The sequence below is a fragment of the Gossypium hirsutum genome, chromosome A03 (genome assembly GCF_007990345.1).
Source record: "Gossypium hirsutum isolate 1008001.06 chromosome A03, Gossypium_hirsutum_v2.1, whole genome shotgun sequence".
NCBI lineage: Eukaryota > Viridiplantae > Streptophyta > Magnoliopsida > Malvales > Malvaceae > Gossypium > Gossypium hirsutum.
This window is the reverse complement of record NC_053426.1, coordinates 2,328,842-2,473,020: the sequence shown is the minus strand read 5'-3', so window position 1 is coordinate 2,473,020 and position 144,179 is coordinate 2,328,842. Positions and strand designations below refer to the sequence as shown.

The 144,179-nt window shown below is 33.5% G+C and overlaps 10 protein-coding genes and 2 long non-coding RNA genes across 21 annotated transcripts; 8 read left to right on the top strand and 4 right to left on the bottom strand.

The window, feature by feature from the left end:
* Positions 1–19,472: 19,472 nt before the first annotated feature.
* Positions 19,473–20,183, bottom strand: LOC121223088 (myosin heavy chain, cardiac muscle isoform-like). Its single transcript, XM_041104081.1, has one exon. The coding sequence runs from the start codon at positions 20,181–20,183 to the stop codon at positions 19,473–19,475; it is 711 nt and encodes a 236-aa protein (XP_040960015.1).
* Positions 20,184–20,336: 153 nt separating this feature from the next.
* On the bottom strand, positions 20,337–21,499 carry LOC121223086 (uncharacterized). The gene is made up of 2 exons (XM_041104075.1): positions 21,132–21,499; positions 20,337–21,045 (listed from the first exon to the last, which is right to left on the bottom strand). Exons 1-2 carry the CDS (start codon positions 21,497–21,499, stop codon positions 20,337–20,339), a joined length of 1,077 nt encoding a protein of 358 aa, XP_040960009.1.
* Positions 21,500–38,960: 17,461 nt separating this feature from the next.
* Positions 38,961–42,050, top strand: LOC107887484 (putative disease resistance protein RGA3). Of its 3 annotated transcripts, none has more exons than XM_041105512.1 (2): positions 38,961–39,095; positions 39,375–42,050. In XM_041105512.1, exon 2 carries the CDS (start codon positions 39,388–39,390, stop codon positions 41,593–41,595), a length of 2,208 nt encoding a protein of 735 aa, XP_040961446.1. In that variant the 5' UTR covers positions 38,961–39,095; positions 39,375–39,387; the 3' UTR covers positions 41,596–42,050. The 3 variants fall into 3 exon arrangements, with proteins under 3 accessions (XP_040961446.1, XP_040961439.1, XP_040961442.1); XM_041105505.1 differs by having other exon boundaries at positions 39,071–39,296; XM_041105508.1 differs by lacking the exon at positions 38,961–39,095 and adding an exon at positions 39,108–39,271.
* LOC107963652 (disease resistance protein RGA2-like) lies at positions 41,595–43,300 on the top strand. The gene is made up of 2 exons (XM_016900082.2): positions 41,595–43,165; positions 43,273–43,300. Exons 1-2 carry the CDS (start codon positions 41,595–41,597, stop codon positions 43,298–43,300), a joined length of 1,599 nt encoding a protein of 532 aa, XP_016755571.1.
* A 14,721-nt stretch (positions 43,301–58,021) lies between these two features.
* LOC107963654 (uncharacterized) lies at positions 58,022–62,532 on the bottom strand. Of its 2 annotated transcripts, none has more exons than XR_005920926.1 (3): positions 61,513–62,532; positions 60,844–61,430; positions 58,022–58,321 (listed from the first exon to the last, which is right to left on the bottom strand). It is a non-coding gene; the product is annotated as an uncharacterized lncRNA (long non-coding RNA). The 2 variants fall into 2 exon arrangements; XR_001701994.2 differs by having other exon boundaries at positions 60,854–61,430.
* A 9,177-nt stretch (positions 62,533–71,709) lies between these two features.
* On the top strand, positions 71,710–74,337 carry LOC107963653 (uncharacterized). Of its 2 annotated transcripts, XM_016900083.2 has the most exons (5): positions 71,710–72,583; positions 72,904–72,999; positions 73,109–73,159; positions 73,402–73,663; positions 73,756–74,337. In XM_016900083.2, the coding sequence occupies exons 1-4, from the start codon at positions 72,431–72,433 to the stop codon at positions 73,561–73,563; spliced, it is 462 nt and encodes a 153-aa protein (XP_016755572.2). In that variant the 5' UTR covers positions 71,710–72,430; the 3' UTR covers positions 73,564–73,663; positions 73,756–74,337. The 2 variants fall into 2 exon arrangements, with proteins under 2 accessions (XP_016755572.2, XP_016755573.1); XM_016900084.2 differs by lacking the exon at positions 73,109–73,159 and having other exon boundaries at positions 71,723–72,583.
* A 282-nt stretch (positions 74,338–74,619) lies between these two features.
* On the top strand, positions 74,620–77,133 carry LOC107963650 (putative disease resistance protein RGA3). The gene is made up of 2 exons (XM_016900081.2): positions 74,620–74,690; positions 74,770–77,133. The coding sequence occupies exon 2, from the start codon at positions 74,785–74,787 to the stop codon at positions 76,864–76,866; it is 2,082 nt and encodes a 693-aa protein (XP_016755570.1). The 5' UTR covers positions 74,620–74,690; positions 74,770–74,784; the 3' UTR covers positions 76,867–77,133.
* A 4,330-nt stretch (positions 77,134–81,463) lies between these two features.
* LOC107887483 (protein SUPPRESSOR OF npr1-1, CONSTITUTIVE 1) lies at positions 81,464–87,229 on the top strand. The gene is made up of 3 exons (XM_016811742.2): positions 81,464–84,291; positions 84,690–84,766; positions 86,799–87,229. The coding sequence occupies exons 1-2, from the start codon at positions 81,638–81,640 to the stop codon at positions 84,694–84,696; spliced, it is 2,661 nt and encodes an 886-aa protein (XP_016667231.2). The 5' UTR covers positions 81,464–81,637; the 3' UTR covers positions 84,697–84,766; positions 86,799–87,229.
* Positions 87,230–95,175: 7,946 nt separating this feature from the next.
* LOC121203470 (putative disease resistance protein RGA1) lies at positions 95,176–100,534 on the top strand. 2 transcript variants are annotated; one of them, XM_041105456.1, is made up of 3 exons: positions 95,176–95,348; positions 95,452–99,567; positions 100,145–100,534. In XM_041105456.1, exons 1-2 carry the CDS (start codon positions 95,262–95,264, stop codon positions 99,556–99,558), a joined length of 4,194 nt encoding a protein of 1,397 aa, XP_040961390.1. In that variant the 5' UTR covers positions 95,176–95,261; the 3' UTR covers positions 99,559–99,567; positions 100,145–100,534. The 2 variants fall into 2 exon arrangements, with proteins under 2 accessions (XP_040961390.1, XP_040961388.1); XM_041105454.1 differs by having other exon boundaries at positions 95,177–95,373; positions 95,459–99,567.
* A 2,072-nt stretch (positions 100,535–102,606) lies between these two features.
* On the bottom strand, positions 102,607–105,668 carry LOC107963649 (uncharacterized). Of its 2 annotated transcripts, XR_001701991.2 has the most exons (4): positions 105,394–105,668; positions 105,188–105,311; positions 104,578–104,746; positions 102,607–102,914 (listed from the first exon to the last, which is right to left on the bottom strand). It is a non-coding gene; the product is annotated as an uncharacterized lncRNA (long non-coding RNA). The 2 variants fall into 2 exon arrangements; XR_001701992.2 differs by lacking the exon at positions 104,578–104,746.
* A 593-nt stretch (positions 105,669–106,261) lies between these two features.
* On the top strand, positions 106,262–112,151 carry LOC107963647 (putative disease resistance protein RGA3). Of its 2 annotated transcripts, XM_016900074.2 has the most exons (4): positions 106,262–106,375; positions 106,459–110,627; positions 110,735–110,811; positions 111,700–112,151. In XM_016900074.2, the coding sequence occupies exons 2-3, from the start codon at positions 106,474–106,476 to the stop codon at positions 110,760–110,762; spliced, it is 4,182 nt and encodes a 1,393-aa protein (XP_016755563.2). In that variant the 5' UTR covers positions 106,262–106,375; positions 106,459–106,473; the 3' UTR covers positions 110,763–110,811; positions 111,700–112,151. The 2 variants fall into 2 exon arrangements, with proteins under 2 accessions (XP_016755563.2, XP_016755562.2); XM_016900073.2 differs by having other exon boundaries at positions 106,270–110,627.
* Positions 112,152–115,125: 2,974 nt separating this feature from the next.
* Positions 115,126–120,662, top strand: LOC107963648 (putative disease resistance protein RGA3). 3 transcript variants are annotated; one of them, XM_041105472.1, is made up of 4 exons: positions 115,126–115,202; positions 115,626–119,333; positions 119,504–119,565; positions 120,200–120,662. In XM_041105472.1, exon 2 carries the CDS (start codon positions 115,641–115,643, stop codon positions 118,869–118,871), a length of 3,231 nt encoding a protein of 1,076 aa, XP_040961406.1. In that variant the 5' UTR covers positions 115,126–115,202; positions 115,626–115,640; the 3' UTR covers positions 118,872–119,333; positions 119,504–119,565; positions 120,200–120,662. The 3 variants fall into 3 exon arrangements, with proteins under 3 accessions (XP_040961406.1, XP_016755569.1, XP_040961409.1); XM_016900080.2 differs by lacking the exon at positions 115,126–115,202 and having other exon boundaries at positions 115,443–119,333; XM_041105475.1 differs by lacking the exon at positions 115,126–115,202 and having other exon boundaries at positions 115,443–119,388.
* The last annotated feature ends 23,517 nt before the right edge of the window (positions 120,663–144,179 follow it).

Below are 144,179 nucleotides of genomic sequence, written 5' to 3'. Positions count from 1 at the left end.
AAAAAAGCAACAAACTGTTGCCCAATCCACAGCTGAAGCAGAGTATATTGCAGCAGCAGCAGCGGTGAATCAAGCAATTTGGCTCAGGAAGTTATTGTCTGATTTAAATGAAGAACAAAGTGAAGCTACTGAAATCATGGTTGACAACCAATCGGCAGTAGCCATAGCTAAAAATCCAGTCTTCCATGGCAAGACCAAACATTTTAAAATTAAATTCCATTTTGTTAGAGAGGCTGAGCAGACAGGAGAAATCAGCCTTATTCATTGCAACTCACAAGACCAATTGGCTGACATTCTAACAAAGCCACTTGGTACATTCAGATTTGAAGCCTTAAGGGAGATGATTGGTGTTTGTTGCATACAGTCCAAGGAGGAGTGTTGAGCATTGGTCTGCAATGCAACATGTGACCAGCAGCTCACCAAGCAGACTTGCAATGTAGCAGAACCGAGAGCAGCAGCAACATGGTCCCCTTTTGTTTATTTTGTTCAAATGTAACTTGCTTAGTTAATTTGTAACTTGTAATCAAAGTTAGTAAGATTTTTGATGTAATGGATGTAATGGCTGATCATATCAGCTTACTTGTTTATGTGGTTCACATTTTGAAATTGTTAAGTATTAGTGGGAGTAGTTAAGTCATTAGGTAATTGTCCATTGACTTTGTAATTTATATAAGCTACTGTTTTCTTAATGAAAAATGATGATTTTCAGTTATTCTTGAACTCAAGCTCTCCTTGTTTTGTTTGTTTTTTCAATCTTTTAATCTCTTAAGCTTGTGTGAGAATCTTGTTGCTGTCAAATGTTCCAACAATTATGATGATAATGATTTATCTGTAATAGAACTTGAGAAATCAAATTTCAAGAGGACAAATCATGTAATGAACTTTTAAATGGGCCGTTCTTGCTATGGGAATTTGGATCAATTAAGTGGGTTCGGCTCAATTTTGGGCCACTTAACAAATAATTTTGCTGCAAATCAGATTCATTTCATGAATATACATAATATTCAGTTCAACAAACACAATCAGAAATACTTACATTAATGTGTTATTGTATTGTACACAATAATCATAATCAAGAATGCAAATTATACCCGACAAAATTCACATTACGGTTTACAAAAACTTATTATACACAGTCGATAAATCATTAACCACATTATTTAATAATTCATACACATCAATCAACGAATTGCTTAACACTTGTAGTTGATGATGGCAATGCACTTACCTCACGGTTTTGTCATTGCACATGTAGAAAGTTCAAATTTCGTTACTTAATAATATGAGATTTCAAGAGCATCAATTGATAATCAAAGTTTACTCTTAGATTATTCCTTATTTTAAATCATATATTTATTAGTCACCAATCCCATGTCTTTTAAATTTCATAGCAAATATACTCTTTTTTCTATTAAAATGAATTCCCATAATTCTATTTCAGATATTGCCTAGCTTTTAAACACATATGTTTCATTCTTTAGGCTTACATCAATGCTTCTTAACATTATAGCACCTAATGATACTATCTACTCTTCAATGGTCACCTTAGCTAGGCTATTCAAATTTCTAAATTCTCAACAAGGTTTTCAATCAACCATTTTGATCTTGCCTTTGCTTGGAATGTCACCACTTTGCTTGAAAATTAAACCAACAACAAAATCCAAGCTAATAATTACTATGACGAGGGAAGAGAATATCATTGAATAGGACTATAGAAGATTTCACTTGGATCGAAGGTGGAGTGGTGATGAGGGAAGAGAATATCTCTGTAAATGTTGGAAGTTGTGGTTTGGATGTTCTAGTGAGTGTACCGACATGTGTTGGAAATGTGTCAGCTGATAAAGATTGTGAATTGGGTCTGGTAGATGATTTAATTGCTGTAGATTTATCAATAGAGGATGTGGCTGGCCTGTCCAAGAAGGGCAGGGTGGTTGAATCGAGCCAAAATGAAGATGGAAATATGGGACAAATTGATGGTTCAATAGTGTACAAGGACAGGTTGGATAAGAATGATCTAGGAAGGATGGTTAGTGCAGAGGCAGAGCGTAATTCCATTGATGAAGGGAAGGGGCAGGATTTGCAGAACCAAAAAATTGAATATCCTGAATGCAATCGTAAGGTGAGGTCAATAAATGCTATAGAAGATCTTTTTCTTTCATCTTTTGAGAAGAAACAAAAAGATGCTAAAAAGAAATGGAAAAATGTTGAACATTGGCCAACCATGCTGCTGTTATATTTTTGGTTAAGTGCATGCAGCTTGTAAACATGCTGCAGCACGTATGCTTGCTACAACAGTAAGGTTGTTTAGTTACTTTGTTGAAAATGAACTAAGTTGGTACCTTTTTGATGTTTTTAGGTGTTGATTGACATAATCAGCTTCTATGCAAGTTAAGTTTTACTTGTTTCAAAGTATGATTAGTGATAGTAGGTAGTATTTGGTGATGTATTTGGCTGTAAATGTATTATTTTTTCTAGTTGAATGAATGAGCAAAAATGAGCTATCAGCCATGAGCTCCCTTGCTGCACATTTGTAAGCAAGTGAAAATATTTCTTGCATCTTGCTTCATTGTTCTGTGTTTTCTGTTTTCTTCCTTTGCTGCTGTCAAAATCCCAACAAATGGTATCATGAGATCAAGTCTTTGAGAGCTTGTTTTTGCTTCTGCTGCTTGTTAAGAAAGACAAGAAGCTGTTAAAGCCCGTCATCTTTAGGGGATGCTTGTAAAAAAGACAGCAATAGCTCACCCCTGTGAGACTCCCATACAAGCTTGGGATAAGTTGAAGGAAGAGTTGATGGAGTATGTGCATGAAGACACTCCACAGCTGGAGAGAGTATGTGCAAGAAGAAACAGGACTGTAATGAACAAAGAAACAATGCAAGATGTGTTTGAAGAGAAGTTGCCAACCAAGGCTGTGAAGGAGAAGACTCCATTTGATGAACAAATCTTTGGCACAAAAGACTGGAATAGTCAAGTGTGTAAGTCAGATTTAGTTGAGAATGAAGCCAAGGTTGAAAATGAATTGCTTGAGAAGAGTCAGCTTGAAACAGAGCATCTAAGGACTGCCAAGTTCAAAAAACTTAATGAATGATTGGTACTTGCAGCATGAAGGTCAAGGAGGAATGTTGAAAATTGGCCAACCATGCTGTTGTTATATTTTTGGTTAAGTGCATGCAGCTTGTAAATATGCTGCAGCACATATGCTTGCTGTAACAGCAAGGTGTAACAGCAAGGTTGTTTAGTTACTTTGCTAAGTTACTTAGTTGAAAATGAACTAAGTTGGTATTGTTTTGATGTTTTTAGGTGCTGGTTGACATAATCAGCTTGTGTGCAAGTTAAGGTTTACTTGTTCCAAAGTATGATTAGTGATAGCAGGTAGTATTTGGTGATGTATTTGGCTATAAATGTATTGTTTTTTCTAGTTGAATGGATGAGCAAAATGAGCTATCAGCCATAAGCTCCCTTGTTGCACATTTATGAGCAAGTAAAAATATTTCTTGCATCTTGCTTCATTGTTCTGTGTTCTTTGTTTTCTTCTTTTGCTGTTGTCAACCTCCCCCCCCCCAAAAAAAAAAAAAAGGAAAGCTGGAGTGGTTGATATCCCCGAATCTATTAGAGTTGTTAATGCATCTCTTTCAGATTCGAATTTCTTGAACGGAGAACTGATAACTTTGAAAGAAGCGAAAATGGGAGATTGGTAAAATGGTGGGTCTTCGAGTTAGGGGCGATGAGGGTGAGGTGATCAAAGAGTTAGCAGCAACGGAAATGAGAAATCATAGGAGTAGGATGGTGGTGGCTACTTGGAGGCTGGTATAAACTAGTGCGTTGCTCTCCAGGTTTAAGGATGACAAAAACGGTTGTGGGGACTGGTTGGATGGGTTTGACTCAACGTTGTTGGCAAGTGGACAGCGTTGGTTGTGGATATGCTTTGAAATGTTGATTTTGCAAGTTGGGTGTTTTCTCTTGACTTCTGCGGATCTGTGTTTGCAATCCAGACTCCATTGAAGTGGCTGTTCAAACATTTTTTTTGTGTCATGTTGATGGTGGGGTGTTTTGTCATTTTCAAGGGCGTATGCATGGGCAGTGTTGGATGGAGTGGTCAGAAATGTTTAAGTTGCAATTTTGACCACCACCTAATTGTGGAAATTAAAATTGCATCTATAGTGTTTGTTTTAACATGTTGGTTTTAATAGGATGTGTTGATTATCTTCGTTATGTAGATTTGATGAATCTCGAGAGCTTAATAAACCAACTATATCCGAACTCTATCCAACACCCTTTAATAAGAATTTTTCATTAACAATTAAAACCATCATAATCCATTTATGGTTTTCATCATAATATCCCTATATCTCAATTCGTAACATCAAAGATAATATTCAAACATACTTACTTGATAGCTTATTATTTAGATTCATAATATTAATCAACAAAGCACAACATCATGATGTCAACATTCAATACTCATATTCCTACAAAATAAAAGCAAATTATGCTAGCACAAATTGATATTGTTACTCGTATACTCGTATTTTTGGTCCCTCGTATACTCATATTTTTTCAGGTATTTTTAAAAAAATATATATCAATGTCGCCTGATCTAATGACAGCACAAAAAAGTATTTTTTTTTCTTTATAAAAATCATATAAGCCTGATAATTAAGGGAAAAGTGAGGTGATACTATCGGTGTATCAAATCGTATAGACAAACACGATTCAAAACAACTTATTTTTGTAAATAATTATTTCTCTAACCTATTTTTATAAATAATTAATTTTTTATATTATTTGTGTAAAATAGCGGCTTACTAACCTTGTAGATGGTACGCTACACATGCAATTCTCCTCTCTTTTCTTTCCAGTTTTGGCGTTGGAGAAGAAGATGAATAATGCTAACTTCATTCATCTTTTGTCTACTTTAGCTAATATTTTTCTAATAAAATAAAATTTATTAACAAATCTAATGGTTGAGATCTTACGATGAAAATATTAGTGGAATTTGTTGGATGAGATCATGCCCATCCACTAACCATGTTTTCATTATGGCTAAATTGTACTTAAGGCCATGGCTTAATTTCATCTTAAAGACTTTGATTGAAAATTCATCTAATTTGTCTAGTTTCATCACCTAACAATTTAATTCTCCTACTATACTAACTTATCTAATTAATCACTTAATAATTCAATTCTATAATTTTATGTTCGTCTCTTAAACGCTCCATTAAAATTTCTAAATTAACTTGATTCAAAAAATTCAACTTCAAAACTAAATCTTTCAATTCCGATAAAAATCGAGTTGCTATAACATAAGTCTAACATGACTAAAGCTCAATTAAAAAAAATCCAAGCATTTACTGTCCAAGTTAGGCTTTTTTTTCAAAACTAACCAAAATAATAAATAATTACGAAAATGACCTAAGATCAAAATCTTGTACAAGAATGATTCATTTTCAATAGTTCTCACCAGTGTTGCCATTCCCATTGGTGACAACCTAAAAAATAATAACTTTTTTTATGTTGTCACTGTTTCTGGCGATACCAATATGTATTTTTTTTGGAGCCGCTAGGTTGTGTGGTGACATCGGTGTCAAGCTCAAATGGTTATCGATACCAGGCAGAAGGTATCGATACTTAGGTCAATGTATTGATACCTTATAAAAGGTGTTGATACTTTTGATACATTTTTCAGCTTTATCATGGATTTCAGTAATGGTGATGGCACTTCTTCTTCTTTGCCCTCATACTTCTTCACTCGACGACGAAGCTCCTGACTTGCTTTCCACCATTTGATTTCCATGATCATCTTCCCCGATGCTGCCTCATTCGCATCAACTTCGCTATTGTCTAGTATCAATATCAATTTTTTTTTGTCATCCATTATCTAAAATGAATACCTGGATCCAATGCAACAACAAAATTGATGCGGATGAGGAAGCATTGGGGAAAATGATCATGGAAATCAAACAGTGAAAAGCAAGATGATTAGGGAAAAAATGGCATCACTATTACTAAAATCCATAATAAAGCTAAAAAATGGGCTTTTTAAGAAAGTTACCCTATAATTTTAAAAAACTATGAAAATGACCCAACTTCAAGATTAATTATGAGAATAACTTGAAATCTACAGTGTATGTGGGTGTCGCCACTTCCCAAGGCGGCACCACCCTATACTTTCATCCAATCATTAGTCATTCATTCAGTTAATGATTACATTAAAAAAAAATTGATGCCTCCACTTTTTCAAGTGACACTCGTATGTGTTTTTTTTAAATACTTGTATTTTCACTAGTATCCCTGAAGTAGAAGGGAAAAATATAAAAAAATATTCTGGTGGCAGTAGTGGCGAAGCCAATAAATTTTTTTTGGGGTAGAATTAAATTGTATATTTTTACGATAGATTAAAATAGAATTTTCTATTTAGGCCCTTTATAATTTATAAATTTTTAAATTAGTAATGGTAAAATTGTACTTTGTCCCCCAAAAAATATAAAAATTTGATCTAATCCTTTAAAAATTATAAAGATATAGACTATAAAAATAGTAAAATTGTATTTTTACTATCATAAAAAATATATAATATATTCTGCCCCCCAAATTTTCAGGCTCCTTCAATATTGTCACCAGAATATTTTTTTTTGTTTTCCTTGTACTCCGAGAATACTTGTGAAAATATAGACATTTTGAAAAATACAAGCGAGTGCCGCTTGGGAAAGTGGCGGCACTAATATATATATTAAATGTAATCATTAACTGAATGATTGATTGATGATTGGATGAAAGTTTAGGGTGGGATCGCCTTGGAAAGTGGCGTCACCCATGTACAAGGTAGATTTTAGATCATTCTCATAATTAATTTTGAAGTTGGGTTATTTTTATGATTTTTTAAAGTTATAGGATCACTTTTCTAGAAAAGCCTAAAAAATGTATCAAAGATATCGATACATTCTACTTGGTATTGATACAAATATTGATATTGATGCTGCTACACAACCTGGCAGCACTAATATATATATATATATTAGTGCTGCGAGAAATAATGGTGACACAAAAAAAAATTTAGTGTGTCGTCAACGAGAATGACGATACCAACAAGCACTATAGAAAATAGATTATTTTCGTACAATATTTAAGTCCATAATTATTTTCGTAATTAATTATTTTTTATTAATTAAAAAAAGCCCATATTATGGTTTAAATAATAATATTTTAAATATATATGTTTTTATATTAAATAAAACTTAAAAAATCATTTTATTTAGTTCAGATCAGATGAAGCTTGGGTGAATTTTTTAATCAAATTAAATCAAACTAATCGAATGGGGTGTCTCACATTCAAATTCATCGATAGGTCTAATCCTTCGTCATGACCCTCAAAACGCGTTGTTTTGAGAAAAGGGAAAAAGGTGGACTGTTCTAGACCAGACATTTTACCAGCCATACTTTAAAGTTGCATTATTAAAAAAAACATTAAATTGCAATTATATGACACATCTATTTATTTTATAATTATATTGTATTTGCAATTATAACATACATAAAATACTATATAAAGTAAACTAATAATTTTAAAAATCAGAATTATGTTTGTTGACACCATTTTTTGGATGAAAACGGGGTCGACTTGGATTTTGAAAAAAAAGAATGAAAACGGGAGTCGCCACCAATCCTTTTTTGACGAGGTGTGATTGGGTCACCTCAAAAGGTGGTTGTTTTTAATAAATTATTTAATTTTATTAAAACAACGATTTTGGTCTACGAAATTCAGAAAAATGAGTTCGGGAGTCGGTTACGCACGAGGAAGGATTAGCACCCTCGATACGCCCAAAATTGGTACCTAGTTGATTAATTAGTGTCTTAGTGTCGAAAATTTGAAAACTTGAAAGAATTTAAAATACGATCCCTCTTTGTAAAGAAAATGCTCAAATGTTAAGGACCTTCTCGTCTCACAATATAAAATGTCACATCCAGTAAGTTAGGACACGACATCTTGAATTTTCGAGAACGAGCTTGCCTTTTATATAAAAATTCGTGTATTTCAAAAGGTTATTTAGTTAGTTAAGGTGAACGAGGAAAATCGAAACCCAGTAAGTTAGGGCACGTTTCCTCGAATTCCCAAACACCGAATATTGCCTTTACTTGCAAAAATCTTATTTCGAGGTAACGAAATGCCATACCCAGTAAGTTAGGGAACAACACCTCGTATCTCCGAGAATAAGCATTTTTCAAAACTCATGTCACGATTTAAAAGAGTATTCCGTTATTTAGGTTAAAGGAGAAAAATCGAAACCCAATAAGTTAGGGCACGATTGTCTCGAATTACCAAATACGGAATATTACTTTTATGAAAGAATTATTATTGGGTTGGATATAATGATAATAAGAATAATATTAAAGTAAAGTAAACAATAATACTATATATAAATGTATATATATATGTATATAATAGAAATACACACTACTATATAATAATAATAAATATAGAAATACAAAAAGCAAATATAATAAAAATATTAAATTAAAGTAATAAAAAATAATACTATATATAAAATATATATATACATAAAAATATACACTAATATATAATAGTAATAGTGATAGCAAAAATAATAAAAATATAAATAATATTAATAATATATTAGAATACAAAAGTAAAGTAATAACAATAGGGGTGATAATAATAATAATACAAACAATAATACATATATATAATAATAGTAGTTAGAAATAAAAAATAATAAAAGTAACAATAATGATAGTAATAATATAAATAAATATGGAGAGGGCATATATAATATAATAATAATATAAAAAATAATATATACATGAGAAATAATAATAATATAAATAATAGTAAAAATAATAAAATAATAAAACAAAGCTCTCAACTCTCTTTCTCCCTCTTTTCTAAATCCGGCCGTTGGTCTGGCTTTGCTTCGGTCATGGACCCCTACGGGCCGCCATCGGCGCCACCGTACACGGCGGCCGGACCTCAAAAAAAACCTTTTTCGATAATGAAAATATGGGTAAGCTTCTTACTTTTATTTTTACTTTCGTATAAAAAAAACAAAATAAAATTGAAAGGAAAACAATAAACAAACAAAGAACTAAAGATAAGAATAGACAAAAGAAACCTCTTTTGCTTTGATCTTTGATTAATCTCCAAAAACTAGCCTTTCCAAGAAACAAAAATAACCTTTTTTACAAAAAAACACCTCCAAAAAACAAAAAAACCTCCTCCAAAACAAAGAACAATCCTTCTCCAAAAAACCAAAAACCCACCCTAAAAACAAAGTCTTGAATGGCTTTTATAGCCAAATTTTACAAGTGGAGTGGTTGGGGTGGTTTAGGTGGCCAAGGGTGGTGGAGTTGGTGGCTAAGGTGGGTGGAGTTGGTGGCTAAAGTGGGTGGCCAACAAAGGTGGTGGAGTAGGTGGCCAAGGTTTTTATTTATTTATTTATTTATTTTTTTGTGTTTGGGTTGGGATTAGGTTGGTTTAAGTTGGGCCAAAATTGGGCCTTTACAGCTGCCCCTCTTTGCTCATTTTCGTGTAACGAGAATAGAGCAAAGACATCAAAAGGGCCAATTCTGCCCGGTCTTGCCGAGTCTTGATTTTTTTGTGCTCATCTTCTTCCAGTAGCCTTATTCCAGTCTGCTACGTCTTGTTGCTTCGATCCACTCTACTGCAACTTCAGATACGCCTTGTAGCTTCAATCTACTCTGCTACGACTCCATGGGGATGAGATTTGTGTTTTTAGTCTGCTCCACTACTACTTAGGGAGATAAGACTTGATGCGATCTGCTTCACTATTGCTTAGGGAAATAAGATCTATGGTTTTATCTGCTCCACTACTGCTTAGGGAGATAAGACTTAATGCGATCTACTCCACTACTGCTTAGGGAGATAAGATTGTAATCTTCGATCTATTCCACTGTTGCCCAATGAGATAGAACTACTGGCTTTAATGTACTCCACTGTAATCGGAGAGGTAAAATCCGCCATCTTCGACCTGCAATCTATTCCACTGCTAAATACAGGGAAATAGAGTCTGTTTTCAATCCACTTCCTACCAATATAGGAAGGCAGGATCTGCAATCTTCAATCTATTCCACTGCCAGATACAGGGAGATAGAGTTATCGGCTTCAATGTACTCCACTGTAGTCACAGGGAGGTAAAATCTGCCATCTTCAATCTGCTTCACTGCCTAATACAGGAAAGCAAGATCTGCAATCTTCAATCTATTCCACTGCCAGATACAGTGAGATAGAGTTATCGGCTTCAATGTACTCCACTGTGGTCAGGGAGGTAAAATCTGCCATCTTTGATCTGCTTCGCTGCCAAATACAGGAAGGCAAGATCTGCAATCTTCAATCTACTTCACCACCAGTATGGGAAGACAAGATCTGCATCTTGGATCCACTTCCTATCAATATAGGAAGATAGGACCTGCTATCTTCGATCTACTTCACGCCAATACATGAAGACAATATCTGCTTTCTGCGATCTACTTCGCCACCAATATGGGAAGACAAGATCTGCATATTGGATCCACTTCCTATCAATATAGGAAGATAGGACCTGCTATCTTCGATCTACTTCACACCAATACATGAAGACAAGATCTGCTTTCTGCGATCTACTTCGCCACCAATATGGGAAGACAAGATCTGCATCTTCGATCCACTTCCTACCAATATAGAAAGATAGGATCTGCTACCTTCGATCTACTTCACGCCAATACATGAAGACAAGATCTGCTTTCTGCGATCTACTTCGCCACCAATATGGGAAGACAAGCTCTGCATCCTGGATCCACTTCCTATCAATATAGGAAGATAGGACCTGCTATCTTCGATCTGCTTCACGCCAATACATGAAGACAAGATCTACTTTAATGACTTCAATCCCTCCCATTGCAACTTCAAGGGTATAGGATCTGTTTCTTTGATCTGTTCTCTGGGGAATATGACCTGTAAAATCCATTTTATGGACCTATTTATGCCTAGTGTTTAGGATGGCATGATCAGAATGAATCAAATGCTTCTAACTAGATGTGTATGAATGAATGCAGAATGTCATGAGAATGATCCATTTTTAATGTTTGAGTTGTCATTGCTCATGTTTTATCACTGACGTGTTACAACGCCTTCTTGCTCGGCTGGCATATCCAAAGAAACACTTAGTCAGATTGCCCCCACTGCGAACGTCAAAGTTTAATCCACTGGGACATAAAATTTGTACCATCAATCTCCCACCGTAAACTAAGGGTAGAAGGATATGGCTTTTTCTCGATCCTCTGCTATCACAATTCAAGGATACAGAATGTGAAACTCTTTGATCTCCTACACCATTCCCAAGGTGTCATACCAAATGTTTATGTACAAATGCAAAATTTCCTTCTCCGAGAAAACCTTTTCTTATTACTTGGTGAACATCGCTTGTTTGTTCATTGAAGCTTTGCCACCAACACGACATCTTGTCATTTTGTTCAATGTTTGGACAACAAAATTTGAAAGGATAGTCCCGACTTGGACTCTTCCTTTTTGGACACTTTGAATTTGGTGTGCTCTAAACAGCAGTCCTGTTTCAGGCTCCTTCATTATTTAGAAATTTCTAGAGTAATATGCAAAACTCCAATTGCTTGAACATTCAGTTTATTAATAGTTATTCTAAATGTTTTTCGAGAAGGTTACCACAACGAACAAACAAATGTTATTGAGAACAAATCTCGAGATGAATGAGTTAATCGAGATAGCAAATTTTGCTAAGATAAAAAATGAAATAAGACAATGGACAAGAATGAAATTTTATTGGGGAGCAAAGCTTGAACTGAATACAATAATCAAGACAACAAAATTTTGCCAAGATTCAAAGTATAAGATGACAACAGGTGCCCCAGATATCGCAGCACGAGCTTCCCTGCACAAGTTTTCTAAAGACCATTTAATATGTGTTTGGAATCTACAGTATTTTGTCGATACCCCAAGATGTCACCTACTCTTTCTTGCGATTCAGGTGTAGTAAGACCACCACATGCCTCAGATCCTGCTCAAAAATTCGAGCCGTTCCGTTCACCTCACGCTTCAAAATTCGAGCTGCCTTTTTCAGGTTTTCAACTCAAATCCCCTTTGGTCTCAAGGTGCCTTTTGCGGGTTTTCACCTCGGCCTCTCCCTTTTTTTTTTTTTTGAATGCCCCCTTTTTAAGTGAAATACTTCTTGACTGAGTCTGAATTTACAGGATTTGACAGGCTTTTACCATCCATTTCGCTCAGGATTAAAGCTCCTCCTGAAAAGGCCTTTTTTACCACATAAGGACCTTCCCAATTTGGCATCCACTTTCCTCTAAAATCCTTTTGTAGAGGAAGAATCTTTTTCAGCACCAGGTCCCCCTCGTAAAATTCTCTGGGACGAACTTTTTTGTTGTAAGCTCGCATCATTCGTTTCTGATACATCTGACCATGACGAATAGCTTTTAACCTCTTTTCTTCTACCAAGTTTAACTGGTCATATCTGGATTGAATCCATTCAGCCTCATCCAACTTTAGTTCAGTTAATACTCGGAGAGAAGGAATTTCAACTTCTATGGGTAAAACTGCTTCCATCCCATAGACTAAAGAAAATGGTGTTGCCCCGGTAGAGGTTCTAACAGAAGTACGATATGCCAGGAGAGCAAAAGGTAATTTCTCGTGCCAATCTTTGTAGGTTTCAGTCATTTTTCCTATAATTTTCTTGATGTTTTTGTTAGCTACTTCCACTGCACCATTCATTTTTGGACGGTACGGTGACGAATTGTGGTGTCTGATCTTGAACTGACTACAAACTTCCGCTATTGAGTTGTTGTTTAAGTTCAGCGCATTATCGGATATGATCCTTTCAGGCATCCCGTATCGACATATGATCTCTTTTTTCAGAAACTTGCTAACTGCCGACTTCGTGACATTTGCATATGAAGCCGCCTCCACCCATTTAGTGAAGCAATCAATAACCACAAAGATAAAACGATGCCCATTGGAAGCTTTTGGAGATATTGGCCCGATAACGTCCATTCCCCACATGGAGAAAGGCCATGGAGAAACCATAACATGAAGGGGTGAAGGTGGTGCGTGCATTTTGTCACCATAAATTTGACATTTATGGCACCTCTTGGCATAATTAATGCAATCCCCTTCCATGGTGGACCAATAGTACCCAAATCTCATAATTTGTCTGGCCATCGTGAAGCCATTGGCATGCGTTCCGTAGATACCTTCATGCACTTCTTCCAAAATTTCCTTTGCCTCAACAGCATCCACACACCTTAACAGTACTTGATCTTTTCCTTTTTTATACAAAATTTCCCCATCGAGGACATAGTCAATGGCTAATCTCCTTAATGTCTTCTTATCATTTTCTGTCGCATGGTCAGGGTATTCGCGACTCTTCACATATCGCAATATGTCATGGTACCAAGGGTGATCATCCTTTCCCTCTTCATTGTCAATGTTGCAACAATGGGCTGGAACCTCATAGATGCTGATCTGGATAGGCTTCATATCTTCTAATTTGTTCACTTTAAACATGGAGGCTAAAGTGGCCAAAGCATCTGCCATCTGGTTTTCATCTCGTGGGAGGTAACTAAAGGTGACACTATCAAATTCCTCGATCAATTCCATAACCAATTTTCGATAGCGAACCAACTTCGGGTCTCTTGTTTCCCATTCCCCCTTGAGCTGGTAAATTACTAATGTAGAGTCCCCGTATACCTCTAGCACCTTAATTTTCTGCTTTATGGCTGCCCGAATGCCCATAATGCAAGCTTCATACTCAACCATATTATTTGTGCAGTCAAAGTCCAATTTGCTAGTGAAAGGATAATAATCTCCACTAGGGGACACGAGTACTGCCCCAATTCCGTTGCCTATAGCATTTGAAGCTCCGTCAAAACTCAACTTCCAAGGACCACCTTCTTGGAAATCTTCCTTTACGGTTGCGGCATACATCAAATCCTCATTTGGGAAATCGAAGTTCAATGGCTCATAATCATGGAGAGCCCTACTTGCTAGGAATTCCGCTATTGCACTCCCTTTGACCGCCTTCTGGTTCACATAGACTACGTCAAATTCAGATAAAAGAATTTGCCATCGAGCCATTCTTCCATTCAGAGCGGCTGACTCCATCAAGTATTTCAGAGGGTCTAATTTGGAGATTAACCAGGTCGTATGGTACAACATGTACTGTCTCAGTCTCCGAGTTGTCCAAATTAAAGCACAACATAATTTCTCGATTGGCGAATATCTTGTTTCGCATTCGGTGAACTTCTTACTGAGATAGTAGATCGCTCTTTCCTTTCGTCCTGATTCGTCATGTTGACCAAGCACGCATCCCATGGAATTTTCAAATACTGCCAAATACAGTATGAGCGGTTTGTCTGGGCAGGGTGGCATCAGTACTGGGGCGTTGGATAAGTAATGTTTGACTTTTTCAAAAGTTTTTTTGACATTCCTCATCCCATACACCTGGATTATGTTTCTTGAGGAGGCGAAATATGGGGTCGCATTTCTCAGTTAGCTGTGAGATGAACCGAGCAATATAGTTCAGCCTTCCTAGAAAACCTCGAACCTCCTTTTGAGTACGCGGCGGGGGTAATTCTTGTATTGCTCTTACTTTGTCAGGATCAATCTCAATTCCTCTTTCACTGACCACGAATCCAAGCAATTTTCCTGATCTGACCCCGAATGTGCATTTTGCTGGATTTAGCTTTAGCTGAAATTTCCTCAATCTCGTAAATAATTTCTTAAGGACCTGCACATGTTCCTTTTCTGTTTTAGATTTTGCAATCATGTCATCAACATAGATTTCTAACTCCTTATGCATCATGTCATGGAACAGTGTTACCATGGCCCTCTGATACGTTGCCCCTGCATTTTTCAACCCAAATGGCATCACCTTATAACAAAAAGTTCCCCATAGGGTTATGAACGTAGTTTTCCTCATATCCTCGGGATGCATATTAATTTGGTTATATCCCGAGAAGCCATCCATGAAAGAAAACAGTGAATGTCCTGCTGTATTGTCTACCAAGGCGTCGATATGCGGCAAGGGAAAGTTATCTTTTGGGCTAGCCTTATTTAGATCTCTATAATCCACACACATTCGTACCTTCCCATCTTTCTTAGGGACAGGAACAATGTTAGCTACCCACTCGGAGTATTTGACCACCTTCAAGAACCCATCGTCGAATTACTTTTGCACCTCTTCTTTTATTTTTAACACGATATCAGGCCTCATTCTTCGGAGTTTTTGCTGAACTGGTTTGCAATCCTCCTTTATAGGAAGTCGGTGAACCACGATGTCAGTACTTAACCCCGGCATATCTTGGTATGACCATGCGAAGACATCTTTGAACTCTCGCAGCAATTCAATGAGGTCTTGTTTTACTTCTTCAGCTATGCGGGTACCAATCTTTAACACCTTTCCCTTTTCCAAGATCACTGTCTCTATCGTCTCTTCGTAGGGTAGAATCTGTTTCTCTTCCTGCTCTACCATTCTCAACAAGTCCGGAGATAGGTTGCAATCTGTGTTATCTTCAAAATCTTGAGATTCCTCTGGACACATATCTCGTTCAAAAAGATTTTCTAAGTCCATAGTAGAGTCACTCATATCATTGATATCTTGGGACCTGTTATAGGTATCAAAGAATGTACAGGGAATGTATGAATTTAAGGATTCTTATTTAGTATGACCATGAATGTATGAAAAAAAGAATTTGAAAAGAATATATACTCAAAATGCGAAGATATATTTCATTGAAATCACAATGTCCACATATAAGCCTATTTCAGTTCACAAAAGTTTTCATTTTCTCTAGGCTTAGAACAATTAATGTTTTGAATATTACTCTGGAAAAGCTCTAAAAACTTCAGGCATTTCTTCCGCAGTCCAATTGTTTAAAACACTCCCAGGTTCAACGGGATAGATGCCTGACGTACTTCCTCCTTCAAATTCTTCTTCACATATGGCATTGATGCTTAAGTTTCTTAACATTTCCTCTGCGGTCTTCTTTCTTGGAGCCCTCAGTTCAGAATACATAGTTCCTCCCGACATGAATGTCCTGGATATGTGGGGGAAAGCCATAGGTTCCCAGTCGACTTCTTTTCCGTTCAAACGCGCATTCCTTCTATCTTGTCTCTTTTCTAACTCTTTCCTTCTCTGTTTGGTATTTGGTTTAAATCCTAAACCAAAACGATCTTGTTTGTATTTCACTACTGGTGCCCCCATCCTTCCCTGAAGGCATCTTCCAAGTCCTCTTCCAGGCACAGCTCCTTTCCCAACTGTCGCTTGTAATCCCATCCTTGTGGCTTTAGACATGCTGGGCGTCGGAATCTTCTTTCCCCCTATGACAAAGCTTGCATTTACGAACTCCAAAGATCGAAAAGAACATTCAACTGCCTCGTCGTCTATTCCCAAATATGGTGTATCATTGGTTACCAATGCAATGATATCTTCCTCGGCGTCAATTGTAATTAACCGGCCTTCTATTACCAATTTTAACTTCTGGTGCAATGATGAAGGCACCGCCCCTGCCGAATGAATCCAGGGTCTTCCTAATAAGCAATTATATGACGGCTTGATATCCATCACTAGGAAGTCCACATCGTATGTATTTGGGCCAATTAAAAGAGGTACTTCTATTCTTCCTATCACCTTTCTTTCGGTACCATCAAATGCTCTCACTATATTTTGGCATGATCTCATGTGAGAGTTATCCACCGGTAACCTACTTAAGGTAGATAGGGGTAAAACATTCAAGGCTGATCCATTGTCAATTAGCACTCCAGCTAACATATACTCCCCGCAACGAGCAGTGATGTGTAATGCTTTGGTAGATCCTCTTCCCCCTGGCGGTATTTCATCATCATTAAAAAGATGAAATTATCAGCATTGATATTATTAACCAAGCGGTCCAACTTATTCACCGAGATATCTTTAGTGACATAAGTTTCATTTAGCACCTTAATCAACGCATTACGATGTATCTCTGAACTTATAAGCAACTCAAGTACGGAGATACGAGCCGGTTGCTTATGTAATTGTTCTACCACGCTGTACTCGCTATGTTTCAAGAATTTTAGAAATTCTTTGGCTTGATTTTCAGTTACCGGCTGATTGACACTCGATTCAATTTCGTCTGTTTTTGTTTTTCCTAGCTCAACTGCTAAAGCTTTTTCTTTTCCAGATTCCACTATCGCGTCTGCCGGATCATAGCGCTTTCCACTTCGTGTATAGAATCCTTCCTTCTTTTCTGAAGCATTTACCGAGCTCTCTTTTCCTGGAATCGTCACATTGCAATCGTAACTCCAAGGAACCTTTTTGTTATTCTTGTAAGGAAAGGATACAGGTTTTTGGATTATAACTTTTGGCCCTATTTGTATTCCAGATTCTTTGTTCATTGGCTTTGAAATGATAACCACTGGATGACGAAGCTCTTAGGTTCTCCTTGCAGATCCTTCTCCTGTAGCACAAACTTCTTCCTCTTTTAACCCTTTGATTTCTTCATAAAACTCCATTTCTTTGCTATCCATAAAGTTTTGCACCACGATTCTGAACTCGGTGCATTCCTGGATGTCATGATCTTCTTCTGCGTGGAACTCACAAAATCTCTTTGCTTGTTCAGGCCTTTCTATCGAATCTTGCTTGATAAGACCTCTTTTTACCATTTGTTTCCAAACCCATCCAAGAGGGGTTTTTTATCTCTGCCACGTTGGCTTTGACTCTTCTTCCTTCATTCTCACTTATCGCGTTTACCCTATTATCGTCATGATTGGGCAACGGATTTTCTGCTACATTTGGCCCCGATGAGTCGCCAATCTTTACGATCCCCATATTGATAAGTTTCTCCACTAACTTCTTGAATGCAGTGCAGTTCTCAATCGAGTGCCCCTTAATCCCCGCGTGGTACTCGCATTGGGAGTTTGTGTCATACCATTTGGGGTACGGAGGTTGCATGAGTTTTAGGTAAAATGGAGATACCACATGTGCATCAAATAAATTCTGATACAATTCTTTATACGTCACCGGGATGGGTGTGAATTGAGGTCTTTCTATATTTGGCCTTGAATTGGACTCCCGTCTCGAAGAACCTTGCTGATTAGTAGTTGTTGCTCTGGCTTGTCCCACCGTGATTGATCTAGAATGGTCCTTGTTAAACATGCTTGTGTTGTTTATCTCATGCTCCTTCTTTCTCGGTGCTGACCTTTTAGCACTTTCTCCTGCTTCTATCTTGCCACTCCTTATGGCATTTTCTATCATTTCTCCAGACATCACTATGTCTGAAAAGCTTTTGGTGGCACTACCTAGCATGTGATTGAGAAATGAAGCTTTCAAAGTATTGATAAAAAGTATGGTTATCTCTTTTTCTAAAAGTGGTGGTTGAACTTGTGCTGCTACCTCCCTCCATCCTCGAGCATACTGGCGAAAGCTCTCATTAGTTTTCTTTTCCATATTTTGCAATACAATTCGATCGGGTGCTATGTCCATCACATGTCTGTACTGTTTTATAAAGGCCTGCGCCAAATCTTTCCAAGAGTGGATTTCAGCTCGACTCAATTGATTGTACCATCTAGCCACTGACCCGATCAAACTATCCTGAAAACAGTGAACCAACAGCTGCTCGTTGTTGATGTACCCGGTCATTCTTCGACAAAACATAGTGATATGAGCATCGGGACAACTTGTCCCGTCATATTTTTCAAACTCTGGCATTTTAAACTTAGGAGGGAGGATTAAATCAGGCACCAAGCTCAGATCTTTAGCGTCCATTCCTCGGTGGTAATCAGCACTTTCCATGGCCTTAAACTTTTCCTCCAGCCATTTACATCGGTCTTCCAATTGCTTTGACAGATCCACTTTCGTCTTTTCCACTTCTGCCACGTCATCGAGGTCAGGGACTATGAGATTGGTGGGATTCTCTTCGGAATTGTTACTTATTCCGATTGGAGGACTCGTTTGGAATTGTTGGGGTCTAATTGTAACAGAGGGTCTTTGTGGATACATTTCAGCTTGAGTATGCGCGTGCAGAGGGGTAAAGCCTGGAGGGTAAAGGGGTTCATCACTATTTCCATCTTCAACATTAACAATAGGGTCCTTTCCATTGTCTTTTCCTCCTTTCAACAGTTGCGTTAACTTTGCCATCATGTCGTCTTGGGATTCTCGCATCTCTTGCTGAATCTTTTCCAACCGCTCTTCTATCTGTTCTTGCATATCTCTTTGGAGCTGCTCAAGTTTTTCTAGTCTTTGATCCATGTTTCTTGACTTCGCTCGAGTTCCGTAAGAGTGACGGTTTTCCAGGTTAACTGAAATAATTTTATTTAGTTAGGGTCTTTTAATGGTCATTAATGCATATAATGCAATGCATGAAATGAATGCAAAAGGCGTTAATTCTAGTTCAATTTCATTATGAAAACTTTACTAGAAAATAAACTTTTTTACATAAGGTGGATTACATATACGACTTAGCCCTAAAACTCAAAATTCTAATCCTCCTAAGCAACGAGGCTAGCTCCTGTCCTCGACTCGACTCTAATTCGTACTTCACGCTTAACACATCAGCTTGTACTGCTAACGTCTGCAAGTGATCAGCCACCTCTCGGATTTGAAGCACGGCTTCTCCCATGATTTGATCTCTATCTCTTACTTGGTTCTGAAAGTAGTGCAACTGCTCGGTTTGACGATCTTCATTAGATCTCATGTGCTCAATCCGCATCTCGCAACTTCGCAATGCTGCTTCTAACTCTTCAATTCTTCGTTTCATCTCTTCAATTCTACTTAGGCTTGCTTTTAATTCCATCACAGAATTTCGATTTCGATGCCGATGGAGAGATTCTTCTAACTCAGACACTCTATTTTCTAGTTCCCCTTTTTCTTTCTGATTCTCTGACAGACTCTCCTTTAAAGTCTCGTTCTGGGTTTGAACTTCTTGAAACCTCGTTTCCCATCTATCAGCTTTGTTCTTTTCTTCTTGAACTTCCTTGCGCCATTGTTCAGAAGTCTTTCCCAACCCGGCGGTTCTTATTGATGATCGCAACTTCTTGTAATCTGTTTTCAGACTGTCCAAATCTTCTTCAGCCCTAGCTTTTCCTTTTCTTAATCGCTCCATCTCGAGCTTCTGGACATCTACATCCAACCTTAAGTTTGTTTTTTCTTCCTCCATTTGCTCTATCTGTTTTTCCAACTCTGCATTTCTTCTTTCAAAATCTTGCTTCAAAATTTCTAGTTCAGAAGGGATGACCCGTAAGTGCTCCTCTCTCGAATGACTGCCTTCGGGGCTTGATTTGGGGACATTGTCATTGATTCTTCTGACCCTCTATTCTTCATATTCGGGGGTTGTCATTGGTCCTACAGCTAATCGCTTCATTTGGCGAGTCTGATTCCACGCATTGGATATCTCTCGAATCCTCTTTTTGTAGCCATCACCCCCATACGAGAATTCACACTCGGCCTGCCCCTGGGTTGCGGGTATAAACTGTCTTGATCTGTACTGTCTGAGCACTAATAACGGGGCATAGCCAATAGCTCCCCAGATTCCAAGCAAAGGGACCCAATCAAAACTACCGCATCGGTACAAAATTTCGTCTGGAAGTAACCACGGAGCTCTCCATTCAATGTCTTCTTCATGCAAGTTTTGAAGAATTGCCATCCATTTTTCCATTGAAATGTCGTCCCTTCTCGGTGTAGCTATCGTCTCCTTTAGCGGCGAATAGTTTTCAGAGAAGACCCGATATGACACCTTATCCACTTTCCAAAAATGACTGTGGAACCACGCAAGTAACAACTGTGCACATCCAATGAACCTGCCTTCGCCCGCTCGCCGACAGGTACTCAATGATCTGAATGTCTCCGCTAAAATTGCTGGAACCGGGGTAACTCCTTTATCAAGGCGGTCGAACAAATCAGTAACCGCCTCATCAATATGCCCCAAAGCTCTAGGAAAGATAACTAAGCCATATATGCTTAGGGCGAAGATATCTACCCTCTTTTTTATATCCGGGTGCACCAAAGCCACATCTTTCAAACTCCTCCAAGAAATGCACTTGTTATCCCCTTTTTGTTTAATTTGGCCGTAACCCACTGCTCACTCATGCCTGTTATGTTCATTAACCTTCTCAAAAAGGGTACATTTGCGGCTCTTGAGTAGATTCTGTCGACTTGACTCTTTGAACACCGAAGTAAAGCCATATATTCTTCTATCGTAGGCACCAAGTCAACTTTCCCGAACGAAAAACAACTATAGGCGGGATTCCAAAATTGTGCGAGAGCCCGGAATAGGTGCTTATCTACCTTCATATCTAGCAGGTACGGCAAGTCCCCGTAATGGGAATAAAACAACTGTCTGGCCTCCTCGTCCCAATGGTCCCAAATTCCTTTCAACTCTTGTAAATCGTTCTGGGTTATGCTGATGCGGGTAAAGTCCCATAGCTCTGATATATATCCTTCAGCCAAACTATCCCCTTTCTCTTGCTGTGTCATTTCCGATCAAATTCGGACTGCCGCATTATCTTCCACCTTATCAAGAAACCTTCTTTCCATGATAAGCTTTCTTTCTAGAAACCGAATATGAACCAACGCCTTGAAATAATGAAATGCCATGCAGTTGAAATGTCATGCATCCAAAGTAAAACAACAAATATCAGTACCAGATATAAACATATAATCCAAGACAATTCAAAAAGAATAAAAGCACATCAGGGTATCTACTAGGGTTTGGTGTAGTTCTACTTAAGGTGAGTTCCTAAGGTTTACTACATGGGGTTTGGTTCTAAAGCAAAGGTACCCGAACCAGCAGATTCCTCGATCTTCACCCATTATAGGCTCATATAGACCGAGTTCGGTTCAGGGGAATACATTTCCCTATGGCTGCACGGAGATGAAAATCTCACGAAGACATAGGTACGGATGTATCCCGAAAGCGATCCACTATCCTGCACGGAGCTGAAAACCTCACGAAGGAGTAGCTTCTCACTCCCACTTATAAGGTGTGACCAACGGTCATGCAATGCAATGCAAAGATATAAAAGTTTAAAATACGAAACATGATGAAAACTATAGCTCAAAACAAATGAAATGCAATGAGAAGATCGTATATTTAAATCAAATTTTCAACTTTCGACAAAAAGACAAAAAATAATCAACTCATGGCTTGACTCACTTATTTTGAAAAAGTCCCCAGTGGAGTCGCCAAGCTGTTGACACCATTTTTTGGATGAAAACGGGGTCGACTTGGATTTTGAAAAAAAAGAATGAAAACGGGAGTCGCCACCAATCCTTTTTTGACGAGGTGTGATTGGGTCACCTCAAAAGGTGGTTGTTTTTAATAAATGATTTAATTTTATTAAAACAACGATTTTGGTCTACGAAATTCAGAAAAATGAGTTCGGGAGTCGGTTACGCACGAGGAAGGATTAGCACCCTCGATACGCCCAAAATTGGTACCTAGTTGATTAATTAGTGTCTTAGTGTCGAAAATTTGAAAACTTGAAAGAATTTAAAATACGATCCCTCTTTGTAAAGAAAATGCTCAAATGTTAAGGACCTTCTCGTCTCACAATATAAAATGTCACATCCAGTAAGTTAGGACACGACATCTTGAATTTTCGAGAACGAGCTTGCCTTTTATATAAAAATTCGTGTATTTCAAAAGGTTATTCAGTTAGTTAAGGTGAACGAGGAAAATCAAAACCCAGTAAGTTAGGGCACGTTTCCTCGAATTCCCAAACACCGAATATTGCCTTTACTTGCAAAAATCTTATTTCGAGGTAACGAAATGCCATACCCAGTAAGTTAGGGAACAACACCTCGTATCTCCGAGAATAAGCATTTTTCAAAACTCATGTCACGATTTAAAAGAGTATTCCGTTATTTAGGTTAAAGGAGAAAAATCGAAACCCAATAAGTTAGGGCACGATTGTCTCGAATTACCAAATACGGAATATTACTTTTATGAAAGAATTATTATTGGGTTGGATATAATGATAATAAGAATAATATTAAAGTAAAGTAAACAATAATACTATATATAAATGTATATATATGTATATAATAGAAATACACACTACTATATAATAATAATAAATATAGAAATACAAAAAGCAAATATAATAAAAATATTAAATTAAAGTAATAAAAAATAATACTATATATAAAATATATATATACATAAAAATATACACTAATATATAATAGTAATAGTGATAGCAAAAATAATAAAAATATAAGTAATATTAATAATATATTAGAATACAAAAGTAAAGTAATAACAATAGGGGTGATAATAATAATAATACAAACAATAATACATATATATAATAATAGTAGTTAGAAATAAAAAATAATAAAAGTAACAATAATGATAGTAATAATATAAATAAATATGGAGAGGGCATATATAATATAATAATATAAAAAATAATATATACATGAGAAATAATAATAATAATATAAATAATAGTAAAAATAATAAAATAATAAAACAAAGCTCTCAACTCTCTTTCTCCCTCTTTTCTAAATCCGGCCGTTGGTCCGGCTTTGCTTCGGTCATGGACCCCCACGGGCCGCCATCGGCGCCACCGTACACGGCGGCCGGACCTCAAAAAAAACCTTTTTCGATAATGAAAATATGGGTAAGCTTCTTACTTTTATTTTTACTTTCGTATAAAAAAAACAAAATAAAATTGAAAGGAAAACAATAAACAAACAAAGAACTAAAGATAAGAATAGACAAAAGAAACCTCTTTTGCTTTGATATTTGATTAATCTCCAAAAACTAGCCTTTCCAAGAAACAAAAATAACCTTTTTTACAAAAAAACACCTCCAAAAAACAAAAAACCTCCTCCAAAACAAAGAACAATCATTCTCCAAAAAACCAAAAACCCACCCTAAAAACAAAGTATTGAATGGCTTTTATAGCCAAATTTTACAAGTGGAGTGGTTGGGGTGGTTTAGGTGGCCAAGGGTGGTGGAGTTGGTGGCTAAGGTGGGTGGAGTTGGTGGCTAAGGTGGGTGGCCAACAAAGGTGGTGGAGTAGGTGGCCAAGGTTTTTATTTATTTATTTATTTATTTTTTTGTGTTTGGGTTGGGATTAGGTTGGTTTAAGTTGGGCCAAAATTGGGCCTTTACATTTACAACAAAGGTCTCATTTTGCCTGCATCTAATTTATTTTCTTTTTTATTTATCCCACTAATTGATATTTAAATTATGTTCTTTTATCACATTTTTCGTTACTCATCTCACAACAAAATATTATATTTATTAAAAAAATTTCTATTAATAATAGATTGTCATGTCATATAAATTTTTAAAAAATATTTTTTAATTCTTTTATTTTTCTTTATATTATTTCTCTCTCTTTATTTTTTTTTCTATTTTTCTTCATTACTCCTTTATGATGTCTAGCAATGTCAATAATGTTCAAAATTTACCCACATAAGGCTGAAACGCTAATGACTAATTTTGTTTTCGAACTTCATCGCTTACTTGTTCAACTTGATAGGATCAAAAAAAGTTATTTCATCGATCAGAACCAGTGTTTTAAAAAATAAACCAAATCAATCGGTTGGAGTGACAATTGGTTTAGAGATAGCGGTTGAACTGGTTGACTTGCAAACCAATACAAATCAATTAGACCGAGCTAAAAAAACTTGTTGAACCAATTAATTGTCTCTATTTTCTACAATTTTTTTTGAATTTTTAGTAATTTTTAAATATATATAAAGAAATAATATTTTTTTATATGACAATATTTAATTACTTTTTTAAATATATTTGCCGGTTTGACTAATGACAAAGGTATCAATTTGAGGAAAATTAATTTAAGTGCCACTTATGATAAAAGAAAATGTTTAGATACCAAAATGAGAAAAATGACATAGTTTATATATCAATTTTTGAGTTAAGCCGCCCCGTTTTTTTTAACTAATTGTTACCAACTTGAGGAAAAAATAGTTTAAATATCAGTTGTCAAGGACGAATACAAGGGGAACAAGCAAGGGCCATACCCTCCCTCCACTCGAATGAGAAATTGTAGTTATATTCCCTTAAAGATAATCAAATTATAAGTTAATATAGAGTAAAATTATGTTTAATCCTTTCAAAAATAACAAAATTATGAATAACACATGATAAAATCTATATTTTAATATCTCAAAAATTATAATTCAATTTTAATTTCTTTAAAAGATTTTCGATTGACCCTAATAAAAAAAAGTTTAAACATTAAAATGAAAAAAGGAAATATATTTTAAGTACCAATAATTAAGTTTTCTTTAAAGAAATCTTTTGGGATTAATGTGAAATGCACTAGTGGCCCCAAATTGAGTGGACTTTATAGTCTTTGGCACTAACTTCCTCATCTATATCTTGCTCAAAAACCGTAAGTCCATCACCATCACCTACAAATGAAAGTGTGATAAAAGGAATCTTTTGGGATTAATGTGAAATCAATGAAGCTTGAAACCTACCATTGTTGACCATTCTTTATTTAAGATAGCACTAGTTGCCCCAAATTGAGTGGACTTTGTAGTCTTTGGCACTAACTTCCTCATCTGTATTTTGCTCAAAAAATATAAGTCCATCACCGTAACCTACAAATGAAAGTGTGATAAAAGGAATCTTTTGGGATTAATGTGAAATCAATGAAGCGTAAAACCCGCCATTGTTGACCATGCTTTATTTAAGATAGCACTAGTGGCCCCAAATTGAGTAGACTTTATAGTCTTTGGCACTAACTTCTTATAGTCTTTGGCACTAACTTCCTCACCTGTATCTTGCTAAAAAACCATGAGTCCATCACCATCACCTACAATTGAAAGTGTGATAAAAGGTTTTGTAGTAGGAGTAAGTTTGCAATTTGTTCTTTATATTTAAAAATAAAAGATATTAAATTAAAGAGTAAATTAGTTATTTTTATTAAAATTTTTATTTATATCTAATTACTGTACATCAATATAAGGTACGTGTGGCATGTTATATGTTATTATTTGATTATTTTATCAACTACATTAGTTTTTAACAGTACAAATAGATAAAATTTTTAACAAAAAAATAAATCTACTATTTAATCTAATATATAAAAATTAATTTACTCATTTAAAAAATTAAAATACAATCTACTCTCATTACATAAATCTATAATACTTTTACCTCACCTTATTATTTTGGTTGGCTCCATTCGCAATAATAGCAAGAGGGAGAGAGAAAATGGCTCCTCAATCAGACTTTTCAAAGCCATGCAACGTAGCTAGTGAGTTCGCAATAGCCCGAATTCTCCTTAAAATAATTTTTTTATTTAAATCTTTTAAAATTTTTAAAATTTTAAATTAGTAAACGTAAAATTGTATTCTTACGTTCTAAAAATAATAAAAATTTAATTTAATCTTTTAAAAATTATAAATATATAAGCTATTAAAATAATGAAATTATATTTTTACTATCGTAAAAATTACAATTTAATTTCGACTCATTCTAAAAGAAATTTCTAACTTTACCCTTGATGTCAGACCAAACATAAAAATTGTCCCTATATTATAATTAACCTCATTTTTTCTCTCTCTTTTGAAAAAAAAATTCAAAACACAAATCAAATTTGAAAAACATGATTTTATGAAGATCAAGAATTAAGATTGAAATTCTATAAAATATTACATGTTGATAGGTTACTTAAATATGATTCAAATAAAGTTTTCACTATTCAGTAAATTGTTATCGAATAAATACAGATTTTGATATGTTTATTTTAAGTGAAGTTAAAAATATCGGTAGTAATGAGATTAATTATTGTAGAAATGAGATTGAATATTTTAGCAGTGAAATTAAAATCAACATAATATGTGTGTTTAGATCCAAATGTAGATGAAGTAAAAATGAAAATTGACCATATAATAAATAATTTTTTAATATCATTATATATTAACGCCATTTTTTAGTTACATTGACACACCAACAAATTTAACCCAAAAAATTAATAATATTAATAGTTGAACCTAAATTTTAAAATTTAAAAAGTAGAGATTAAATTTCTAAAAATAAAAATAAAAATAAAAATATAATGATTAAAATTTAAATTTGTGAAAACTTCACAGGCTTATAACTTATTTTAACCAATATAATATTATTTGAAACCCAAATAATATTTTGCCTACGTACCTCTAGTTTCAAAGGCCGATCAGCCAAATAAAAGTTGTTATTATTAGGTTAAAATATGACGTATGGTTTATGCCTCTTCACAAATTTAGAATTTTATCTATTTATTTTATTTTTAAAAATTTAGTGTTTTTACCTTTTATATTTTAAAATTTATGTAAAATTGTTAGCATTACTTTTTTTTTCTATTAAATTTGTTGGTGTGATATTTTACAATAAATAAAATTACTCACTTGGTAGTAATGGAACTAAAAAAATTATATTGTTATAACACTCCTAACCCGTATTCGTCACCGAAATAGGGTTTCGGAGCATTATCGAGTAACCATAATCTAATTCATTCATTTCAAAATATTTCAAAAATCATAATATAATTCATCATTAACATGCATAACGTCCCTCAGTCAAGCCTTCAAGGCCTAAAAATCAATTTAAAAATGTTTTGAGACTAAATTGAGAACATTTAAAAATTTTAGGAAAAGTTAGAAAAATTCAACTGCAGGGGTCACACGCCTGTGTGTCTGGCCATGTGGGCATTTGAAGTAGGGACACACAACCATGTTCTAGCCCGTGTCCGTGCCCATGTAACTTACTGACTTAGGTCACACGGCCAAGCTACACGCTTGTGTGCCAAGCCGTATAACTCTCGAAATGGCCTTGCACGCCCGTGTGCTAGCCATGTGTCTCACATGGCCAAGTCACATGCTCGTGTGTCTGGCCGTGTGTACCTAAAATGTGCCTTAAACCACAAGTTTACCATTTCATATTTACTTAGACACTAAGCAACTCAATTACCAATCGTTTAACCTATTCAAAACACGATTAAACATGCCCAAAATACACCAAATTCATCACCTAATATGTCTAACCAATGTACCATCGTTGGTACCACATTTATATCATCAAAATATATCATCAATGCATCATTCAAATCAAAATATTAAACATGCCAAAATCCATCAATTTGACCTATCTCATATCTACCTAAAACATCAACTTATTTTCACATACACATAAAAAGCATTGGTTCAAAACAACATGCCGAATTATAGCTTCAAACACAAACATACATTTATATACTCCAACCAACATTACACGTATAACTTCATTTACAATCGATCCACAAAATAATTATCAATTAGACATCCTAAGTACATGCCAACACAAAAAGATCAACATCACCACATTTGAGATCGGGATCGTTGCTGGATGCTAAATTAGTGATCAAAAGAGAAGTAACTAACCTACGTACGGGAAAAACAAAACCGTACGCTGAATAAAACTTAGTGATATTTCTATAATCCTAACATTTAAAGATAAGAGAATACAAAATTCAAATTGAATTATAAACACATATTAATGTCTAAGATCACAACTACCATATGCCAACCTTTTGAATTCATACATAATAGTATATCATTTCATACTATATTCAATTTATACATGCTGTCATATTTCATTTGTTTAACAAATGTCTCAATTCACAAACTTGCTATATAAATAGTTTTTCGCATATTAAACCACATTTGTTTATACAATACATTATCTATTCAATATTCAATTTATGAGTACATAACTCATGTATCTCATTTAATCACAACAAATCTTTTTTTTTTATTATATATATTTCAAATCACTATCTCATTTTCAATTCACATACAATATCAGTCAATATCGATTACAGAACTTTATTATTTGATTACCCCTATTAATAAAATTTGGACTCGGACGGATACACAAATCCAACCAATACACCAGTTCGGCACCTAGTGCCTCATCGGATAAATTCGAAGTAATAATTGCGCCCAGCGCTATATAAATTGATACCCAGTGTCTCATCAGTTAAATCGAAGCAAATTGGTACCCAGTGCCTCATCAACTCGAGGTCGAAGTAATCCCTGAACTCTTCCTATCCTATGACATACCATCTATATCCGACTAAGCCCGATACAATTAATAGGGTTCTAATTCACTTTTCATATACAACAAATATCCAATTATCATATTTGCACATTATCACGTTTACACATATATTCATTTCAATTCAAATAATCAATACATTCATAATATATATACCAATTCAATCCATTTCAATCAACTACAATTTCAATTTAATACCAAAGTGTCAAAATACTCACCTCAACCACTTACCATATGCATTAAATCAAAATACAACAATTAATAACTAGGATCAGATTATAGAAATACAAACCGTGGATTTTGAGCTATTAGACGTTGATTTTATCCTTCCCCTTTTTAGTTGAGTATTCCGATACGACGTTAGCTACAGAATTAAAACAATTAGAATGCATCAATATTACACATTTCAATTTCACATTAAAATTCAATTTTCACACTATAAAACAAAAATAAATATATCAGCATCCAAATCCCAACTCAATTTGACTCAACTATGGCACCTCTAGACCCAATTCTTAACGTCCCTCATTCAAGCCTTCGAGGCTAAAAATCACTTTAAAAATGTTTCGGTACTAAATTGGGAACATTTGACAATTTTAGGAAAAAGTTGGAAAAATTCAACTGCTGTGTAACGCCCCTAACCCAAATCCGTCACCAGAATAGAGTTACAGAGCATTACCGGAGTTACCGATTCATTTATCAGATATTTCATTAATCCGATATCTTTTCTTTTTCACGTTCAAGTCTCGTATTCGAGTCATCCGGATCTTTAAAAAGAAATTTGATCGTCGTTTTCATTTATTTCATGTTATAATACATTCAACTAATGCTATAAATAAAATTATCATTTTACTCCTAAACTTTTAATTAATGACGATTTCATCCTTAGGTTAAAATAAAATAAAATTCTAGCAATTTAATCCTTATTTCCAGCCGTTATTCTCAAACAATTTGATAACAACCCATGAATTCTATAAAATATAAGAACTTTCCATAATTTCAACACTTTTCAATTTAATCCTTAAAACATGTTTTTCCCTGATCTTGAGCTAAATTAATAATTTCATTCAATTTTGTAATTTTTAATAATAAAATAATCCATTTCATGCAAATTGGTCATTTCTAACTTTTTTTTCAAAATTGCCCATAAAATTTTACTTTTAGCACATATTCATAGAAACTTTCAATTTCTTTCATAGAATCAAGAACTAATGAATTCAACAAGTGGACCTAGTTGTAAAAGTCACAAAAACACAAAAATTTCAAGAAATAATCAAGAATTGAACTTACTTGCAGTAAAAATATGAAAAACCAGCTTAAGAGAACTCTTTCATGGTGTTTTGGCTGATGAGAATGCAGAATATAAAGAGAAATTTAGATAATTTCACTTTAGTCCTAGCTTTATTAAGTAAATTTTGCAATTTTCCAATTTTGCCCTTAATTCCCCTTATTTTCTTGCTGATTTCATGCTCTTGCCGTCCAGCCCAAATAGACCTTGGGTCTATTTGCCTTTTAAACCCTCTTTCTTTTATCATTTAAGCTATTTAATCATTTCCCACAATTTTGCATTTGATACAATTTAGTCCTTTTTGTTCAATTAGCTATCAGTACTTTAAAATTTCTTGACGAAGCTTTAATACTAACTTATTAACACTCCATAAATATTTATAAAAATATTTATGGCTCGATTTAAAATTCTCGAGGTCTCGATACCTCATTTTTGATTCTAATTATTTTAATATATATATTTTAGTACACTATTCACTATTTCAAAATTTTTCCTAACTTCACATTTAACTTATACTCACTAAATTAATAATATTTCCTACTCATTTGTCGGATTTAGTGATCTCGAATCACTGTTCCGACATTACTGAAAATTAGGCTGTTACATGCTGGGGTCACACATCCATCTGTTTGGCCGTGTGGGCATTCGAAGTAAGGACACACGGTTGTGTCTCAGCCCGTGTCTGTGCCAGTGTAACTCACTAACTTAGGTTACACGGCCAAGCCACACGCCTGTGTGCCAGGCCGTGTAACCCTCGAAATGGCCTTGCACGCCCGTGTGCTAGCGTCACACGCCTGTATGTCTGGCTGTGTAGACCTAAAATGTGCCTTAAACCACAAGTTTACCATTTCATATTTACTTGGACACTAAGCAACTCAATTACCAATCGTTTAACCTATTCAAAACACGATTAAACATGCCCAAAATACACCAAATTCATCACCTAATATGCCTAACCAATGTACCCTTGTTGGTACCACATTTATATCATCAAAACATATCATCAATGCATCATTTAAACCAAAATTTTAAGCATGCCAAAATCTATCAATTTGACTTATCTCATATCTACCTAAAACATCAACTTATTTTCACATACACATAACAAGCGTTGGTTCAAAACAACATGCCAAATTATAGCTTCAAACACAAACATACATTTATACATTCCAACCAACATTACACTTATAACTTCATTTACAATCGATCCACAAAATAACTATCAACTAGACATCCTAGTTACATGCCAACACAAAAAGATTAATATCACCACATTTGAGATCAAGATCGTTGTTGGATGCTGAATCAGCGATCAAAAGAGAAGTACCTAACCTACGTACGGGAAAAACAAAATCGTACGCTGAGTAAAATACAGTAATATTTCTATAATCTGAACATTTAAAGATAAGAGAATACAAAATGCAAAATTGAATTATAAACACATATTAATGTCTAAGATCACAACTACCATATGCCAACCTTTTGAATTCATACATAATAGTATATCATTTCATACCATATTCAATTTATACATGCTGTCATATTTCATTTGTTTAACAAATGTCCCAATTCACACACTTGCTATATAAATAGCTTTTCACATATCAAACCACATTTGTTTATACAATGCATTATCCATTCAATATTCAATTCATGAGTACATAACTCATGTATCTCATTTAATCATAACATATCTCTTTTTTTTAATGTTTCAAACCACTATCTCATTTTCAATTCACATACAATATCATTCAATATCGATTACAGAACTTTATTATTTGATTAACCCTATTAATAAAACTCGGACTCGGACGGATACATGGATCCAACCAACAAACCAGTTTGGCACCCAGTGCCTCATCGGATAAATCTGAAGTAATAACTGTGTCCAGCGCTATATAAATTGACACCCAATGTTTCATCGATTAAATAGAAGCAAATTAGCATCCAGTGCCTCATCGACTCGAGGTCGAAGTAATCCCTAAACTCTTCCTATCCTATGGCATGCCATCTATATCTGATTCAGCCCGATACAGTTAATAGGGTTCCAATTCACTTTCTAAATACAACCAATATCCAATTATCATATTTGCACATTATTGCATATTCATTTCAATTTAAATAATCAATACAATCATAATATATATACCAATTCAATCCATTTAAATCAACTATAATTTCAATTCAATATCAAAGTGTCAAAATACTCACCTCAACCACTTACCATATGCATTAAATCAAAATACAACAATTAATAACTAGGTTTATATTATAGAAATACAAACCGTGGATTCTAAGCTATTCGACGTAGATTTTATCCTTCCCCTTTTTAGTCAAGGATTCTAGTATGACGTTAGCTACGGAATTAAAACAATTAGAATACATCAATATTACATATTTCAATTTCACATAAAATTTAATTTTCACACTATAAAATAAAAAACAAATATATTAACATCCAAATCCTGACTCAATTTGACTCAACTATGGCGTGTACCTCTAGACCCAATTTTGAGCTCGATTTAGTCCTAGAATCGGCTAAACTTATAGCTCTGATACCACTAAATGTAAACTCCTAACCCCCCTCCGTCATCGAATTAGGGTCATGAGTATTACTAATACTTCATACAATTAGTCAATCATAATTACACATATATATACTAGCCATTAACAATATAATATACAAGGCCAGGTCATAGACTAATACTCTAATGCTAATATTAGAATAGTCTTGTATGTATCAAAATTCTGATATTCTAGAAGGGATAAATAGTGATAAGAGTGTAGACAGTGGAAGACCAAGTTTAGCAATGTATAAACAGTGATAAGAGTGTAGACAGTGAAAGACCAAGTTTAGCATTGCATAGCATGAATCATTATTCGATTGTATAATATTTTATTATGATATGGTTTGATTGTTTGTGACTTGACCCTATATTGTTAATGGCTAGTATATATGTGTAATTATGATTGATTAATTGTATGAAGTGTGAGTAATACCCGTGACCCTAATCCGACGACGGAGGGAGGTTAGGGGTGTTGCAATTGTAATAAATCTAAATTTAGCAAAATAATGTTAATAGTGTTAACAATTAGACTTGAATTTTAAAATCTAAAAATTAGAGGAACTAAATTCCTAAAAATAAAAATATAAAGACTAAATTTTAAATTTACGAATAATACATTGAATTACAACATATTTTAACATCATCATTACTACTACTGCTACTACTATTATTTGAAGATGATGCCATATATTGGATTGTTTGACCCTTTATGTTTTATTTCTAGTATGATACAAACTTCAAGAGTAATAGTACATTTTGATATTCTCTTGAACTTTTGGAGGCTTATGCCATTGGAGATGGTATTAAGGGTGCTCGAATTTTCGTTAGCCAATTTATCCTCCTCGATGGTCCATGTAGTTTTTGGATTAACCATATTGACACCATTAACATCAACAATTGGAGGCTCTCATCCATTAAGTACTTGTTGGATTTGGTATTTTAAGTGTAGTATATTCGTTTTATATAATTACATTTTTCAAACAAATTGGTCTAATAAAAATATCCATAAATTACATTAATACCCCTGTATATTATCCTCAATGATTTTGCATGAAAAGCAAAATGAAAGCTAATATTGGCTCACTGGTTATCTAACGTTTAACTAATAATAAACGATATTACGTAATCAGATCATAATACGGAAAAACTCATATTAGTAGATGAATTTAAACATGTCCTTAGTCTAATCGGATAGGGCTTTGAGTCAGAGTGAATTTATCTCCTTTTCAACATTGAAGAGCTATAATTTAAAAGACAACTTTGGTTCACCAATGCAATGTTGATCAACTCTTCGATTGGGGGTTCATTCGATATCTGTATGAGCTAATTTTTGGACAATTGTTAGTATGCTTGATTGTGTACAGTTAGATTTTCCATACAGATTTTAGCTTCAGGTTTTCTTGTTTCTCTTTAGTTTACTTGAAATTTTTTGCTGATTGTTTTATTAGAGTTGCATATTCTTTGTTGTGGTTTTGTATTGTGATCTTGTAACAAAATTTAGTAGTGAAGCTTTTACGTGGACTTTCAAGTCCCGTGGTTTTTACCCTTTGTTTTAAAAAGGTTTTCCACATAAAATATTGCGTCTCGTGTAAATGATTCCTTAGTATCATTGTGTTTTATTTTGAGTTGATTGGTGATATAATGTATTATTAAGTTTATCATAATTTTTAATTGATATTTATATGAGTGAAAAAACACCGATTATATTTCTATAGGATTTTCAATGTATTAGATTACATCCCACATTCAAGATATCCATCTTCCTTGGCTGCATTTTTAGTCAGTTATATACTAATTAAAATCTCTTAAAATTTAACTCATGAGATCCCTATTAGAGGTGGTCATGTGAAAGACGGTCTCAATCTATAATATTAATATAATTTATATTCGTCTAGGTTGAATTTAATCTAAAATATAAATTAAATTTTTTTTTTCTAACTCATCCATATTTCTTAATCGCTCATTCGTTTTAGACTCACCTTTATGTTTAAACCCCATTCACAATGTAAATGATAATGATGATTATCATAATGATTTATCTCTTATTAATTCATCTGACCTTACCAAATAGTAATACTTAAGCACTTGCTATGAAAATTTGGATAGACTAATTGAGTTTAGCTCAATTTTGGCTCACTTAACCAATTATTTATTTCATGGGTCAGGCCACGAATTTTGCTCCAAAAATTTCTTCATCCAAAATTTTGATACCACAAAAAGAAAATTAATTGATTAATTTAATTTCAAACATAAATAATTAATTCAAGTTCGAAACTCACCCCAAGCAATTAAAATATGTGGATTTTCAAGTTTCAATTATGTTATGTGTGAGCTTCAGATATGTTTGCTAGTTTATAGTCTGGATTTGTACAAGCTCATAGTTTATGCTATAATAATTTTATTTTTTTATTTCAATTCTTAATTTATTTGTGGTATAATAATTTAGTTACACATCAAGTGATTATTAGTACATGTATTTATATTTATACTTCAATTATATTATACTTGTAAACTTTAAAAATAATTATTATATGATCTTACATTATCCACATATATATTATTAAATATATCATTTTCTTTGTAGGTTGGTTTATAGTTAAAATATTATTACTATATCTTTTAGGGGGTCATAATTTATATTTTCAAAAAGGTTAAAAATGTAACACTATTTATCCAACTTGATCGTCGGGCCTGAGCTATAGGATGCTACAATTGTTGTTGGAATTTCCTCGCTCGACACACGCGCAACATCATGATGAGGAAGCATGGGATGTCGTGACGACACAATGTATTCTTTAAGTAAGTAGCCACGTTTTAGACTCCTAGCAGGGTTCCGTCTCCCAGCTTTGATTACTTCAAGGATATTTTAATATAATTAAACCTCTAATCTTAACCTATGCAAAGGTGTCATTGTATCCCTATTTTGATGGGCCAATTAAGAGACAATAAGATGTAGTCGTAGGATGAGTTTTAGAGAAAGTTTCGTGATAGTCGTGGAGAGAACTTTGTATCCAAGTTAGGGCTTTTGTATTCAGGGTTTGAGTTTTGTACATTTAGTACATTTAGGTTTATTTTTTTTATATTGTACTTTTTTTGGTAATTGAAAGCATATTTTTTAGTTAAAAAAATTAGATGTATATTTTCCATATTTCCACGAAATTTCTTAATTGAAAAAGATAAGATATATTATTTATGGAAAATTAATTTACATTTTTAATAAGTATTAAAATATAATTTCCATAAATATTATTAGATAATTAATGAATGTGAAGATTTTGTAAAAATTAATTAATAATTACATATGCTAATTGTATACAATGAAAAATGTAAAAAAAACTAATTAATTAATTAATTAATAATTTTATCTTATGAGAGTAAAACATTTTTGACAAGATCATTGAACGAATACTTATTAAGTAGCTTTCGTGATGGTATGCAATAAGTGAGAGCTTAATCACAATACTTTACTGGAATGAATTTGTGACTAAATAAATTTATAATTGATAGGTGAAAAGCTAAAACTTAATTATAAATTATTTTAGTCCCCATTAAATATATCTAATTGGTCTTTCTTTTAACTTGTTAAAACGATAAATTAATTGCATGTAGAACCAAATGAATAGAAATGAAAAGAAATGATGAAGTAAGAGAAATGAAACCCATTTACAGTGAACATGTTTTTTCGCTAAGTACAGAAAATGATTTGAGAATTAATTTTAGGTTTTTTGGATTATTATTTAATTATAATTGAAGCTTGAAAATTAAATTAAATTAATTGTAAATTACACCAACAGTCACTCAATTTTGATGCATCTGAGAAAATAGTCACTCTAGTTTCAATTCAGTCGCTCAATTTTTGAAAAATGACAAATCGGTCACTAACGTTATCGAAAAGTGACAAACCAGTCATCCACTAACATTTTCTATTACAGACCTAATGGGACAGCTGACGTGGCCAGTTAACTAGCCACGTTGGATATGTCCATGGTGGAAACCTACCCAATTTAAAAAGAAATTAAAAAAACCCTAATAACAGAATAAGAAGAAGAAGAAAAGAGACTGTAAAATCCCTCTCAAAATCTCCAATGGTCCTAATGCAACTGACCCTATAAACAAACCAGCAGCATTGACGACAAGTGCTCCAGCCACCACCACTTGCACCGCCATTAAGCTGGGTTAGGTTTTTTTTTCCCAATATTATTAATCTTTTTCCCTTAGTTGCTGCTGTTGTGGATAAATTTCAACCTCCCTCAACATTTCATCCCCTCGACATACAACAGATTATAGGGAAAGGCCTTTTCGAACCCCCCAAAATTACCTTTAATAGGCTCATTTTACAGTAGAAATTGGAAGGTGAGAAGTGAATGACACCATTGTCCAAGAACTCCGGAGCCATCATTGCTTAGGCCTGGGGGCCATTCATAAATTGATAAATAGAGGTTGAGAGTATTCTGCTCGAGGGGCTCCAAGGTTTCTGGTTGAAGAAGATTTCTATTAGCCCTCCGTCCATGCACAACATCGCGTAAGATTGTTTTGTTGATTCCCGATTTCGTATTTCAAATTTTCCCCTAAAAAATGGCTTTCTTATGGTTTGCTTTTTTCAGTGATCTAGAGACACGAAATGATTAGCAGAGGGAAAGGGATGGTGGGGAAGAGGGAGAGCGTTGGATTCTTGTAAGGTAAGAGATTGGGGATGGTGTAAAGGCTATCGTTGATGAATCAAAGGCGACCTGAGTGGGGAATTTTTTTCTTTATTCTTTTTCTTCTTCTACTGCAAGTTAAAAATGAATGTTGTAGAGACTGTTGTTTCCACGTGGGATGGCAACATGGCAAGTTAATTGGCCACCTCAACTTTTTGTTACGTCTGTAACAGTAGTGACCGATTTGTCATTTTTCGAAAGTTGAGTGATTGAATTGAAACATTGACTATTTTGCCAGCTACATCAAAATTAAGTGATTGTTGGTATAATTTACTCTTAAATTAATTAGTCATTATGGATTTGTTGAATCAAATATATTTCCTTATTGATTCTATTACAGTAAAGTTTTTATGATTTTAGCAGTAGTAATTGAGTTTAGAAACTAATTTAATAATTAATTAATATTTATTTTAGAAAATAAAAAATAATTATTAGATTAGACTAAATTATAAAGTATTGAGCCAAAAGTTAAATAAACACATATAATTAGACCCAATATACAATAAGCCTATTTTAACCATTGTGTGAACACAAAAGGTTGCAACCCTGATAATATGAACAAGGGTTTGCCGCTCCTCCTCACTCTGATTAGAGTGGGAGTATATTTTTATTTAAATAACATTATTTATTAAGGGCTTGTTCAACTAGGGTTCTTGTACGTCTCATGTAAATAAAGAGCATTGGTTGGCTTAAAAACACAATTCATTAATTATTTAGTTATCATTATTTTACTAGAAAGTAGATGAAATTTATTTACATAGAATAAATTTTATTTTTGGGAATAAATTTTATTTTTGGAGAATTTCAATCTATAGCGATTTTTATAGAGAGAACTAGCTTTCCAACTGGAAGTAAGTAAAATTTTATTTTTTATTATTTGGTTCGTGTTACTCGAGCTCATACTCGATATAATTTGTGGAACGAGTATAGCAGAGAATGTTATTCAATTAAAAGCCGGGATCGACATGAATTCGTCTCTCATAAAGTACATGTATGATAGGATCGACATAGGTCGAACTTAAGCATAATATTAACACGCTTTATACTTGCCCAAGCGTAACCCGACTCAAAATATGAGTCTAAAATTTTGTTCAAATTTACTCATATTTATAAATTGATAACTCAAATCCATTTTAAACTCATCCATTTTATTTTTAAATAATTTAAAATATATTTAGATTATTTTTAATTTAATATTTATTTAATTTATTAAATTATAAATTTAATTTTTTATAACTCGGTTGATATTTTAAGCGAAATAAATGTCAGAGAAACTTTGAAACAGATAACGTGATCAATCAAGAGGGATAGTGATGACATTTAGAAGACATTGTAGTATGATAACAAAAGAGAAGGAGGACTGTTCTAAGACCATACATTTTACTACCACTTGCCAGCCACTTGAACACAAAAGCTTTAAAGCTGCAATGATATGACAAGACAGCCATACATCGTAATTCTTTAATATATGAATGTTATTATTATATTTGAAGATAATACAATAAACTAAACAGGAAATTTTAAAAAATCCCAAAATAATGTCATTTAATTCACAAAACTCACTTCAATTCAATTTTACTGAAGCAATTCATCTTTCATTTCTTCTCTCCATTTCGTTTCCTGGACTCGGTATCTTGTTGCTTTAATTTTCTGGGTTTGAAATCTCTTCTTTTCTTCTTTATTTTCAATGATATTTTTTTCAAGTTATTTCTTAACATTTCAATCCTTTCAGATCAGAAGCAAAGATGGCAGAAATTCTTTTGGGTGCTATTTTGGAAGAAGCGGTGTCTAAAGCGAATTCAATTGCCACTAACCAAATCAGCCGTATATGGAATTTCAAGAAGGAGCTGAAAAGACTGGGTGACTCACTAGAACTGATGGAAGCTTTCTTGCAAGATGCAGAGGAAAAGCAAACAAAGAAGGACCCAGTGAAGCTTTGGTTGCAGAGGCTCAAAGATGTTGCTGATGAGGCTGCTGATGTCCTTGATGAGTTTGACTATGAAATTCTACGAAGGAAACTGAAGATTCGGAACCAAATTCGAAGGAAGGTACTCGACTTCCTTTCTTCTAACAATTCCATTTTATTTCGTCTCAAGATGGCTAATAAAATTACGGACATCCTTGAAAAACTGGATAGACTTAACAAAGACGCCAGTTCATTTAGTCTTCAGCAGAGAGCTACAGAACATGTGTCTCCTGTACCTGGAAGATCAAATGTGGAGACGTTGTCTGTCATGGATGACTCGACCATTGTTGGAAGGGAAAATGATATCTCCAAGGTGGTTGACCTGTTAGTCAATCCCAAAGATGAGCAGGTTGTTTCTGTTGTACCTATAGTAGGTATGGCAGGTCTTGGCAAAACTGCATTGGCAAAGCTGGTGTATGATGATCTGCGTGTGAAAAGGCATTTTCATGTCAAATCCTGGGTCTGTGTTTCTGATCATTTTGATGTCAAAAAGATTTTAGGGGCGATGTTTGAACAGCTTACTGGTGATAGACATACCTCAATGCCAGAAAATATGGATGCAATGATTCTGAAGCTCAAGGAGAAGATTGAACAGGCCAAAGGAGAAAAAGATCAGATCAAGTATCTTCTTGTACTTGATGATGTGTGGGATGTTAAGAAATGGGAGGATCTAAAGCTTTGTCTGAAAGGAATCAGTACAAATGGCGGGAATGGAGTTATTGTGACAACACGCAAAGAAGATGTAGCATCAACAGTGCAAGCACTTTCGGATCAAAGGCATCAACCACGAAGACTAGAAGATGAAGAATGCTGGTCCATAATTAAACAACTAGCATTGACACCCTCTCCAATGTCTCACGATTTAGAGCCTATTGGAAAGGAGATTGCTAAGCAGTGTCGAGGTGTGCCATTGTTAGCTAAAGTTATTGGAGGGACAATGAGCAAAGAAAGAAGTCGCTGCACATGGTTGGAAATTCAAAAAAGTGGAGTATGGGGTTCACCGGAAAGTGTGTTAAAAGTGGAAAGTGTGTTAAAATTAAGTTATGATCGCTTGCCTTCTCCATCTTTGAAGAAGTGTTTTGCGTACTGTGCCATGTTTCCTAAAGATTATTGCTTTGAAACTGAGGAATTGAAGCAACTGTGGATGGCTGAAGGATTTCTTGGCAGTTCTATGGCAATGGTGGATATTGGTGACAAATACTTGAATGAGTTGTTATCAAATTCCTTATTTCAAGATGTCAAGAAGGACAAATTTGGGAATATTCTCACATTCAAGATGCACGACTCGGTGCATGATTTATCTTTGTCTGTGTCAAAGTTTGATACTTTGTTTTTTCAAGATAATTCCACCCTCGCCTCGAATGAGTGTTCTCATATCCGTCATCTCAATGTTGGGTGTAATGGGGAATCATTACCAGAAATTTTTACGGCGGTTGCTCCGAAATTATACTCGTTGTTTTCAGAGATTGATGTGTTCAAGAAACTATCAAAAAGCTTCACAAGATTAAGAGTCCTGAAGCTTGTTGATGCTGCTAATATTTGTGAGTTGCCAGATTCCCTTGGAGAATTAAAGCACTTGAGGTATTTGGACATCTCAGGGACTTATATCGAAGCACTGCCTAAGTCCACAACCAAACTTTACCATCTGCAAACATTGAGGCTCTTGGATTTACCGGGACTCACACTTCCGGATGGATTGGAAAATTTGATAAGCTTGAAGCACTTGTATATTGATAGCAAAGAACTTCAGCCAGTTAATATTGGAAAGCTAACTTGTCTTCAAACATTACCCATATTTTTTGTGGGATCAGAAAGGGGACGTTCGATTAAGGAGTTAGGATCCCTAAACGAACTGCGTGGAGAACTGGAGATATGCCACCTTGGGGATGTTAGAGACAAACAAGAGGCTAATGGAGCAAATCTGCACCGTAAAGAAAAATTATGCAAGGTTATATTTGCTTTTGAAAGGTGTGACAGTGAAAAGTGATGGAAGGTGGTTTTGAAGGGAGTGATAGTGGGAGTGGTGGTTATAACAGTGAGGAAGTGATGGAAGGCCTCCAACCACACTCAAATTTGCAAAGCTTAACTGTTTGGGATTACAGAGGTGAAAGCTTTCCCTCATGGATGTTAAGACCTGTTGGTGATTCTAATACTGATCTGTTTTTGCTTAACAATTTGATAGAGCTGAACATTTTCAATGGCATCAACTGTGAAAGTCTTCCACCTCTGGGCCAATTGCACAATCTCCAGTATCTTAAGTTGAGAAATCTGGAGAAAGTGAAACGCATGGGTAATGAATTTTATTGCAACGAAGGTGTTGATGGTATGAATAAGGTGATCAAGGTGTTTCCTGCCTTGAAAAAATTCACCTTAAGTAGGATGGAAAGTCTAGAAGAATGGACAGCAATGGCTGAAACAAAGACGATCATGTTTCCTTGCTTGGAGCGGCTGAAGATTTGGGGTTGTCCCTTGTTGAAAAGTGTTCCGCTAACGGGACAATGTTATTCTCTTGAAAAGCTTCGCATTTCATTATGTGACAAATTAAGCAAGATTGGAGACGGATTATCAACCTCCACTTGTCTCAAAGAATTACATTTAAACTATTGTCCTAATTTAAGTTCGATCCCAAATTTGGAAGGATTTTCCTGTCTTCAATATCTGTCAGTTCATAATTGCGACAAATTGGAAGTTCTTCCAATTACTGGAGGGTGTTCATCTCTTGAAGGGCTTCTCATTTCCAGTTGTGAAAAATTAAGCAAGATTGGAGATGGATTATCTACCTCCTCTTGTCTCAGAGTATTAGTTCTAGAAGATTGTCCTAATTTAAGTTCGATCCTTTCATCTCTTCAAAATCTATCAGTTGATGGCTGTGACAAATTGGAGAGCTTTCCACTAAAAGCACCACTGTCATCCCTTAAAAAATTGAAGATACGTGATTGCCCTAATTTGAAGCCCATTCCAAGTTTAGATGGACCCTCTTCTCTCACAGAATTAGAATTTAAGAAAGTAGGCGAAGAATGGAGTCGTCTGCTACCAAATATGTTGCAATCCAACGTTTCCCTTTGCAGGCTAAGTATATTAAATTTGCCTGATCGGACATGGATTCAAGATGACAGCCTTGGTAGGCTTAACTGCTTGAGAGATTTAGCTATCGGTGGTTTCTCAGAAGAGTTGCAAGAATTCCCATGGCCCAGTTCCATTCAATATCTCAGTGCCTCCCTTCTAGTTCTAAAACTGATTGGTTGGGAAAAGCTACAGTGTCTTCCTCACCAACTTCATTTCTTCACTGCCCTCCAAGAATTGACGATAGAAGGGTTTCAAGGAATAGAAGCCTTTCCAGAGTGGTTGGGAAACCTCTCTTCTCTAAAGCATCTGAGAATCCATTCATGCAATAAGTTCATGTACCTGCCTCCTGTAGATGTTATGCGAAGCCTCTCCAAATTAGTAAGGGTTGACATTGAAAATTGTCCTGAATTAGAGACAAGATGTGAGAGGGAGAGTGGCCCTGAATGGTCCAAGATTTCCCACATTCCACGTATATATATTAATCGTCGGAGGTAAGTTCAGTTATACCCTTTGTTCTTCTCATCCTAAGCTACTTGATTTAGTCTGATATAATGCCTTGTTTTAAATTTTTTTTGGCTTTTGTGGCATAATGTTGCAGTATTCAGTTTATGGATGGAGACTTTTGAGACTATCTGTTTGAGAACCAAATTATGAATTGAATGTGTGGACACAAAAGTAAGTTGTGCTTCTATTTCCTTTCCAAGAAAATTAAGATATGATGCCTTTAGATTTTGCCTTGATTAAAAATTCCATGGATATCATAAGTCCCTTTTCTCATATCTCATATTTTTAACTTAAATTTTGATAAAGGTTTCATGGATATCATATTTTTCTTCTTGTGTTTCCTACAAAAATATATCATTGCAGCCCTCTCTTACAAACTTCTCAAATCATATTGTGACATATTTAAGGTAAGTGGTGTATGACCTTGGAGAATAACTTCGACTAGCTTTATTAGGAAATTTCTTTTATTTTCAAACTTTTATTCTTTTGTATTTGAGAATCATAGATCATGCAACCAATAAAGACCAGCTTTGAATTGCAATTGTGATTGGTTCTTTTGTGATTGACAACAAATTCACCTTTCTTTGGATTCTAATCAGAAGCTTGTATCTTGTCTTGCATTGCATTTGTGTCTCCTTTCAAGAACTGATGTTAAGTTGTGATCAATGAGGAAGTTTCTTGCAAGACTTTGATTTCCTTCTCATGCAATTTATGACACTTCATTCTATGATATGATTATCTTTGCAATTTACAAACTGGCTTTTAAGTGTTGATTTGATAAAGATTTAGTGAATATGGTAAGTCTCTTTCTATATATAGTCATTTGCAATGAACAACTAAATTGAATAACATAACACCATAAACCATTCATTTAGTTTGGAACTACAAGTCTCTTATATTTCTTTCTTTATTCTTTCTTTCTGCTATTTTATTGCTTCTAATTTAAGGACGGATTTTCATGTTTTAACCTTTTGTTAAAACCAGTACTGCTTATGTTCCATGAATTTTCCAGTATCCACTCATGAACTTTCTGAATTCTCTTTGGATATGAAGGGAGATGCTGATAGGGCTGGAGTCAGAGTGAATGGTTCTCCTTTTCGACATTGAAGAGCTATAATATAAAAGACAGCTTTAGTTCACCAATTCAGGGGTTTATCTGATGTCTGTCTGAGCTGATTTTTGGACAATGGCTAATAGGCTCGAGGATTTCGATTGTGCAAGGTTGGATTTTTCATACGGATTTTGTATCTTTAGGTTTTTCATTTTCAATGTTAGTCATATTTGGGTGATATCCTCTACTTTTCAGCAAATGGTTTTGTTGGAGTTGTATGCTTTTTATTGTGGTTTTGTATTGGGATCTTATAACAAACCTTTTGAGTATAGTCAAGTCCCGTGGTTTTTACCCTTTATTTTAAGGGGGTTTACCACGTAAAAAATCACATGTTCTTTACGATTATTGTGCTTTATTTTGTGTTGATTGGTTATATATTGTGTAATTAAGTTTGCTATAATTATTAATTGATATAAAAAAACAGTATTAAGTTTTTATGCCAAATAGTTTTGAATTTTGTAAATGCTCTTAAAAATTAACTCACGAGATCCTGATTAGAGGTGCTCACATGAATGGCAACTTAACATTTAGATTGAGCTATGGTATTAATATAATTTAATACCATATAATTTAATTTAAATTCAGTTGAATTCAAAATATTAGTCTAAATGTCATTTAAACTTCCATTCACAATGTAAATAATGATGATTATCATAATAATTTATGTGTAATTAATTCATTTGACCTTATCAAATACTAATACTTCAAGTTTCTACTTGATTATTATATTTTCTCAAAGGCTTTTAAACAAGCCGGAATTTGGAAAGTTTAATTAATTAGTTCATAGTTTAAATTTGTTCTAACTCGTAATTTGATCACATCCACTTATTAATAAAGCATGTATTTATATTTTAAAAATAATTATTATATGATGATACATATATATCATTTTCTTTGTAGATTAGTTTATAGTTAAAATATTACTACTTTATTTATGGATATAATTTATATTTCCAAAAGGCTAAAAAAACCCATTTATAATGTCTGTCTTCAATTTTTAGAATATTTCCGTACAACAATGAATACATAAATTTTCTTTACATATTTTAGTACTTAATTCACATTTTAATCCCTAAAATATATCACTTTTTCTATTTTGGTCCTTAAAGTTTTTTGCTCACTTCAGCCCCTAATGTTATTAGAGTTTCCAGTTTACTCTTTCAGACATTAAGAACTAAGGGTTGAGATATTTAGTCAGTCATTTATTTTCATGCGTCACATGATGAGTGATATCATCATTCAAAAAATCTTAAAAAATCATATTTATTATTTAAATGATTATTTAATTAAAATAATATGAAAAAAATTTATCCAAATTTATCACCTGAAAAATAAATTCCAATTGATTAAATTATAAAATAACTACCATGAGTGATATCCTTCCAAGAGGCAATGATCTCATGTTCAAGTTTTAGTAGATGTGATTTATAAAATTTTAAAATTTTAAAAATTTAAAATTTCTAATATTTTTTTAAATATTAAAATTTATTATTTTTATATTTTATATTTTTTTTGTAAATTTTTAATTTTTTTGTAATTTTTAAATATTCTTTTTTACAATTTTTAAGGTTTTTTTTTCGAACGATGGTGTCATAGTGATGTCATGGTATGACATGTGGCAAGATATGATTGGTTGGCTATTTTTTTAACGTCTAAAGGATTGAATAGAAAATGTTTGATATCATTAGGGACTAAATTGTAAATGTTTGATAATATTAGAGACAAAAGTAATCCAAAAATAATGACCAAAATGAGAAAAACAATATACTTCGAGAACTAAAGTGTATATCAAGCCAACTTTTAAGTACTCAAAAGTTGCTTCTTTGTCGACAGCTATTCTATAAATGTAATTAAACATAAAAGAAATAAATGTAATTAAACATCCCCTACAATGTCTGTAAGGGATAGCATAATTTTTACCTCAGTCTATTTTGATATATGTATTTTTTATTGGTCCACTTTAGTACTTGAAGTTGATAATTAATTTCGGTTTGGTCCTTGAACCTAAATTTTGTCAAAATTTGATTATTTGTCCAGTGTTACTAGAATAGTACCAGATTAGACGGACTGAAAATTGATTTATATAATAATCCAAATAAAGGGATTGAACCAATTGGCTTAGAAATTGCTTGAAATTTACATCAATCAAAAATTGAGACAAAATCAACAGTTGAACAAGTTGAACAACTTTAAATTTAAAAAGATATATAAATATTTAATTATTTTTGGTCCAATAGTTAGACTGATCGAACTAGTTAAATAAAAAACTGGTGGTCTAACTTGTTCAAGTACCAGTTCGATTATTAAAATACTGAATGTGACACTCTTAGATTGTACCACAACATCACTTGAAAATTTATATAATTTTTTTAATTTTCAAGTGATAATGTGGCATAATCTCCAAGTACCACATCATCAAACTTTTATATTTTTAATTGTTAAGTTTAAGTGCTAAAGTAGACGGAAAAAAAATACAAATACTAAACTAAACCTAATTACCAAATTAAAAGACTAAAAATTATATTAACCCTATCTTTAATTTCTCTAACCCTAATTAATTATATTCACATGAAACATAAATCTACTTCTGACTCATAAACCATGGCATCTACATATATATATATATATAACATTATATTATGACAGCTGATTCCAGGCAATTGCACTTCACATGTTGTTTAATTTATTTGTTTTCTTCCTTATCTTTTGTTGAACTTTTCTTCTTTACATAATATTAAAAACTTGCAAGACTGTGATTGGCTGATTTGTTTAATGGAATATTATTATATGAAGTTGCTTAAGATAAGGGATTTAAAATATGGTATGAGTCACTTGTTTGCATTCAAAGTTGTGACATTTTCTAAGTTTTCATCATCACCAATAATTTATTAAGAAACACTTCTTTGCAAGTAACGATGATGTAAGGAATTTTGTATTAAGGGTTAAAATAATATTTAAAGATGTAGAGTGATTTTTTTATGTGAAATTGGTTAAATTCAATAATTAATATTTTGGAGGACATCAAAATCTAATTTCCTTTTCCATTCAAACAAAGCTAAAATGAGTTAAAGTTGTATTGTTAATTTTTAAGTGAGATTAAAAGTGAAATTGCAACATTTAATCAAGCATGGTCCTCTTCACTTTGTCCCATTGGTCTGATATTAATTTTTGAAGTTATTTCTTAACATTTCAATCCTTTCAAATTGCAGAAGCAAAGATGGCAGAAGTTCTTTTGGGTGCTATTTTGGAAGAAGTAGTGTCTAAAGTGAATTCAATTGCCACTAACCAAATCAGCCGTATATAGAATTTCAAGAAGGAGCTGAAAAGATTGGGTGACTCACTAGAAATGATGAAAGCTTTCTTGCAAGATGTAGAGGAAATGCAAACAAAGAAGAACGCAGTGAAGCTTTGGTTCCAGAGGCTCAAAGATGTTGCTGATGAGGCTGCTGATGTCCTTGATAAGTTTGACTGTGGACCTACTGTAGGGTCGACAAGCACTACTTAGAACCCTATATGTGTAATCTGTCTGTCTGATTTCTGTACTGAGCATGAGTATTGATTTGAATGTATGAACTGTTAATTGCATAATAGCATGACATATATTGCATGTTGCATTGCATCAGGGTGGGCTAACGATATTAGAGGAAGTGTTCTGAAAGGCTCCTAAGCTTGTTATCTGGCAGCTCAGCTGCGTTATTCTGATTATGTGCCGCATTTCGATACAACATGGTGTGTAGGGATGGGTGGGGTTTTTAACCCCATATGGTGTGTAGGGACAGACGGAGACGGTGTGTAGAGGCTGGTGGGTAGAATTCTGATTTCTGTTACTGCATATTGTATCTGAAATGGGCCAAGGCCTAATTTATGCTGAGACTGTATCCAAATGGGCTAAGGCCCAAACTGAATCTGTAATGGGCTCAGGCCCAGACTGTATCTGACTGATTTCTATTGAGTATCTGTGTACATGTTTTTTGTGGGGATTACACACTGAGTTTGCAAAAATTCACCCTTTTTTTGTTAATCTGTACAGGTAATCCCTAGTCTTAAACGGATCGGTGCGGCGGAGGACTCGACGGTGACCACCACTGTTTCGTACTACTTTACTTCATTTTTTTTAATTTTCATTATTTTTGGGTATTTGTTGTGAAACTTTAAGACTTCGGACTGATTAGTTTTGAATTTTGGATTTTTGCTACTTTACGATTTCAATACGACTAGAAGGTAAAAACTCGATTTTGTCAAAAATAAAGGTTTCTTTCAACACGCACGATTTTCTAAAAATAAACGTTTTCAAAGCTTCCGCTAAAAAGATAAGATTTAAAACCGAACAAAGAACACGCGTTTTACTTCGAACTAAGATAAAAGCTAGTTAACTGGAATGATTTTAACTCGACAAACTCACTTTTGAATCTCATTCCATGTGACATCGCCAGATTCGGCCATAACGTTTAGGTTGGGTTTGGGGTGTTACAATTTATTTATGTCTTATAGTTATACTGTCTTTAGGATGTTTTTATTTGCGATCATTAACTAATTTTCTAAATACTTAAGAGAGATGAATCTTATGATGAATTCTATCTTTTGATTTTTTATTTTATGTAATAAATACTTATTTTCTTGTTCTCAATTATGTGTACTTAATTTTCTAAGCTATCGGATTAGAGTCAAATCTAATAGGGGATCCATAGATTGAGTTAATTAGAAAGAAGTTTTAATTAGAAAGAAATTTCAATTAATCAACCTAAAGTCAATTGCTCTTAGTCTTAAAAAGAGATATTAGCATAATTTAGAGATTTCTACAAATAAAGATACTAATATCATGTTTGCTTTGATGGAATTAGAATGCGGTTCAGGATCAATTCCAAAAATAACACTCATTTTATTGTTTGGTTTAATTTTAGCTTCTGAATAGTTGATCTTCATTGTCGTCCTATTCGTTAAATACACTGAATTGGAATTCAACGCTTCCCCATGTAATAGCTATTCGTTGGAGACAAGGAATAGCTCAAATTTTTTTACCAACATACTCTTTAGAAGGTTTTATTATATATTAAATAATATATAGTATATTTTTAAAATAACAAGTCCGCTGCCCTAGCACGTCTCTGTCTGCTCTCTCTGGCAGAATTTAGGTTTTTGTTCTTTTAGTCATTGTTTGGGTTGGACAACGAGGTATTACATAGTGCTTCTTTTCATTAGTAAATAGTGATATTCAACGTGGTATTACTCATTGGTCCATGTTCATTAGCCAATTGCAATAGTCAAAGTGGTATTACTCATTGTCTTCCTTTACGTTCAAGATTTGTGATCCTCAATCGAATTTGGTCTGAGGTTATGGAGTCAGAATTTGCTGGATTAACAATTAATGAGAAGAAAGAAGAGATCTTGCAAATACAAGTAAAGGAAAGTGCAGTAAGGGAGATAGGAGTTTTTCATCTAGTGGGTTGTTTCTTAACAGCCAGTATCATCCACTTTCCAGCAATGAAAAGTACCATGGCAAATCTGTGGCATCCTGTACGGGGTGTTCAAATCCGGGATCTATGAGAGAAAAGGTATTTGTTTCAGTTTTTTCACGTTATGGATATGGAGAGAGTTTTGAATGGTTCTCCTTGGACATTTAACAATCATTTATTGGTATTATACAAGCTGCAGTGGGGGGAAGATCCTTTGAAAGTCCTTCTAATTCTTACTCCCTTTTGGGTTCAGATTTATAATATTCCTATTGGGCTTTTCTCTAAGCATCTGGCTTTACAACTTGGAAATTTCATAGGGGATTTTATGGAGTATGATAGTTCTAATTTAGGGAAAGAAAATTGTAATTATATGCGTATAAGAGTTCAAGTTGATGTTCGTCAGCCTTTAAAACGAAAGAAACAACTTATGTTTACTGGACAATGCTTATATGTTCATTTTAAATATGAAAGATTGTCACTTTTTTGTTTTTACTGCAGTAGATTGGGCCATAGTGATTCTTTCTGTGAAGCAAAAATGGCGGTAGGAGTAGAAATTGCTGAAATGGGATGGGATTTATCGTTGAGAACTCAGTCCCGAAGAGCTCTTCTATGAAAAGAGTTTGGTTACGTGAGGAAGGCGAAGGCGAATGGGGAGGAAGTCGAGTGGGGCGTAAAATCCTAGGAAACACGTTGGGGGTTGTTGGAAAAAATGCTGAAACCAAGAATAATATTGATCCTGTTTTGGGTTTTAATTTGGAAGGAAGATTGTAAAATTCTTATCAAAAGGGTGACAATCCTTCCCGGTTTATCTACCCACTACTATGGATCATGATCTTGAAGATAGTGTGTTAATTGGAGAGGAAGGTAAGAAGAGAGCTAGAGGGGAAGGTGAAGATTTAATAGGAAGTGAAGAGGTTAATTCTAAGGTGACACGAAGCAAGGGAGTAAAGGAAGTTAATCATTTATCAACGGCTGCCACAAGGTATGCTAACCGGAAGCAATGAAAATCTTAAGTTGGAACGTCCGTGGATTGAGGAGTCCACAGACAATTCGTAGACTTCGGCATTCGTTAAAGTTATATAATCCTCAAATAGTCTTCTTTATGAAGACAAAATTTTGTAGAAGTCATATGGAAAAAGTTCGCAGAAGTTGTGGTTTTCTTAATGGAATTGACGTCGACTCAAGTGGTTCTAGGGGTGGGTTATGTTTGGCTTGGAAAGGAGATATCAATGTCCAACTTCAAAGTTTCTCTAAAAGGCATATTGATATGATAATAGAATATGTGGATGAATGTCATAAATGGCGATTTACTGGGTTCTATGGATCACCTTATCATCAAGATAGAGATGCAACGTGGAGACTATTAAGATAGTTGAGTCATGCTGAAGAACTTTCATGGATGGTATGTGAAGATTTCAACGAAATTCTATATGGGTTTGAGAAAAAAGGTGGTTTACTTCGTGAAGAATGGTGAATGGAAGCTTTTAAAAAAGCGCTGGAAGATTGTAATTTATCGGATTTGGGATTTTCTAGGAATTGGTTCATATGGGAAAGGGGTAATTTGTAACAGCCCAATTTTCAGTAGTGTCAGAACAGTGATTTGAGATCACTAAATTCGATGAAGAAGTTAGAAATGTTTTTGAATTAGTGAATTTTGTGATTTAAAAGAAATTATTAGGTAAATTGGGTCGAAAACGAGGTATCGAGACCTCGATATTATAAACTGAGCCGTAAATATTTTTATAAATATTTACGGAGTGTCAATAGGATAATATTAAAGTTTCGTTAAGAAATTTTAATGTTTCGATAGTTAATTATGAAAAAGAATTAAATTGCAATAGGGATAAAAGTTTAAGTATAGATTAAAGAAAAGTTAAAAGGACCAAATAGGCAATTATACCTTTTTCTAAAGTTGAGGCGGCATAATGAAAGAAATATCGGAGATATTCTAGTTAATATATATTATATATATGTAAGTAATGATTATTATTAATATTTTATATTATATTATATTATATATATATAACAAAAGAAAGAATAGAAAGGAGAAAGAAAGAAACAGAGAGCAAAACGAAACAGAGAAGGGAGAAAGAAGAAAAAGAAAGAGCGACGGTTCAGGGGTTTCAAAACTTCTAAATTCAATTGGTAAGTCAATTTAGTCCATTTTTCTTATGGTTTTGATATTTTTGGAATCCTAGAGCAAAATACTACTTGATTTAAGTGGAAATTTTGGAAGTTAGTAGGTTATTAGATGTTGTTCATGTTGAATTAATTGATGAATTAGATGTTAAAATGATTGAATTTTAAGTTAAAAGTTAGTAAAAGGTTGATTTGTAAAATAAAACATAAGTTTTGAATTGATAGGAATTAAATTGAAAGAATCCCGAAATTAGGGATTTATGGGGAAATTGAAGAATTAAACTGAGTTTATAGTAAGAATTAAGAGAGAATATAGAGTTAGAATGCAAAAATAAAATTAGTATTGATAAGGGATTAAATTAGAATTTGATGTTGCCATAAAAGGGAAAAATGTTCAGAATGTTATAAAACATAAGAATAAGAGATGAAGTTTAATTTCCAAGCCTTGGGGCAAAAATGTAATTATGTAAAAGTTTAGGGGTAAAATTGTAATTTTGAAAAAGTTAGAGTCAAGGGCTATTTTGATGAAAGTGATTATTAAATAAGTTAAATTTACTATTTTAGATTAAGAAGTACGAAACTCGAGGTTAGACAAAGGGAAGAATAAAGTTGAAGACTAAGTTGGTGAATTTGGCTATAATTGGTACCGAGGTAAGTTTACGGTAAATAAATACAATATTTCAATATTTGTTATTAATGCTGTTAATTTCCAGCAATTATGAATTTATTTTATGAATTTATTTGATGATGATCCAAGCATGAAATGATAGAGAATTAAAATTTAAAAGTCCCGTTGATACATAAGGATGGTACTGGATACGAATGTCATGACATTTGGGTAAAGAGATCCCATGTAAGACCATGTCTGGGACATGGCATTGGCATCCTTAAGATCATGAGAGGTCCCCTATAAGACCATGTCTGGGACATGGCATGGGCACCGAGACGAGAGGTCCCATGTAAGACCATGTCTGGGACATGGCATTGGCACCGAGACGAGAGGTCCCATGTAAGACCATGTCTGGGACATGGCGTTGGCACCGAGATGAGAGGTCCCCTATAAGACCATGTCTGGGACATGGCATGGGCACCATCACGAGAACATCCCATGTAAGACCATGTCTGGGACATGGCTTTGGCATGTTATTATCAGAAGAGACCCGAGTATCCTTATTATTCCAATGTAGTTCAACGGGCTTGTAAACCAATCATGTTCATGAAAGTTCAGTTTAAAGCATAAATGGCAAGCTCAGGTAAGTTGTAAGACTTAAGAACTTATTATACTATCAATTGATGTTCAACGATGCAGCAAGGATTGAGTAAGTTATGCACACAAGTATTCTAAGTAAACAAGTAAGAGAACTAGTATGAGATTAACTAAAGAGTAAACTAGAGATATAGACATTGAGTTTAATTATTTAAGTTAAATATTGTTATTTATTTGCTAGTAAACTTACTAAGCTTTATGCTTACTTCTTTTATTTCTCTTTCTCTTATAGTATTGTAAAGCTACTTCAAGGATCCTAAAGAAGTCGGAGATCGTCCACACTATCAACTACAACTGCTCGGTATTTTATATCGAAACACGTTTGAGTTATGGCATGTATAGGGATTTAGTTATTTTGAATGTTTGTGATGATGATTTTGCTAATGAGTGATGTGTAAGTATCTGATGATGTATGGTTATTAAAATGATTAAGGATGAAGGTGTTTGTTGTTATGAAAGATTAGGTGATAAATTATGCATGGAAATCATGAAAGGATAAAATTTTGCAAAGAAACAGAATTCAGGCAGCACAGTGAAGTGAATTTGAAAAATCACCCAAGATAGTATAAAATGAATTAGAGGGTGAATGATATATGGAATTAAAGCTTGTTGAGTCTATTTTCATGGAAAAATAACGGTGTAGAAAAAGGAAATTTATATTTTAAGATATGTGAATTTTAGTAAGATAGGGTCAGAACTGTTTTTGGAGTACCCTGTTCTGAGTTTAGAAAATAATTACAAATTGTACAAAAATGGTTATGAGTTGAAATTTACATGCTTAGATTCCTTAATGAGTCTATCTTCTGTAGAAACAAGTAAGAACTTCATATGAAAATCCTATAGTGAGAAAACTTATTTTTAGTGACTAGAGGTCAGGGCAGTCTAGTGGTGACATAGGGGAGACTTTAACTAATAAACTGTACTAATTTGCTGAACCAAAAATTCTAAAAATTTTATGGTGAGTATATATATGAGTCTAGTTTCAGGAAAAATTTACGGAATTAAATTTCGAGTTCTGTGGCCCAAGTTATAATTAAATTAGTAACTGCTGCGCGATTGGACAGATTTGCTGCGAATAATGAAATAAATTTTCAAACCTAGTTTTTATGCTCCGAATTGGTAAGATAAGCTAAGTAATGCCTCGTGCTCGACTCCGGAAACGGTCTCGGGTAAGGGGTGTTACATAATTTTTCAGAAAATAATATCCAGGAGCGTTTAGACAGAGGTGTAGCTAATGATGATTGGGTGTCTTTCTTCCAAAAGTATCAAGTTCGACATCTCCCTCATTTCTTCTCAAATCATTGTCCATTACTTATAACCTCAAGACGTGAAGTTAAAAGGCAAGTTAAAAGAAAGTTCCAGTTTGAAGCATGGTGGGTTATGGAGGAATCATTCTTGGGAAAGGTTAAGAGTATCTAGGAAAGCTCAAATGGGGACTTACTTTATAAATTAGACTATGTTCGAAGGGGGTTACAGAATTGGGTTGATGGCATTCGACATAGTAAAAAAATTAAGAAGAAGGTCCTCCATTTAAAGTTGGCGAAATTGCTAGAAAAAGATAGAAGTGACGACAATTTGGTGGAACTTATTGATACAAAAATTGCACTTAACTTAGAGATTGAAAAAGATGAGTGGTATTGGGAACAAAGGGTGCGTATTAATTGGTTGAAATTAGGTGACAGGAATACTGCCTTTTTCCATAAGCAAGCGACGCAAAGACGACAGAGGAATCTTATTAAAAAATTACAAATGGACGATGGCAGGGAAACGAAAGTTTTGGAAGAAATGGAAGAAATAGCAAGATCGTATTTTCAACATCTATTCTCGGCTGGAAGAAGAGGAGATTATAATCACATTTTAGAAGGAATTAATCGTTGTGTCCAAGAAGAAGACAATCTAAAACTCAAGGCACGCTACTCGAAGGAGGAGATACGTGAGGCATTAAAAGAAATGAGTAATAGCCTAAGTTTTCAGTGGTATCGGAACAGTGATTCGAGATCACTAAATCCGAAAAATGAGTAGAAAATATTAATAATTTAGTGAATATAAGTTAAGTGTGAAGTTAGGAAAATTTTTGAAATAGCGAATAGTGTACTAGAAATAAAAATTTTAAAAATTAGAATCGGAAATGAGATATCGAGAGTTTGAAAATTTTAAAACGAGCCATAAATATTTTTATAAATATTTATGGAGTGTTAATAAGTCAGTAGTAAAGTTTCGTTAAGAAATTTTAAAGTTTCGATAGTTAATTGAATAAAAAGGATTAAATTGTAACAAATATAAAATTATGGAAAATGATTAAATAGCTTAAATCATAAAAGAAAGAGGGTTTAAAAGGCAAATATACCCAAATTCTATTTGGGCTGGACGACAAGAGGCATGAAATCAGCAGGAAAATTGATGAATTAAGGGCAAAATTGGAATATTGCAAAATTTACTAATAAACCTAGGAATAAAGTGGAATTATCTAGATTTCTCATTATTTTTCTGCATTCTCATCAGCAAAAACACCATAGAAGGGTTTTTTTAAGCTGGTTTTTCATATTTTTACTGCAAGTAAGTTCAATTCTTGATTATTTCTTGAAATTTTTGTGTTTTTATGACTTTTACAACTAGGTCCACTTGTTGAATTCATTAGTTTTTGATTCTATGAAAGAAATTGGAAGTTGCTATGAATGTGCTGGAAGTATATGATGTTTTAGCATGGAATTAGAGTTTTAAATTGTTTATATGCTGATTTTATTGAAAGAATTGAATAGAAAGTGAATGTTTGGGACCTAATCGTGAAAGAGTTTGAAGTTAGGGTTTTATGTGGAAATTATGAATTTAAATAATTGTGAAATAACTTATAATGTCTAGGTAAAGCATTAATTAGGAAAAGTTAGCTTCATTGAGGGATTAATTGAGCAAGGACTGAATTGTATGAACTGTGAAATTTGGGGCAAAAATCGAAATCAACATTTGCACTAAAACAGTTTTGGACAGCAGCAGTATTCTAACTTTGAAAAATCACCATAAATATTATAAATCTAATTAGAACATGAAAAAAATATGAAATTAAAGCTTATTGAGTCTAGTTTCTCATAGAAGAAACGGTGTAAGAAACAGAATTGTAGATCATGAGATATAACAGATTTTGTGAGACAATGTCAGAATGATTTTGGGTTCCCCTGTTTTGACTTTAGAAAATAATAAAAAATTGGAGAAAAATAATTAGGGGCTTAAATTTATATTTTTAAAATCCTTGATGAGTCTATTTTCAATAGAAACAAACATGGACATCATGCGAATTCTGTACGAAGAGATAATTAATTTCTAGTGAAGAAGGGTCGGAATTGTCAGACAGCAGAATAGGGTGACTTTAAAGAATAAACTGTACTTATTGGCTGTACCAAAAATTCTAAAAATTTTATGATAAGAAGATATATGAGCCTAGTTTCAAGGAAAATTAGCGGATCCTAATTTTGAGTTCTGTAGCTAAAGATAAAAATAATTTAGTAACTATGATACGGATGGACAGCATTGGAATATACATAAGTAAATAATTAAATTATAGATAATATTACTTATAAGCGGGTTGAAGATGAAGTCAATACTGATAAGTGAATAATTTTACAATGATAGATCGAGAACCCGATGCAAGTCGAGGAAAAGAAAAAGTAGCTGATTAGTCCCTGAACTTTCACAAATTTTGCAAATCGACCCAGGTAAGTTCATATGGTTGAAGTTTAATGATTATATGTTAATTTTATGAATTATATAATGTAATATGTATGATGAAATATATTTATTGATAAATAGAGAATAAAATAACAACCCAAAAATTGAATAAATGATTAAATTGAGCGGAATGTCAGATTTGAGTACTTCTGATCAGTGACAAGTGATAAGTGGTAGCCTTAGCTACACTTATCTGATAAGTGACTGATGGCTGTTGATTCCACCAATATAAACCTACACCTAGTTTGCAAATTAAAGCAGTATAGGGAGTAGGGTCGATCCCACAGAGACTGGAATTACTGAAAATTGTTTGTTTCTTGACCAGATTAGTGTCTGGGCAGTTGTCGTGCCCGCGATGTTTGGGGGGAGAAATAAAATATGAAACCTGAAATAAAAATAAATAACGAAATAATTTAAAGGAAAATCAATAAAACTTAGCTCAGCCTTAAGCACGGGTTTTCCCGTCTTTGACCCGTTCCTCGAAATTAGGTGAACTCCTCTTTTCCGATAAGCTAGTTATAGCTACCAAGGACGCCTCAGACACTAACTCTTCCTTGTGTAAATTAGTTATGGAACGTCCTATAACTAGCCCTTACCGATCGAACAACCTACGAAACGTTCGTGATTTAGAACTCCGGAGCTTTGCGTTCTAGAAGAGCCTAGCTCAAACCAATGCCCTCAAACGTTTGGGACATTTAAATCCGGTTACTACTTCCCTTGACGGAACCAAACAGCAATCCCCACTTGGCACGCCAATGTGTTCACGGAAGACCAATTAGACAATCGATCCTTTCGGAATTCCAACTGTACGTCTAGCCACGCTAACTCAAATGACGTATTTTTTGACTTAGTGTTGTCTAGACTTTGTGAGTTGACGAAGTCATACTCTTAATCCGGAGAAATAATAAATATCGAAAGTTGGCAGTTAAACAGCTCGGGTTCGTAACTCACAGGTTTTTTGACGGGGTTAACACCGATTTAAAACTGAAAGGGGTTTAGTGTGGCATGAATTTAATCATGCTTGAAGGTTATGGAAATGATAGAAATTATATGAAAAAGGTAGTGAAAATGAATAGGAAAAATATTTGCAAAGAGAATTAGACAAATTTTGTAAAAAGAAGACAAAATAATCTAATGCTCAATTGAATTAAGAAAAAGAAAAACAAGGTGGATAATGGAATTCCAAAATGAAATAGGAATGTAAAGACAATTGATTAATGGATGATTTCCTAAGAACTAAAACCCCCTATTTATATAGATAGGGTTTACTAAAAATAGCTTAAGAAATTAATATAAAATAAATAAACTTAAAATAGAATTTTCTATTTTTGGCTTTTTACAAAGTCAAATTTATGACTAGTCCTTGGCTTGCTCCATCTTTTCGCTTTGGCCCATTCCAATAATTTTCTTCTAATTTGGCCCCTTTTCAGCTTGCTTTTGATCAATTGCATCCCTGACAAGAATTAAAAAAATCATAAAAACACTTAATTAGCAGGGTTCAGTTCATCAATAAACCAAATTAAGCACAAAAAATATGCAAGTTGACATGTTAAAAAATATGCAATTTGACATGTTTATCAGTGACAAGTGACAAGTGATAAGTGGTAGCTTTAGCTACACTTATCTGATCAGTAATAAGTGATAAGTGATAAGTGGTAGCTTTAGCTACACTTATCTGATCAGTAACAAGTGATAAATGTGATCAGTGTAAGACCGTGGCAGGACTATGACTTCAAAAGGTGATAAGTGATCATACGCAAGACCATAGTTATACTATGGCAAAGTGAAAGTGAAGTACTCAATTTTCCGTAACCATTCCCTAATTTGGTTAAAGAATGATATGTGACAAATGGGCCCAAAAGAATTAAAGGAAATGGATAAGTGGTAGTAAGTTTATACAAGGGAACTCATCGATGGCTGTGGTTGACAGGTGAACTTAATAATTGTGTATGTTGTATAAGTGTATAAATATTTGGTAAGATTTATGTTTTATGCCTATGAACTTACTAAGCTTCTATAAGCTTACATGAGTGTAATCAATGTCTCTTGTAGATTGACGTGGAAGTATACGGAGGATTGGATCAACACAGAGGATCACACTATCCAGATTATCTCCAGTAGCTTTTGTAAATTTCTTTTTGATTTATATGGCATGTATAAGGTTTGATGATTATATAAATATTAAGACTTGTTTAAGAAATATACATTAAAGTAAAGAATGATGAATATGTTAAATAGTATAATTATAATAGTAGTATAATTTGGTATCAAATTGATTGAAATGAACTGGTTGGTTGGATTGGTCTCGGTTTTAAAATTTGTAGGGAAGGTTAGATATTTATAAAAGGGTTATATTGAGCAAAAAAAAAACTTTGGGATTTTGCGAAAAATTCCCTATGGTTTCGATTTAATTCTGGTTTGGTCTCGAAGTATGTTTTGGGCTTTGGAGGCCCATCTAAAGGACGCCATGACATGTTTTAGTAAATGAATAGTATTTAACTCGTATTAATGGAAAATTAATTCGGTAAACTCCGGTAATGTCTCCTACTCTATTTCGGCGACGAATACGAGTAAGGGGTGTTACAAAATGGGCCCAACAAAGGCACCAGGAGAGGATGGTTTTCCAACAATATTCTATTAGAAATGCTGGTCGATTATAGGGGAAGAAGTTTCATTTTATTGCCTTAACATACTAAACGAAGATATGGATATGAGTCCAATTAATAAGACAAATATAGTGTTAATCTCAAAAATTGCGAATCCCTTGAATATCACTCAATTTCGACCTATTAGCTTGTATAATGTGCTGTATAAATTGATTGCCAAAGTTATTGCTAATCGTCTCCAAATTGTGATAAATAAATGTATTGATTCAGCACAAAGTACTTTTGTGCCTAGAAGGTTAATATTTGATAATGTACTACTGGCCTATGAGCTTCTTCATACTTTAAAGCACAAAAGAGTGGGGAAAAAAGGGTTTATGGTAGTGAAGCTGGATATGAGCAAAGTTTATGATAGGTTCGAATGGAGTTTTGTGAAAGAAATAATGAATAAAATGGGTTTTGGTTCAGATTGGGTTGACTTGCTGATGAAATATGTCACTACAGTGTCTTATTCGGTGGTTATTAATGATTATATAGGCCACTCTTTTCTTCCCTCTACAGGTATCCGACAAGGGGATCCTCTGAGCCCATTTTTATTTTTGTTTTGTGGGAGGGTTTATCTAGTCTTATGAGGTCAGCATTGAAAGGAAAAATAGTTTGAGGAGTCAAGGCAAGTAAAAGTGGCCCACAGATTTCACATTTATTATTTGCAGACGATTGCATTTTGTTTGAGGAGGCTACAGAAAGAGAGCAACCTCATTGAAGCAGATTCTTCATGAACATGAAACATGTTCGGGTCAGAATGTGAACTACTCACAATCCACCATTTTCCTCAGCTCTAACACAGAAGAAGGGAAAAAAGAATGATCACCAGAGTACTCGTAGTTCGTAGTTCAACCGATCCAGAACGGTATTTAGGTTTGCCGAATTTGGTGGGCAGGAGAAAAAAAGTCTTTTTAAAACTTGAAGGATAGATTCTGGGTACGAATTGAAAATTGGAGCATTAAGCATACTTCTCAAGGGTGAAGGAGGTTTTTATTAAGGCCATTTTGCAATACATCCCAACTTATTCAATGGCTTGTTTTTTTACTTCCCAAGTCCCTATGTGCCGAATTGGAAGGATTAATAGCAAAATTCTGGTGGAAAACAAACAGGGGTAAGAAGGGCATTCACCGGCGTTCCTAGAAGGATATCTGTTCATTTAAAGAAGAGGATAGCCTTGGATTTCGAAAACATGACAAGTTTAATATCGCGTTGCTAGCTAAACAAGGTTGGCTTCTAATTATTTATCCGAATTCATTGTTAGCAAGAGTTTTAAAAGCCAAATATTATCCATCATCCAATTTTTTAAGTGCTTAATTAGGTAACTTACCTTCGCTTACCTGGAAGAGTGTCTGGTCAGCTAAATGACTGTTGGAGAAAGGGCTGTGTTGGAAGATTGTAAGGGTGATCACATTTCCATCTGGTCAGATTCCTAGATTCCAAAACAGGAAGCAGACGAGTTGCAGAATTACAGAGGAAATACAAACAAGGAGTTAGTATCAGAGTTGATTGATGAAGACAGTAGAACATGGAAAGCAGATATTCTAGTTAAAACCTTTAGTGCTGATATTGCGAAAAATATTATACAGATCCCTTTGGCAAGATCGATACATGATGATTTCCAAGCATGGGGAGGAGAACCATCAGGCATCTTTTCTGCTCAAAGTGCCTACAAACTATTACATAAGTCTACTCGAATTCCTAATGACGAAATTATACATGCTGAAAACAAAAATTTCTACAGAAAATTATGGAATTTACATATCCCCTCAAAAATTAAAATTACAGTATGGAAGATCTCTTGGAACAATATCCCTACTTTTGCTAATCTCAAACTGAAGAGAGTGATTACTGAAGCTGGGTGACCTAGATGCAAACAAACAGAGGAAGATAGCAACCATGTTTTTCGACAGTGTCCTACAACAAAGGAAGTTTAGAGCCAATTAAGTTTTGCTTGGGTACTCAATAATAATATTCAGAATATATGGGAATGGCTTACATGGGTCTTTACTCAGGGGACAAATGAGTATGTCGCCTTTTCTGCTGTTGGCTCTAGCTTCTCTGGTCAAACAGAAACAAATTTATTTATGAAAATAAAATCTCAAACAACAGAGACATTTCAAGACAAATAATAAGCTATAACTCAGAAGTGCATGGGTTAGAGGGAAAACTATGTATCTGTGAATCAGGCAGACTTCATAATCACGATGACCGAAGGACAAACGTAAGCATTCACTTCAATACGGCTTTTGACCAGTATTCTTCCAAATCTGCCACAGGGCTGGTGGTTAGAGATAGGCGAGGGGAAATTTTGGCGTTAAAGTTGGTCATTCACTCAAATGTTGCCTCACCGTTTGCGGCGGAGGCATATGCCGGATTAGAAGTAGTAAGATTAGGGATTTCATTGAGCCTCCATGCATGTGGTATATTTGGAGATTCAAGGACCGTTATTAAAAAATGTCAGAGCACGGAAAGGGACAAATCGATTATAGGAGGGATTGTAAGAGATATTCAAGATGCGAAGCCATTTTTTCAAGAAATAGGCTTTCATTTTACCCCAAAAATAGAAAATGTTCTTGCGCATCTTATAGCAAAGGAATCGTTGAAGGAAGATGTGGGTTATTACTTGGAGAACGACATTTCAGAGCAGGTTCAACAAGAGATGGAGAGGTTAAGGCAAAGATGTTCAGACTGATGATAGGATTTGGCCTTGGATACATATAGCAGAATCCTAAAGATTTTCTGAAGATATGAATAGCTCTGCTTTTAATGGCTGTGACGATTCAGAGAAAAGAGAAATGACATTAAAGTGATCCAGTTGTTTTTGTCGACTAGAGATTTTTTAGGATTTAAGTTTCCTGTTTTCTTTTATTTTGTTAGCTATTTTAGTGGCCCGTGGTCCTTTTACTGGTTTTCGGTCTATTTCCCTTTTATTTGATTTATTTGTGTGGTGTTAGGGCCTGTTTGTTTTGAGTTTTAGGCCCAGTGTCAAGCAAACTTTTGTTTTGTTTTCTTATTTTATAAATCTAGTCGAATTTTCTAAAAAAAAAATAGATAGTATTCATTAAAATATTATAAAATAATATTTTATATATATGTTATATGTTTGAATTTGTTTTATTTTTAAATATTGAGTTTGGAATTTTTATTATATAGTTTTATTGTGAAATAATTATATAGTTTAATATACTATTTTTAAAAAATATATTTAATAATACTTTAGAATTATTAAATAAAGAAATTTCATATTAAAAACTATTAAATTTTATATAATTTTATATTATACTTATAAAAATATTTAATAAATTATATTGAATAAATTAAAAATATTTTATCATAATAATTTTTTATTTTATTAATAAATATATTGTATTTAAAATTTTATTCAAATATTATTAATAATATAAAAAAGAATAATATTTGATGCTTTATCAGTGCATTAATCTCATGCACCATTGTTGAATAATAACATGATACATCATTAAGTAAAACAAAAAGTAGTGGAAGACTTTAGAATAAATACTAATAATTTTATTTAAACATAATTAAATAATAAATAATTATGAATAAATATTAATGAATTATGGACTTAGTATCTTGGGTTTAATACAAGGGTAAAATTAGCATTTTCAATCTATTCTATTACTATTCAGTAATATTAGTTTACCAACGGAACAATGTAATATTATTACAGGTTTATTCTATTACAGCTCTATTTCATTCCCACATTATAGTATTTCATTACAACTCTATTTCATTCCAGTAAACCAAACATGCCGTAAGCGAAGAAATTACGTAATTTAGATTGATAATGACAGATGAAGACTAGGTAGATTATTTTTTGGGTATTGTCTCACTTCTTAGTTGTTAATCGTTTATTTTTCTGAATTGTTCTTTGTCGTGTTCTTTACTTAATTTTAGTTTTAATTAATCACTCCAATTTATTAATTAAATAATAAAAGATAGTAATCACCAATACTTTTAATTCCCGTAAAAATAATATTTTTACTCATTATAACTACACTATTAATTTATAGGTAGATTTTATTTTATCGAATTCTTACGACTTCATTAATAACCACTTAATAATTCAATCTTATGATATTATGTTGGTCTCATTACCACTTGCTTGATTTAAAAAATATTTTCATATTAATAATTTTATATATTTTTATTTAAATCAAATCAAATGAATGGAATCGGGTGGACCACTTCCAAGTCATCGACAGGTCTTAATCTTTCGTCGTTATCCTTAAAACGTGTTGTTCTATTGAAAAAAGAAAAGAAAAAAGGACTGTTCTAAACAAGACATTTTACGTACCACTTGCCTGCCAACTTTGAAGTTGCATTATTTAAAAACATTAAATTGCAATGATATGACACACGTATTTATTTATTTTTGTGGCCTTTTTATCAAAATAATCCTTTAATTTTAAATAAGTATCAAAATGGTCTATTTTTTAATTAAACACCAAAATGACTTGAAATTTACAGTAAAAGTTGGTAGAGTCAAATTATATGGCGCTACCAATTTTCCACGTCAGTAGGGAGCATAAAAAATTAATTTTTTGGTAAGCCATGTAGAATGACGCCACCTATATAAATATCAAGAAAATACTAAAATTTTTAAAAATATAAGAAAACTTTAAAAAAATTAACCATTTTTCTGGTGGAGCCAAATTAAATGGCTCCACCAGCCATGTCAGTACTTTTTTTTTTACTTTTTTACTTTTTTTTACTTTTCTTTTATCTTTTTCTCTTTATTTATCTATTTATTTTATTTTATTTATTATTAATTTTAAAAATTTTAAAATATATATTTGAAATATTTTATTAATATATATTTTAAAATTACTTTTTTAAATTTTAAATATTATTTTTTAATATTTAAATATTATAAACTTTCAAATTTATTATTAGTTTTATAATAATTTAAATATTATTTAATTTGTTTTATAATATTTTAAATTATTATTTTTAAATTATTTTTAAAGATATTTGTAAAGCCCAAAATCTGCCCGGGCCCATACCAGCAAACCCCCCCACTTGCCCACTTGCGCCGTTGCCCCATGTGCGCAACCACTCAACCTCGCACGCCTCTGCTCCGCGCCAGCCTCCACGCATGCCCATCACCGTCTGCACCCCATGCCTCTGTCACCTCCATCGTGCCCATCCCATGCAAAGAGACAAAACAGAAACAATAGGAAATTAGATGAAATGGGTTATAAAAACCCGATTCAAAAATTGTACGGGGGGCTTTTTTTTTTTCTTTCTTCTTCTTTTCTACTTTGTAAACACTAAAGAGAAATTTACAGTCTTCAATAAACAGATAGCAGTGATTGTTAAAAACAAAAAGAAAAAACAAAAGGTTGTATTTTTTTCTTTGTTCCTTTCGATTTTTACATACATATACATATATTTCTTTATTTTCTATCTATTTAACATAAAAATATACAACAAATAAAAAAAAAACAAAAAATAAATTTTTTACCTTTTCCGGCCACCGCATGCGGTGGCCGGCACCGGCGCCGGCGAGCCTCCGGTGGCCGTCCGGTGACCGGCCCCCCTGGCCGGATTTTCCTTCCCCCCTCCCTTCTCTCTTCCTTCTCTCTTCCCTCTCTCTTCTTTTTTTTCTTTCCCTCTCCCCAAATGATTTTTTTTGGTTAGTTTAGGCCTTATATAGCCCTCCAAAACGACGTCGTTTTGGGGGCTACACTTAAGCCCCAAAACGACGTCGTTTTGGCCATACCCGACCCATCCGACCCGACCCGCTAGAGGATCCGCGTGTTTTCGTTTGAATGGGATATTTATGCGCGCAGTCCTTCCGCTTTTCTGATGCTTCACAATTAAGTTTCTTATGGTTTTTAATTTGGCCCTATAATTTCTCGAGCTTTTCGATTTAGTCCCCGCCAATGTGCTGCGTTTTAATGGAAATGAATAATTGTTGTTTCGGTCCCCCAACGTTTCACGCGCGTACAATTAAGTCCCTTTTCTTTGTTTTCATTTCAAATTGGCCCCACAACTTTGTTTTTAATTCAATTTTAGTCCTTTTTTCGTTTATTTTTATATCTTTATTAAATATCCTTGTTATTTTTATATTATTAGTATTATTAGTATTAGTATTACTATTATGTATTAGTATATATTTTTATTATGTACGTGTATACATATATATATTTTCATATTTAATATTTTTATTTCATTTTTATTCTAATATTTTATTAATCTTATGTTTGTTTCTTTTATATTCCAATGTTATCATTATTATTATTATTATTATTATTTTTATTAGTTTATGCTTTGTTATATATTTATATATTTATAATACGTATATATACTTGACATATTTGTATATACCTCGGTAATATTATTACTAGTTTTTAATATACGCATATATTACCTAAATATTTTAGTATTATGTATATTCTTCATGTATTATATATGTGTTCTTAATACTATACTTTATTTGTGTCATGTTTCTTATGTCGTATTATTATATTTTAATATTATATTATATAATTATATATACATATATCTTTTATATATATTATCATTGTATATATTTTAATATTATTAGTTATATTTTACACTATTATATATATTTTTCTAGTATTATATTGTATATACTGTCGTTTATATATATATGTGTATGTATTTATGTAGTGTAGAAAATAGTTTTATTATCATTCTTATCATTTCTAAGGTATGCATATACTATATATGTTCTATGTATGTTATATGGATTTTTAATATCGCTAAATATATATGTCATCATCTTATATATTATTTATATTAAAATATTTTAATATTCATAATTTCAAATTGTTGATACATTTTTATAATATATTTACGTACATACTTTTCATTTATTATAAATATATTTTTTTATATTTTTATATCTCATATTTTTATGTATACATAGGTATAAGCATAAATACATACATCTTAATTCATATATATGTATATATACGTACTTATACATACTTAAATATATTTTTCATATTTCATAATTCTTATATACTTACATATATTTATGCATATTTTACATCATATACATACTTATATATATTCTTTATATTCTTAAAAATGCTTTTTGTATATTTCACATATTTTATAATTCACATACATATATTTTATATTATCACAATTTGTAAATATATATAAACACATTTACATTTTTATTTTTATAATACTTACCGATTTTATATACATGTATATATTTATCTATGTTTCATATTCTATAATTTATATGCATTTCTTATTTTATGGCTTTAAATTATACATGCATATACATTTTTACATAAGTGTATTTATTGTCATCATTGTTATTTGGTGTTTGTTTATTTATTCGTGTACACTTGTGCCTTTTTTAAATGTTAGTTCTATTTATTTATTTGTATGCTTTGTTTATGTAATCGCCTCGTCATTTCATTTTGCCTATTGCATTGTTGTTACTCACTTTACTTTGCTCACCTTGTCGTATTCGTTATTGTTTTGTCAAGCATTGACACTAAACACCAAAAGGAAAATTTTTCTAAATAAGGCAATATTTCGCGTTCGGAAACTCGAGAAAACGTGCCCTAATGTGCTGGGTTTCGATTTCTCGTTTGACTAAATAGCCAAATATCCTCTTAAAGCTTCAAAGTATGGTTTCATTAAACTATAAGGTGATCTTGGTTTCGATGGTTTAGAGTATCGTGTCCTAACGTGCTGGATGTGATATTCCTTCTGAACAAGAGAATCTTATGTTTCAATTCACGATATCAGATTTTCTTTTAAGGATCGTATTTTTTAAAACTCTTCAAATTTTCAATTTTCGACACTAAGACACTAATTAATCAACTAGGTGCCAATTTTGGGCGTATCGAGGGTGCTAATCCTTCCTCGTGCGTAACCGGCTCCCGAACTCATTTTTCTGAATTTCGTAGACCAAAATCGTTGTTTTAATAAAATTAAATCATTTATTAAAAACAACCACTTTTTGAGGTGACCCGATCACACCTCGTCAAAAAAGGATTGGTGGCGACTCCCGTTTTCATTCTTTTTTAAATCCAAGTCGACCCCGTTTTCATCAAAAAAATGGTGTCAACAATATTCAAAACACTTTTTAAATTCTATTTAAAAGTTGAAAATAATATTTTATTTTAAAAAGTGAAATTTGAATTAATAAAAAAATTTAAAAATATTTTTTATTTTCTAGAAATTTAAAAAGTGAGTCCTTTTGATACTTATTTAAAATTAAAGGGTTATTTTGATAAAAAGGCATGTTTTTGTTAAATTAGCATATAAATTAAAGGGTAAACTATAAAAATAGTCATTTTTGTTTGTCTCAGGTTACATTTTAGTCACTTATGTTTGAAATGTTATGTTTTAGTCACTTATGTTATAATTTTGTTACGAAATGATCACTCTTCCGTTAAGTTCCGTTATGTCTCTAACAGTAATCCTACGTGGCAGTGCAACTAGATTTTAAGTGCCAACTTGGATTTCCCAATGGGATGAGAATAGATTTTTTATTAAATAAATTTAATTAATTAAAAATTTTAAACCCTAAATCTTAGTTAAAAAACCATTCATCTCTCTTTTTTTTTAGTTTTCTTTTTCAATTAACTAAAAATAGCTATTATCATCAAAAATTTTTATTCACATACAAAAAAAAAGGATTCAATGGAGGGTCCAGATATGTCTTCTTCACCGACAAATTAATGTTCTAAAACTTAAAATGGAGTGGTTGTCGACAAATAAGAAGATGGTAATCATTATTGTTCCTAATCATTCTATTTTCCAATTCTTCACGTTCTTGAATAATTACTTTCTCATCCGATTTTTTCTGATCTGAATCAGCTTGTTTGTTCACAATCCCTTTGTGGGTATCCCTTTTTTCTTATCTGAAATTCTTTTAGTTGTTAATATTTATATCAAGAATTTTAATTTAGGGTTTTCATTAAACAATAAAAAATCCAATCTTTTGTTTTTCAGTATTGAATAAAAAAGATAGAAGAATGCAAAGAAAACATACCTAAACCCTCCATTGAATCCATCTTTATGAAGCAGTCAATTTGATTTCAACTATTTTGATATTAATAATAGTTTTTCCAGTCAAATGATAAAAAAACCATTGAAAAAAAGAAGAGACTGAAGAAAAAATAAAAAGAAGAGATGAACAGTTTTTTTAGTTAAGGTTTAAGTTTTAAAATTTTAATTAATTAAATTCGTTAATTAAAAATCTATTTTCATCCAGGGGCGAAGCCAGAAAATTTTTTTAGAGGGGGCCGGATGAAATTTTAATTTTTTATAGTTTATATTTTTATAATTTGTAAAGGATTAAATTGAATTTTTATAATTTTAGGGGGGCAAAGTGCAATTTTACCTTTACTAATTTAAAATTTTTAAAAAATTTTAAGGGCCTAAAATGAAATTTACCATTTTAGGGGGGGCCGGGGCCCATGCCAGCCCCACTGGCTACGCCACTGTTTTCATCCCATTTAGAAATCTAAGTTGGCATCTAAAATCTAGTTGGATTGCCACGTAGGATTACCGTTAGAGAGATAACGGAACTTAACGATAGAGTGATCATTTTGTAACAAAATAGTAACATAAGTGACTAAAACGTAACATTTCAAACATAAGTGACTAAAATGTAACCTGAGACAAACAAAAGTAACTATTTTTGTAGATTACTCTAAATTAAATGACCATAAAAGTTTAAGGTATATTTCTACATGATAAAATTTTATATATCCAATTCAACATTTTCATCATACAATATTACATTGCACATTAGAGTGAAGCAAAGGTGATATAGTTTTTCACTTTCCCCTTTTTACTAATAATTTTTAATTTAATATTGCAAACATTATATATTTATAATACATTCATGAATATAAGTAACAAATTGATGCAGTCATCAACCAATTAATTATTTGATTAAGGTAAATGTACCTACTATTAATTAATAGTATAGTTATAATGAGTAAAGATATGTTCTCACGAGGATTAAAAGTATTAATAATTGCTATCTTTTTATTATTTAACCGAATAATTAAAGTGATTGATTAAAATTAAAATAACTAATTAAATTAACTAAATAACAAGACAAAGAACAAATTAAGAAAATAATCGAGTAAACAACTAAGAAACGAAACAATACCCAGGAAAAAATTCACCTAAATTTTATTTGTCATTATCAATATAAATTATGCAATTTCTTCACTTAGTATCTTAATATGTAGAAATCCCTAAATTATGCTAATATCTTTCTTCAAGAATAAGAGCAACTGACTCTAGGTTGATTAATTGAAATTTCTTTCTAATTAAAACTCATATTATCACATTAACTCGTTTTATAGATTTCCCTATTAGATTTGACTCTAATCCAGTAGATCTATATCATCCTATTTCTAAGATTGCATGCAACTCCACTCAATTACGTTAGATCTACTCTTAAACAAAATATATTCCTCATTTGATTTAAGCACATCAAACATGAATTAATAATATAGAAATATCAAACCCTGGATTAAGCGCACATAAATGAGGAAAAGAAACTAAATGTTTATTGCATAAAATAGAAATCAAACGATATAATTCATCATAGGATTCATATCCCTTAAGTATTTAGAAAATTAGTTCATACTCGAAAATAAAAACATCTCAGAGAAATAATAACCACAATAAACAAAGAAACTCATAATAAACTCTAAAGAAATCAAAATAGGATCTTCAATCTTGATGAAATTTGTTTCAGAATCGGCTTCAATGGTGTTTTTCGACTTATTTTCTTTAGTATTCTACGACGACTCTGCTCCCCTCTTCTTATTTCTATCATATATAGGGCTAAGAATGCCCAAAAAACCTAAAAATCGTGTTTTCTCCCAATTTAGTGAGTCAATTCTCAAAATCGATACAGCCGTGTGTCTAGCCTGTATAGTTCATGTTACTCGTCTTTTGCTCCTTTGACTCTCAAATTCTCTTCTAAATATAATAATATGAATTTAAAGGATTAAGAGTATAAAATTCACTATTAAAATCAAATGATCATAAAATTCACTATTAAAATCAAATGATCACCCAAAATCGCATTAAGAATAAGATTAAAACATGTACTTTTAACACTTATCAGATATAAATGTATTTATGATTGTAATACATATACTAAAATATTTTTAAAAAGCCAATAAAACCTTAATGAGATCTTGTTTTATTAGTTAAGATGAATGTCAATGTTTGAGTCCCACCATATATATTTGTGATGTGTAAATTTCCGACCCACTTTATACATGTGTATTATACTTATGTTGTAATTGTAATATTTTAAAAAATACATGAAATATCATAAAAACTAAAATAATAATTTTCAAAACTAGAACTAAGTTATTTACAACAGCAGTCTCATTTTCACTTCATCCCATCCATAATTTTTTTTTCTTAATTCACAAATTAATATTTAAATATGTCCTTTTTCATATATTTTGTTACTCATTATATATCAAAATATTATATCTATAAAAAAATCTAACCAATAATAAATTACCATGCCATATAAATTTTAAAAAATAAATTTTTTATTCCTTTTATTTTCTTTTACATTATTCTTTCTATTTGTCTTTCTTATTCCTTTATTCGCTTACTTGCTCAACTTGACAAGATAAAAAAAATTCTTTCATTGATCAAAATTAATATTTTCAAAACTAGACCAGATCAATCAATTAATTCGATGTGTTACTATATGGTATTTTGTCAGTTACACTAATTTTTAATAGAAAAATAAATAAAATTTTTGTTTTTAAAAAAGAATCAAATTGTTGTTTCTTTAATGGAAATACTAACCAAAACTTTAAATTTTTAAACATGATCGCCCGTATGATAATCATGTGTAATTCATGTTATTTTTTATTTTTATATAATTTTTATAATTCTTTTTGAATTTTAAAATCTTTTTAATTTTTAAAATTTTTTATAATTATAAATTATTTGTTGGCATGATATATAAGACAAATGATTCTATGTCAACAAAAGTGGACGTAGATCGACAATATTTTCATCAATATTTTTATTTTAAAAAAATTTGACTTATTTTTAAAATTAATTATTAAATTTAATTAAAAATATAAATATCATTATGCTTAATATATAATATTATATATTGATGTGTTATTTAAATACAATTTGAATGATGTAATACATTTATGCTGCGTTTGTTTAGGGGTAAAAGCTTTTCAGCCTTTTCCCATGTTTGGTTGGCTGAAAATAATTTCTCATTGTAAAACCTTTTACAAAACACGGGAAAAGAAGTGTTGATTTTAGTAAAACGTCTTACCGATTTTATTTTGGTCAGATGTTTTCCAAAGGTTTCATTCCCCAGTAAACTTACCTGAAGCTTCTTCCCCTTCCCCTTCCCCTTCCCCTTCCCCTTCCCCTTCTCCTTCTCCTTCCCCCTCACCCATCCTTTGCACCCTGATCTACTGCTTGCCGTCAAACAAACGGACCCCTAACCTGACCCTGGGCTCGACTGGTCAGTCCTTCTGAAACTAATATCAATTTCCTCTCCTGGATGGCCAGAACCCAAGTCTAAACCAGACCCCACGGTCAGACCTGTTTCAATTGAAGACCAAGCCAGGTTTGCCAACATGCAAATGCAAAACAAGGTTCTTAATAGTTGCAAAGAGTTTTTCAAGAGCAGGGTTCGTGATGAAGAAAACGATGATGGTGATGATGATGATTTTGATGATGAAGAAGAAGAAGAAAAGAATGAAGTAGACATGTTTTTTATGAGAATTTTTGTGAATAACAGTGAGTTGAGGGGCTACTATGAGGAGAATCATGAGAAATGTGAGTTCTTTTGCTTGGTTTGTGGTGGCATTGGTTAAAATTTAGGTAAGAAATTCCAGGTGTGTGTTGGACTTGTACAGCATTATATGTCGATTTCGAAAACAAAGTGTAAGACAGGCAATAGAGCCTTTGGATTGGTTGTTTGTAAAGTTCTTGGTTGGGACATTGATAGGTTGCCTATGATTTTGTTGAAAGGAGAGCCTTCGAGTCGTATTTTGGCTAATTCAAGCGAATCACAGGTAAACTTCTTATGTTTATTTGCATTTTAATTGCCTAATAATTGTATCAATCATGAAGCTGTATGAGTGTTAGATACATGGTATAGATTGTTTGAATTGACTAATTTGTAGAATTTACATTGATGATTATTGGTTATATGAACTTCTATGAATGGTAAGGTTTGTAGTGTTAAGGATTTATGTTGAATTGATGGTCTGTGAGGTGAGCGAGTTTTTTCCCTTACTATTTGCTTAATTAGTGAGGAATTTTGTGTAATGAGTAATGGAGAATTGGATGTATAGTGAAATAAAGAACTGTATCCTAATGGTGTTAAGTGCAGAACACTTGGGAAGGAGAAGGTTCCAAAAAAAATGTAGAAAATCTTGAAACTGGAAATTCAAGTGGCAAAGTCCAGAAATATGCCTCTGATTCTCTGGTGAGAGTTCATCTCTTTACTTTTTCTGTTAGTGTTTTTATGGACCATTCGCAATGTTGTGATGGTAGTGATCACTGCATGATGTGAAGTAAAAATAGTTGTTTTATAGCATTGTAGGTGTGGGGTTGGCATTTCATGGACAGTTGAGCAGGATTATTATGTATGTCAAATAAGACTTCAATTTTACAGCATGATAAATTAGATTTTGTGATAACATTCACATGAATGCTTTCTTGTCCTTTATTTATATGGTTTTCCAATTTCACAATGGAATATACGTAAATAGTAATGAAACCTTGGTCTTAAAATTTTATTTTAGGAAACTGATTTGCTTAAAATTATATCTTGATAAATTACACTTTGTAATGACATTCAAATTGGATGTTTTCTTTGTACTGGCAGCTCGATAGATTCATACCAAAACGCTCAGCAATGGACTATGATTATGCACATTACATGCTGACTGAAGGGAGGAAGATCAAAGAGAACCAGATAGTTTTCTCACCAGCCAGGGACACCTATAGGATGCAACTAGCCGAGGCCTTGAACATGAATAGGACTTGAATCTTGGCTTTCAAGAACAAGCCACTAACACCTGTTGAACTCTTCCATTGGCTTGAACAATTTTGAAGTACAGTTATGGGATTCTGCTTCAAATAGGCAGGTTTGTATAAGCTCTAAATATTAGCAGTTTCTTTTTGTTTCCCAGTTCTGTCATTTATTCCGACACAATCCTTTATTTTCTAATGCTTGCAGTTGCACACTCTGAGAGGTTGTCACCGATAAAGAGTGGGTTCAATGGCATGGAACAGTCACTTTCTTACAACTGGAGCAATGGATGGTATGATAGTTAACAATGATGTAAGGATTAGATTCCATGTTGTTAAAACCTACAGAGGACATCGGCAAGAAGTTTGTGGGTTGAAATGGTCAGCTTCTAGACAACAACTGGCCAGTAGAGGCATGATAATCTTGTTCACGTATGGGATATGTCCAAGGCATCTTCGAATTCACCAACACAATGGATACACAGGCTAGAGGATCATACATATGGGATACGGGATATGTCCAAGGCACAAGAGTTGGCAAAAGAGAAAGCTGATATTGCAATCAAGAGTCTCCAATGTCTTCCTCAAAGTCTTGTCTGAGAAAAAATAATTTCTCTATTAAATTAAATTGATGAACAATAAAGTTTTTGTGGTCATCAATATTAACCTAATAAACTTGCATTATGTATACAAGGAAAACCTATGTTACAGGGTTTTCTCTTTTTCTTCTTAAAGTATTTGTGTTTGACGTTTATATGAAAAAATGTGAATAGACTTTGGTTGTTTTCAATTTATGAAGGTTAATATTCTAGCTTAATAATTGAGTATTATTATATATTAAATTTAAATAAATAAATCATTGCAATAAATTTATTAATATATATATAAATTTATTAATATATGTAAAAATAATTTTTTCGGAAAATATTTTCAGCAAACCTGCCAAACAACAGAAAATATTTTACACAGATTATTCAAATACCGAAAAAGTAAATCATTTTCCAGAAATTATTTTCTGAACAACATTTTACTTTTACTAGCAAACAAACGGAGCCTTCATACACAAAACTAATTTCAATTCACTTTTATTGAAGCATTTCATCTTCATTTCCTGGACTCGGTATCTTGTTGCTTCAAATTTAGGTTACAAATTTGTTGTTTTCTTCTTTATTTTCAATGATTTTTTTTTAAAAGTTATTTCCTAACAACTCAAATCTTTCAGATTGTAAAAGCAAAGATGGCAGAAGTTCTTTTGGGTGCTATTTTGGAAGAAGCGGTGTCTAAAGCGAATTCAATTGCCACTAAGCAAATCAGTTGTATATGTAATTTCAAGGAAGAGCTGGAAAGACTGGGTGACTCACTAGAAATAATGAAAGCTTTCTTGCAAGATGCAGAGGAAAAGCAAACAAAGAAGAACGCAGTGAAGCTTTGGTTGCAGAGGCTCAAAGATGTTGCTGACCAGGCTACTGATATCCTTGTTGAGTTTGACCATGAGAATTTCCGAAGGAAACTGAAGATTCGGAACCAAATTGGAAGGAAGGTACTCGACTTCCTTTCTCCAAACAATTCCATTTTATTTCGTCTCAAGATGGCTAATAAAATTAAGGGCATCCTTAAAACACTGGATGACCTTAACAAATTGGCCACTGATTTTGGTCTCCAAGAGAGAGCTACAGATCCAGATCCTGAGTATGAACGACCAGCGGTGGAGACAGACTCCATCCTCCCTCGCTCAATCATTGTTGGAAGGGAAGCTGATGTCTCAAAAATAGTTGACCTGTTAGTCAATCCCAAAGATAACGAGCCTCTCTCTGTTGTACCTATAGTAGGTGTGGGAGGTCTTGGCAAAACTACAATAGCAAAGCTGGTGTATAATGATTTGAATGTGAAAAATCATTTTGATCACAAATTCTGGGTCTGTGTTTCTCATCATTTGGATGTCAAAAAGATTTTAGAAGCGATGTTTGAAAACTTTCCTGATTATAGCAGTACCTCAGTGCCAGAAACGATGGATGCAATGATTATGAATCTCAAGGAGAAGTTTAAACAGGCCAAAGGAGAAAAGGAACAGATCAAGTATCTTCTTGTTCTTGATGATGTGTGGGATGTTGAAAAATGGGACGAACTGAAGGACCGTCTGGAGGAAATCAATGAATATGGTAGGAATGGAGTTATTGTGACAACACGCAAAGAAGCTGTAGCATCAGCAGTGCAAGTACTTTCAAATCAAACACATCAACCAGGAAGACTAGAAGATGAAGAATGCTGGTCCATAATTAAACAACTAGCATTGACACTCTCTCCAATGTCTCACAGTTTAGAGCCTATTGGAAAGGAAATTGCGAAGCAGTGTCGAGGTGTGCCATTGTTAGCTAAAGTTATTGGAGGGACAATGAGCAAAGAAAGGAGTCGCCACGCATGGTCGGAAATTAAAAAAAGTGGTGTATGGGGTTCACCGGACAGTGTGTTAGTGGAAAGTGTGTTAAAATTTAGTTTTGATCGCTTGTCTTCTCCATCTTTGAAGAAGTGTTTTTCGTACTGTGCCATGTTTCCTAAAGATTGTTGCTTTGAAAAAGAGGAATTGGTCCAACTGTGGCTGGCTGAAGGATTTCTTGGCAGCTCTATGGCAATGGTGGATATTGGTGACAAATACTTAAATGAGTTGTTATCAAATTCCTTATTTCAAGATGTCGAGAAGGACAAGTTCGGGAATATTCCCACATTCAAGATGCACGACATATTGCATGAGTTAACTCTGTCTATTTCAAAGTCTGATACTTTGATTTTCCAAGAAAATTCCACTTCTACCACAAATGAGTGTTCTCATATTCGTCATCTCAATGTTGGATGTGATGGGGAATCATTACCAGAAATTTTAACAGCGGTTGCTCCAAAAGTATACTCGTTGTTTTCAGAGATTGATGTGTTCAAGAAACTATCAAAACGCTTCACAAGATTAAGAGTCCTAAAGTTTGTTGGTGCTACTATTATTTGTGAGTTGCCAGATTCCCTTAGAGAATTGAAGCACTTGAGGTATTTGGACATCTCAAAGACTTCTATCAGAGAACTACCTAAGTCCACAATCAAACTTTACAATCTGCAAACATTGAGGCTCTTGGGTTTACCGTTATTCACCTTTCCGGATGGATTGGAAAATTTGAATAGCTTGAAGCACTTACATTTTACTAATCGAGAAGTTCAGCCAGATAATATTGGAAACCTAATTTGTCTTCAAACATTACCCATATTTTTTGTGGGTTCAGAAAGGGGACGTTCGATTGAGGAGTTAGGATCCCTAAAGGAACTGCGTGGAGACTGAAGATATTGTTAAATAAACTTAAATGAAAGTTAAGAGTCATGTAAGTGAAAGGTCAAGAGTTGAAAGGTCAAGAGTTATATTGTTTTTTAATGGGTTTAAATTAGTAGTTTTTTGTTTAGGAAAATGAAAGGTCAAGAGTCATTGGTTTATGGTTATTATTAGATTTTAATATTTTCAATTTTTGTTGTTTTAAATGGTAAACTATAGCCTATAAATAGTTTGTAAGCTTTTGATTTTATATGAGAGAACAATTTTATATTGAGAACATTTTCCACAATTTGGTATCTGAGCTATGGAGAGTGTGACTAGTAATGTGCCATTGCCTCGACTAACAAAGGTGAACTATGAGAATTGGAGCATCCAAATGAAAGCTCTTCTCGGGTCTCAAGATGGTTGGGAGGTGGTCCAAGAAGGTTTCGTAGAACCGACAACTACTGCGGGATATACGGCGGCTCAAAACAAGGCGTTGAAAGAAATGCGGTCGAAAGATAAGGCGGCATTGTACATGTTATTTCGAGCCGTTGATGAGTCGGGCTTTGAGAAGATTGCAAGTGCGACAACTTCAAAAGAAGCGTGGGACATTTTAGCAAAGGTGTACAAAGGAGCCGACCGAGTTAAACAAGTCCGACTTCAAACTCTTCGTGGCGAGCTGGAAGGCATGAAGATGAAGGAATCAGAAGGTGTCTCCGACTACATCACGCGTGTTCAAACCGTGGTGAACCAACTCAACCGAAACGGAGAAGCGTTAACTGATGCACGAGTTGTGGAGAAGATTTTGAGATCGTTAACTGACAGTTTCGAAAATGTCGTATGTGCCATAGAAGAGTCAAAAGATCTAGCAACGCTTACAGTCGATGAACTCGTCGGTTCTCTCGAGGCACATGAACAACGTAAGAAGAAGAAGAAAGAGGAGACACTCGAGCAAGCACTTCAAACCAAGGCATCAATCAAAGACGAAAAGGTTCTCTATTCTCAAAGCTTTCGAGGTAGAGGTCGTGGTCGTGGAGATCGAGGAAATGGTCGTGGTGGAAAAGGTCGTGGTCAAGAAGGGAATTATGAAGAGAAGGAGCATTCAAACCAACAAAATTGGCGGGGAAGAAGACGTGGTCGTGGAAGAGGCGGATGGTCGAATTATTCCAATGTCGAGTGCTACAAGTGTGGCAAATATGGTCACTATGCGAAGGATTGTAACTCTGATAAGTGTTACAATTGTGGTAAGGCGGGACACTTCGCGAAAGAATGTCGCTTCTCGAAAAAGGTGGAAGAGACAACCAACCTAACCACGGAAAATGAGGAGGCAAAAGAAGGTTTTCTCTTGATGGCACACAACGAAGTCAACACCAACAACAACATGGTGTGGTACCTTGACACGGGTGCAAGCAACCATATGTGTGGGCTCAAGCACCTATTCAAAGAGATGCAAAAGGTTGAAACGGGACATGTGTCATTTGGAGATGCGTCGAAGGTTGAGGTAAAAGGCCAAGGTACCATTTGTTATTTACAAAATGATGGGTTAATTGGGTCAATCCATGATGTGTATTACGTACCAGACCTCAAGAGCAACATTTTGAGTATGGGGCAACTCATGGAAAAAGGTTATTCGGTACTTATGAAAGATCAGGTGTTACACTTGAAAGATAAGGAAGGGTGTTTGGTCGCTCGAGTTGAAATGGAGAGAAATCGCATGTTCAGGTTGAATCTGAGAAGTGTTCGAGGAAAATGTTTGCGAGTTGATGTTGAAGACAAGGCGTTGCTATGGCATCTCCGTTTTGGCCATCTACATTATGGTGGTCTAAACAAGTTGGCAAAGAAGAATTTGGTGCATGGGCTACCAGACATGGACTATGAGGGAAAATTTTGTGAAGAATGTGTGCTCGGTAAGCATGCGAGAACTTCGTTTCAAAATAAGGCAGAATATCAGGCTAAGCAACTTCTCGAATTGATTCATACCGACATATGTGGACCAATCACCTCTGAATCTTTTAGCGGTAAAAGGTATTTCATTTCTTTTATCGATGATTTCTCACGAAAAACTTGGGTTTATTTTCTTAAAGAAAAATCCGAGGCATTGGAGGTGTTCAAAAAGTTCAAAGTGATGGTGGAAAAAACAACTGGTAGACACATCAAATCTGTACGATCTGATAGAGGTGGCGAGTATACTTCGACGGCTTTCATGGAGTATTGTGAGGAGCAAGGCATAAGACGATTCCTAACCGCACCGTACTCTCCCCAACAAAATGGTGTGGCCGAGAGGAAGAATCGGACTATTCTCGACATAGTTCGATCAATGCTCAAGAGCAAGAAGATGCCGAAGGAATTTTGGGCGGAAGCCGTGCAATGTGCCATCTATGTGCAAAATCGATGTCCACATGCGAAGTTGGATGATCAAACACCACAAGAAGCTTGGAGCGGACAAAAACCATCAATTTCTCATCTTAAAGTATTCGGTAGTGAGGCCTATGCACATGTGCCGGATCAGCGAAGAACGAAGCTCGAAGACAAGCAAAATGTTTATTTTTATTGGGTATGATGAGAAAACAAAAGGATACAAGCTACTCGACCCGATAAGTAAGAAGGTTGTGGTAAGTCGTGATGTACGATTCAATGAAGCAAGCGAGTGGGATTGGAATAACTCAACGGAGGTTATCACCAAAGATGGAGGATCATCAATCGCTACACCAACAATCATACCGAGAAATCCTGAAACTACCGATGATGAAGATGAACCGCAACAACCAAAAATGCGAAGTTTGCAAGATTTGTATGATTCAACAAATGAGGTACATATTGTATGTCTTTTGGCAGATTCCGAGATTATAAGTTTTGAAGAGGCTGCACGGGACAAGAAGTGGCAAACTGCTATGGATGAGGAGATTAAAGCAATTGGCCGCAACAACACATGGGAGTTAACAGAATTGCCAAAAAGAAGTCAACCCATTGGTGTGAAGTGGGTGTTCAAAAGAAAGATGAATGCTCAAGGCGAGTTAGAACGGTACAAGGCGCGACTTGTTGCAAAGGGATATAAGCAAAAGGAGGGGATCGATTATGATGAGGTATTTGCTCCTGTTGTAAGAATAGAGACAATCCGGCTGCTCATTGCACAAGCGGCACAATTTAAATGGCCAATATTTCAAATGGATGTCAAGTCGGCATTCTTGAATGGTGTGCTCGAAGAAGAAGTCTACATCGAACAACCACCCGGGTACATGAAAAATAGAGAGGAGAAAAAGGTGCTGAAATTAAAGAAGGCACTTTACAGGTTGAAGCAAGCACCGCGGGCATGGAATACTCGTATCGATACATACTTCAAGGAGAATGGGTTCAAACAATGTCCTTATGAACATGCCCTCTACGTGAAGAAGAATGGAGGTAATATGTTATTTGTTGCTCTTTATGTCGATGACCTCATTTTTATGGGGAACAATGGTAAGATGATACTGGATTTTAAGAGCAAAATGACACAAGAATTCGAGATGACAGATTTGGGTTTAATGAAATTTTTCCTTGGTTTGGAGGTTCGACAAGAAAGGACAGGTATTTTTGTGTCACAGGAGGCATATGCAAAGGAAATTTTGAAGAAGTACAAGATGACACATTGCAACTCGGTATCAACACCAATGGAACCAGGTGTAAAACTCTCGAAATTCGATGGAGGAGAACGAGTCAACGCAAGTAAATACCGAAGTTTGGTGGGAAGCCTTCGCTATCTCACTTGCACAAGGCCCGACATTTCGCTAAGTGTTGGCATTGTAAGTCGGTTCATGGAGGAGCCGGTTTATTCACATTGGAAGGCGTTGAAGCGAATCCTACGGTACATTCAAGGAACGGTGTCACACGGGTTATTTTATTCAAATATGGAAGATTACAAGTTGATTGGGTATTCCGACAGTGATTGGTGCGGAGACTTAGATGATCGGAAAAGTACATCGGGATATGTGTTCTTTATGGGTAACACAGCATTTGCTTGGCTTTCAAAGAAGCAACCAATCGTGACACTATCGACATGTGAAGCTGAATATGTGGCAGCATCTTGGTGTGTGTGTCACGCTATATGGCTCAGAAATTTGTTGGGTGAGTTGGAGCAACAACAACTTGGTGCAACTGAGATACGAGTTGACAATAAATCAGCGATTGAGTTGGCAAGGAACCCAGTGAATCATGAGAGAAGCAAACACATTGACATTCGTTTTCATTTCATCCGAGATCATGTAAAGGAAGGAAGTGTGAAATTAGTGCACGTGGCAAGTCGGGACCAAGTCGCGGATATCTTTACAAAACCGCTACCGATGATACTCTTCGACAACTACAAGAAATTAATCGGCATGAAGGATGGCAGAAGCATTTAAGTTTACAGGGGAGTTTTGTTAAATAAACTTAAATGAAAGTTAAGAGTCATGTAAGTGAAAGGTCAAGAGTTGAAAGGTCAAGAGTTATATTGTTTTTTAATGGGTTTAAATTAGTAGTTTTTTGTTTAGGAAAATGAAAGGTCAAGAGTCATTGGTTTATGGTTATTATTAGATTTTAATATTTTCAATTTTTGTTGTTTTAAATGGTAAACTATAGCCTATAAATAGTTTGTAAGCTTTTGATTTTATATGAGAGAATAATTTTATATTGAGAACATTTTCCACAGATATGCCATCTTGGGGGTGTTAGAGACAAACAAGAGGCTAATGGAGCAAATCTACGCCTTAAAGAAAAATTGTGCAAGGTGATATTTGATTTTGAAGGGAGTGATAGTGGGAATAGTGGTTATAACAGTGAGGAAGTGATGGAAGGTCTCCAACCCCACTCAAATTTGCAAAGCTTGACTGTTTGCAGTTATCAAGGCAACAGCTTTCCCTCATGGATGCTAAGACCTGGTGGTGATTCTAATACTGGGCTGTTTTTGCTTAACCATTTGGTGGAGCTGAATTTTTTCAATTGCATCAATTGTGAAAGTCTTCCACCTCTGGGCCAATTGTGCGATCTCCAATTTCTTGAGTTGAGAAATCTGAAGAAAGTGAAACGCATGGGTAATGAATTTTATTGCAACGAAGGTATCGATGGTATGAATAAGGTGATCAAGGTGTTTCCTGCATTGAAAAAATTCACCTTAAGTGAGATGAAAAGTCTAGAAGAATGGACAGCAATGGCGACCACAAAGACGATCATGTTTCCTTGCTTGGAAGAGCTGAATATTAGGGATTGTCCATTGTTGAAAAGTGTTCCACTAACGGGACAATGCTCTTCTCTTGAAAAGCTTAGCATTTCATTTTGTGAAAAATTAAGTAAGATTGGAAACGGATTATCTACCTCCACTTGTCTCAAAGAATTACACCTACATGCTTGTCCTAATTTAAGTTCGATTCCAAATTTAGAAGGATTTTCCTCTCTTCAAAATTTGTCAATTGAGAACTGCAAGAAATTGGGAGTTCTTCCGATTATCGGAGGATGTTCATCTCTTGAAAAGCTTAGAATATCCGGTTGCGAAAAATTAAGCAAGATCGGAGACGGGCTGTCAACCTCCACTTGTCTCAAAGAATTAGGTCTATTTGATTGTCCTAATTTAAGTTCCATTCCAAATTTGGAAGGATTATCGTCTCTTCAAAATCTGTCAATTTACAGGTGCAAGGATTTGGGAGTTCTTCCGATAATCGGAGGATGTTCATCCCTTGAAAAGCTTAGGATTTCCGGTTGCGAAAAATTAAGCAAGATTGGATACGGGCTGTCAACCTCCACTTGTCTCAAAGAATTCGGTCTATCGGATTGTCCTAATGTAAGTTCCATTCCAAATTTGGAAGGCTTTTCCTCTCTTCAATATCTGTCAATTGAGAGCTGCAAAAAATTGGGAGTTCTTCCAATAACCGGAGGATGTTCATCTCTTCAAAAGCTTAAGATTTCTGGTTGCGAAAAATTAAGCAAGATTGGAGATGGATTATCTACCTCCACTTGTCTCAGAAAATTAGATCTAAAATATTGTCCTAATTTAAGTTCTATTCCTAACTTGAAAAGATTTTCCTCTCTTCAAAATCTGTCAATTGAGAGGTGCAAAAAATTGGAAGTTCTTCCGATAACGGGAGAATGTTCATCTCTTGAAGAGCTTAGCATTATCGTTTGCGAAAAATTAAGCAAGATTGGAGACGGGCTGTCAACCTCTACTTGTCTCAAAAAATTACGACTATGTAATTGTCCTAACTTGATTTTAATTCCGGAATTGAAAGGATTTTCGTCTCTTCAAAATCTGTCAATTAGATGGTGCAGCGAATTGGAAGTTCTTCCGATTACCGGAGGATGTTCATCTCTTATAAAACTTAGCATTTTCGATTGCAAAAAGTTAAGTAAGATTGGAGACGGATTATCTACCTCCACTTTTCTTAAAGAATTAGATCTAAAATGTTGTCCTAATTTAAGTTCGATTCCAAATTTGGAAGGATTTTCGTCTCTTCAAAATGTATCCGTTGGTGGCTGTGACAAGTTGGAGAGCTTTCAACTAAAAGCACCACTGTCTTCCCTTAAAGAATTGAGCATAACTGATTGCCCTAATTTGAAGCCCATTCCAAGTTTAGATGGGCTATCTTCTCTCACAGAATTGGAATTTAACAAAGTAGGCGAAGGATGGAGTTGTCTGCTACCAAATATGTTGCGATCCAATACTTCCCTTTGCTGTGTCACAACATTAAATTTGCCTGATCTGATATGGATTCCAGATGACAGCCTTGGTAGGCTTGATTGCTTGGGAAAATTAACCATTGGTGGTTTCTCAGAAGAGCTGCGAGAGTTCCCATGTCTCAGTTCCATTCGATATCTCAGTGCCTCCCTTCAAGTTCTAAAGTTGATTGGTTGGGAAACGCTAAAGAGTCTCCCTCACCAATTTCAACTCCTAACCACCCTTGAAGATTTGACGATAGAAAGGTTTGGTGGAATAGAAGCCTTGCCAGACTGGTTGGGAAATCTCTCTTCTCTAAGGCGTCTATATTTGAGTGGTTTTGGAAAGCTAAAGAGTCTTCCTCACCAGCTGCAACTCCTCACTGCCCTTGAAGATTTGACTATGCTGGGGTTTCATGAAATAGAAGCCTTGCCAGAATGGTTGGGAAATCTCTCTTCTCTAAGGCATCTATATTTGAGTGGTTTTCGGAAGCTAAAGAGTTTTACTCACCAACTTCAACTCCTTTCTACCCTTGAATATTTAACGATAGAAGAGTTTCAAGGAATAGAAGCCTTGCCACAGTCATTCAGAAATCTCTCTTCTCTAAGGAGGCTGTGTATCCGTTCATGCAAGAAGCTCATGTACCTGCCTTCTGTAGATGTTATGAGAAGCCTCTCCAAATTACAAAGAATTGACATTGCAAATTGTTCTCGATTAGAGACAAGATGTGAGAGGGGGAGTGGCCCTGAATGGTCCAAAATTTCCCACATTCCACGTATATATATTAATGGTCAGCGGTAAGTTCAATATCTTAAACCACAACACTCTGCATCTTTTGGCTTTTGATGAAAAATATATCATTTTCACTTTGAATCCTTGTTATAATTATCTATTCCATTTTTTCTTTTCATTCTAAGAAGTTTTGGTGCCTTAATGGCATATATAATTTTACGGAAAAACCTTTTGTGTATAGTGAATGGCCGTGAATGGGAAATCACATTTCACAAATATGTGTTAGTCTTCGGATGTAAGTTCACTAGTCTGCATCTTTCGGCTTTTGATATAAAATATACTAATCCTCTCTTGATACTTTTTATAGTTATTCCCTTTGTTCTTCTCATCCTAAGCTACTTGCTTTAGTCTCATATAAAACCTTCTTTTATAATTATTTGGCTTTTGTGGCATAATGTTGCAGGATTTAGTTTGGGCATGGATACTTTTGAGCCTATCAGTTCGAGCACCAAATTATGAATTGAATATATGGACATAAAAGTAAGTTCTGTTTCTAAATTCCTTTCCATGAAAATTATGACATTTTGCCTTGATAAAAATTTCCGGGCCTTTTTATTAAAATGACCCTAATAAATTAATTAAGTACCAAAATGATCCACTTTTTTAATTAAATACTAAAATAACTTAAAATCTACAGTAAAAGTTGGTGGAGCTAAATTATATGGCGCCACCAACTTGCCATGTCAGCAAAGAGCATAAAAAAATAATTTTTTGATGGAGCCATATAGAATAACACCACCTGAATAAAATACAAGAGAAATACTACAAAATCTGAAAAATTAGGGGCCTTTAAAACAATTTTCCCTTTTTCTGGTGGAGCCATTTTAAACGGCGCCACCAGATATGCGCTAACACGCTGACACCCTCCTGTTGATTTTGTCCTTTTTACTTTTTTTTTTTTAAGTTTTGTCTTTTTCTTTTATTCTTTTTCTTTTTCTTTTTTTTAACTTTTAACTTTTTCTTAATTTTAAAAAAACTTTAAATGTATATTTTAATTTATTTATTATTAATTTTAAATTTTAAATATATATTTTGTCTTTACCCTTATTTATTTTATTTATTTATTATAAAATATTATAAAATTAATAATAAATTTAAAAGGTCATATCTTTAAATATTTAAATGTCTTATATTATTAAAAATTATATTTAACATTCAAAAAATAATATTTTAAATTTTAAATTTTTTAAAATATATATTTAAAACTTTTAAAAAATGATTAAAAAATATATTATACAATATTTCAAATACACATTTCAAGTTTTTTAAAATTAATAATAAAAATAAATAAAATATATTTAATATTTAAAAAATAAATTTTAAATTTTAAAATATACATTTAAAATATTATAAAACTAATAATAAATTTGAAAGGTCATATCTTTAAATATTTAAATGTTTTTTTTATTAATAAAAATATATATTTAATATTTAATAAATAATATTTAAACTTTAAAAAAATAATTTCAAAAATATATATTTAAAATTAAGAATAAAAAATAAATAAAATAAATAAGGATAAAGACAACATTTAAATTTTAAAATTTAAAATTAATAATAAATAAATAAAATAAGGATAAATAAAAAATATATATTTAAAATTTAAAATTAATAATAAATAAATAAACAAATTTAAAATATACATTTAAAGTTTTTTAAAATTGAGAAAAAGTTAAAAGTTAAAAAAAAATAAAACTTAAAATAAGAAAAAGAATAAAAGAAAAAGACAAAACTTAAAAAGAAATAAAAAGGACAAAATCAACAGAAGGATGTCAGGTGTCAGCGCATATTGGTGGCGCCATTTAAAATGGCTCCACCAGAAAAAGGGGAAATTGTTTTAAAGGCTCCTAATTTTTTAAATTTTGTTGTATTTCCCTTATATTTTATACAGGTGGTGCTATTCTACATGGCTCCACCAAAAAATTATTTTTTTATGCTCCTTGCTGACATGACAAATTGGTGGCGCCATATAATTTGGCTCTACTAACTTTTACTGTAGATTTTAGGTTTTTTTATATTTAATTAAAAATATAGGTCATTTTGGTACTTAATTAATTTATTAGGGTTATTTTAATAAAAAAGCCAAATTTCCATGGATATTTTATAAGGAAATTTCTTTTCTTCTCAAACATTTATTCTTTTGTATTTGAGAATCATAGATCATGCAACCAATAAATACCAGCTTTGATTTGCAATTGTGATTGACAACAAATTCGCCATACTTTGGATTCTAATCCGAAGCTTCCTTGCAAGAACTGATGTAAAGTTGTGATCAATGAGGAAGTTTCGTGCAAGACTTCGATTTCCTTCTCATTCAATTTATGACACTTCATTCTATGATCATCTTTGCAATTTACATACTGGATTTTATGTTTTTATTTGATAAAGATTTTCTGGCTTCTAATTTAAGGACGATGAGATTTTCATGTTTTAACCTTTTGCTAAAACACGTACTGCTAATATTTCAAGAATTATTCAGTATCCACTCATGAAATTTCTGAATTCTCTTCAGATGTGAAGGGAGATGCTGATAGGGCCTTGAGTCAAAGTGAATTTTTCTCCTTTTCAACATTGAAGAGCTATAATTTAAAAGGCAGCATTGGTTCACCAATGCAATGTTGATCAACTCTTCGATTGGGGGTTCATTCGATATCTGTATGAGCTGATTTTTGGACAATGGTTAGTATGCTTGATTGTGTACAGTTGGATTTTCCATACTGATTTTGTAGCTTCGGTTTTCTTGTTTCTCTTTAGTTTGCTTGAAATTTTTTGCTGATTGTTTTATTAGAGTTGTATATTCTTTGTTATAGCTTTGTATTGAGGTGTTGTAACAAAACTTAGAGTATAGTGAAGCATTTACGTGGACTTTTAAGTCCCGTGGTTTTTACCCTTTGTTTTAAAGGGATTTTTCACGTAAAATATTGGGTCTCCTTTAATTGATTCCTTATTATCGTTGTGTTTTATTTTGAGTTGATTGATGATATAATGTATTATTAAATTTATCATAATTATTAATTGATATTTATATGAGTGAAATAACACCGATTATATTTCTATACGATATTCAATGTATTAGATTACATCCCACATTCAAGATATCCAACTTCCTTGGCTGCATTTTTAGTTAGTTATATACTAATTAAAACCTCCTAAAATTTAACTCATGAGATCCCTATTAGAGGTGGTCATGTGAAAGACAGTCTCAATCTATTATATTAATATAATTTATATTTGTTAGGGTGAATTTAATCCAAAATATGATTTTAAATTTTTTTTCTCATATTTCTGCCATTCGTTTTAAGCTCACCCTTATATTTAAACCTCCGTTCACAATGTAAATGATGATGATTATCGTAATGATTTATGTCTAATTAATTCATTTCAATAGTAATACTTCAAGCACTTGCTATGAAAATTTGGATAGACTAATTGAGTTTAGCTCAAGTTTGGCTCACTTAATCAATTATTTATTTCACGGGTCAGGTCACGAATTTTGCTCCAAAAATTTGCACATTCAAAATTTTGAAACCACAAAAAAAAACCTAAATTGATAATTTAACTTTAAGCATAAATGATTAATTCAAGTTTGAAACCCACCACACATAATTAAATTAATTATGTGGATTTTCAAGTTTCAATTATGTTAGTTTATCGTCTGGATTTGTACAGGCTCATAGTTTATGCTATAATAATTTAATTTTGTGTTTCAATTCTTAATCTATTTGTGTTATAATACACACCAAGTGATTATTAGGACATGTATTTATATTTATTCTTCAATTATATTTGTAATGAACCGAAAGTTACGGTATCGGAAATTGAGTTTTGAGTACTGTTTCCGTGAAATTTATTCATGAATATTTATTAGAAATATTTATGAATTATAGTTGAATGGTTATTTAATGTTTGATTAAGTTAAGTAGCTTGAATTTAGAATAATGACTAAATTGCATACGGTATAAAAGTTTAATTATAGATTAAAGATTAATAAAGGGACTAATCTAGCAATTAGACCCTAAGTGACATGTGTGTGTTAATATTGAATAACATGTGTAATAGTTGGTAAAGATATTAAATGTGTTAAAGTAGTTTTTCTTATAGATTAAGTTATTTTATTAGAATAATATTATATTATTAATATTATTATATTGAATATAGATTTATGAGTAAGTTAAAAAAAAAAGAGAGAAAGAAAGAAAGAAAGAAAGAAAGAAATAGAAAAGGGAAATTTGAGGATTAAGGCCCTAAAGCTTGACTGGTAAGATGTTTTAGCTTATTTTCTTATAATTTTTATGTTTATGGATGCCTAATTCAAAGTTCTACATGTATGAGGTTAAAATGAAGGAAAATAGAAAATTTTTAGATATTGATTTAGTTGAATAAATTGAGGTTTTATGGGTTAAATTGATAGAACTTGAAGTTAGAAGTGAAAATTGAGTGATTTATTAAAAGAATTCTAAGTTAGGTTTAAATAGGGATTAAGTTGAATAGAGCTCAAAATTTATGTTTTATAATGAATTTTATGAGTTAGAAATTGTTAATGAATTGATTAAAAGAGAATATGAATGTTAAGTTAAAGAAAAAAGATTAGTAATGGAAAAAGGACGAAATTGGAATTTTTGTAAAAGTTTGATAGAAAGTGAAAATGTGTTTTATGAATTAGTATATTGATGATTTTTAGTTGTATGATTGTTAGTAGCAAACGTAGCACCGGATACGTCATCAAAGAAGGGAAAAGAGAAAGTGAACGAAGATATCGATTAAATTCGATAAATAGTGGTTTGTATTTCTATAAACCGAGCTTAATCGTTATTGCTATATTTGATATTTATATTGTATGAAAATGTGAATGAGGTAAGTATTTTTACCATATTGAAATGAATGTGATTTTGAATACCCTATTAACAGTATCGGGCTAGTCGGATATAGTTGACATATCATAGGAATTGGAAGTATTGGGATATTCCGACATTGAGTCGATGAGACACTATGTGTCGACTACTGTTAAAGTTTCAGATTTGTTCCGATGAAGTACTTTGTGTACTATAATGTTAAAGTTCCGGATTTATTCCGATGAAGCACTATGTGCTTATTCCGGAGTGTGGGTTGGATCCGTGTATCCGTCAGTGTCCGAGTTATGTTAATAAGGGTAAATAAAGTAAAGATTATTAAAGTACTGATTGATATTGAATAATAGCAACAATGTGTTTGAATTACCATGTTTTAAAGTTGATTAAGCTATTGTTTATAGAAAAACCACTGAGAGTATTCTCAGCATACGGTTTGTTTCCGTGCGCAGGCTAGGTACGAAAGTATAAGGACTCAGCATACGAGCCGATCCCCAAACTCAAATTGGTGAAGTTTCTATCTTTTTGGAAAATGGCATTGTACCTAGAATGTCTTTTGGTCATTTTGAAAGTATCTAAGTTGTTAAGTGATATTTTGGTATGTTTTGTAAATGTTACCAAAACCTTAAGTATGGTATGTTTTGATATGTTAGTGAAGAGTAATAAGAGGAATTGTTGGTAAATATTGTAGAGAGAAGAAATGAAGATGTTATAAACTTAGTTATCAACATTTTATACTAAAACAGATTTGGACAGTAGCGGTAGTCCAAATTTGAAAATATAGCAAAAATAGTATAAAGTGAATTAGATAATGAATAAAATTTGTAATTGAAGCTTAATGAATCTATTTTTATATGGAAGAAATAAAATAGGTAAAAGAGTTGTATTTTATGAGATATTTACGTTTTGATGAAACAGGGTTAGAACAATTTCTGGATTCCCTATTCTGACTTTAGAAATTCACCATAAATTGTGTATTAAGAATTAGGACTCAAACTTTATTTGTATGGATTCCTTGTTGAGTCTATTTTTAATTGAAACAAATGGCATAGTCATTGAATTTCTGTACAGGAAGAAATTTGATTCGTAGTGCACAAGGGTCAAAGTAGCCGAGCCCTGAAATAGGGGAGACTTTTTCTAATAAACTGTACTAATTGGCTTCACCAAAAATTCTAGAAAAAAATTAGTGAGTAGATATGTGAGTCTAGTTTCAGGGAAAATTTACGGAATTAGATTTTGAGTTTTGTAACTCGAGATATGATTTTTTTAGCGACCATGACGTAGATGGATAATTTACTACGAAAACTGTTTAAGTGCTAAGATAAGTTTTGTAATGTCTCCTGCTTGACTCCGGCGACGGTCTCGGGTAGGGGGACGTTACAATATTATACTTGTAAACTTTAAAAATAATTATTATATGATCTTACATTATCCACATATATATTATTAAATATATCATTTTCTTTGTAGGTTGGTTTATAGTTAAAATATTACTACTATATCTTTTCGGGGTCATAATTTATATTTTCAAAAGGTTAAAAATATAACACCTCTTGCCCAACCTGATCGTCGAGTCTGAGTTATAAGATGCTATAGTTGTTGTTGGAATTTCCTCACTCGATACACGCACAACATCAGGATAAGGAAGCATGGGATGTCATGACAACACAACGTATTCCTTAAGTAAGTAGCCACGTTTTAGACTACTAGCAGGGTTCCATCTCCCAGCTTTGATTACTTCAAGGATATTTTAATATAATTAAACATCTAATCTTAACCTATGTAAAGGTGTCATTGTATCCCTATTTTGATGGGCCAATTAAGAGACAATAAGATGTAGTTGCAGCATTCTTTGCTCATGGCTTTTTATTCTCTTAACTAAAGGTTTGCATGTAAAATTTGGGTCTTTAACTCTACAAATACATGAATAAATTCTTGGTAATTGAAAGCACATTTTTTAGTTAAAAAAATTAAAAGTATATTTTCCATATTTCCAAGAAATTTATTTTTTGGTAATTGAAAAATATAAGATATATTATTTATGGAAAATTAATTCAACTTTTTAATAAGTATTAAAATATAATTTCCATAAATATTATTAGATAATTAATGAAAGTGAAGCTTTTTAATTTTAAATTAATTTATTTTAAATCTTTAATTAATTTTTAAATTAATTAATAATTACATATGCTAATTTTATACAATAAAAAATGTAAAAAAAACCTAATTAATTAATTAATATTTTATCTTATGAGAGTAAAATACTTTTGACAAGATCATTGTACGAGTACTAATTAGGGTAATCTACAAAAATAGTCACTTTTGTTTGTCCCAGATTACATTTTAGTCACTTATGTTTGAAATGTTACGTTTTAGTCACTTATGTTATTATTTTGTTACGAAGTGATCACTCTACCGTCAAGTTCTGTTATCTCTCTAACGGTAATCTTATGTGGCAGTCCAACTAGATTTTAGGTGTCAATTTGGATTTCTAAATGGGATGAAAATAGATTTTTAATTAAAAATTTTAATTAATTAAAATTTTTAAACCTAAACATTAACTAAAAAAACTGTTCATCTCATCTTTTTTATTTTTCTTTTGTCTCTTCTTTTTTCAATGATTTTTTTTTTCATTTGACTGGAAAAATTATTATTAAGATCAAAATAGTTGAAATCAAATTAACTGCTTCATAAAGATGGGTTCAATGGAAGGTTCAGGCATGTCTTCTTTGCATTCCTCTATCTCTTTTATTCAATACTGAAAAATAAAAGAATAGATTTTTTATTGTTTAATAAAAACCCTAAATTAAAATTTTTGAAGGCATTCAAGTGGATTACCAAAAAAATCTAAGAAACTATTTTTTTTAATTTCAAGAATTTTAATTTAGGGATTTCATTAAACAATAAAAAATTTGGTTTAGGGTTTAAGGTTTTAGGGCCTTCAAAAATTTTAATTTAGGGTTTTTATTAAATAATAAAAAATCTATTCTTTTGTTTTTCAGTATTGAATAAAAGAGATAGAGGAATGCAAAGAAGACGTGCCTGAACCGTCCATTGAACCCATCTTTATGAAGAGGTCAATTTAATTTCAACTATTTTGATCTTAATAATAGTTTTTCCAGTCAAATAAAAAAAACCATTGAAAAAAATAAGAGACGGAAGAAAAATAAAAAATAGGAGATGAACAGTTTTTTTAGTTAAGGTTTAAGTTTAAAAATTTTAATTAATTAAAATTTTTAATTAAAAATCTATTTTCATCCCATTTAGAAATCCAAGTTGGCACCTAAAATCTAATTGGACTGCCACATAGGATTACCATTAGAGAGATAACGAAACTTAATGGTAGAGTGATCACTTCGTAACAAAATAATAACATAAGTGACTAAAATGTAACATTTCAAATATAAGTGACTAAAATGTAACCTGGGGCAAACAAAAGTGACTATTTTTGTAGATTACCCTACTAATTAAGTAGCTTTCGTGACGATATGCAATAAGTGAGAGCTTAATCACAATACTTTACTGGATTGGATTCGTGTCTAAATAAATTTATAATTAATAGGTGAAAAGCTAAAACTTAATTATAAATTATTTTAGTCCTCATTGTATATGTCTAATTGGTTTTCCTTCTAGCTTGTTGAAACGATAAATAAATTGCACGTAAAACCAAATGAAAAGAAATGATGAAGTGAGAGAAATGAATCACATTTACAATGAACATGTTTTTTTTGCTAAGTACAAAAAATGACTTGAGAATTAATTTCAGGTTTTTCGGATTATTATTTAATTATAATTGAAGCTTGAAAATGAAATTAAATTAATTGTAAATTACACTAACAGTCGCTCAATTTTTGAAAAATGACAAATCGGCCACTAACGTTATCGGAAAGTGACAAATCAATCACCCACTAACATTTTCTGTTACAAACCTAACGAGACTGTAAAATCCTTCTCAAAATCTCCAACGGTCCTAATGCAACTGACTCTACAAACACCACTTGCACCGCCATTAAATTGGGTTAGGTTTTTTTTCCCATAGCATTATTCTTCTTTCCTTAGTTGCTGCTGTTGTAGATAAATTTCAACCTCCCTCAACATTTCATCCCTTCGACATACAACCGAATATAGGGAAAGGCCCTCTCGAACCCCCCAAAAAATTACCTTTGACAACCTCCTTTTACAGTAGAAATTGGAAGGTGAGAAGTGAATGACATCATTGACCAAGAACCCCAGAGCCATCATTGCTTAGGCTTGAAGGCCATTCATAAACTCATAAATAGAGGTTGAGAGTACTCTACTCGAGAGGATCCAAGGTTTGTGGTTGAAGAAGATTTCTATTAGCCCTATTTCCACGCACAATATCGTGTAAGATTGCTTTGTTGATTCTCGATTTCATATTTCAAATCTTCCCCCAAAAATGGCTTTCTTGTGGATTGCTTTTTTCAGTGATCTAGAAACACGAAATGATTAACAGAGGGAAAAGGATGGTGGGAGAGAGGGAGAGGGTTAGATTCTTGCAAGGTAAGAGATTGGGGATAGTGTAAAGGTTGTCGTTGATGAATCAAAGGTGACCTAAGTGGGGAATTTTTTTTCTTTATTTTTCTTTATTCTTTTTCTTCTTCTACTGCAAGTTAATGAGGAATGTTGTAGATGCTGTCGTTTCGACGTGGGATGCCAACATGACAAGTTAATTGGCCACCTCAGCTTTCTGTTGCTCTGTAACAGTAGTGACCAATTTGTTATTTTTCGAAAGTTGAGTGACTGAATTGAAACCAGGGTGACTGTTTTGCCAGTTACATCAAAGTTGAGTGACTGTTGGTGTAATTTACCCTGAAATTAATTAGTCATTATGGATTTGTTGAATCAAATATATTTCCTTATTGATTCTATTACAGTAAAGTTTTTATGATTTTAGCAATAGTAATTGAGTTTAGAAACTAATTAAATTAATTAATTAATATTTATTTTAGAAAATAAAAAATAATTATTAGATTGGACTAAATTATAAAGTGTTGGGCCAAAAGTTAAATAAACACATTTAATTAAACCCAATACATAATAGGCCTATCTTAACCCTCGTGTGAACACAAGGGACTACAACCCTGATAATATTAACAAGAGTGTGTTGCGCCTCCTCGCTCTGATTAGAGTCGGAGCATATTTTTATTTAAATAACATTATTTGTTAATGGCTTGTTCAACCAATGTTCTTGTACATCTCGCGTAAATAGAGAGCATTGGTTGGCTTAAAAACACACTTCATTAATTATTTAGTTATCATTATTTTGCTAGAAAGTATATGGAATTTATTTACTTAGAATAAAATTTATTTTCAGAGAATTTCGATCTATACTGATTTTTATAAAGAGAACTAACTTTCCAATTGGAAGTAAGTAAATAATTTTATTTTCTATTATTTGGTTCGTGTTACTCGAGCTCACACTCGATGTAATTTATTTGTGGAACGAGGATAACAGAGAATGTTATTCAATTGAAAGCAGGGATCGACATAAATCCGTCTCTCACAAAGCACATGTATGATAGGAATGACATGGGTCGAACTTAGGCATGATATTAACACGCTTTCTACTTACTCAAACGTAAACCGACTCAAAATATGAGCCTAAAATTTTGTTACTCATATTTATAAATTGATAACTCAAATCTATTTTAAGCTTGTCCATTTTATTTTTAAATAATTTAAAATATATTTATATTATTTTTAATTTAATATTTATTAAAATTTAATAATCTTAATATTTTTTTAATATTATATTATAATAATATTATTTACAATTATAAATTTAATTTTATATAACTCGGGCGATTTTTAAGCGAACTAAATGTTATAGAAACTTTGAACAGATGACGTGATCAATCAAGAGGTATAGTGATGACATTTAAAAGACATTGTTGTATGATAACAAAAGAGGAGGAGTACTGTTCTAAGACCAGACATTTTACCTACCACTTGCCTGCCACTTGAACACAAAAGCTTTAAAGCAGCAATTATATGACAACACCGCCATTGAGATATGATAAAAGTAAAATTTTAATAATTCTTTAATATATGAGTGTATATAAAAAATATATAATATTCATGTATTTGTAAAAATAAATAAAGAATCAATGAGATTTCACAAAACTCACTTCAATTCAATTTTACTGAAGCAATTCATCTTTCATTTCTTCTCTCCATTTTGTTTCCTGGACTCGGTATCTTGTTGCTTTAATTTTCTGGGTTGGAGATCTCTTCTTTTCTTCTTTATTTTCAATGATATTTTTTTCAAGTTATTTCTTAACATTTCAATCCTTTCAGATTGCAGAAGCAAAGATGGCAGAAGTTCTTTTGGGTGCTATTTTGGAAGAAGCGGTGTCTAAAGCGAATTCAATTGCCACTAACCAAATCAGCCGTATATGGAATTTCAAGAAGGAGCTGAAAAGACTGGGTGACTCACTAGAAATGATGAAAGCTTTCTTGCAAGATGCAGAGGAAGTGCAAACAAAGAAGGACGCAGTGAAGCTTTGGTTGCAGAGGCTCAAAGATGTTGCTGATCAGGCAGCTGATGTCCTTGATGAGTTTGACTATGAAATTCTCCGAAGGAAACTGAAGATTCGGAACCAAATTCGAAGGAAGGTACTCGACTTCCTTTCTTCTAATAATTCCATTTTATTTCGTCTCAAGATGGCTAATAAAATTAAGGACATCCTTGAAAAACTGGATGGACTTAACAAAGACGCCAGTTCATTTGGTCTTCAGCAGAGAGCTACAGAACATGTGTCTCCTGTACCTGGAAGATCAAATGTGGAGACGTTGTCTGTCATGGATGACTCGACCATTGTTGGAAGGGAAAATGATGTCTCAAAGGTGGTTGACCTGTTAGTCAATCCCAAAGATGAGCAGGTTGTTTCTGTTGTACCTATAGTAGGTATGGCAGGTCTTGGCAAAACTGCATTGGCAAAGCTGGTGTATGATGATCTGCGTGTGAAAAGGCATTTTGATGTCAAATCCTGGGTCTGTGTTTCTGATCATTTTGATGTCAAAAAGATTTTAGGAGCGATGTTTGATCAGCTTACTGGTGATAGACATACCTCAATGCCAGAAAATATGGATGCAATGATTATGAAGCTCAAGGAGAAGATTGAACAGGCCAAAGGAGAAAATGATCAGATCAAGTATCTTCTTGTACTTGATGATGTGTGGGATGTTAAGAAATGGGAGGATCTAAAGCTTTGTCTGAAAGGAATCAGTACAAATGGCGGGAATGGAGTTATTGTGACAACACGCAAAGAAGATGTAGCATCAACAGTGCAAGCACTTTCGGATCAAAGGCATCAACCAGGAAGACTAGAAGATGAAGAATGCTGGTCCATAATTAAACAACTAGCGTTGACACCCTCTCCAATGTCTCACGATTTAGAGGCTATTGGAAAGGAGATTGCTAAGCAGTGTCGAGGTCTGCCATTGTTAGCTAAAGTTATTGGAGGGACAATGAGCAAAGAAAGGAGTCACCGCACATGGTTGGGAATTCAAAAAAGTGGAGTATGGGGTTCACCGGACAGTGTGTTAAAAGTGGAAAGTGTGTTAAAATTAAGTTTTGACCGCTTGTCTTCTCCATCTTTGAAGAAGTGTTTTGCGTACTGTGCCATGTTTCCTAAAGATTATTGCTTTGTAATAGAGGAATTGATCCAACTGTGGATGGCTGAAGGATTTCTTGGCAGCTCTATGGCAACGGTGAATATTGGTGACAAATACTTGAATGAGTTGTTATCAAATTCCTTATTTCAAGATGTCAAGAAGGACAAATTCGGGAACATTCTCACATTCAAGATGCACGACTCGGTGCATGATTTATCTTTGTCTGTGTCAAAGTTTGATACTTTGTTTTTTCAAGAGAATTCCACTCTCACCTCAAATGAGTGTTCTCATATTCGTCATCTCAATGTTGGGTGTGATGGGGAATCATTACCAGAAATTTTAACGGCGGTTGCTCCGAAATTATACTCACTGTTTTCAGAGATTTATGTGTTCAAGAAACTATCAAAAAGGTTCACAAGATTAAGAGTCCTAAAGTTTGTTGGTGCGACTAATATTTGTGAGTTGCCAGATTCCCTTGGAGAATTGAAGCACTTGAGGTATTTGGATGTCTCCAGGACTTCTATCAAAGCACTGCCGAAGTCCGCAACCGAACTTTACCATCTCCAAACATTAAGGCTCTTGGGTTTACCGAGATTCACCCTTCCAGACGGATTGGAAAATTTGACAAGCTTGAAGCACTTGTATTTTGATAAAAAAGAACATCAGCCAGTTAATATTGGAAACCTAACTTGTCTTCAAACATTACCCATATTTTTTGTGGGTTCAGAAAGGGGACGTTCGATTAAGGAGTTAGGATCCCTAAACGAATTGCGTGGAAAATTGACGATAGACCATCTTGGGAGAGACAAACAAGAGGCTAATGGAGCAAATCTACACCTAAAAAAAAAATTATGCAAGTTGATATTTGAATTTGAAGTGAGTCATAGTTGGAGTGGTGGTTATAACAGTGAGGAAGTGATGGAAGGTCTCCAACCCCACTCAAATTTGCAAAGCTTAATTGTTTGGCATTACGGAGGTGAAAGCTTTCCCTCGTGGATGTTAAGACCTGTTGGTGATTCTATTACTGATTTGTTTTTACTTCACAATTTGGTGGAGCTGAAGTTTTTCCATTGCATCAACTGTGAAAGTCTTCCACCTCTGGGCCAATTGCACAATCTCCAGTTTCTTGTGTTTAGTAATCTGAAGAAAGTGAAACGCATGGGTAATGAATTTTATTGCAACGAAGGTATTGATGGTATGAATAAGGTGATCAAGGTGTTTCCTGCATTGAAAAAATTCACCTTATGGACGATGGAAAGTCTAGAAGAATGGACAGCAATGGCGGCCACAAAGACAATCATGTTTCCTTGCTTGGAGGAGCTGGATATTTGGAGTTGTCCCCTGTTGAAAAATGTTCCACTAACGGGACAATGTTATTCTCTTGAAAAGCTTCGCATTTCATCATGTGAAAGTTTAAGCAAGATCGGAGACGGATTATCTACCTCCACTTGTCTCAAAGAATTATATCTATATGAGTGTTTTAATTTAAGTTCGATCCCAAATTTGGAAGGATTTTCCTCTCTTCAATATCTGTCAATTCTAAGTTGCTACGAATTGGAAGTACTTCCAATAACCGGACGATGTTCATCTCTTGAAAAGCTTAGCATTTCCGGTTGCGAAAAATTAAGCAAGATTGGAGATGGATTATCAACCTCCACTTGTCTCAAAGAATTAGATCTTGAAGATTGTCCTTATTTAAGTTCGATTCCTAATTTGGAAGGATTTTCCTCTCTTCAAAATCTGTCAATTAAATGGTGCAACGAATTGGAAGTACTTCCAATAACCGGAGGATGTTCTTTTCTTGAAAATCTTAGCATTTCATCATGTGAAAAGTTAAGCAAGATCGGAGACGGATTATCTACCTCCACTTGTCTCAAAGAATTGTGTCTAAAGAATTGTCCTAATTTAAGTTCGATCCCAAATTTGGAAGGATTTTCATCTCTTCAAAATCTATCAGTTGATGGCTGTGACAAATTGGAGAGCTTTCCACTAAAAGCACCACTGTTATCCCTTAAAAAATTGATGATAAGCGATTGCCCTAATTTGAAGCCTATTCCAAGTTTAGATGGACTCTCTTCGCTCACAGATTTAGAATTTGAGAAAGTAGGCGAAGAATGGAGTCATCTGCTACCAAATATGTTGCAATCCAACGTTTCCCTTTGCAGTTTAACAATATTAAATTTGCCTGATCCGACATGGATTCAAGATGACAGCCTTGGTAGGCTTAACTGCTTGAGAGAATTAGCTATAGGTGGTTTCTCAGAAGAGCTACAAGAATTCCCGTGGCCCAGTTCCATTCAATATCTCAGTGCCTCCCTTCTAGTTCTAAAACTGATTGGTTGGGAAAAGCTAAAGAGTCTTCCTCACCAACTTCAGTTCTTCACTGCTCTCGAAGAATTGACGATGGAAGGGTTTCAAGGAATAGAAGCCTTTCCAGAGTGGTTGGGAAAACTTTCTTCTCTAAAGCGTCTAAGTTTGAGTGGTTTTGGAAAGCTAAAGAGTCTTCCTTACCAACTTCAACTCCCCACTGCCCTTGAAGAGTTGACAATGTGCGGGTTTCATGAAATAGAAGCCTTGCCAAACTCGTTCAAAAATCTCTCTTCCCTAAGGTGTCTGCGTCTCCATTCATGCAATAAGCTCATGTACCTGCCTTCTGTAGATGTTATGCAAAGCCTCTCCAATTTAAAAACAATGGACATTTGTAAGTGTCCTCTATTAGAGACGAGATGTGAGAGGGACAGTGGTCCTGAATGGTCCAAGATTTCCCACATTACATATATCTATTAATTTTCGGATGTAAGTTCAATTTCTTAAACCACAACTCTGCATATTTTGGCTTCTAATCAGAAGCTTGTATCTTGTTTTGCATTGCATTTGTGTCTCCTTGCAAGAACTGATGTTAAGTTGTAATCAATGAGGAAGTTTCTTGCAAGACTTCGATTTCCTTCTCATGCAATTTATGACACTTCATTCTATGATATGATTATCTTTGCAATTTACAAACTGACTTTTATGTTTTTATTTGATAAAGATTTTGTGGATATGGTAAGTCTCTTTCTATATATAGTAATTTGCAATGTACAACTATAAATTGAATCACATTGCAAATGAGTCTCATTTAATTCTGAAAATTCAGAATATGAAAATGCTCTGCATGTCTGATATTAATAAGCAGGGAATTGGCACCATAACTCCATAAAACATCATTTATTTTGGAACTACAAGTCTCATATATTGCTTTGTTCATCCTTTTTGTCTGCTATTTTATTGCTTTTTCATGTTTTAACCTTTTTGTTAAAACCAGTACTGCTTATGTTCCATGAATTATCCAGTATCCACTCATGAAATTTCTGAATTCTCTTTGGATGTGAAGGGAGATGCTGATAGGGCTTGAGTCAGAGTGAATTGTTCTCCTTTTCAACATTGAAGAGCTATAATATAAAAGACAGCTTTGGTTCACCAATGCAGTGTTATCAACTCTTCTATTGGCGGTTTATCTGATGTCTGTCTGAGCTGAGTTTTGGACAATGGCTAGTAGGCCTGAGGATTTCGATTATGTAAGGTTGGATTTTTCATACGTATTTCGTAGCTTCAAGTTTTTCATTTTCAATGTTAGTTATATTTGGGTGATATTCTCAACTTTTTTTTTTTAGTTTGCTTGAGATTATTTGTTGATAGTCTTGTTGAAGTTTTTATTGTGGCTTTGTATTATGATCTTGTAACAAACCACTTAGTATAGTGAAGCTTTTTGGTGGACTTTCAAGTCTCCTTGTTTTTACCTTTTGTTTTAAAAGGGGGGTGGGGGGGGGGGTTTCCACATGAAATATCATGTTTTTTGTTAATTGATTCCTTAATGATTATTTTGTTTTATTTTGTGTAGATTAGTGATGTATTGAGCTGTTAAGTTTGGCAAAATTATTAATTTATATTTATTAAGAGTGAAAGAACACCGACTATACTTCTATATACAATGTTCAATGCATTGGGTTTCATCCCATCAATAATCAAAGATTGCCCCCGCATTCAAGATATCCATATTCCATTGGCTGCATTTTTTTGTTAGTTATATGAAGTAGGAATGTTGTTAAATTATCTAATTCCAATACAGACAACAAGGGAAATATAAAGCATGTATAGTAGTATTGTTGGAAAAATCCAATGGCCTCTCAAAAGTTCTTAATACTATTACTGTGCAGCACCCACTGAACTTAGCAGCAAAAGTGCCTTACAGAGGTCGGAAAAAATGATTAAGCAATGAAAAGGGATTTTAGATTATTTCAGATATCTGGGAACCTTCAATAAATTAAGCTTTGAAGATTATGAAGGCATATTGTGAGGGGCCATTTCGGACCCCATAATTACAAAAAAAATCATTCAAAGCAATGAAAAGAAAAGAGATCCCATTGTGTTATTAATTTGCTAGTTTTAACTGCAGTTCAGTTCATCACCTTTGCTTCCATGGAGGTTTATGGCCAGCTGAATCCACAGTTCAAGCTCATTAACACGAATGGCCAATCATGATCTTAAAAAGCAGCTGAATCAATAGTTTAAGCTCATCACATTTGCTAGTTTTTATGCCAAACTAGTTTTATATTTGAAGATGGCCATATACATGCTATCTACCCATTAAAATCTCTCAAAAATAATTTAGAAGTGTTTATAAATTGAAGCTGAATTATTATACGATATTTAAATAATATATTTTTGTTTCAATTTTTTACCAGTTTTTCAGGTTTTCAGTTTTCGTATGCTTACAAACAATTTTGACTATTTTTCATTAGTTGAATTAAACCATTATTTTATTATTAATTTAACTAGAAACTATCACATCAAATCATAAAAAATAAAAAATAGATGTAAAAGTAAATCTTATAATTTTTATGTTCCAAATTAACATAATAATATTTTTAAAATAGATGACTTTCTTTTCTAAAAAATAAGATGTCAAAAAAATTATTTATAAAGTAATTTAAATGAACATAATCTTAATATGTAATTTTTATACATTAATATTTAATTCATACTTTATTTAATAACAAAAATATAATAACCACTAATATACTTCACACCTAGCTCTCTCTTTACACCCGTTGTTCTTCTTCTTTGCCACCTAGGGCACGTTTGGTTGGAAGGAATGGAATAGAGCTGTAATGTAATAGAGTTGTAATGGAATAGAGCTATAATAGAATAGACCTGTAATAAATAATTCAATTGTTTGGTTGAATGGAATGGAATAGAGTTGTAATAGTATTCTTGTGTTTGGTTGAATGGAATAGATGTTGCAATAGCATATGAAAAAAGACTTAAATGACTAAAATACCCTTAGTAGAATTTTTTTAGATAAATGATTATTATTTTTAAATTTTAATAAAATTATTATTAAATATAATTAATAAAAATAAAAATAAATAATAAATAATTTAATCATATTTTAACATAAGTATTATTAAATACAATTTAATAAAATAATATATAATTTAATAAGATTCTTAATATTATTATTAAATTATGAATTAATAAAAATCATAATATATAATATTATAAAAATAATATATAACTACTTTATTATTTTTAAAATGTTCCATTATCCATTTATTTTTTCCTTGCACTCTTTTTCTTCCTTTACTAAATTTCTTTTATCTTTTATATAATAAAAATCAAGTTTATATAATCTTCAATTGAGTTAATTGGAAGATTCGTCTACAACCATGGTTGAATCAACATATTATCATCTTTATAAATATATCACTTATATTTTTATATAGTTAAATTAAAACACTTGTTCCTTATCAAACAAATGTAAGGAAAGTCACTCCAAGCTAAGGTGCTATACTGTAAACAAGCATCAAAAGAGCACATAAAATATATATTTCAAAGTTTCATCTCAAATTGGATTATCCTCCACATTCATGCAACCAAACATTGCAAATGACACACATATCTACATACAATTTACATTCTGATCAACTACATGTTGGAAGAATACTCAATAGCAGTACTTTTTCGAGTAATCTTTCAAACCACGGCCTTTCCATGCCTCACGGTATACAGTCCCAATGATGTCTCTGAACTCCTGTTTGTCCTTGAGAGCCCAGTTAATCTTGTTATTATCGATGCCAAGATCAATCATAATGTGCTTGTTTCTGAAAAAAAAGTTCACTTTACATTAAATCAGCTTAATAGCATCACATTCAAACTGTTTTATTAGCCCTATCCGACAGCTTAATTAACACCAATTTACATCCCATTTAACAACGAATTTAACCTTTTTGATCAGCAACAAAAACTAATATTTAACAACTATTGTTTTTATTTTATTTCATACATGCAGCAGACCAATTGCTCTACATATTACAACACATTCAAATAAGTATTTATATGCTGGAATAATGAGCTTTCAAGCTGTAGTTTCCAGCAGTCATTTAAGCATTTAATTGTCAAATTTTCACTTCACTACTAACAACCGAACTTAGTAAGAATAACATAATATTTTAGCTACTAAACTCGATTTATAAACCCCTACAACCATAGCTTACCTGCATGCAAACTTCAGGATTTAAACATGAGAATTTGCAAAGTTTCCTTTGAAAACCTCACTCACAAGCACATTCAATTTGTCCTATTTTGGACAGCACAAGACAGCAACGTGCAGGGCATTTGTATCCCGCAAGAATACACTCAATAGTATTAAAATTTATTAGTTCATCACAGCAACAATCCATGATTTTAATCCAGTAATACTCAATTATTTGGTCCCAAAACTGAATAGCATAATGCAACAAATGGGACTGTCTTTACAGCCCTCAATCAACATGAAAATAGAACCATTAATTTGTTCAAATTTTGGACAGCAAAATAAGGGCACAAAATTGGATAGCAGTAATTTTTACACTATTTCCGAGCAGCATTTAAACTTACAATAAACGAATCTAGCTAATGCCAGATAGTAAGTAGCCTTGAAAATTTAAAGAACATTTTCAGCCATTAAATCAAAACCGCAACATCAATTCTAATTTAATATATATATATTTTAAGCATGAAAATAACAAAACGAGTTTAAAGAAAACTCACCATTAGCAACACTCAATTTGTACTTCTAAAATAACAAGTCATTCGACAAATAAAACGCAGTTTACTCATTAACGACACATCATCAATATCAATCCCAGAGTTATACATTTTAACCACGGCACCAAAGCACTATAAATCACAGCTATAACCCCTCCTAATTTGTCATTTGAAGATACCACAATTTCATTATTAAGACCATTTAAATTACGACAATTAATCCACTTTAGATAATGGTTTAAGACAACATAAATACTTACATTTTAATCAAGACCAAGCAGTAGGAAATCTTAATTATAACTATGACATCTTCTAATTTCAGCTTAGGACATTAATATTTAATCAATTCCAGCAGCAGGTTACCTTAATTTCATTACAAAAAGTCATATTCTGACAGCATGCATGGAGGTTGCATTCCTCGACAGTTCACTCAACAACTAACAATCATCAAGACTTTTCCTTCAATTTTCATCACACATACCAGCATTAGAGTACAATAAATCATTCAAGAAATAACTTAAACTCACACCATAACCAACAGCAGTCATTTTTTTTTATTTACAAACATTTCTTCAAATTTCCAACATGATTTATTTGCTCCTAACCAAAAATCAACAGCAGCTAATTGACAGTTTAATAATAAAATTCAGACAACTTAATTGAAGTCACCAACTAGTTTAATTCGACTTGACAATTAACTAAATGAGTAAGTGTGTGTAAATTTCAAGGAATACTTACCGAATTCTTCCTTACGAGCACAAAATTTCTCCTTGCCTTTACCACTTTAACCATCTCCTACCTCTCTAACTTCTTAATATGAAGAAACAACTATTTAATATGCCAAATCCATGGCCTCTCCCTCCATGCTAAAAGACAATGAGCAACCCTTTTTGAACCCCTGTGATGCCTATGATTCCTCAACAACAATGCCATGATCAAATTACAACATAAACCAAAATATCAGACATTTTAGGGAAAAACAAATAAATACTATGATCTAAGCACAAAGATGAAAGGATCATCTTCTAAAAGAAAAAAAACTAGGTCATGCCATTAAGTAGAACTTGTGAGATCTCACTTTAATTCCCAAAAGGCGCTTTCAATCTAAGTGCAAACCCCAACAAATTAAACCCAATAAACCTAATTGAAATTTTTTGCGAAATCAAAATTTCTCCCAAAAGAGGAAAAATTCTTCCACAGGAATTCAGAATCAAAACTGAAATTCGAAAGATCAAAAGGTATTTCTCTAAATCCAATGAAAAAGAACAATCAAAATCAACATTGAGAAACCAGAAAGAAAATAGAGGAAGAAAAGTAATGGGAAATTGGAACGATTAAAAAGAGGTACCCTTGGACATTCTTGAGGGTTTGATTAAACCTGGAATCAAGGCTTTATTTGTGACACTAATCTTCTTCACCATGGCTGCTGCTGCTGGTCTTTCAAACCCCTCTTCTTGCTCACTCTAAACGTTCTATACAGGTATATTGGGAGAATGGTGAGGGTAAATAGAAAGTAAGAAGAAAAAGTTTAAATAAAATAGAGAAATTTCATACCGCACGATAGATTTGTTGAAAAATTCTCAGATAGGAGTAGGGAATTTGAAGAGATGTGAGATGGGTAGAAAAGGAAAGAAAAATAATTTTTTGTATTGCCGGAAGCGTTGAATAGCCATTCATTAGTGATGGCGTTGAATTGCTATTCAGTGATTTTGAGGAATAAGGCTGTAATAGCTATTCCATTGAATAGGCTTTACAGCCAACCAAACCCCTGAATAAGATCATTGTGTTGAATAAGGGAGGAATGGCTAAGCCATTCATGTGAACCAAACAAGGCCCTAATCTTTATTTTTTTTAATAAGTGTATGGATCGGATTGAAAAAAATTTTAAAACCAAGCCCAATTTCAAACACGGCCCACCCAATAAAACTATATATTTTTGCATTTTTATAATTAAATTTAAAAATCATTTAATTTGGCAGGATAAGACAAAGTGAATTCAAACTTTTTATCCAAATCAAACCGGCTCGGGTGGATGACAGCTCTAATCATTCGTCATGACTATTAAAATGCGTTGTCCTACTATCATTGCAAAAGAAAAACAAGTTGGCTGTTTTGAAAAAAAAAAGAAAAAGAAAAAGAAAAGGAAATAAGACTGTTCTAGACCACATTTTAGCCTAAATTAAAAGTTTTTAATTATTTTTAAAATAATTAAATATATATTAATATGGATAATATTTTAGATTGATATTATAAAAATATTAAATTAATTATAAATTTTGTATACAATAAGTACAAATATTTAATAATTTTAATAATTAAATTATTAAAATATTAGTCATATACAAATAAAAAAAACATAACTATATAAAAACTATAATTCTAAATAATCCAAAAAAAACTTTAAAAAAAAAGAAGCCCAAAACAAAGTCAAATATTTAATACAGAAAACACAATACAGTTCACTTTAGCTGAATTAGTTCATCTTCAGCTTTATTTCATTTCCTGGACTCAGTATCCTGTTGCTTTGATTTTCCGAGTTACGAATTTCTTCTTTTCCTCTTTATTTCTAGTGGGATATTTTTAAAGAAAAAATATTTCCTTACATTTCAGATCTTTCAGATTGCAGAAGCAAAGATGGCAGAAGCTCTTTTGGGTGCTGTCCTAGAAGGAGTGGTGTCTAAACTGATTTCTATTACCGCTGAACGAATCGGCCTTGCATTTGGTTTCAAGAAGGAGCTGAAAAGACTGGGTGACTCACTACAAATGATCAAAGCTTTCTTTCAAGATGCAGAGGAAAGGCAAACAAAGGACGAAGCAGTGAAGGTTTGGTTGCAGAGGCTCAAAGATGTTGCTTACGAGGCCGATGATGTCCTTGATGAGTTTGCTTATGAAATTCTCCGAAGGAAAGTGGAGATTCGGAACCAAATTAGGAGGAAGGTACGAGACTTTTGTTCTCCCTCCAATCCCTTTGTATTTCGTATCAACATGGCTAATAAAATTAAGGACATCCTTAACACACTAGATGACCTTAACAAATTGGCCACTGATTTTGGTCTCCAAAAGAGAGCTACCGATCCAGATCCTGAGTATGGACGACGAGAGGAGGAGACGAGCTCCGTCCTCACGGGCTTAAACATTATTGGAAGGAAAAATGATGTCTCAAAAGTAGTTGACCTGTTAGTCAATCCCAAAGATGAACAGATTGTTTCTGTTGTGCCAATAGTAGGCATGGCAGGTCTTGGCAAAACTACTTTAGCAAAGCTGGTGTACAATGATTCGAATGTGGCAACACATTTTGATGTCAAATTCTGGGTGTGTGTTTCTGAACATTTTGATGTCAAGAGGATTTTAAAAGAGATGTTAGAGCATTTTACTGATGATCAGATCTCAATTCCTCAAAATATGAATGCAATGGTTAAGAAACTCAAGGAGAAGATTGAACGGGCCAAACGAGAAAAGGATCAGATCAAGTATCTTCTTGTACTCGATGATGTGTGGAGTTTTGAAAAATGGGACGCACTGAAGGATCATCTGATGGAAATCAGTAAAAATGGTGGGAATGGAGTTATTGTGACAACACGCATTCAAGATGTAGCGTCAAAAGTGCAAGCACTTCCAAATCAAAGGCATCAACCAGGAAGACTAGGAGACGAAGAATGCTGGTCCCTAATAAAACGACAAGCATTAAGGGCCTCTCCAATGTCTCACGAATTAGAGTTAATTGGAAATGAAATTGCTAAGCAATGTCGAGGTGTGCCATTGGTAGCTAAACTTATGGGAGGGATAATGCGCAAAATTGAAAGGAGTCCTCGCGCATGGTCGAAAATTCAAAGAAGTGATGCATGGGGTTCAATGGAACGGGTGTTAAAGTTAAGTTTCGATCACTTGTCTTCTCCACCTTTGAAGAAGTGTTTTGCATACTCTGCCATGTTTCCTAAAGATTATTTCTTTGAAAAAGAGGAATTGATCCAACTGTGGATGGCTGAAGGATTTCTTGGCAGCTCTATGGCAATGGCGGATATTGGTGACAACTACTTGAATGAGTTGTTATCAAATTCCTTATTTCAAGATGTCGAGAAGGACAAATTCGGGAATATTCTCACATTCAAGATGCACGACTCGGTCCATGATTTATCTTTGTCTGTGTCAAAGTTTGATACTTTGTTTTTTCAAGAGAATTCCACTCTCGCCTCGAATGAGTGTTCTCATATTCGTCATCTCAATGTTGGGTGCGATGGGGAATCATTACCAGAAATTTTAACAGCGGTTGCTCCAAAATTATACTCGTTGTTTTTAGAGATTGATGTGTTCAAGAAACTATCAAAAAGCTTCACAAGATTAAGGGTCCTAAAGTTTGTTGGTGCTGCTAATATTTGTGAGTTGCCAGATTCCCTTGGAGAATTAAAGCACTTGAGGTATTTGGACATCTCAAGGACTTCTATCGAAGCACTGCCTAAGTCCACAACCAAACTTTACAATCTGCAAACATTGAGGCTCTTGGGTTTACCGGGACTCACACTTCCGGATGGATTGGAAATTTTGATAAACTTGAAGCACTTGTATTTTGGCAGAAAAGAACTTCAGCCAGTTAATATTGGAAACCTAACTTGTCTTCAAACATTACCCATATTTTTTGTGGGATCAGAAAGGGGACGTTCGATTAAGGAGTTAGGATCCCTAAACGAACTGCGTGGAGAACTGAAGATAAGCCATCTTGAGGATGTTAGAGACAAACAAGAGGCTAATGGAGCAAATCTGCACCGTAAAGAAAAATTATGCAAGGTGATATTTTATTTTGAAGGGTGTGATAGTGGGAGTAGTGGTTATAACAGTGAGGAAGTGATGGAAGGTCTCCAACCACACTCAAATTTGCAAAGCTTATCTGTTTGTGACTACGGAGGTGAAAGCTTTCCCTCATGGATGTTAAGACCTGTTGCTGATTCTAATACTGGTTTGTTTTTGCTTAACAATTTGATGGAGCTGAATTTTTACGAGTGCATCAACTGTGAAAGTCTTCCACCTCTGGGCCAATTGCACAATCTCCAGTATCTTAAGTTGAGAAATCTGGAGAAAGTGAAACGCTTGGGTAATGAATTTTATTGCAACGAAGGTGTTGATGGTATGAATAAGGTGATCAAGGTGTTTCCTGCATTGAAAAAATTCACCTTAGGTGGGATGGGAAGTCTAGAAGAATGGACAGCAATAGCGGCCACAAAGATAATCATGTTTCCTTGCTTGGAGGAGCTGGATATTTGGTATTGTCCCTTGTTGAAAAATGTTCCACTAACGGGACAATGTTATTCTCTTGAAAAGCTTCGCATTTCATTATGTGACAAATTAAGCAAGATTGGAGACGGATTATCAACCTCCACTTGTCTCAAAGAATTACATTTAAACTATTGTCCTAATTTAAGTTCGATCCCAAATTTGGAAGGAATTTCCTCTCTTCAATATCTGTCAGTTCAAAGTTGCAACAAATTGGAAGTTCTTCCAATAACTGGAGGATGTTCATCTCTTGAAAAGCTTCGCATTTCTAGTTGTGAAAAATTAAACAAGATTGGAGATGGATTATCTACCTCCACTTGTCTCAAAGAATTAGATTTATGGGGATGTCCTAATTTAAGTTCGATCCCAAATTTGGAAGGATTTTCCTCTCTTCAATATCTGTCAGTTGATGGCTGTGACAAATTGGAAGTTCTTCCTATAACCGGAGGATGTTCATCTCTTGAAAAGCTTAGCATTTCCAGTTGTGAAACATTAAGCAAGATTGGAGATGGATTATCTACTTCCACTTGTCTCAAAAAATTAGATTTATTGGGTTGTCCTAATTTAAGTTCGATCTCAAATTTGGAAGGATTTTTCTCTCTTCAATATCTGTCAGTTCAATGTTGCGACAAATTGGAAGTTCTTCCAATAACTGGAGGATGTTCATCTCTTGAAAAGCTTCACATTTTCAGTTGTGAAAAATTAAGCAAGATTGGAGATGGATTATCTACCTCCAGTTGTCTCAAAAAATTAGATCTAGAGTTTTGCTCTAATTTAAGTTCAATTCCAGATTTGGAAGGATTTTCCTCCCTTCAAAACCTGTCAATTAACTGGTGCAACAAATTGGAGAGCTTTCCACTAAAAGCACCACTGTCATCCCTTAAAGAATTGATGATACGTGATTGCCCTAATTTGAAGCCCATTCCAAGTTTAGATGGAGCCTCTTCTCTCACAGAATTAGAATTTAAGAAAGTAGGCGAAGAATGGAGTTCTCTGCTACCAAATATGTTGCAATCCAACGTTTCCCTTTGCAGTTTAACAATATTAAATTTGCCTGATCCGACATGGATTCAAGATGACAGCCTTGGTAGGCTTAACTGCTTGAGATATTTAGCTGTCGGTGGTTTCTCAGAAGAGCTGCAGGAATTCCCATGGCCCAGTTCCATTCAATATCTCAGTGCCTCCCTTCTAGTTCTAAAGCTGGTTGGTTGGGAAAAGCTAAAGAGTCTTCCTCACCAACTTCAATTCTTCACTGCCCTCGAAGAATTGATGATAGAGGGGTTTCAAGGAATAGAAGCCTTTCCAGAGTGGTTGGGAAAACTTTCTTCTCTCAAGTTTCTGATTATCTGTTCGTGCGATAAGCTCATGCACCTGCCTTCTGTTGATGTTATGCGAAGCCTCTCCAAATTAGAAACAATTAACATTGTAAGTTGTCCTCAATTAGAGACAAGATGTGAGAGGGAGAGTGGCCCTGAATGGTCCAAGATTTCCCACATTCCACGTATATCTATTAATTTTCGGATGTAAGTTCAGTTATACCCCTTGTTCTTCTCATCCTAAGCTACTTGATTTAGTCTCATATAAAGCCTTCTTTTAAAATTTTGTGGCCTTTTGTGGCATAATGTTGCAGGATTAAGTTTGGGCATGGATACTTTTGAGACTGTCAGTTTGAAAACCAAATTATGAATTGAATGTGTGGACACAAAAGTAAGTTGTGCTTCTATTTCCTTTCCATGAAAATTATGAAATGATGCCTTTAGATTTTGCCTTGATTAAAAATTCCATAGATATCATAAGTCCCTTTTCTCATATCTCATATTTTTAACTTCAATTTTGATAAAGGTTTCATGTATATCGTATTTTTCTTCCTGTCTTTCCTACAAAAATATATCATTGCAGCCCTCTCTTACAAACTTCTCAAATCATATTGTGACATATTTAAGGTAAGTGGTGTATGACCTTTGAGAATAACTTCGACTAGCTTTATTAGGAAATTTCTTTTCTTTTCAAACTTTTATTCTTTTGTATTTGAGATTCATGGATATCATATTTGAGAATAACTTCGACCAGCTTTGAATTGCAATTGTGATTGGTTCTTTTGTGATTGACAACAAATTCAGCTTTCTTTGGATTCTAATCAGAAGCTTGTATCTTGTCTCGCATTGCATTTGTGTCTCCTTTCAAGAACTGATTTTAAGTTGTGATCAATGGGGAATTTTCTTGCACGACTTTGATTTCTTTCGTATGCAATTTATGACACTTCATTCTATGATATGATTATCTTTGCAATTTACAAACTGGCTTTTAAGTGTTGATTTGGTAAAGATTTAGTGAATATGGTAAGTCTCTTTCTATATATAGTCATTTGCAATGAACAACTAAATTGAATAACATAACTCCATAAAACATTCATTTAGTTTGGAGCTACAAGTCTCTTATATTTCTTTCTTTATTCTTTCTTTCTGCTATTTTATTGCTTCTAATTTAAGGACGGATTTTCATGTTTTAACCTTTTGTTAAAACCAGTACTGCTTATGTTCCATGAATTTTCCAGTATCCACTCATGAAATTTCTGGATTCTCTTTGGATATGAAGGGAGATGCTGATAGGGCTGGAGTCAGAGTGAATTGTTCTCCTTTTCAACATTGAAGAGCTATAATATAAAAGACAGCTTTGGTTCACAAATGCAGTCTTCGATCGGGGGATTATCTGATGTCTGTCTGAGCTGATTTTTGGACAATGGCTAATAGGCTCGAGGATTTAGATTGTGCAAGGTTGGATTTTTCTTACGGATTTTGTAGTTTTAGGTTTTTCATTTTCAATGTTAATCATACTTGGGTGATATCCTCCACTTTTCTTGTTAGTTTGCTTAATATTATTGGCTGATAGTTTTGTTGGAGTTTTATGCTTTTTATTGTGGTTTTGTATTGTGATCTTGTAACAAACTTTAGAGTATAGTGAAGGTTTTTAGTGAACTTTCAAGTCTTATGGTTTTTACCCTTTGCTTTAAGGGGTTTTTCACGTCCAAAATCACATGTTTTGTTTAATTGGTTCGATTATTGTGTTTTATTTTGTGTTGATTGGTTATATATTGTGCAATTAAGGTAGCTATAAATATTAATTGATATAAAAAATCAGTATTAAGTTTTTATGCCAAATAGTTTTAAAGTTGTAAATGCTCCTAAAAATTAACTCACGAGATCCTGATTAGAGGTGCTCTGCTTAACATTTGGATTGAACTATGTTATTAATATAATTTATATTTATCTCGGCTCACTTAATCAATTATTTATTTCTTGGGTCAACGAATTTTACTACAAAATCTTGCAGTGATTATAACTCATAATTTATTAATTTAAATAATTAATTCATAGTTTAAATTTGTTCCAACTCGTAATTTGATCACATTCAGTAATTATTAAAACATGTATTTATATTTTAAAAATAATTATTATATGATAATACATATATATCATTTTCTTTATAAATTGGTTTATATATCTATGGATATAATTTATATTTCCAAAAGGTTACAAAAACCCATTTATAATGTCTGACCAAATCTTTTAGCAATGTTTCTTTTTATTTTAGTTTTTAAGATTAAACTTTTTAAAGCTCTTTTTTCAAAGTTATTTTACATTACTTTAACAATCGTGAAACTTTTAATACTTAATTTACATTTTAGTCCCTAAATTATATATATATATTTTTTATCCTTAAAGTATTTTTCTCACTTCAGTCTTTAATGTTATTAAAGTTTCCAATTTATTTTTTTGGACATTAAGAGTTAAGGGTTGAGATATTTTGCCAATCATATGTTTTCATGTGTCACATGATGATTGATATCATCATTCAAAAAATTTTTAAAATATCATATTTATTATTTAAATGATTATTTAATTAAAATAATACTTTTTCATTATTTAAATAATTTGAAAAAAAAATTATCCAAATTTATCACGTAAAAAATCTACCAAATATAAATTCTGATTGATTAAATTATAAAACAATTACGGTAAGTGATATCCTTCCAAGAGACAATGATTTCCTGTTCAAGTTTTAGTAAATGTAATTTATAAAATTCTAAAAATTTAATATTTTTAGTATTTTTAAAATAATAAAATTTAGTATTTTTATATTTTATATATTTTTTTTATAAATTTTAAATTTTTAAGGTTTTTTTTTAAATGATGGTGTCACAATGATGTCATGGTATGACATGTGACAAGATATGATTGGTTGGCTAGTTTCTTTTTAATGTCTAAAGGATTGAACAGAAAATGTTTGATATCATTAGAGACTAAATTGTAAATTTATTAAGAAACACTTCTTTGCATGTATCGATGATGTAAGGAATTTTATATTAACAGTTAACATAATATTTAAAGATGTAGAGTGACATTTTATGTGAAATTGGTTAAATTCAATAATTAATATTTTGGAGGACATCAAAATCTAATTTCATTTTTTCATTCAAACTAAGCTGAAATGAGTTAAATTGTATCGTTAATTTATAAGTGACATTAAAAGTGAAATTGCAACATTTAATCATGGTCCTCTTCACTTTGTCCCATTGGTCTGATATTAATTTTTGGGTGTAATAGTTTATTTGGTTTTTTAATTTTATAAAAAAGTAATTTTAATTATTTATTTAAATTATTAAAATTATTAAAGAGTATAAAAATTATAAAAAAATATTTTTGATTTTTAAAGAATTAATTAATTGTAAACGTGGCATGTACATGTGAATGTCATGTAAGCAAAGTTAACTAATGTTAATTTTTCCATCCATTTTGGGGTGATTTGACAAACAATACAAGTTTTAGAGCTAAAACATGTAAAAATTAAGTGAAAGGCTAAGATGACTCTTTTTTTTTTTTTATAAAGTTAGAGGACCAGATAAGTCATTATGCCCTTAAGATAGAAAATTGAGATAATGAAAAAAATGAACAGATTTAAAAATAAATATTATTTTACTTGAAATATTTGAGATAATGAAAAACGAATAAAATCAAGAAATTATAAACCCTTAAGATAGAAAATTGAGAGAAGAAAATTTTGAGAGAAAATTGAAATATTATGATAGAAAATTAAGAGAAAAATAGTTTGAAATTGAGAGAAAAGATGGATGGATAAAATTGAATGAAAAAAAAATTATACGTGTAGGGTCTGGGGGCCGCTTGATTTTTTTTTTCAATTTTTAGCCATTGGTCCCATGGTTAGAAAATCAATTAAAATTTTCTAATTATTGGGGATCCATTAATGGTTCATATTTAATTTTTTTATTTTTTAAAATAAAAATTTTGTGCAAAGTAAATTTCGAACAACATCTTATGCTTATAAGGTAGCTACATATTAGAAGAACGACTTATTTCCTTAAATTAAAAAAAAAGTAGCCTAATCTCTTAATTTTTCTTTCGAAATGGCATATGCACCTAATTTTCTCAATATTGATTAGATTAAAATATGTGATAAGTTTTTGTACTCTTTGTAAATTTAGAATTTAATCCCTATATTTTTATTTTTAGGAATTTAGTCTCTTTATATTTCAGGTTTTAAAATTTATGTCCAACATTTAATATTTTTAAAATTATTTCATTAAATTTAGGTTCATTGCAACGTAATTTTCATACTTACATGGCAACCAACTAATCATTTTATTTTATTTTAACATGTCACACAAACAAATTTAAAAAATATATATAACATTGTAAAAAATTAATTTAAATTTTAAAAAAATTAAAAAATTAAAAGACTAATTCCTAAAAATAAAAATATAAGAATTAAATTCTAAATTTATAAATAGTATATAAATTTATGGCATATTTTAATTTCATAAATAGTGTATTAAGTTATAAACTTCTTTTAATAATGATATTTAATTATTATAATTATATATAAACTTCAAATATAGATTATAAAATGAATGTAAATAATATGTTTTATCAATTTAATTAAGATCAAAATTTACAGTTATGGGGATCAAATGAAAGATGAGCCAAGCAGACCCTCTAGCTGTTGGTGCAAGATGTCTCACATTCCAGAAATCTGTCTTTATTTCCAAGTTTCTTTCATCGGCTTGAAGCTTTCTAGGGGAGGTAACTACATTTTAATTGATTTTTACAGTTCAATTCACATTTTATAGACATTTAGATTCTCTGTAGCGGCCTTGGATTATATAGTGGCAGCATAATTTTTATATATTGCTTGGAATAGGAGCCATATTTGATTAAAAAATAAAAAAGGATCCGATGCCAAAATAATTGAACTAGTCATAAAATAATGCACGCTGTTTTTGCCTACCCCACTTGCCTACCTGCTTTTTCATATATTTCATAAAAAAAAGACGCAATTCAATTGACCTTTACCAAAAGCAACTCATCTTCGTTTCATTAGTCCATTTGATTTCCAAGACTTAGTATCATCCTTTACACATGATATAATCGTTGTTTAATTTCCAGACTTACAAATTTGTTCTTATCTTCTTTGTTTTGTGTGGGATTTTCTTTCAAACCTTCCAGATTGCAGAAGCAAAGATGGCAGAAGCTCTTTTGGGTGCTGTCCTTGAAGAACTGGTGTCTAAACTGATTTCAATTGCTGCTGAACAAACCAGCCTTGCATGGGGTTTCCAGAAGGAGCTGAAAAGATTGCGTGACTCACTAGAAATGATCGAAGATTTCTTGCAAGATGCAATGGAAAGTCAAACAAAGGAGAAAGCAGTGAAACGTTGGTTGACGAGGCTCAAAGATGTTGCTTACGAGGCCAATGATGTGCTTGATGAGTTTGCTTATGAAATTCTCCGAAGGAAAGTGGAGCTTCGGAACCAAATTTGGAGGAAGGTACTCGACTTCCCTTCTTCTAACAATTCCATTTTATTTCGTCTCAAGATGGCTAATAAAATTAAGGACATCCTTAAATCACTGGATGACCTTAACAACTTGGCCGATCAATTTGGTCTTCAACAGAGAGCTATAGATCGTATAACTCCAGTTCCTGCATATGGAGGACCAAAGGTGGAGACAATCTCCTATCCCGATGACTCAAACATTGTCGGAAGGAAACATGATGTTTCAAAAGTAGTTGACCTGTTAGTCAATCCCAAAGATGAACAGATTGTGTCTGTTGTGCCAATAGTAGGCATGGCAGGTCTTGGCAAAACTACTTTAGCAAAGCTGGTGTATGATGATTTGAATGTGAAAAGGCATTTTGATGTCAAATTCTGGGTGTGTGTTTCTGATCATTTTGATGTCAAGAGGATTTTAAAAGAGATGTTAGAGCATTTTACTGACGATCAGATCTCAATTCCTCAAAATATGAGTGCAATGATTAAGAAACTCAAGGAGAAGATTGAACGAGCCAAAGGAGAAAAGGATCAGATCAGGTATCTTCTTGTACTTGATGATGTGTGGGATGTTGCGAAATGGAAGGAACTGAAGGATTGTCTGATTGGAGTTAATCAAAATGAGGGCAATAGAGTTATTGTTACAACGCGCAGCGAAGTAGTAGCATCAGCAATGCAAGCACTTCCGAATCGAAGGCATCAACCAGGAAGATTAAAAGATGAAGAATGTTGGTCCATAATTAAAGAACGTGCATCGAGAGGCTGTCTAGTGTCTCACGAATTAGAGTTAATTGGAATGGAAAATGCTAAACTGTGTCAAGGTGTGCCATTGGTGGCTAAAGTTATTGCAGGGATAATGTGCAACATTGAAATGAGTCAAGGCACTTGGTTGAAAATTCAAAACAGTGATGTATGGGGTTCAATAGAAAGTGTGTTACAATTAAGTTTCGATCATTTGTCTTCTCCATCTTTGAAGAAGTGTTTTGCATATTGTGCCATGTTTCCTAAAGATTATTGCTTTGAAAAAGAGCAACTGATCCAACTATGGATGGCCGAAGGATTTCTTGGTAGCTCTATGGAAATGATGGATACTGGTAACAAATACTTGAATGAATTGTTATCAATTTCCTTATTTCAAGATGTTGAGAAAGATACATGCGGGAATATTCTCACATTCAAGATGCACGACATGGTGCATGATTTAGCTTTGTCTGTGTCAAAGTTTGATACTTTGATTTTCCAAGAAAATTCCGCTTCTACCCTAAATGAGTTTTTCCATATTCGTCATCTCAATGTTGGATGTGATGGGGAATTATTGCCAAGAATGTTGACAATGGCTGCTCCAAAATTACACTCGTTGTTTTCAGAGATTGATGTGTTCAAAAAACTATCAATAACCTTCACAAGTTTGAGAGTCCTAAAGTTTGTCGGTTCTAATATTCTCGAGTTGCCAACTTCCCTTGGAGAATTGAAGCACCTGAGGTATTTAGACATCTCAAAGACTTCTATCATAGAATTACCCAAGTCTACAACCAAACTTTACAATCTGCAAACATTGAGGCTTTTGGGTTTACGGAGACTCACAATTCCGGATGGATTGAGAAACTTGATAAACTTGAAGCACTTATATTTTGATAGAAAACCTATTCAACCGGTCTTAATTGGAAACCTAACTTGTCTGCAAACATTGCCCATATTTTTTGTGGGTTCAGAAAAGGGACATCGAGTTAAGGAGCTAGGATCTTTAAACGAACTCCGTGGAGAATTAAGGATACGCGACCTTCGACATGTTAGAGACAAACAAGAGGCTCATGGAGCATATCTGCACCTCAAGGAAAAATTATGCAAGGTGATATTTGATTTTAGCTGGAGTAATAACTGTCAGGAAGTGATAGAAGGCCTCCAACCCCACTCAAATTTGCAGAGCTTAATTGTTCGAAATTATCGAGGCGAAAGCTTCCCCTCATGGATGTTCAAACCAGTAGGTGATTCTAATACTGGTTTATTGTTGCTCAACAATTTGATGGAGTTGGAACTTATCAATTGCATCAACTGTGAAAGTCTACCACCTTTGGACCAATTGCGCAATCTCCAACTTCTTAAGTTGGAAAATCTGGGAAACGTGAAATGCATGGCTAACGAATTTTATTGCAATGAAAGTAGTGATAGTAAGAATGAGGTGATCAGAGTATTTCCTGCATTGAAAAAATTGACATTAGTGGGAATGGGAAGTCTAGAAGAATGGACAACAATGGAAACAACAAATACGATCATGTTTCCTTGTTTAGAGGAGCTTCATATTTTTCATTGTTGTTCTTTAAGAAGTGCTCCACTAATGGGACAGTGTTCATCTCTTAAAAAGCTTTGCATTTTGGCGTGTGAAAAATTAAGCAAGATAGGAGATGGGTTTACAACATCCACATGTCTCAAAGAATTGGAGTTAGACTATTGTCCTAATTTAAGCTCGATTCCAAATTTGGAAGGGTTTTCCTCTCTTCTAAATCTATCGGTTTTTAGATGCGACAAATTAAATGTTGTTCCAATAGTAGGAAGTTGTTCATCTCTTGAAAAGCTTAGTATTATTCATTGTGAAAATTTAAGCAAGATAGGAGACGGGTTGAATACCTCCACTTGTCTCAAAGAATTAGAGCTATCCTTTTGTCGTAATTTAACTTCTGTTCCAAATTTGGAAGGATTCTCCGCTCTTCAAAGATTAAAAGTTGTTTCCTGTGACAGATTGGAGATAGTTCCACTAAAAGCACCACTACCATCCCTTAAAGAAGTGATGATAAGTGATTGCCCTAATTTGAAGCCCATTCCAAGTTTAGATGGACTCTCTTCTCTCACAGAATTAACAATTAACAGAGTAGGCGAAGGATGGAGTTGTCTGCTACCAAATATGTTGCGATCCAACAAATTTGTCTGATCTGATATGGATTCCAGATGACAGCCTTGGTAGGTTTAATTGCTTGGGAAAATTAGCCATTGGCGGTTTCTCAGAAGAGTTGCATGTATTTGCATGTCTCGGTTCCATTGAATATCTTAGTGCCTCCCTTCGAGTTTTAAAGTTTATTGGTTGGCAAAAGCTAAAGTCTTCCCCCCAACTTCAATTCCTCACTGCCCTTGAACAATTGACGATAGAAGAGTTTCAAGGAATAGAAGCCTTGCCAGAGTGGTTGGTTAATCTCTCTTCTCTATTGCATCTGTGGATCCGTTCATGCAAGAAGCTCATGTACCTTCCTTCTGTAGATGTTATGCGAAGCCTCTCCAAATTAGTAAGGATTGACATTGAAAATTGCCCTCAATCAGAGACAAGATGTGAGAGGGAGAGTGGCCCTGAATGGTCCAAGATTTCCCACATTGCACAAATAACTATTAATGGTTGGAGGTAAGTTCAATATCTTAAACCACAACTCCGCTTCTTTAGGCTTCTGATACAAAATGTACCATTTCTCTCTCAATCCTTCTTATAATTAATATTCCCTTTCTATTTGGTTTAGTCTCTTACAAAACTTTCTTTTAATTTTCTTTTGGTCTCTTTTTGGCATAATTTTGCAGGATTTAGTTTGGGCATGGATACTTTGAAGACTCTGTCTGCGAACAAAATTATGGATAGATAAGTAAGCATTTCTTTTGACAAATTGGCCAATTCTTCTCGACTCCAAAATATGTAGACAGTATTTAAAACTGATGGCAGAAACTTGATCATTTAATAGATAAAGTTGTATCAAATCAATGCCAACATACATGTTAAAGTATCTCACCAAGGAATCATTTCATTCTATGAAACTATTTGTAGGCTGCTTTTTTAGTCTATTGAAGCACTGAATGTTTTCTATGATTATCTTTGCAATTTACAAACTGGCTTTTATGTTTTTATTTGATAAAGATTTTGTGGATATGGTAAGTCCCTTTCTATGTATAGTCATTTGCAGTGTACAACTCTAAATTGAATCACATTGCAAATGAGCCTCATTTCATTCCTGAAAATTCAGAATATGAAAATGTTCTGCATGTCTGTCATCACAAAGCTGGGAATTGGTACCATAACTCCATAAAACACTCATTCAGTTTGGAACTACAAGTCTTATATATTGCTTTGTTCATCCCTTTTTTTCTGCTATTTCATTGCTTCTAATTTAAGGACAATGAGATTTTCATGTTTTAACCTTTTGTTAAAACCAGTGCTGCTTATGTTCCATGAATTATCCAGTATCCACTCATGAAATTTCTGAATTCTCTTTGGATGTGAAGGGAGATGCTGATGGGCTTGAGTCGGAGTGAATTGTACTCCTTTTCAACATTAAAGAGCTATAATATAAAAGACAGCTTTGGTTCACCAATGCAGTGTTGATCAACTCTCGATCGGGGGTTTATCTGATATCTATCTGAGCTGATTTTTGGACAATGGCTAGTAGGCTCCACGATTTCGATTGTGCAAGGTTGGATTTTTCATACGGATTTTGTAGTTTTAGGTTTTTTTTCATTTTCAATGTTGCATATTTTTGTGATATTCTCAACTTTTCTCTTTAGTTTGCTTGAGATTATTTGTTGATAGTCATGTTAGAGTTGTATGCTTTTTATTGTGGCCTTGTATTGTGATCTTGTAACAAAACCTTGGAGTATAGTGAAGCTTTTGAGTAGACTTTCCGTGGTTTTTACCTTTTGCTTTAAAAGGGTTTTCCACGTAAAAAATCAAGTGTTTCGCTTAATAGGATCCGTATGATTATTGTATTTTATTTTATGTTTATTAGTGATATATTTCACTATTAAGTTTGCTATAATTATTTACTAATATAAAAAACCAGCATAAATTTTTATGCCAAACTAGTTTTAAATTTGTAAATGCTTCTAAAAGTTAATTCACGACATCCTAATTTAATATAATTTATATTTATATTAAGTTCAATTTAATCCGAAATTTTAATCTAATTTTTTTTTTCTTTTAAATTCTAAAAGGCCCCAAGCTCACCCTTATGTTTAAACCTCCATTCACAATGTAAATGATGATGATGATGATAATTTATATGATGTTACATTATCCTCATATATATTATTAAATATATCATTTTTTTCTTTGTAGATTGATTTATACTTAAAATATTACTACTATATCTTTTAGGGGTCATAATCTTCAAAGCTAATCTATCTATGGATATAATTTATATTTCCAAAACGCTAAAGAAAACCATTTATAACCATGAATACATAAAATTTCTTTTCATATTTTACCTGACCAAATCTTTTAGCAATGTTTCTTTTTATTTTAGCTTTTAACTTCAAACTTTATAAAGCTCTTTTTCCAAGTTATTTTACATTACCTTAACAATTGTCAAACTTTTAATTTTTAATTCACATTTTAGTCCCTAAAATATATCGCTTCTTTCTATTTTAATTTTTAAAATTTTTTTATTCACTTCAATCCCTAACATTATTAGAGTTTCTAGATTAACCCTTTGGACATTAACAATTAAGGGTTGAGATATTCAACCAATCATATGTTTAGATGTGTCACATTATGAGTGACATCATCATTCGAAAAATCTTAAAAATAATCTTTAAAAATGGAAAAAAAACTAAAAAAATTATTGAAAAAAGGAAAAATAAAATTACAAAAATAATATAAAAATAAAAAAAGTTAACTATTTTTTTTAAAATATAGAAATTTAATTTTTTTTAAAATATTTAAGTGATAAATTTTGGATATGTTTTTTAATTATTTAAATAATGAAAATAATGTTATTTATTATTATTATTTCCATCATTTTATTTATTATTTAAATGATTTTTAAATTAAAATCACATTTTTCATTATTTAAATAATTTGAAAAAAAAACTTATTCATATTTATCACCTAAAAAATCCACCAATTATCAAATTCTGATTGATTACATTATAAAACAACTATTGTAAGTGATATCTTTCCAAGAGCCAATGATCTCATGTCCAAGTTTTAATAAATGTGATTTATAAAATTTTAAAAACATTGAAATTTCTAATATTATTTAAAAAATAGTAAATATTAGTATTTTTTTATTTTTTTGTAAATTTGTAAATTGTAATTATTTTTTTAATTTTTAAATACGTTTTTACAAATATTTATATTTTTAAGGTTTTTTCGAATGATATCATAGTGATGTCTTAATATAACATGTGACAACATATGATTGGTTGGCTAGTTTTTTTTAACGTCTAAAGGATTGAACAAAGAATATCTGATATCATTAGGGACTAAATTGTAAGCATCTGATAACATTAAGTATTAAAATAAATAAAAAGTAATGACCAAACTGAGAAATACAATACTTCAAGAACTAAAGTGTGCATTAAGCAACTTTTAATTAGAACTAAATTCTATGATTTTGAGATTGTAACTAAAAAGGTACCACTTTGTCAATAGCCTTTTTTCGCTAGTCTATAATTAAACATCAAAGAAATTAATGTAATTAAATATCGCTTACAATATCTTTAAAGGATAATATAAAATTTTTTTGCCCCTTAAACTTGGTAATGAGGTCCATTTTGATATTTGTACTTTTTATTGGTCCACTTTGGTACTTGAAGCTGACAACTAGTTTTAGTTTGGTCCCTAAACCTGAATTCTATCAAGATTTGATGATGTGACCAGTGTTACTAGAATAGTACCATATTGGACGGACTAAGAACTCATCGATATAATGGTTCAAATAAAGAGATTGAATTGATTGGGTCAGAAATTGCTTGAAATTAATAACAATCGAAAATTGGAACAAAATTGACAGTTGAACAACTTTAATTTTAAAAAGATATATGAATTTTTAATTAATTATTTAATTATTCTTGGTACAATAGTCGGACTGATTGAACTAGTTGAATCAGAAATTGGTAGTCTAACTTGTTCAAGTACCAGTTCATTTATTTAAACACTGAATGTGGCACTCTTAGATTGTACCACATCATCACCTAAAAATTTTTATATTTTTTTAATTTTCAAATGATGATGTGGCATAATTTTAAAGTACCACATCATCAAACTTTTCTATTTTTTAAGTTTAGGAATCAAAATAAACTTAATTATTAAATTTAAGAGTCACACCAAACAAAAAAAATAAATAAATACCAAACTGAACCTAATTACAAAATTCAAAGACTAAAAATTATATTACCCCTATCTTTAATTTCTCGAACCCTCATTAATTATATACTTCAACTCATAAATTTGAAAAAATTATAATGAGATGTAAACTAACATTCAATCCGGGATTTCTGATAAATGTTAGATGAAGTGGGCAGCCTTGATTTGTCCTTTATTAAACATCTAATCTTTAGTTTGAGTTCTGTTGACATGTGAAAGCTAAGTGGTGTTGAACTGGTAAGAGCTACGAGAAAAAAAGGATAAACCATGGTGTTGTAGGCCAATTTTAGCCCATTTACATCAAAACCCAATTTAGCCTTACCTAACCCACCAAAATTAAACCCAAAACCCAAAATCTTAACTACCCAAAGCCCAATTTACATCAAAACCTTAATGGCCCAAACCCTAAGCCCAAATCAAAATAAAAAAACCTAGCCCACAACTTAAACTTTTCTTAACTAGCCACTCCTTTTCCACCACCAACTCCACTAGCCACACCTTTTCCACCACCAACTCCACTAGCCACTCTTTTTCCACCACCAACTCCACTAGCCACACCTTCTCCACCACCACTTGTACCTACAAATGAAGACATAAACAATAAAAAAATATTTTGTAAATGGCTATATAAGCCTTCTCATATTTTGTATATGGGGGGATTTTTTTTTTTTGGAGAGTTTTTGGGAGAGAAAGTTATTGTAAAGGATTTTTGGAGAGGTTTCTTTTTAAAGTAATTAAGGAGAAGAGTTATTGTGAAGGCTAGTTTTTGGAGAAATTAGTTTTTTTTTGAAGATTAATCAAAGATCAAAGCAAAAGAGGTTTCTTTGTCTATTCTCATTTTAAGTTCTTTGTTTACTTATTGTTTTCCTTTCAATCTTATTTTGTTTCTTTTATACGAAAGTAAAAAAAAAAAAGGAGGAAGCTTACCCATTTTTACCGAAAAAGTTTTTTTGAGGTCCGGCTGCCGTGTACGGTGGCGCCGGCGGCGGTTCGGCGACCGGACGATGGCCGACCTTGTGGCCGAAAATCATCCACCCTCTCCCTCTCTCTCCTTTTTTTGTTATTATTATATTTCTTAATATTATATTATATATATTCTTTTAATATATTAGGTACATTTTAAATTCTATATTACGTGTATATATATATTTTATACTATTTTATGTATATATCTTTAATATTATATTATTTATATATATATTTTTACATGTTATCTTATGTATATATCTTAACTATATTATGTATGTATTTTTAACACTATATTATGTACATATTTTTAATATTATCACGTATTCATTTTTTATATATGTACATATTGATGTAGTATTATTAATAGTATTGATTTTTAAACATCATTATTATATCTAATATATATATATATTATGTACATTTTTTTATTTCTATTTTATTTTTTATTTGTCAATATTAATTATTATTATTCTAATATTTTGATATTTTAATATTTTATATTTTATATATTTTATTATTCACATCATTATTCGCATTTTTTGACAATAATATTCTTGGATTTTTTTTACTATCATTTTAAAAACTTTTTACATTTTAATTTTAAAAATAAGGCAATGTACCGATTTTAACATTAAGTCATCGATTTCATCGCTATGTTGGGTGAAATTAATCGGCTCGTGTTAAAAAACGGGACGTCCTTCTAAAAAACAAAAAAACTTGCAACTTCTCATTTCCTTCAATCGGATCACACTTAAATGTCAAATTGAATTTGTATTTTTGAAAATCAAGACAACATGTGTTTAATAAGATACCAATTTTGGGCGTCGCGAGGGTGCTAATACCTTCCTTGCACGTAACCGACTCCCGAACCCTAAATTTTCTCTGGATTTTAACGTAGACCTAAACTTAGCCTTTTATTTGTTTTAATAAGAGATCTAATAGGTGTCCGATCACACCTAGGAAAAAGGATCGGTGGCGACTCCCTGTTTATTTCAAAAATCAAACGTCAAATTTCAAACTTTTTTTCAATAAATCACCACAATTAGCGACCAAGCTAAGCTAAAATTTTTACATCGCTACAGCTGGCAACTCCACCGAGGACCTCCATTTTTGAGAGTCGAGTTGAATTAAACGCGTGTTGTCAAAATTTTCAAATTTTCGTGTTCAAATTAAAATTTAATCATGATCCTTAAGTTTTGTTTTTTTTAAAAATCATACATACGTATCTTCTAATTTGTTTTATCTTTCGTTTTAGTTTTGTAGTTTTAAAATAAATGGAAGGATTGCAAGTTTCTCCCACACACCGTGCACTTGCATTTTGCATAACATAAGCTCTCTACCCGAGCTCTATCCGTTTAAGTGAAAGTAAACGCTATGCCTTCGTGAGTTAACTCGTCCCTCCGCACAGGCTAGTGAATACTTTCGAGTTACATATGACTTATGCTTTCGTGAGTTAACTTGTCCCTCCGCATAGGCATAAATAAATGTAATCCCTCGAATTGAACTCGTGAGCCTGTGATGGGTTATGACCGAGGCTTCGTGCTAATCTTAGCAGATGATAGTACGAGCAATTCGAGTACTTGTCTAGAACCAAAACCGCATATAGTGAACCATACGAGCCACCCAACTAGAGCCATGCCGAACCTCCGCTCGTTTAGTAGTCACCGGAATAAGTACACGGGAAAAGCACATCTTACCTTCTATTTCTTTTACATTTGTGCTTTCTAAGCAAGGGAATCGAGTCCACTGGACCAAGTAGCTTAATTTGTTAGATTTTCCACAGTTTTTCTCTGTTTATATGTGTTGCGCTAACCAAGGTCGTTTTTCTGTATTTTTATTTTTCATCATGCATCGAAGGCATCTTGTTAGGAAGGTGTTGATTAGAGATTGGTTGCCAAAAACGGGTTTCTAATGGAGGAGTCAATTATACGAGTGACCGAAACGTTGTGTTATACTCCTTTGATTAAGGAAATGCCTAAATAGGGGCTATCTTGAAATTAACACTAAATTTTTGCATATTCATTCATGACTGACATTCATTTAACATTCATCCATTCATTCATGCATTCATTGACATTCATGCATTCATTCATGCATTCATTCATACATTGCATATCCCATACTCGGTCGCTGAAGATAAAATATATAATTCGCAATTGTAATACCACAAGACTGGAACCACGTCATCCGTATAAAACGCGCCGACAAGCTAGAGTAATGGAAGCTGAATTCAATGAGAGAATTGAAAAGATGGAAAGGGCTCAAAAGGAATTACAAGAGCAACTGGCCAAATCGCAACAAGAGACGAGAGACTTAATGGTGAGATCTCGAGAGGAATCACTCGAGCAAAGAGATCAGATGGCTAAAATGATGGAGATGATGACAACTTTGGTCAAAGGAAAAGGACCCATGCAGAACCCCGATGTTATGGAACTTCGGTCAAGAATTCACCACGATCAGGATCCACTTTATCCCCCGGGATTCACTCCACCTCCCGCGTATACAACACAAAGAGGGTATACTCAAGGGGAACCCACAGGCTTGGAACATCGACCTATGCCACCTGCTCCACCCACTAATTTAGGGCAAGGAATATTCGCGTCGAACCTAGGGGCTAGTCCTGCTGATCCACTAGTTCCAGATCTGGATGACCCAGCAGAGGTAGCCAAGTTGAAATTGGATAACCATGACGCAAAATATAGGAGTCTAGAGGAAAGACTCAAAGCAATAGAAGGCACTGAAGTCTTCTCCGCACTAGGTGCCAAGGAACTCTGTAACACCCCGAACCCGAGACCGACACCGGAGTCGGACACGAGATGTTAACAAACTTTGAAAAATTTTTCCAGACACTGCCCAGTCTGAGTACTAGTCGCTTCAAAAATCATATCTTGAGTTTCACAACTCAAAAATCAGTTTTGTGATTTTTCCCTGAAACTAGACTCATGTCCCCACCTATGGATTTTTTTCTAGAATTTTTGGTCGGGCCAACTAGTACAGTTTATTAGTCAAAGTCTCCCATGTTACAGGGGTCGACTACACTGACCTTTTCCCATTACGACTGGGATATCTCTCTGCACAGAGCTTCAATACTGATGCCGTTTGTTTCTATGGAAACTAGACTCAGAGAGGAATCCATACATATATGGTATGACCCCTAATTATCTCTGGTCAATTTATAGTGAATTTCCAAAGGCGGAACAGTGAATCCAGAAACTGTTCTGGCCCTGTTCCACAAGAACCCGAATATCTCTTTCTGTACTGTTCCTATAATTGTTTCGTTACTTCCATATGAAAGTAGATTCATCAAGGTTCGATTACATAATTTATTCACTATTTAATTCCACTCCTACGAATTCTTGTGATTTTTCCAATCCACACCACTGCTGCTATCAGCTTCTGTTTTCAAAGTGAACCTTACCTAATTTGGGGTTTCATGGACCAACTAGGGCCTTGTCATACATAAGCCCACATATGATCATACTTAGCCATTCTAGTGGCTGATCATTTGCTCAACACTTCCATTCCAACATAGTTACATCATGAAACCATCTATACATTCATAAATACGAATGGTCTAATGCCATACTCCACTTCTACAAGCCATCTTCGCATGGCTGTACACTTATACATTTCATAAAGTACTCGAAAGACAACAATGGGTAGTCCTATACATGCCATAACAAAATTCAACCAAAATAGTACCCAAAAGAGCCTTTGATAGTGTGGGCGACTTCGACTTCAAGATCCCGAGTCCGATAGCTGGAGAACCAAAAATCTATAAAACAGAGGAGCAATGTAACGAGTAAGCAATTTATGCTTAGTAAGTTTGAGCAAGGAATTCCAGCATGCACAAAGAATAGCACACATTTAGCTAAACGGAATATTTCATAATACGCAATTTACCGATATCAAACTTGCTTCACAACATTAACAACCCTTATGTACATACACAATAAACTAACTTGGCCGAAGGCCGGTAGCTCGTTTATCAACTGAGCGAACATTTATTTGTAAGGGCTCGATTAAATTCAACACATACGTAACATATCCCCATATTGGGATGTTTTTCGAGCATTCGCTGGAATTTTACAGCAAGCTCATTCATTACCAAATCACGTACCTTCGGGATTTAACCGGATATAGCTCCTCGTTCAAATGCCTTCGGGACATAGCCCGGTTTTAGTAACTCACACAATGCCTTCGGGACATAACCCGGATTTAACAACTCGCACGAATGCCTTCGGGACTTAACCCGGATTTAATAACTCGCACGAATGCCTTCGGGACTTAACCCGGATTTAATAACTCGCACGAATGCCTTCGGGACTTAACCCGGATTTAGTATCTCGCACAAAGGCCTTCGGATCTTAATCCGGATATATTCACTTAGCACAAAGCCTTCGGGACTTAGCCCGGACAACATTCAATTAATCATGCACATCTAACAATAATTCATAGCACATTCATATTTCATTTTCGTTTACGAAACTCAAACACAAGGCACATATTGTCCTTGCACATTCGGCTCAATAGCCACACATAGAGCATGATTTAATCACATCGAAATTTAAGCTCTCTTACTCAAGAACTTACCTCGGGTGTTGTCGAACGATTCCGCTAGCTATTCAACCACTTTTTCCTTCCCTTTATCGGTTTTATTTCCCCTTTGCTCTTGAGCTTAATCAAACAAATAAATTGATTTCATCATTTTAGGCATCAAAAGATGAACACAAGGCACATAGCCCATATTTATACATTAGACATTAAAGTCTCATACATGCAAAAATCATGCATCAACACCACATATTAGCTAATTTCTTGCCCTTGACCGAATATGCATGTCCATTTTTGGGGTCGATTTCAACACTTAATACACACATGTACACACTAGTAAAGCATTCTCCCCCTTTTCATCAATTTAACACATGCATTGCTCATTAACATGCAAAGTTACATTCGGCCTTAGCACACATCTTGCTAGCCGATTCTTCTCCATTTAGCAACTAATGCACATATGTGCTCACACAACGAAAAATGCTAAAAAGGAGGTTCAAGAATCATCAAGCCATCATCACATGCATCATTAACAAGCTTCATATTTTGCATGCAATGGCATTAACACAACCTCCACCTAGGCCGAATCTTAACTCATCCTCATGCCTCATCACCACAACATCAAACATCAACCAAGAATGATTCATCCATGGTCAAGTGCCATTTCCATCACATAGCAAGATTTAGACCATGGGTTAGGTAGAACTCAAGCTAACAACTAAAACATGCATGCCTCTCATGGAACATCATCAAACATACCTTAGCCTAGCTACATGCATGGCCGAATCTCTTCACCTTTCTTCTTCTTTCCTCCTTAAAATTTTTGGCCAAGGATGAACCAAAGGATGAGAAAATTTTTCTTTGTTTTTCTTTCTAGTTTTTGGCAAGCATGAAGATGAGAAAAGGTTGAACAAAATTCCCCCTTTCTCTTGTTTAGCTCACGGCAATGGGGGGACAAACACCACACACACATTTTTTTTTCTTTTGTTTTCCATTTCTTTATTACCCATACTCCTTATTTTATTCTTCCACTAACAAAACATGTTTCATGACATGTTTTGCCCATCCTTCCTTGTCATGGCCGGCCACTACTCATTAGGGGGGGAATTTGACATGCAAGTCCCCCCTTTGTCCACATGCACTAGTAGGTCCTCACACATTGACCTATCACATTTTAGAATTTTCTCACATAAGTCCTATTGACTAAATTCACATGAAATCAACCAAATTGAAGCTTGAAATTTTCACACATTCATAATTACATATTCTACACAATAAGTATCACATTCAAACATTTCGGTGACTCGGTTTAGCGGTCCCGAAACTACTTCCCGACTAGGGTCAACTTTGGGCTGTCACAAACTCAGTTTGGTACCTGATCTAATTTTGCCTCCAAAGTTCAAAGTGCCTGATTTTGAGAAGTATGATGGGACAAGGTGCCCAAAAGCACATCTCATTATGTTCTGTCGAAAAATGACCGGTTATGTGAACGAGGATAAACTACTCATACATTGCTTTCAAGATAGTCTAACAGGGTCAGCTCTTCGGTGGTACAACCAACTTAGTAGGGAAAAGATTCGATCCTGGAAGGACTTGGCATCTGCATTCTGCGAGCAGTACAAGTATGTATCAGACATGGTGCCAGACCGGATGACCTTGCAAATGATGGAGAAAAATCCATCAGAGACCTTCAGACAGTATGCGCAGAGATGGAGAGACGTCTCGGCCTAAGTGGAGCCCCCACTAACAAAAACGGAGATAACCGTTCTCTTTATCAACACCTTAAAGGCGCCGTTTTATGACAAACTAGTGGGACGTGCCACGAAAGAGTTTGCGGATATTGTAATATCTGGTGAGTTTATAGAGAATGCCGTCAAAAGCGGTAGAATGGAAGGTTCAAAAAGGGCAGCGCCTATGAAGAAGAAAGAACCAGAAGCCCATATGGTGGGAATGAGAAACCGTTATGCCCCTAACCCATATCCAAATTAACCCCGACCTCGAAATTATCCACCTCCAAATTTTTATTATCCTCCTCAAACCCCTTACTACAAAGCACCACATCTGTCCTACCCCGTATACGCCATGAACAACCAAAGACCCGTCACCATTTTTCACAAAACACTGCGCCAGTTCAAAACCAACCCAGAAACGAACCAAGACCAACAAGGCCCAACCCCGAGAGGCCACAATTTACTCCTATCCCTGTGTCGTATGGGGAATTGTACCCAAAACTCTTGGAGAAACAATTGATATCTCCCCACTACATGGCCCCCCTTAAACCTCCATACCCGAAATGGTACGATCCAAACGCTAGTTGTGCATACCATGCGGGGAATCAGGGACATTCTACTGAGAATTGTCTTGCTTTCAAAAGGAGAGTTCAAGGGCTCATAGATGCGGGCATTTTACAATTTGATGGTACTGGCAGTACGACCGGGAATCCATTCCCAAACCACACAGAAGGGAATGCGAGCGCAGTAGGAGAGGAAAATGAACGACAAAGTAGAAGATGAGTTTCTGAAATAAGAACACCTCTGCAGAAAATCTGGGAGGTACTAGTTGAAAAAGAGTTACTTTATCATCTTGACGGAGTATTCGAAGGAAAAGATGCAAAAGGTCACAGTTTTTGTGAGTTCCATGGCATTGAAGGGCAAGACATTCAGTCCTGCGACGAGTTCAGAGGATTACTGCAAAGTATGATGGATAACAAGGAGATTGGGATATTTTATAAAAGCGAGGAGGTCGATAGAGGAGAAATATGCGCTTCTGACAATCAATCATCGGGTTTCCTATATAGCACCGACCGACCGTTAATAATTTATTATGACGCGAAGAAAGAGCCGGTGAAGCCAAAAATGATAATCGAAGTACCATCACCTTTCCCTTATAAGGACAATAAAGCAGTACCGTGGAAGTACAATGTCAATATCATCGCACCTGAAGGGGAAAAGCCCGAAGCCACAACTGAAGACATTGGGGAAGTAGGTTATTTTACCCGCAGTGGGCGTTGTTATTCGAAAGAAGTCGAACCAGTAAAAAAGAATAGCGATTGGAAGCAAAAAGGGAAAGCAGTGATGCACAAAGTCGAAGTCGAGCAAGAAATTCCACCCGTGCAAGAAACCAAAAAGCCTGTGAATGAGGAAGAAGCTCAGGAATTCTTGAAATTTATCAAGCACAGCGAGTATAGTGTGGTGGAACAATTGAGTAAGCAGCCAGCACGAATCTCAGTTTTATCTCTACTGTTAAATTCAGAGCCACACCGGAATACTTTATTGAAGGTGTTAAATCAAGCTTATGTGGCCAACAACATATCCGTTGAGAAGCTTGATAGGTGGGTAAATAATCTAAATACGGACAATTTCATCTCTTCTAGTGATGATGAGATACCACCAAATGGTAGGGGCTCGGTGAAAGCGCTACATATCACGACACGCTGCAAGGGTTACATAATACCGAACGTACTCATCGATAATGGGTCAGCGTTAAATGTTATGCCATTAGCCACGCTTTCCAGAATACCGATGGATTTGTCCTACTTAAGGCCCTGTCATTCCACGGTAAGGGCATTCGACGGAACGAGGCGCGAAGTTATGGGAAAGATCAAAATCCCTTTGGAAGTGGGCCCTTACATTTATGATGTCGAGTTCCAAGTCATGGACATTACACCCTCTTATAACTGCCTTTTGGGAAGACCCTGGATCCATTCTGCTGGAACAGTCCCATCATCCCTCCATCAAAAGGTGAAATTTATCATGGACGGTTGTTTGGTCACTGTCGAGGGAGAAGAAGACATTGTCGCATCTGTCTCTGCCGATGCACCGTACTTGGAAGTGAACAAAGACGCATTGGAATGTTCCTTCCGATCCCTTGAATTCGTCAATGCCACTTTTGTTGTTGAGGGAAACAGAATTCTGATGCCAAAACTGTCGAGAAATACTAGAATGGGTGTCAAATTGACCGTAGGAAGGAGAGCTCGAGCAAGAAGAGGTTTAGGGAGATATCTGCAAGGAATAGTCAGGGCTTTAAAGCCAGTGCACCACAGGGCCCGATATGGTTTGAGGTTCCAGCTTGACATGTGTCAAAGAAGAAGACAGTGGAAAAAAGATCAAGAAAGAAGGATTGCAAGAACTTTGGGCCAAGAACCAGAATGAGAACCAATAGAGTACCCTCCTTTGTCAAAAACATTTACATCTGCGGGAATGATGTACCCTGAACAAGATGGTCCACGAAACACGTTATGGTTAATTGAAAAGGGTTTTCAGAATATCAGTATAAATGTCATTGATAAAGGAGCTGACGCGAGTAAAGGCGTCTCAAAGATACGCTCTTGTCCCCCAGGTTTCATGTTGAACAATTGGACTACCGAGGATCTTCTTGTAGTTTATAAGTCTTCAGAGTAATGCTCAAATGTTAACATTCTGTTATGTCCTTAGATATAATAGAATTCTTTTGTAAGAGTTTGCATTCGCTCTTTATCATTTAAATGAATATTAATAAAGATGCATTTTGTCACGATTTTTTTTCGCATTATCGCTAATTTCATAATCATTTTCTCATTTCATAGCCTATACTCACATTTGCCTCATTGCCATGACATGACATTTCTTTGTTGATTCCAATACTTGGATGCCCCTCTATAGCTTCCTTTTCCATTCAACTTTCAGGTGCTCAGATATTGACGACATGAATAAGCCCATTACGAATCTTGAAATTGATTTTGAGAAGGCTGTTTGCTTAGGAGAATTTGAAGCCGAAGAAAATGCTGAAGATTATGTCTCGTCTCCTGAATTGTTAAGAATGGTGGAACAAGAGAATAAACAGATTTTGCCTCATGAAGAATCTGTGGAAACAATAAATTTGGGCACTGAAAAGAAGAAACAAGAAGTGAAGATTGGGACTTCTATTTCAGAGAGTACCAGACATAGTTTGATCATTTTACTCCGCGAATACAAAGATGTTTTCGTATGGTCATACCAGGACATGCCAGGGCTAGATGAAGATTTAGTGGTCCATAAGCTCCCATTAAAGCCAGAATGCAAGCCCATCCAGCAAAAATTAAGACGGATGAGACCCGAAATGCTGTTGAAAATAAACGAGGAAGTCAAGAAGTAATTTGATGCTGGCTTCCTGCAAGCCTCCAAATATCCAGAATGGGTGGCTAACATAGTCCCGGTACCAAAGAAAGATGGCAAAGTACGAATGTGCATGGATTACCGTGACCTGAATCGAGCAAGCCCAAAAGATAATTTTCCCTTGCCACATATTGACACGTTGGTGGACAACACAGCAAAACATTCATTGTTTTCTTTCATGGATGGATTCTCGGGGTACAATCAGATCAAAATGGCCTCGGAAGATATGGAGAAAACTATCTTCATAACGATGTGGGGAACATTCTGCTACAACGTGATGCCTTTTGGGTTAAAGAATGCAGGGGCAACATATCAGAGGGCTATGGTGACGTTATTCCATGATATGATGCATAAAGAAATAGAGGTCTATGTCGACGATATGATTGCTAAATCCCGAGGGGAAGAAGAGCATGTAGTGAACCTCAAGAAGTTGTTCGAAAGGCTGAGAAAGTTGCAGCTAAAGCTTAATCTAGCCAAATGTACATTTGGGGCTACCTCGGGAAAGTTGCTAGGCTTCATTGTCAGTGAAAGAGGTATTGAAGTTGATCCAGATAAAATAAAAGCCATCCAAGAATTACCACCTCCGCGCACGCAAAAGGAAGTTAAAGGATTTTTAGGGAGATTAAACTACATCGCCCGGTTTATCGCTCAACTTACCAACCAATGCGACCCAATCTTTCGGCTTCTTCGAAAACATAACCCGGGAGAATGGAATGAGGAATGCCAGGTGGCCTTTGATAAGATAAACCAATATTTGTCCAGTCCTCCAGTGCTAGTACCGCCAACTCTTGGAAGACCATTGATATTGTATTTGACTGTGTTCGAAAGTTCAATGGGTTGCGTACTGGGGCAACACGACGAGTCAGGAAAGAAAGAAAAAGTGATCTACTACCTCAGCAAAAAGTTCACTGAATATGAGGCAAAATATTCGTCCATTGAGAAATATTGTTGCACTCTGGTTTGGGTAGCTCGGAGACTCAGACAATATATGTTGTATCACACGACATGGCTAATTTCAAAGCTGGACCCAATAAAATACATGATGGAATCGCCTGCACTATCAGGAAGAATGGCACGATGGCAGATCCTCCTTTCGGAATATGACATTGCCTATGTAAGTCAGAAGTCGATAAAAGGGAGCGCAATAGCTGATTTTTTAGCAACTCGAACGACAGAGGAATATGAGCCTTTAAGATTCGATTTTCCAGACGAAGACTTAATGTGCATCACAAAAATAGAATCCGAGTAATCAAAAGAGAAGTCATGGAAGATGTGCTTTGATGGTGCATCAAATGCTTTAAGGCATGGAATTGGAGCAATCCTGGTATCACCAGACGGGAATCATTATCCGTTCACTGCAAGACTGAACTTCTTCTGTACCAATAATATCGCAGAATATGAGGCCTGTATCATGGGGCTTCGTGCAGCTATCGAACGAAACATCGAGATCTTGGAGGTGTACGGGGACTCAGCCCTAGTAATTTACCAAATCCGTGGAGAGTGGGAAGTGAGGGACTCAAAATTGATTAAGTACAGCGATTTAGTGGCTGGATTGATCAAGGAATTCAAAGAAATAACTTTTCATTACTTCCCATGAGAAAAGAACCAACTGGCTGATGCCCTGGCCACTTTGGTTTCAATGTTCAAAGCAAGTAGAGAAGCAGAAATAATGCCCCTCAAAATGAGCATATACGAGGTCCCTGCACACTGTTGTAGCATTGAGGAAGAAGTAGACGGACGGCCTTGCTTCCATGATATCTTAGAATATATCAAGAATCAAAGGTATCCCGAACAAGCGAATGAGAACGATAAAAGAACAATTAGAAGAATGGCAGCAGGATTTGTTCTTGATGGGGATATCCTGTATAAAAGAGGAAAGGATCAGATGCTTTTGAGATGTGTGGATGATGTTGAAGCCAGAAAAATACTTGAAGAGGTCCATGAGGGAATTTGCAGAATGCATGCCAATGGTTTCAATATGGCCAGAAAGATCATGAGACTCGGTTATTATTGGCTGACAATAGAAAGTGACTGCATCAATTTTGCCAGAAAATGCCACAAATGTCAAATCTACGGCGATAAAATTCATGTAGCCCATTCACCCCTTCATGTTATGACTTCTCCGTGGCCTTTTTCTATGTGGGGCATGGATGTCATAGAGCCAATTTCTCCAAAAGCTTCAAATGGACATCAATTCATTTTTGTGGTTATCGATTACTTCACAAAATGGATTGAAGCCGCTTCATTTGCCAATGTGACGAAGACTGCAGTGTGCAAGTTTTTGAAAAAGGAAATCATTTGCCGATATGGTTTGCCTGAAAGAATCATTTCAGATAATGCCATGAATCTGAACAATAAGATGATGGAAGAAGTGTGCAAGCAATTCCAAATAAAGCATCATAACTCCTCGCCCTATCGCCCAAAGATGAACGGGGCTGTGGAAGCAGCCAACAAAAATATTAAGAGGATCATTGGGAAAATGACTGAGACATATAAAGATTGGCACGAGAAACTACCATTTGCTTTGTATGCATATCACACATCTGTGCGAACATTTACAGGAGCAACTCCTTTCTCTCTGGTTTATGGAATGGAAGCTGTGCTACCTATTGAGGTTGAGATCCTCTCTCTGCGAGTCTTAATGGAATCAAAGTTAGAAGAAGCAGAATGGGTACAAGCTCGATATGATCAACTGAACCTCATTGAAGAAAAGCGTCTCAGGGCAATTTGTCATGGACAAATGTACTAGAAAAGAATGATCACAGCCCATGACAAGAAGGTACGGCCAAGAGAATTCCATGAAGGAGAACTCGTGCTGAGGAAAATTCTCCCAATACAAAAAGACATGCGAGAAAAATGGGCACCAAATTGGGAAGGACCATATGTCATAAAGAAGGCATTCTCAGGAGGAGCTTTGATCATTACCGAGATGGATGGGAAAGTGTTATCGAATCCAGTGAACTCAGATGCTGTGAATAAATATTATGCTTAAGATGAAAACCCGAAAAGAGCATCTTAAAAAAAAGGGATCAAGGTGAAAACCCGAAAAGGGCGTCTTGATTAGTACAAAAAGATTAGGATGAAAACCTGAGAGGGCGTCCTAATGAAACAAACCTGGCGGTCGAACGATAGGTCAAGCAGTGAGGCTACAGTATTTGAAGCATTTCTGAAAGCTCGAAATCTTCTACGCAAGAAGCCGCGCTCGAAAAGATTTTTGATTGAGGAACGAGGAAGAGTTCATGTGTTGAATATCTAGAGCATTTGTATCCGTTGAATACGATCCTTTCTTTCTTTTTGACATTTTTTACTCTCATTGGTTAACTTGCTTTGTTTGCCACATTTGAAATAGATGAATATGAAATATCATTTTTGTCCCTATCCGACCTTTTTCATGCATCTCATTATGTGTTTATTTACATGATAAATGGTGAAATGACATACTCTAAACAAAAGAAATGTTAAGCATTACCTGGATGAAAATTTGATAAGCACAAGAGTCTCAAAGTAAGAACAAAGTTCAATCGAGGGCAGAAGAGTGATATCTGAGAAACGTCGATTACTCGTAAAGCTTGAAGACAGGTATAAGGCCTGAAGAGAAAGTCGAGAATCAAAGCAATGAACACAGATCCTCAACAATCGTGGCTAAATGGACATCCGACAAACATGCTTAAGGAGCACTGCATAATCATGTAGGCATAAAAGCATTTAAGACAAACATGTGCATATCATGATAACATCATACATGGCATATACAGGTACTCCAGCAGAGCAAGAAATCTTGAATGAGAGTCGCACTGAATCAAAGGAAAAGACACCCGAGTTCTACCAAAGGACAGGTTTTGGTATTTTGATATTTTTAATTCATGTTTTTCAAGGGAAATCAACTCATATTGCGAGAGATGAGTTGAGCCTCAAGACACGTTGAGGTATTTTTAATTTTTGTTTTCAAAATCAACTCATATTGCAAGAAGTGAGTTGAGCCTCGGGGCACGCTGAAGTATTTTTAGTTTATGTTTTAAATTGACTCATATTGCGAGAGGTGAGTTAAGCCTTTTAATTTTTGTTTTTCAAAATCAACTCATATTGCTAGAGGTGAGTTGAGCCTCGGGGCACGCTGAGGTATTTTCAATTTTTTTTGGTTTAATTTCAACTCATATTGCGAGAGGTGAGTTGAGCTTCAGGTCACGTTGAGGTATTTTCAATTTCTGTTTTCAATTTACGTTGTTCAAGAATCAACTCATATTGCGAGAAGTGGGTTGAACCTTTTAATTTCTACTTTTTCAAAATCAGCTCATATTGCGAGAGGTGAGTTGAGCCTCGGTTCACATGCTGAGGTATTTTCAAATTTTGTTCGTAAAAAAAAATCAACTCATATTGCGAGAGGTGAGTTGAGCCTCAGGACACGCTGAGGTGGTTTTAATTTATGTTCATAAAAAATTAGCTCATATTGTAAGAGGTGAGTTGAGCCTTGGCTCACACGCTGAGGTATTTTCAATTTTTGTTTTTAAAATCAACTCATATTGCGAGAGGTGAGTTGAGCCTCAGGACACGCTGAGGTAATTTCAATTTCTGTTTGTCAAAAATCAACTCATATTGCGAGAGGTGAGTTGAGCCTCAAGACACGCTGAGGTAATTTCAATTTCTGTTTGTCAAAAATCAACTCATATTGCGAGAGGTGAGTTGAGCCTCGGCTCACATGCTGAGGTCTTTTCAATTTCTGTTCGTAAAAAAAAATCAACTCATATTGCGAGAGGTGAGTTGAGCCTCGGCTCACATGCTAAGGTCTTTTCAATTTCTGTTCTTCAATTTCTGTTCGTAAAAAAAAATCAACTCATATTGCGAGAGGTGAGTTGAGCCTCAGGACACGCTGAGGTATTTTTAAATTTCTGTTTTTCAAAAATCGACTCATATTGCGAGAGGTGAGTTGAGCCTCGAGACATGCTGAGGTAATTTCAATTTCTGTTTGTCAAAAATTAACTCATATTGCGAGAGGTGAGTTGAGCCTCGGCTCACATGCTGAGGTCTTTTCAATTTCTGTTCTTCAATTTCTGTTCGTAAAAAAAAATCAACTCATATTGCGAGAGGTGAGTTGAGCCTCAGGACACGCTGAGGTATTTTTAAATTTTTGTTTTTCAAAAATCAACTCATATTGCGAGAGGTGAGTTGAGCCTCGGGACACGCTGAGGTAATTTCAATTTCTGTTTGTCAAAAATTAACTCATATTGCGAGAGGTGAGTTGAGCCTCGGCTCACATGCTGAGGTTTTTTCAATTTCTGTTCTTCAATTTCTGTTCGTAAAAAATCAACTCATATTGCGAGAGGTGAGTTGAGCCTCAGGACACGCTGAGGTATTTTTAAATTTCTGTTTTTCAAAAAAATCAACTCATATTGCGAAAGGTGAGTTGAGCCTCGGGACACGCCGAGGTAATTTCAATTTCTGTTTGTCAAAAATTAACTCATATTGCGAGAGGTGAGTTGAGTCTCGGCTCACATGCTGAGGTCTTTTTAATTTCTGCTTTTCAATTTCTGTTTTTTCAATTTCTGTTTTTCAAAAATCAACTCAGATTGCGAGATGTGAGTTGAGCCTTGGGTTTACATGTCGAGGTATTTTCAAAATCTACTTTTGCGAGAGGTGAGTTGAGCCTTGGCTCACGTGCTGAGCTATTTTCAATTTCTGTTTTTAATGTCTAGTTTTACAGAGTCAATTCATATTGCGAGAAATGAGTTGAGCTCAGGATCACATGCCGAGTAAAGAATCAATATTAGAGATGATTGAAGACACCGGATTTTGTCTCCCTGAAGTTGCAGTGGAGTTAATCGAGGATATCGGATCTTGCCTTTCTAAAGTGGCAGAAGAGAAGACCCAAAACCTTATCTCACGGAAGCGATAGAAGAGCATATTGAATTACATGGGAACAGATTGAAGCTACAAGGCATATCTCCGAATTTGCAGTGGATTGAACCAAAGCTACAAGATGCGATGGACTGGAAAGAGACTACCTGGATGAGAAGAGCACCAAAGAAGTCCATACTTAACAAGACCGTGCAAAATTGACCTTTCTTTATATTTTTGCTCTATTCTCGTTACACGATAATAAGCAAAGAGGGGCAGCTGTTGTAGGCCAATTTTAGCCCATTTACATCAAAACCCAATTTAGCCTTACCTAACCCACCAAAATTAAACCCAAAACCCAAAATCTTAACTACCCAAAGCCCAATTTACATCAAAACCCCAATGGCCCAAACCCTAAGCCCAAATCAAAATAAAAAACCTAGCCCACAACTTAAACTTTTCTCAACTAGCCACTCCTTTTCCACTACCAACTCCACTAGCCACACCTTTTCCACCACCAACTCCACTAGCCACTCTTTTTCCACTCTTTTTCCACCACCAACTCCACTAGCCACACCTTTTCCACCACCAACTCCACTAGCCACTCTTTTTCCACCACCAACTCCACTAGCCACACCTTCTCCACCACCACTTGTACCTACAAATGAAGACATAAACAATAAAAAAATATTTTGTAAATGGCTATATAAGCCTTCTCATATTTTGTATATGGGGGGATTTTTTTTTTGGAGAGTTTTTGGGAGAGAAAGTTATTGTAAAGGATTTTTGGAGAGGTTTCTTTTTAAAGTAATTAAGGAGAAGAGTTATTGTGAAGGCTAGTTTTTGGAGAAATTAGTTTTTTTTTGAAGATTAATCAAAGATCAAAGCAAAAGAGGTTTCTTTGTCTATTCTCATTTTAAGTTCTTTGTTTACTTATTATTTTCCTTTCAATCTTATTTTGTTTCTTTTATACGAAAGTAAAAAAAAAAATAAAAGGAGGAAGCTTACCCATTTTTACCGAAAAAGTTTTTTTGAGGTCCGGATATATTCTTTTAATATATTAGGTACATTTTAAATTCTATATTACGTGTATATATATATTTTATACTATTTTATGTATATATCTTTAATATTATATTATTTATATATATATTTTTACATGTTATCTTATGTATATATCTTAACTATATTATGTATGTATTTTAACACTATATTATGTACATATTTTTAATATTATCACGTATTTATTTTTTATATATGTACATATTGATGTAGTATTATTAATAGTATTGATTTTTAAACATCATTATTATTTCTAATATATATATATTATGTACATTTTTTTATTTCTATTTTATTTTTTATTTGTCAATATTAATTATTATTCTAATATTTTGATATTTTAATATTTTATATTTTATATATTTTATTATTCACATCATTATTCGCATTTTTTTGACAATAATATTCTTGGATTTTTTTACTATCATTTTAAAAACTTTTTACATTTTAATTTTAAGAATAAGGCAATGTACCGATTTTAACATTAAGTCATCGATTTCATCGCTATGTTGGGTGAAATTAATCGGCTCGTGTTAAAAAACGGGACGTCCTTCTAAAAAACAAAAAAACTTGCAACTTCTCATTTCCTTCAATCGGATCACACTTAAATGTCAAATTGAATTCGTATTTTTGAAAATCAAGACAACATGTGTTTAATAAGATACCAATTTTGGGCGTCGCGAGGGTGCTAATACCTTCCTCGCACGTAACCGACTCCCGAACCTTAAATTTTCTTTGGATTTTAACGTAGACCTAAACTTAGCCTTTTATTTGTTTTAATAAGAGATCTAATAGGTGTCCGATCACACCTAGGAAAAAGGATCGGTGGCGACTCCCTGTTTATTTCAAAATCAAACGTCAAATTTCAAACTTTTTTTCAATAAATCGCCACAATTAGCGACCAAGCTAAGCTAAAATTTTTACGTCGCCTAAAAATTTATATATTTTTTTAATTTTCAAATGATGATGTGGCATAATTTTAAAGTACCACATCATCAAACTTTTCTATTTTTCAAGTTTAGGAATCAAAATAAACTTAATTATTAAATTTAAGAGTCACACCAAACAAAAAAAATAAATAAATACCAAACTGAACCTAATTACAAAATTCAAAGACTAAAAATTATATTACCCCTATCTTTAATTTCTCGAACCCTCATTAATTATATACTTCAACTCATAAAATTGAAAAAATTATAATGAGATGTAAATTAACATTCAATCCGGGATTTCTGATAAATGTTAGATGAAGTGGGCAGCCTTGATTTGTCCTTTATTAAACATCTAATCTTTAGTTTGAGTTCTGTTGACATGTGAAAGCTAAGTGGTGTTCAACTGGTAAGAGCTACGAGAAAAAAAGGATAAACCATGGCATCTACATATATATATATAACATTATATTATGACAGCTGATTCCAGGCAATGGAGTTGCACTTCACATGTTTAATTTATTTTTTTTCTTCCTTATCTTTCGTTTAACTTTTTCTTCCTTAATAATAAAGAAGTACAAGATTGTGATTGGTTGATTTGTTTAATGGAATATTATTATTATTATTATATGAAGTTGATTAAGATAAGGGATTTAAAATATGGTATGTATGAGTCACCTGTTAGCATTCAAAGTTGTGATATTTTCTAAGTTATCATCTTCTCAATTTGTTTAGAAAGACTTCTTTGCATGTAACGATGATGTAAGGAATTTTGTATTAAGGGTTAAAATAATATTTAAAGATGTAGAGTGATTTTTTATGTGAAATTGGTTAAATTTAATAATTAATATTTTGGAGGACATCAAAATCTAATTTCTTTTTTATTCAAACAGAGCTAAAATGAGTTAAATTGTATTGTTAATTTTTAAGTGAGATTAAAAGTGCAATTGCAACATTTAATCGAGCATGGTCCTCTTCACTTTGTCGATATTAATTTTTAGGTGTAATAACTTATTTGGTTTTTCAATTTTATAAAAAAGTAATTTTAATAACTATTTAAATTATTAAAAATTATAAAAAAAATATTTTTGATTTTTAAACAATTAATTAATTGTAAACGTAGCATACACGTGGATGTCACATTAGCAAAGTTAATATTTTGAGGATAATTTGACAAATAATACAAGTTTTAGGACTAAAATAGGCAAAAATTAAGTGAAAGACTAAGATGACTCTTTATATATATATATAAAGTTGGAATACCAGATAAGTCATTATGCCTAAATTTAAAAGACATTTAATTATTTATTTAATCAAGGGTATCAAGGAAGTGGATGTCGAGGTGCGAACCCCCAACTTGGTATCAACTAGAATTTCATTTCAGCTTGATATCAACTTAGTTGATTAAGGGATTATATTTATGGATAAAAATATCAAAATTATACATAAACTTTGATTTAATATGTAATGTCATACATGAACTTTGATTTTGTGTGATTTTATATATGAAATTTTGATTTGATTCGATTTTATAAACCACTAACAACATTATCGAATTAACATCATTTTATGTTGATATATTACATATACAAACACTTATATTAATCAAATATGAAAATTAACATATGTATATATTTATTTTAATGTATACCATTAAAATAAAAGTAAAATTGTACGTATACATATGAACTACAATAGTTTTCAGTTTTTTTCCTAATTGAGTTGTTGAGTTGGTGTATGGTTAGTATATATAAAGGAGACTAACTTTACAAATTTGCTTAATTATCCTCTGACGGTATTCTCAAATTGCGTCTAAGATAGAATATTTAATTTGTTCATCCAAAATCTACACTTTCAACTCATTATTGCTATTACTCTTTTGGCTACTAACATTAAATAGAGTTTAATAATACACATTGAATCTTTGTCATAATATATACTAATCCTTAGAATAGGGAATGTGCAAGGTTATATATATATATATATGGTTGCAAGACATCTAAGTTAATAAATTATGTATTGAACTATGACATGAATTTCGACAAGATTGAGTTTCCCACAAATACAAAAGAAATTAAAAAGGTTAAAATATTCCATAGGTTCCTCTATAATTTTAAGATTTGGACTTTAATCTCTGTATATTTTTATTTACAGAGATTTTGTTATCTATTTTTCATATTTTAAAATTCAGGACTAATTGTTAATATTGTTATTTTCTTTGTTAAATTTGTTGGCGTGACATTTAAAAAAACATCACTTAGTAGTCATGTAATTAAAAAATGATGTTGTAATTAACATGAATTTAACAAAAAAAAGTAACAATCTTAATAGTTATACTTGAATTATAAAAATTTGAAAAGTAAATGAACTAAATTCCTGAAAATAAAAATACATAGATTAAATTCTAAATTTTTAAAGAGTACAATGACTTATGACATGTTTTAACCAAATTAAATTCATTTTACAAAAGAATAAAAACCTCTAATAATTTAGTTTAGTGATAAGGCATATTGCACTACTAAAAAGAAAATACAAATTTAAACATTAAAAATAATATTATTGGAAAAAACAATTACAGAAACCAATATTTTTTTTTTAAAACCATAACATCTTCATGGTAAGGGTGAAATAATAGACTTGTG

What these genes read in the sequence shown, in the direction of transcription:
- LOC107963648 (XM_041105472.1), top strand. Translation starts at nt 115,641, where the DNA reads ATGGCAGAAGCTCTTTTGGGTGCTGTCCTTGAAGAACTGGTGTCTAAA.
- LOC107963653 (XM_016900083.2), top strand. Translation starts at nt 72,431, where the DNA reads ATGTCGATTTCGAAAACAAAGTGTAAGACAGGCAATAGAGCCTTTGGA. An exon ending in AATATGCCTCTGATTCTCTG is followed by an intron (nt 73,000 to 73,108) that starts GTGAGAGTTCAT and finishes GTTGTTTTATAG; the next exon opens with CATTGTAGGTGTGGGGTTGG. An exon ending in CAGTTGAGCAGGATTATTAT is followed by an intron (nt 73,160 to 73,401) that starts GTATGTCAAATA and finishes TTGTACTGGCAG; the next exon opens with CTCGATAGATTCATACCAAA.
- LOC107963652 (XM_016900082.2), top strand. Translation starts at nt 41,595, where the DNA reads ATGGAAGGTGGTTTTGAAGGGAGTGATAGTGGGAGTGGTGGTTATAAC. An exon ending in ATATATATTAATCGTCGGAG is followed by an intron (nt 43,166 to 43,272) that starts GTAAGTTCAGTT and finishes ATAATGTTGCAG; the next exon opens with TATTCAGTTTATGGATGGAG.
- LOC121203470 (XM_041105454.1), top strand. Translation starts at nt 95,262, where the DNA reads ATGAGATTTCACAAAACTCACTTCAATTCAATTTTACTGAAGCAATTC. An exon ending in TTGTTGCTTTAATTTTCTGG is followed by an intron (nt 95,374 to 95,458) that starts GTTGGAGATCTC and finishes TTCAGATTGCAG; the next exon opens with AAGCAAAGATGGCAGAAGTT.
- LOC107887483 (XM_016811742.2), top strand. Translation starts at nt 81,638, where the DNA reads ATGGAAGGTCTCCAACCCCACTCAAATTTGCAAAGCTTGACTGTTTGC.
- LOC107963647 (XM_016900074.2), top strand. Translation starts at nt 106,474, where the DNA reads ATGGCAGAAGCTCTTTTGGGTGCTGTCCTAGAAGGAGTGGTGTCTAAA. An exon ending in ATATCTATTAATTTTCGGAT is followed by an intron (nt 110,628 to 110,734) that starts GTAAGTTCAGTT and finishes ATAATGTTGCAG; the next exon opens with GATTAAGTTTGGGCATGGAT.
- LOC121223086 (XM_041104075.1), bottom strand. Translation starts at nt 21,499, where the DNA reads ATGACACAGCAAGAGAAAGGGGATAGTTTGGCTGAAGGATATATATCA. An exon ending in AATGTACCCTTTTTGAGAAG is followed by an intron (nt 21,046 to 21,131) that starts GTTAATGAACAT and finishes TTCTTGGAGGAG; the next exon opens with TTTGAAAGATGTGGCTTTGG.
- LOC107963650 (XM_016900081.2), top strand. Translation starts at nt 74,785, where the DNA reads ATGGCAGAAGTTCTTTTGGGTGCTATTTTGGAAGAAGCGGTGTCTAAA.
- LOC121223088 (XM_041104081.1), bottom strand. Translation starts at nt 20,183, where the DNA reads ATGGAGGAAGAAAAAACAAACTTAAGGTTGGATGTAGATGTCCAGAAG.
- LOC107887484 (XM_041105512.1), top strand. Translation starts at nt 39,388, where the DNA reads ATGGCAGAAATTCTTTTGGGTGCTATTTTGGAAGAAGCGGTGTCTAAA.